This window comes from Amblyomma americanum, chromosome 4 (assembly GCF_052857255.1).
Source record: "Amblyomma americanum isolate KBUSLIRL-KWMA chromosome 4, ASM5285725v1, whole genome shotgun sequence".
Lineage (NCBI taxonomy): Eukaryota > Metazoa > Arthropoda > Arachnida > Ixodida > Ixodidae > Amblyomma > Amblyomma americanum.
This window is the reverse complement of record NC_135500.1, coordinates 75,906,582-76,044,578: the sequence shown is the minus strand read 5'-3', so window position 1 is coordinate 76,044,578 and position 137,997 is coordinate 75,906,582. Positions and strand designations below refer to the sequence as shown.

At 47.9% G+C, this 137,997-nt stretch overlaps 2 protein-coding genes and 1 non-coding gene across 3 annotated transcripts in view; 2 read left to right on the top strand and 1 right to left on the bottom strand.

Moving 5' to 3' along the window:
• Positions 1-16,930: 16,930 nt before the first annotated feature.
• Positions 16,931-85,517, bottom strand: LOC144130188 (uncharacterized). The gene is made up of 15 exons (XM_077664182.1): positions 85,447-85,517; positions 81,049-81,081; positions 78,950-78,976; positions 78,240-78,269; positions 52,473-52,488; positions 51,239-51,336; positions 49,692-49,790; positions 46,678-46,797; positions 35,028-35,253; positions 33,241-33,406; positions 27,306-27,418; positions 22,827-22,965; positions 19,431-19,634; positions 18,365-18,490; positions 16,931-17,265 (listed from the first exon to the last, which is right to left on the bottom strand). The coding sequence occupies exons 1-15, from the start codon at positions 85,448-85,450 to the stop codon at positions 17,071-17,073; spliced, it is 1,596 nt and encodes a 531-aa protein (XP_077520308.1). The 5' UTR covers positions 85,451-85,517; the 3' UTR covers positions 16,931-17,070.
• A 16,310-nt stretch (positions 85,518-101,827) lies between these two features.
• TRNAL-AAG (transfer RNA leucine (anticodon AAG)) lies at positions 101,828-101,909 on the top strand. The gene has a single exon. It is a non-coding gene; the product is annotated as a tRNA-Leu (tRNA).
• Positions 101,910-136,821: 34,912 nt separating this feature from the next.
• Positions 136,822-137,997, top strand: part of LOC144129581 (uncharacterized) — a 2,599-nt gene continuing 1,423 nt past the window's right edge. Inside the window, exon 1 of the mRNA XM_077663715.1 lies at positions 136,822-136,900. Within this exon, the coding sequence (XP_077519841.1) occupies positions 136,822-136,900 (79 nt within the window). The remainder of the gene's footprint in view (positions 136,901-137,997) is intronic.

Sequence of the window (137,997 nt, the reverse complement as noted above, 5' to 3'; positions counted from 1 at the left end):
TAGCAGTGTAATGACGCCATAAATACAAGTGGGTGGAGCCCAGGGCTCGCCAGAGCCCGACTCTGTGGACACCGCACCTCCTGGAACGTGCAGGGCGCGCAGTTTCGCTTATACATCTCGCTATCCATCAAGGCGTCCCGCATCGGCTCTACTGTCTCCGCTGATAGTAACAAAAAACCCACCGCTTGGCTGAACAACCGAGTGGTTTGAGAAGTCACCGACTTTATTAACGCCCCCACTTCAGAGCTCGTCCCTCAAAGAAAAAAGGTCGTCGGCCGTTCGCGACCTTCACGAGGCCGTTCGCAATCTCACTCCCCATTTGGCCCCACGTCCTTGGACAGGTCCGAAGCGCGCGACGCGTTGTCGTTAGAGAGTAAAAGCATACACAGCGTGGTCCACGATCCGCTACCGTGATCCGCTGGCACCACTGACTCAGTGATACGCGATCACTGAGTACGTGTTGATTGTTCTTGACGCGGCAGGTGCCCACGCAGATGACGGACATGTGGCGCCATCTGGTGCCCTCAGAGCATTCTGCGCACGCGCAGTGCGCCTCGAGGAAGCGAATCACGGTAGCGGTACAGTGCCTGAACCTGAACCGCCCCGTAAGGGAAGAGATAAAGAAGGGAGTGAAAGAAGACATGAAGAAAGAGGTGCCGTAGTGGAGGGCTCCGGGATAATTTCGACCACCTGGGGATCTTTAATGTGCACTGACATCGCACAGCACACGGGCGCCTTAGCGTTTTGCCTCCATAAACACGCAGCCGCCGTGGTCGGTTTCGAACCCGGGAACTCTGGATCAGTAGCCGAGCGCCCTAACCACTGAGCCACCGCGGCGGGTTCGCGGTTCAGGTTTGTGAGACAGATACTGCGCTATTTCCTTTCCCCAAAAGCGAAAATGTTCAATTTCCGTTACGAGGTATAGCACCAAATCGTGTCGGGTTACCTAGAATAATTGACTAAATTTTAGGGAAAGTTCGTTGTAATCCTCAAGGCAAGATTAAAGAATAACACAGGATGTTAGGCGGAGGGCTACTTTATGTAATATATGCCAAAATATTGGTTAGCAGGGAGAAAAACTTCGTACACTTTCCTTCAGCTGAATCCATTTACGAATGTTTTAAATACTGACATGAACTGTCTTCGGTTGGACTTTCTGGCTTTATTAGTAATGTGTGTCTTCCCTTGTTCGTAGAAGGGAAATTTGTTAGCTCGTATAATGAGCTTCTCTTTTCTGCGCTTGCATCGCTAGACCGTGACCCGCAACATATTAGAGAGGAGTTGAATAGGGGATCCGAAGCTTTGGGGGCCGAAATAAGTTTGGGGCGTCGATGTGCGCATGCGAAGAACGCAAGGCCTGTCTTATGTTAACGTTAGCGGCGAACGCTATTCTGCCGAAATAGCGTGCGCCCCAACGCGTTTACGTTCGGTCACCATGGCGGCGCCCGTTGAAGCGGGGCCTCTCGCTTCACCACCGATTCGTCGTTGCCGCTGCGCTGTGTCTCACGTTCACGGCCAACTAAGGCGCACGAGGCTTTCGCTTTGTCTGAACTTGTCTGAACCCCAAAATTTAAGCGATAAAACGCGCCAAATTTTCAGATTGCTTCTGTGTTTACAGAGCTGCTAGGCTTAGCGAGTACGCGTCGTTTGACGTCGGAAAGCGCGGGAGGGTCACACAGGCGTGCGCCCCAACGAGGCTCTACGATCAGGCAATCCCGTCGTCCCGTCGAAGCGGGGCCTCTCGCTTCACCACCGATTCGTTGTCGCCGCTACTCCGTGTATTAAGTTCACGGCAAATAGAAAGGCACACGAAGCTTTCGCTTTGTCTGAAGATGCCCACACCACAAAATTTTAGCGATGAAATGCGCCAAATTTCCAGATTTCTTTTTATGCTATGTTGATTGCCTCAGGGCATAAAAAGGAGTGAAATGAGGGATCACGAGGATGCTTAAATAAATGAAAAAAATGGATGTGGTTTAGCTCGGGTTAACCCAAGTTGAATTGTGAAAGTTTCGTTTCGTCTCATTCTGACGCTCTCCTAAACTCAAAGCGGTCTCTTCCGCAGTTAGAGTCATTCTGGGACGTGGCACGACTTCTAGCCGCATCTTTGTTACAACGCTTCTCGAGTCTTGCGGCGCGTTCTTCTGGCGTCTCTTGAGCGCGTGGTATCTTCCTCGCTTCGTTCTGTCGTTCCAGATCAAGTGTCGCCAAAGTCGCGTCAGCATTGAGAGCATGCATGATACTTGTAGATGCACCCAGATCAAGAGATGTTGAACGCATTCGCCTAGCTGCATAATATGCACGCCGTTTAGCTAAACGTTGTTCCCGCTCTTCATACGTTTATTCCGCACGCCGCCGCTTCTTAGCTGCAGCACTTAGTTGCAGCTTCACCTTATACACATCATCCGACATACCGTGGAGGATTCGCTGGGAAGACTGCGACGAGCCGAGTTGGGGCCGCTTTTCCACAGCTGGCATGACGTCACGTAAAGCGAGCGCCTCCCCCACGGCAGCGGCGCGTGGAGGATTCGCAGGGACGATCGCGACGAGCCGAGTTGGGGGGGGCCGCTTTTCCACAGCTGGCATGACGTCACGTACATCGAGCGCCCCTCGCGGCAGTGGCGGGCAGCTGCAGCATTAATTGGCTTTTGGGGGAAAGGAAATGGCGCAGTATCTGTATCATATCTCGTTGGACACCTGAACCGCGCCGTAGGGGAAAGGATAAAGGAGGGAGTGAAAGAAGAAAGGAAGAAGAGGTACCGTAGTGGAGGGCTCCGGAATAATTTCGACCACCTGGGGATCTTTAACGTGCACTGACATCGCACAGCGCACGGGCGCCTTAGCGTTTTTCCTCCATAAAAACGCAGCCGCGGCGGTCGGGCAGCTGCAGCATGGAGGATTCGCTGGGGCGATCGCGACGGGCCGAGTTGGGGCCCCGCTTTTCCATTCCATTCCAAAAACTTTTATTTCCATCAGAAATGAAGACCCCCTACTCCCTACCCCTGGCGCGCAGGCCAAGGGGCAGGGGCCGGGGCCTCCGCGACTAGATGCAGGCAAAGAGTTGCTGGCTCTTCGCGGCCTCTACCGCCAGATGGATGGCTTTCCTCTGCATGGCGGGGTCTGCACTTTGCAGAAGGGTCGCCCAGGCTTCTCTACTATTTATTCCTTCATTGACCCATGGGGAGTGTGTGCATTGCCAGATTATGTGGTCGAGGGTCCCCCTCTCCCCGCATTCCTTACATTTATCGTCTATGTCTTCGTCTTTCAGGACGTGTGATGCCCATACCGGATTTATGTAGTTTCCTGCTTGTAATCTGCGCCAAGTTGTTGCCTCTCTGTTTCCGAGCTCTTTGTCCGGTGGAGGGACAGTTCTTCGCTGTAATCTGTAGTTTTCTATTAACTCCGTGTATGTCTGTAGTCTCTCGTCAAGCTCCTTGCAATCGGGCGGCTCTGCTCTTGCCCGGAGGTAGAGATCTCGGGCTAAGAGGTGCGCCGCCTTGTTGCCTGGAACTGACGTGTGAGCTGGTGCCCATATGAGGCTAATTTTCCTATCAATTTTCCTTCCAACTAGTATTCGCACCGCTTCTGGTGCTACTCTGCCCCTTCCATAATTGTAGATGGCTGTTTTGCTGTCGCTTATTATGTAACTTGCCTTGGTGCCTACGCAAGCAAGCGCTATTGCTACTTCTTCCGCAACCTCTGGATTGCGGCTGCGTATTGTTGCTGCCGAGATTGCTTTACCTTGGCCATCTACTACCGAGGCTACTGCTGCTCCCAGTTTGCCGCTCGCCGCATCTGTGTATGCCACTGTCTCGCTGTTTACTTCGGTGAAGCGTTTGACTAGTGCTTCAGCTCTTTTTTCCCTCCTTTCCTTATTGAAGGTGGGATGCATGTTCTTGGGAAGCGGGTCAATCCTCAGCTGTTCCCCGATTTTTCTTGGAATATCCTGTTTCTTTTGCATGCCTCTGTCCGTCTGCAGCCCCACAATGCTTAGAATGGCCCTGCCCGAGTATATTGGCTGAGTCTTTCCTGCTGGGCGGTCCTTACTGCTTCGGCTATTTCTTTCCATGCATTATGGATTCCCATTGCTAGGAGTCTTTCGGTGGAGGTGCTTATGGGTATTCCGAGTGCTCGTTTGTAGCATCTCCTGATTACTGAGTCCAATTTATCTCTTTTTAAGGCCCGGATGTTTAGATACGGTGTAGCGTAGCTGAGTCGGCTGATGACGTACGCTTGTACCAGCTTAACTAGGCTCCTTACCTTTAGCCCTCTTCCCTTGAGGGCTATTCTTCTGAATATCCCAGTCATCTGTGCTGCGTAGCCTTCCAATTTCTTTATGGTTTCGTCGTTGTATCCGTTACTTTGAATAAAAAGACCTAATATATTATTTTGTCTACTTTGGGTACTGGTTTGCTTCCGACCATGTTCAGATCGCTGTCTTTTTTCAGCCTTAATGATTGGGGGTTGTACATTAAGAGTTCTGATTTTTCTGGTGAGCAGGCAAGCCCCCTAGCTGCTACGTACTCTACCACTGTATCTGCAGCCGTTTGTAGCTTGTTCTCTATTTCTGCGTCGCTACCTTTGTTTATCCAGACGTTTATGTCGTCAGCATACATGCTGAAATTTAGGTTTTTTATTCTCCCAAGTTTAGCTGGGAGACCCCTCATTGCCAGATTGAAGAGGAGTGGGAAGAGTACCGATCCTTGTGGGGTACCTCTGTTTCCCAGCTCTATTTCTTCCGATTCCAAATCTTGGTATCTTATCTTTGCCGTCCTGTCTGCCAGGAAGTTCTTTATATAATTGTAGGTTCTGCCTCCTACGCCTATTTCCTGAAGTTCTGTCAGGATTGCCTCGTGTTTGACATTGTCAAAAGCTTTCTTGAGGTCTATAGACCTAGGATTGCTTTTATAGCTCTCGATCACGAGTCTATGATGTCGTGCTGGAGTCTCAACATCACATCCTGGGTGCTTAGGCCCGGCCGGAATCCGACCATCTCATTCGGCTATAGTTCATTATCTTCCATGAATCGGGTTAGCCTCGTTTGGATTACATGTTCCATTAGTTTCCCTACACACGATGTGAGGGAAATCGGCCTGAGGTTCTCAAGCTTAGGGGGCTTGCCCGGTTTGGGGATTAGTATGATGCTAGCTTCTTTCCATTGTTTCGGAAGTTCACCCTTCTCCCATACCTGCTGTACATACTTTGTTATAGCTGTGATCGACTCATCGTCTAGATTTCGTAGCATTTTGTTTGTTATTCGATCTGGTCCTGGGGCCGGTTTCGTTTTAAGCCTGATTATTTCCGCTCTCACTTCAGCCTCCGTTATGGGTGCGTCTAGCTCCTCATTTGGGGGTCCCCATATTCTGGTAGGCTGGTGCGAGTCACGTTTCCTATGTATGTTTGCTTGATTTCTTCCATGAAGCCCTCGTCTGTTCCGTCGTATTTATGTCGCGTCTTGGCTAGTCTTATGTTTGTCTGCGACCTGGATTGGGTTGGGTCTAGTAAGTGTCTTAGAATGTTACATGTTTTTGCTAGACTCATGCCTTTTTTCCATGTCTTCGCATTTGCTGCACCAATTTAGTTCGCATAGTTGTAGTGGGTATTTTTCGATTTCGCGATTTAATCTGGCTATTGTTCTTTTTAGATTCCGGTTCCATTTCTGTCTTTTGAGCCGGTTTTATAGACTACCTTTTGCCTCCCACATGTGCAGTAGTTTGTTGTCTGCTATGAGTGGGGCGTCTTGGCCTTCTAGAGTTACCGTTGCTTCGGCGGCATGTCTTTTGAGTGTGTCTGTCCACTCTCCTAGGTCCGTGATGGTTGCGGCTGAGGATTCCTCCCTCCGCATTCTAAATTTGTCCCATTCTGTGACTTTTGGCTGTTTTAACCGTTTTTCTTTGACTCCCTACATTAGCGTAGTGGCAATTATATAGTGGTCGCTGCCTAGGTCTTGTCTTGTATTTTCCCACGTTACTGTTCTGGTGTTTTTGGAGTGTTAGGTCGGGTGTGGTGTCCGCGGTAACACTGTTTCCTTTTCTAGTTGGGTTTCCTGGGTCGTTGTGTAGTGAGAGGCTCAGTTCTTGTATATCCTCCCACAGCTGCCTTCCCTTGCCGTCTTTCCTGTTGTATCCCCACACCTCATGCAGCGCATTTAAGTCTCCTACGATGAAGAGGGGGTTCTTTCCCGCTGCTTTTAGAGCTTTTCGGAAGATAGCCCTGAACCTGATCTTTTTCTGTTTAGGGCTTGAGTAGATGTTTAGTAGAAAGAGACTGGGCTCCTCTTTCCTACCCGTAAGCATCTCCACTAAGACTCCTTCCATGTCCCTGGATTGAATATCGTGTTCAATAGTTGCTATGTTTCTTTTCACTAGGGTTGTTACCCGTGATTTTTGGCCTTTATCACTGAGAAACGCCTCATATCATGGGAGGGATGCTAATTTCCCGGTCTCTTGCAGCGCTATTGCTAGCGGATTCTCTACTAATGTGTCTATGTAGTTTTGCAGTAACGCTCGCTTGCGTTGGAATCCTCGGCAGTTCCAGTGCCAAATGATAGAGTTATTTTCCGGCCATATTGAATTTGAGTAACAGTGTCCTCTAAGTTTTTCTGTCGCTCTCCAAGGGCAATCAGCTCGGTTCTTTGTGTTTGTAGTTCGGTTCTCTGCGCCTGCAGTTCTGCTGTTATGCTTTCAAATCTTTGATTTATATTCTCTTGTATCTGGCTGAGCGCAGCCATGACCTGCGCCATGAATTCTCTTTGTTCTGTCTGCATCGCTTTTATCGCGTTCCTATTTGCTTCACATAGGAACGCGATAAAAGCGATATGACCGCTGGTATGACGTCACACATAGGTGGCGCTAAAGGCCAATGGTGGATTCTACGGGACGACGGCCAAGAGCGGAAACCTCGAGCAGTATTGCTTTCGCAATAAAAAGGTTGGCTGATCCAATAAAATCAAGGAGTGAACGATGATGTGGTCCATGTGTCCAAGCGATATATTAATCCGGATTGTAAGGTGAGAGACCCACTGCCGCCAGGTGCCGAATTCTCGTCGGCCTCAGCGCCGGGCAAATTCACAGCACGTGGTGAATATCCGCCTATCTCTGATCTTGCAGACTGGACACCCGGGGCGGGGATATAAATCTTGAAATTGCGGCCGCTTGCGTGTCACGGCTGGAGTTAGGGCAACCCCGCCCCGGATCCTCCGAAGCGCAACCTCCTCTGCACGGGTAAGACCACGGGGGAGGGTAACCGCACGCGGAGGGATTTGAGCACGGGCGCGACGCCGGAGGTGTTCCTTTCTTGTTAAAAGGAGGGTGGTGTCGTCCAGAGTGAGGACTCGAGGCAAAGACGAGGTTGGGGTCGAAAGGCGGTGCGGGCAGGGCAATTTTTTTCTTTTTTTCTCGTCCTTTCTGATATATATTATCCTTTGAACTTTTTTACGAACTAAACTGTGGCAAACCATATATTTATTCCTTTCTTGATCAATTCGGGAATAAAGAAGCAATTCTCATTCTGATATACATTAAAGACAGGTTGTTAGACTCTGCTCACCTTTCGTTACTCTTAATTGATGAGTTACTATTCTTTTAAACCTTCATAATTATAGATTGATATCAACCAAAATCCCTCCAAAGGAACTCCGCACAAAATTTGATGTAGGTAAAAGTGTTCTGCTCTCACTTTTAATCTCGGTTATATAAAATTCCAGTAAGAAAGGGCGTCAGGCAGGGAGACACGACCTCGCCAATGCTATTCGCCACCTGTTTACAGGAGGTATTAAGAGGCCTGAATTGGGATCTGTTGCGGATAACAGTTATTGAAACATGCGTTAGTGATCGACAACGATGGCATAGGCAGCGATCGCGTATAGGCACAGCATTCACCTCGCATGAAAAAGGACCAGGGTTCGAATCCCGGTGCCGCGCAATCCTCCACCGGGTTTGAAAAAAATATCCGGTGTTGATGGAATTGCGTAACCAGGCCTGGGGTGCGGCCTGACCTTGGTAACCAGAACCGACAACGCACTCCCTCACGGAGCAGGATTTGGCCACCCCCGGTGTAGTACTTGGGCACAACCATCTATGAACAAACCAATTAACCCTCGGACCCCTTAGTCCGCAGCGGCAGCGGAGCAACTGACCAAGGCGGAAGTCAGACTTGTGACGCAGCGGAAGGTGCTAAGTATCTCTGGATCTGGACAGGCGGAGATTGGAATCTGAACCTGGTAATGTCTAACGCTAGAACTTTATCCAGTGAGGCTAGCCTAGCAGTGCTGTTCGAGGAACTAGCGGGTATTAAATAGGATGCCATAGAGCTTACTGAGGTTAGGAGGACAGATGAGGCATATAGAGCACTAAGGCGTGGGCACGTACTGTGCTATCGCGGATTAGCGGACAGAGGAGAACTAGGTGTGCGATTCCTTTGCAATCAGGATAAAGCTGGCAACATAAAGGAGTTCTATATTATATTAAGGAGAGTGTGGAAGCTATCGTAATGAGCCTTAATAAGATGTAGAGACTGAAGGTGGTGCAGGCCTACGCGGCTGCATCCAGCTATGATCACCAGATCGTTGAAAGCTTCTATGAAGTCGTCGAATCGGCAATGAACACAATAAGGTCACGGTACACTGTACTGATGGGTGACTTCAACGCGAAAGTGGGCAATAATAAGGCTGGCGACCAGGCGGTAGGCGACCTTGGCATAGGCTCCAGGAAAAGTAGGGGAGAGATATTAGTGGAGTTCGCCGAGAGAAATTATTTATGGATCATGAACGCCTTCTTCCCCAAACGAGAGAACAGGAAGTGGACGTAGAAAAGGCGCAATGGTGAGACTAAAAATGAAATAGACTTCATGCTATAGGCTCACCCTGGCATCGTGCAGGATGTGGAGGTCCTCGGAAATGTGTGTCGTAGCGACCACAGAATGGTAATGTCTCGAATTAGCTTAGACCTTACCATTCTCGAATTAGCTTAGAGGGAACGGAAGAACTTAGCAAAGCGGAAGCCCATAAATGCGTTAGCGGCAAGTGGGAAAGTATAGAGGAATTCAGGATATCGCTTCAAACAGATATTCGGGTTTAACTGATGAATACGATCTTAATGTTCAAACAATGAACGATAATCTCACAGCTATCATTACGGAGTGCGCAGTAGAAGTAGGCGGTAGGGTGGTTCGACAGGATACTGGCAAATTATCTCAGGAGACGATAAATAAGATTAAAATGGGCCAAACCATGAAAGCGTCTAATCCTACAGAAAAAATAAAACGGGTAGAGCTATCGAAGGTAATAAATAAGCGCAAGGTAGCCAACCTAAGGAACTCTAATATGGAGAGAATTGAGCATGCCCTAAAGAACGGCAGCAGCCAAAAAACGGTGAAGAGAAAACTAGGCATAAGTAAAAACCAGATGTATGCGTTAACAGACAAAGAGGGCAATGTCATTTGCGATACGAATAAGATAAATAAGGTAGCCGAAGAGTTCTCCACAAATCTGTAGAGTAGCCAATGTAAACAGAACGTTAATGATTAGACAGTAGCGCACAGCAGTGCGTCATCCCGCCAGTAACGAAAGAGGAAGTAAAGAAACCCTTATAGGAGAAATGCAAAGGGGGAAAGAAGCTGGTGAGGATCAGGTATAAGCAGATCTGTTGAAGGACGGAGGCGAGATTGTGCTAGAAAAACTAACCATCCTGTGTATGCAATGCCTTATGACCTCGAGCGTAGCAGAAGTTTGGAAGAACGCTAACACTATCTTAATTCATGTGAAAGGAGACGTGAATGACTTTAACGATTACAGACCGGCCAGCCCACGGTCCGTTGCCTATAAGGTATTTACTAAGGTAATCATTAATGAAGTCAAGACAACCCTACACTTCAGTCAACCAAATGATCGGACAGGCTTCAGTAAAAAGCACTCTAGAATAGACCATGCTCCCACTATAAATCATGTAACAGAGAAGTGTGCAGAATATAACCAACACTTGTATATATCCTTCATAGATTACGAGACAGCATTTGACTCAAACTTTAGCTGTCATGCAGTCATTGCAGAATAATGGTGTAAAACAATCTTATGTGAAAATGCTGGAAGATATATCTATGACGACTGCAGAGCTACCATAGTCCTCCATAAAGTCAGCAATAAAATTAAAATAAGGAAGGATGTCAGGAAGGGAGACGCGATCCAGCCAGTGCTGTTCACCGCCTGTTTACAGGAGGTGTTTCGAGGCCTATATTGGGAACAGTTGGGGATAAGAGTTAATGGAGAATACCATAGTAATCAGCGATTCGCTAATGAGATTGCCTTGCTGAGTAATTCAGAAGATTAGTTGAAAAACATGATCAATAAGTTAGACAGGAAAAGCAGAACAGTGGGTCTAAATTAGCACACAGAAAACCAAAGTAATGTTCAACAGTTCAGCAAAGGAACAACAGTTCACAATTGGTAGCGAGGTGCTGGAAGCGGTAAAGGAATACGTATACATAGGGCAGGTATTGAGCGCTGATCCGGATCCTGAGAGGGAAATAACTAGAAGAATAAGAATGGGGTGAAGCGCATATGGCAGGTTCTCTCACATCATGAGTGGCCGTTTACCAGTATCCCTCAAGAAAAAATATGCAACGGCTGTATCTTTCCTGTACTCACCTAAGGGGTTTCAGCTTAAGTAAAGGACAACGCAGCGATCCATGGAAAGAAAAATGATAGGTGTAACGTGACGAGACCGGGAGCGGGCAGAGTGGGTAAGGGAACAAACGCAGATTAGTGACATCCTAGTCGAAATCAAGAGGAAGAAATGGGCATGGGTAGGGCATGTAATGCGAAGGCAAGATAACCGCTGGTCCTTAAAGAGGCTCTGAAAAGGGCTCTAATAAAGTTGCGGTATGCCTGGGATGTTAAAGCACGCCTCTTCACGATTATTATTATCCAGGAATAATTCTTTAATGCGCTTTGTAGAAACAGAGTTGTCTGAAGTCAAAATTTGAATTTCAGCGTCTTCGCGCCTTTCCCTCTCCTCTCGTCACTTTTTGCACGCTGGAAGGTCGGCGCTCCTCCGCCGACCCCACCTCCGGGAGAGAGCTTCCTGAGCTACCGGGAGCCCTTCCCGGCGACATTTTCATGCTCGCACCCTCCTCCGTCGCTCGCATCTACGTATACATGTTGAGAGATGGTTATTGGTTGGATTAGTTGGCTCAGATGTTCATGACAACACAATGCAGTGATTCAGCAAGTTGATGTCCTCTCCTCGGAAGGTGTTTCAGAGCCCCTTTAAGGTTAACGGAGTGGATTTCAAGAAAAGGCAAGTACCCGGGAATGGGGGGGGGGGGGGGAGGGGGGCAGAACGTTAGGAGTGCAGATGAGATTAAGAAGTTTGCGGCAATATGGCGACTGCAGCTGGCAAATGACGGGGTCAATTGGAGAGACATGGGAGAAGCCTTTGCCCTGCCGTGGGCGCAGTCAGGCTGATGATCACCTTAGTAATCTGTGATTCGCTGATGATATTGCCTTGCTATGTCCCTCAGGAGATGAACTGCAAGACATGATCAATAAACTAGACCTGCATAGTAGTGCTGCGGGTCTAAAATAATATGTAGAAAACTAAAGCAATCTTCAACAGTCTCGGAAGGGAGCATCAGTTTACAATTGGAAGCGAGGTGCTGGAAGTGGTAAGGGAATACGTCTACTTAGGGTAGGTAGTGACCGCAGATCCGGATCACGAGAGTGAAGTAACTTGAAGAATAAGAATGGGATGGAGCGAATATGGCAGATTCTCTCAGATCATGAATGGCAGGTTTTTATCAATATCCCTCAAGAGACAAGTATATAACAGCTAAATCTCACCGATACTGCAGCCTATGTGGCAGAAACGTGGCGGCTAACTGAAAGGGCTTAACTTAAAGACAGCTCAGCGGGCTATGGAAAGAAAAATGGTAGGTGTAACGTTAAGAGACAGGAATAGGATAGATTGGATCAAGGACCAACACGAGTTAAGGACATCTTAGTCGAAATTAAGAAGAGAAATGGGTTTTGGCAAGGTTTTTAATCCGAAGGCAAGACAACCGATGGTTCTTAAGGGTAACAGATTGGATTGCAATGAAGGACATGCGTAGCAGGGAGCGGCAGAAAGTTGAGATTATGAAGTTTGCGGGGATAGGCTGGTCGCAGCTGGCACAGGACAGCGTTAATTGGAGAGACATGGGAGAGGCCTTTGTCTTGTAGGGGGCGCAGTCAGGCTGATGATGACGACGATGCTATCTGCTTGTGTGACCTCTATTTAGATAAAAATAGCAACTGTAATTCTTCGGCATAAGCAAGTGGCGCGCAGTAATATTAACATTTATAGACCTGTTTCGATGATTCTCGGTATAGCTCAAACGTTAGATGAAAAACATTAGATTAGATATTTTATCTGCCCCTCAAATATTCAGTAGACTAAACCGCTCCAAGTAGAACGCCCATTCTTCGCTAGGACAAAATTTTCCCAGAATTCATGCTTTCCCCTCACGACACACCAGTTAAACTGTTTGCCTTCATTTATTGTTGAATATTCCAATGAAGATATGTTTGCTGAATTGTTACTGCAACACATGTAACCCTCTCCTGTTTGGGCAGCGATGCTGCCTGCAGTATTTGTAAGTAAAATAATAAAAACAAAAACATTTAGTTCTTACTGCAACACATTTTCTAGATAAGCATAGTGTAATGTAATCTTATCATCATGGATTTGTGCGGATCAAATGCACACAAACACTGCTAGGTTTTCCTCTGATCTGTTACATTCTTCACTAGATCCCAACTACATTGCATGTGCGGTTTTCCTTGACGTCTCAAAGGCGTTTGACAGTGTTGGCCATAGCATTCTGTTACAGAAACCGTCTTCGCAAAGGCTTCGTGTATTTTCTGAAACTACTACCTAACTTTCTAGAATAGATGCCATGTGGAAGCGTGGGAAATCCTTAAGTGAATTTATTTCTGCTAAATTTAATGTCTACCACGGCTGAAACATAGGTCAATAATTTCCCTAAAGTTGGGAACATCTATCTGTATCAATATGAGGACGATACTGTTATTGTATCGCGCTACTAATTATTGTGACCTGCTTAGCTCCTCACAGAAAATCGCAGCTAACACAGTGCGCTTGTGTGGGACTAATTTAATAAGTAATAATACTTCTAAAACGCAAGCTGCTTTTTTCCATAATCTGATGAAAAAAATTATCCGTATGAAGTTATCATTCATAGACCTGACTTTTCTACGGGGACGTGCCGGTTTGTTGTGGTTGGGGTTGTTTGGCAGTTATCTAGGACGAAATTAATTTATCCTACATCTGAAAAAAATGTGCGTGCTGTTTCCTGTCTATCGAATAATGCGCGGCTTATCATGACAGTTTATGTTCAAGTAAGCATTGTCCACCCTCTAGCGGGCAGTGCTGCACAGTGGGTTGCTGTTTATGGACATTGTGCTGTTAGATGGAGCTCAAGAATTACTCCAGTTTTGTTAACTGTTGTCTACTATTGCATGTTTTTTTTCAAACAGCGGTTGAGATGTCTTTGCATCGTTGAATTTACTGAATTCTACCGTATTTATTCGCGTAATGAACGTGCTCGCATTAAGAATGCACGCATAATTTGGCTGTCAAAAAGGGCATTTTTTCCCTCTCACATAATAAACGCATCCGTTTTCTCTGGTGCGCAGGCTGGTGATGAAAAAGGGTGAGTAATAAAACTGGTGCCCTCCTTTGAACGCCGAAATAACAGCGCAATACTACAAAGCGGCATCTGCAGAACGTCAAGACTGCCATACCTCTGGCTGCGGCAAGAACAGGCGAGATTTATCAGAGAGGAATCCGCCAGCCAATGCAAGCCACGCTTGGTCACAAAGGGGGCTTGATGTATCATATTGTAGCAACTTGTTGCGGTTGAGTTTCGCGCTGAATGTTGCAGGTTCTGCTAGAGTCAACTTCGCTCTCATTGGACAGTCCTGTGGCCCCTGTAAACGCGTGAATAACGTTGCTGGCTATATGCTCCCGAGTGCGAAAACCGGGCAGAAGAGTGCATTTTGTTTTATTTATAAAGTGAATTGGTTAAGTATTCCTTCCGCCAGCCTACTTTTTCATCTCGTATTTACCACTTCAAATTTTTTCTGACTATATTACCGCGCGCAAGGAACGCACCTCTCCAATTTATATTTTTTGAGAAAAAAATTGCACTCATTATGCGAGTAATTCCCTCATTGTTAAAACTAATGTTATTAAGCATTATTAAGTAACATTTACAAGATAAGGTTTAGCAAGGTGCACTGCCTAATATCGAAACACTTATACTAAACCCCCTAAATAGTGATTAAATACGAAAAAAAGGACGAGTCAGTATTATGTTCAAGCAACATTTAATGAATTGCCAGCGTCTGTGCTAGTTGAAAACACGAGACGTGGATTGTGAATGGTGGGTTTGTGTTTAGCGCATGATGGCCTTGGATGCTTATGCGCCACTAAACGCAACACGAAACACAAAACTAAACAAATCACAGCACTAAACAAAACACCAAACACAACACCAAACACAATACAACACGACAAAGGGGCTCTGAAAGGGGCTCCGAATAAAGTTGCGGTATGCCTAGATTGTTAAAGGACGCCGCTGGCCAACGTCCTCCAGCAAGAATTTTTTTTACTGCGTTTGGTGGAAACTGAGTTACCTCAGAAGGGTAGAAACTTGGGCTTGTTGGTACATTTTCAAGGGTAGACTTGGTAGCGCAAAAAGCACAGGGACACAGAAAGACAACACCACCTGCACGTGCAGTTACCTGCACGTTGTCAAGATTTAAATTTGCGCATCTTCGCGCCTTTATCTCTCCTCTCGTCACTTTTTGCAAGCTGAAATGTCGGCGCACCTCAATGCAATTCAAATTTATTTTACCAGAAGTTTTGAAGGATACCTCGACTAAAAGCTGTAAATCACATCTTGACATGGCCCAGGAAACCTTTACAAGGCTGTACACGACATAGTTACTAAGAACAATAGTTAACAGAAACAATGTAAGCTAGAGAATAGCAGACACTATACAATAATAAATTTGCGTGGTTTTCCAAAGCACAGACAAGCTTAGTTTTCAATATGATCAGAATTAATGCAAGAATACAGCATACATGCGTATTCCAATAAAACTGTAGATTTTTACAATCATAATTGAACCCAAGATAATGTAAAGGTAAGAGATATATTGGATCAGTGAAACAAACATATATCAAAACACTACTGTTTTCAGGCTGGAAAACGATTCTTGAAGCTGTTCAAATTAAATTAGCTCGACATAGCTCGCCGGCCCCACCCACTCGGACCCTACGCAGGCTGCCAACGCGCGCATGCTTCCTATAAGCATGACGCATCCTGCATTTGCCACCAGCGCTAAGGAGCAACAATATAAACGCGAAGACGCAAGAATGTGTGTACACCGCCGAAGCGGAGGCACAAGAGACAAGCACAGGCCGAAGGAGCAACGAAAGCATTTGCTAGGAAATTCACAGAAAAAAACATTTGGACATATTGCTTCTCAGTTTGCTGTGGTCAAATTTTGCGTTATAGGTGGCAACTATCATGTGAGTGCTTTTATTTATTTTCTTTTTTTAATTTATTTACATTGTCAAGACTTGCATGAAATATTTGAGAACAGAAGCGATAGAATCGGAAAACACAACATAAAATAAATAAAGGTGCACAGATACAACACAAGATTATAACACATAATGACTGAAATATGTGGACTGAACATGTACTAAGCAATGAAAGAAACGCTTTATTTTCAGCCCTGAATGCAAGTTACGTTACGTTAGCAGAAGAGTGGCGAGAACGATAGTGTTTCACATGGCGACTAATACGACGGGCAGGAGATTAACTGGTTAGTGGATTGGTGGTGTGGTGTAGGCTTGACAGGATAGCTCAGGGCATGCGCTCCAAAGTATGGAAGCAGACACTGGAACAAACTGCCCACCCATGCTACCGCAAAAATTCTCGCAGATATTCACGCGGGCAATAGAAAATGATTAGTCTTAATATTTTATATTTTATACTTGAGCTCGTGCAGAGTTCATGCACATGTAATACCATTTAATGCCCGATACTTGGACTTTTGGGGATGAAAAAAAGTTAAAGCTGAACCGCACTACGCGCTGACAAAACATGATCAAATCTCAACGCATGCTGGCTTCCCTTGCCTTTTTTCAACAGACATTGGCAAGGCATATGAATAGAAACAGGCACAGTTTGTAGCGGGGGGAGTAGGAACCCGCAGCAACAATTATTCCCGTTCAAAACTGCTACCCACTAGTGGTTGTTATAACGTTAAGGAATACCACAGCGTAAACATTTTTCCTGTTCGCAGCGGAATTTTTTAACATTTCACTTTCACACTTCCAAATTCTTGACATTTTGAGGGCATCGTTTCCTAAGGTCAGCGAAATGCTACGGTCTCACGTTCTCTGCTCTGTGCGGTTTTTCATGTGCTCTATGTTTTATCCCTTAGAACGTCCCAGAGCCTGCACAGGCGATATTTAACGGGAGAACTTGCATATGGGTGCGCTGAAATTTTTTTCATTTAAACTATATTAAATTGAGCCAAATCCCATTATTTTCAGATGGCAGTAATGTATTGTATTTGGAGAAGACAGAAATGGCCGTAATTAATCAGTAAATAAGTTCGAATTGCTATCCCCCTTCCTTGCCCACATATCGACTCGCCGGCTGTTAGCGATTTAAGTTTTTTCTAGAGTGCAGGAAATTCATAAGCTGATTCCAATGAGCACTGGACGGCAAAAGAAAACATGAGAAATTTAGTATTCAAGAAAAAACCTTTTACAACACGGCAAAATCAGTAAAATACGAAAAATAAACTCTGAAAAACTCACGCCATCTGCAGAGAACGTAATCAGGGGAGCACTTTCCTGACACCAGACCACTTTTATAGTTGCCTGTTAAGCAATCTTCAAACAACGCGGTCCTTTAAAGGTGAAAGAAGAAAAACAATAAGAAACAGATCAGAACGAAAGTACACCCCAAAATCGGTTGGCGCACGTCGTCCTAGGCGAGGCGATTGCAGGCGGCCAGCTGAGCGGGCGGTGTGTAGTTGCCATGGAAGAACTTAGCCAGAGCCTTGAGGAAGTGCAGCCGGGCGAATGCTCCTGAGCCGCAGTCGTTGTTTGCGTCTTCGAACTGCACATTTATCGCGGCGAAATTGAGCTTGGGTCTCGTCACATACCGACCGGTTGTGCACAGCTGCGAGGGGGCAATAGAAAGAAAAAAAGGCAGTAGGTCTAAATGGACACCTATTCCATGTGCGCAAAAGAAACGCACAAATGAAACACAGTACGTACGGATCTCCGAAAGGGGAAGTAAGGATACAAAGCGACCGGTGTGGATGTGAAAGTGCGATTCGTACGCTTCACAGTACAATCGGCGGACAGCCGGAGCTCCCCAAACTATTTTTGAAGCTTCTCCGTTGATCTTCCTAGCACATAGAGCTCTTAATACCCCCCTCCCTCTTCTCATCCCAAGCGAAAAATTTTCTACGGCAAGCACGCATGCCACAGGTGTGCTGTTCTCATGCGCTCACGAGCCGACCTGACGTGCGTTGAGGCCGTCGTCTCGCGCGAGCAGCTTCCACTTCACTGTAAACAGCTTGCGAGATGCAGTAGGATCACGTCAGGGCAAGAGCCCGCTGTTGTTGTACCGGCTTGCCGAACTCCACGTGCAGTCGGGAGATAAAGCTCAGTGGAGGGGTTGTGGGGACAAAAATATTTCGGTGCCGTGAAGCAAGACAGTCGCATAAACGAAGCAGCAAGTATGAGGGAAGTCGCATGATCCGCCCGCCAGCAATATTACGAGGAGTCTGGGTCACGAGACGGCGCTGATCCCGCAAATATTTTGCTGCTCACGGTACCTATCTTCTCTTTTTCTTCTCTTCTCATTGGAAATACATGAATGCTAAGAGTTCCAAGTATATCAGAACACAATCTAGCTCTGCGATCATTCCACCTCGAGGAATCACAGTAAGTACACAGACTTTATAAGTAAAAGCTTTAGACTGGGTACAGAAGCCGCTGTGGTTTATTTACCTCGAATTGCGCTTATTTTCTCGCTTTGCACTGATTGTGTGCGTCATCCTCCGGACGGGGCCAGCTAGTAACATAAACTGTCTAACAGAAAAGCAACTCGACTTACCGCACGATTTGGCTGTTTTACTGATGTGCAATGGAGAGCTATTTTACGTACATCGCAATGTATCGACACTACCTTCGGCATGCCGTCAACTATAGTGCTGCATATGGAAGCATGTAAAATGTGCTCCATCTTTGTGAACCGCGATCTGTCTCACCTTAGTGCGAAGTGCCTTCACATTGTCGTAGGTGAAGAGCCACTTATCTGTCTTGTCGTATGCGACAGCGCCGTCATAGGTGTCGTCGTAGTACAACGTGGCCTTGTACTTCGCATCCTTGCAAGCCTGTTACAACACAGAACAGTTTGGGTTTTTGGCGAACAGTATCTATGCGACTGCAGGCACCGAACTTGCTTCTCCGCCGTGCGACACTTGTCAAGCAAAGCGATAAGTTGGCGTAAAGCTTAACGCGAAGCGGACGCTGCTTTCCATGCACATGAAGAGTCGGCGCTGAACCTCTACTGCCTAATTCTGCGGTCTCCACTGAGTGCCACACATAAAAAACGTTGGTTTTTAACGGATAATTGCACTAAGTGAGGGATTACTCATTTATTAACTTGAGAGCACTTACAGTTAATTGTTGACGCAGCTGAATACTTTTCAAATGCAATGAAATTAATAGAAACTTTTGTATCGTTTCAGATGCTCTTATACGTTACCTGCACAGGTTCGTCGCTCAGTATCTGTTGTAATAAGGGAGTAATTACTGATTGACATCAACCAGAGCGCAGCCATATGTCTACAAAGGAAAGCTGTACAGCTTTTTCAGGAACTTCGTAGCTAAAGAAAAATTCGTCCTGGTCCGGTGTTCGAACCCGTTACCACGGGCTTCTAAAATATCTCACCTCCAACTACACCCTAATTCCAGCGTCTGGTATTTGTTACGCTTCACGAAACAACGATGTTACAAGCTGCCGTGTTGGTATGGGTCTTTGAACGTGTTATTAGCACTTTCGTGTCACCCTCTCTCGCAGTTATAAAGGGAAATCGAATGTTGCAGTTAAATCTTGACGAGGTTGAACACAAACAGGTGCAAAGAATTACATTGTTCAGTGTGTGCGGTGGTGGGTACGGTTCCTCTTTCTTCACTCAGAACTTGTTCAAAGACAGATCGACTATAATTCGAATTAACGCACAAATGCGACCAACATGCATCGCTTGGACCGCTGAGAGACGTCATCTGCAGGCGCACACACACGTGCACAGATGGAAATGATGGGCCGACCTCGGCGACGGGGGCGATCTGGCCAGACGGCTGATGCTCCTTGCGTCCGCATCGCTGCCCAAGCGAGTAGTTGCCTGGTTTGCCCTCCAGGGTGTCCGGGTACTTGGGCTCGTACCAGCGACCGCCCATCCCAAGGGCCACGGCGAACGCGGTCGTGGCCGGCCACTTGTCGATCTCTCCGGCAAGGCTCCAGAGTGCCGTGCTCTAGGATACGGAAAAGGTTGGCAAGTGACGCACTGGGTTTGCGGAAATCTGCTACCGCATAACAGCCTTGTGCAACTGCGACATAAGCTTTCCTTCTATACCCTCTTGCCAGATTAGCCCGTGGCTCATTTTTTAAACAAAGAACACGCTCGATGGATCAACGGCTCTGTCGTTTTTTCGTTCGATCAATTACTGTTTTTATTTTCATCCACACAGCTAGGACAAGAGTAAAAAAAAACAGTTCCTTGAAATAGAGAAATTTTACATGTGAATACAGGATTTGACCGCGTTTTCTTCACAGAAAAGTTTAATGAAGCAGTGCGCGAAAAGGGAGGCCTCCTTTAGGAATACACCATGACTGAGTAGGACACGTACACGGTCGATGAAAAGTTCCGGGCCACAGCGTCTGCTTTTGAGCAGTATATTCGGGCAGTTACGATATCCTCGAAACTGTAAATATCTGTAGAGCGTAGAACTATTTCTAATCTCTGCGAACCTTGGTAGCCTTATCGCCACCTTAAGCGCCAGGACATAACGATGAAAAGCAGACCCTGTGGCTTGGAAACTTTTGAAAAACCCTGTACATGTGTCGTCTGGAGCGAACACAACACTAATCACATCTCAGTGGACTGGTGCACTGGCTTAAGGTATTCAGGAGGTATACGGTGCCTATGAGCGAACGTATTGGCTGCAGTTGTGCAGCAACATCCTACGTCTCCGAATTGCAAATACTGCTGACCAGAGGTGGGCATTTGACCTCAAAAATGTGGACCTCACCTCAATTCCTCAAAATGAATTTGCCGACCTTACTCAACCTCAACCTCATCAGTTGAGGTTGAGGTCTCCTTAGAAGCCCTCACCTCACTTTTCCTAAAGCCACTGCTGACCTCACTCAACCTCACCTCAACCTCAAATTGTAAGGTTGAGTTCGGCTTCGCGACCTCAGAAAACAAACGAAAAACAAAACAAAAACTGATTAAGAAGTTTTTCAGATAAAAATAATTTTGAGAATCCTGTGAGACAGGAAAGCCAAAATGATTATGGTAATATTAATAAGGTGTGTACAGACACTATTGATGTGCACGCAGTAGGAGCAGTTATAATCTGGGATGAATCCCCCAGAGAGTATATGGCCTGCGGGCACGGGTGTCCCATACGCGGTTACCATCAGTACGTCGGTGAGTCCTTTATATGTGTCAATATTTGGCAATCTTCTTCGTGTATACTTGTTCGTATTGGAAGCCTCGCGCTCATTCACGCACGAACCGGCAATTGACAAACGCAGCCCTTCTACACCATCAACCAGAAATTGGGAGAAGTGGGGAGGTATTAATGATACCCTTTTCAGGCTTCAGAATAGTTACCAAATATAATTAAACTGGTCGTCGATGTACTGTCCAATGCGACGGTTAAGCAGACGCATATCAGTATATATCGATTTTCTAGCTCTGTTCTCATGTATATCATACTGCAAAGGTCATGCAACGACACATGCCTTTGATTCTCGAGATGATGGCGATGATGATGATGCTAACAGTGTATCCTCATGAGCCCGGGGAAGTCTGATATACCGCTACCAAATTAAATGTTTCCGGAATATTGATTAAATATTATACATTACCCAGCAACCGAAGACAATTATTGTGCGGGAAATTAGGAATACCTGCTGCTAATAATTAATGATGATGATGTTGATGTCCTGTGGAGGTCAAGACCCTCCCCCATTTCGATATCTTTTTCCAATCCCCCCCCCCCCCCCCTCCCCGCCCTTGGAAAAAAAAAACCCGCCTAAGTACTCATACGCCTCAACAGAATTCTGGGTACCATTTCGTCCACCAGTGTCAGACAAGCTGCTTTAAGTCAATAACTTGTTTTCCTTCAAAACTAAATTAATCAATGGTACGCCAGCATCCTAGACTTTTCTTTACCCACGAGCACTGCGCGAGCATTCTGCGAAGCCGTTTAAGGTGAACGGTGCGTCTCTGCAAAAATAGTTAAAGTAAAGACAACGTGTAGTGCCTGGTCGTCTGCAAGGCAGGCCGCCAACCTAACTGATCCAATGCGAGAAAAAAAGAATGATTAAAAACATACAAACAACAATCGCACACTAAAAACAGAAGCGAACAACAATGTGCCCCATTAAACGTCATATGGAAAGGTTTGAAACAGCGACTCAGCAGCACAGCGTGAGCATGTGATCAGTTCAGTTCACACATCTTCGTTAAAAAAAGAGGTAAAGGAATCGTCTGCCACATCATCATACATTCATTATAGTGTTGCATTTTTTCGCCGCTGCGACACAGCTATGCTGGTGCGTTCGCCTCGTGTTGCGGTGTTTTGGCATAGTTCCCACCTGCCAACCGAGGCTTCAGACGGACGGATAGATTTTCCCAACAGGTCGGTTTTAACGATGACGAATTATTATCAGTTTTTTTAAACGAAGAAGAATCCAGGAAAGCAGAATTTGGGTCGGCACGTGCACGGAAAAAAGTGAGCGCGAAACAACGCCGGGACGGCACGAAGCGAGAACAGACACTAACGACGGACTCAAAACGGCAGCCACATATTCGGCGCGGACTATCGTTTTTTTCCTGCGTCCGGGGACGAAACAAAAACAGTGCATGCCGTGGTGCAATGACGCAGGTGGTTCGAATCGGCCGCCGTAGGCATAGCAACAGGCCACTATAGAGGACCGCCGCATTTGCAGTGGCTTGCCTACGCACCACACGCGCTGCGTTTCGATTATGTGTGGAAAGACATTTTCTTGCTCTGGAATGATCTATAAAATGACTGTTTCTTTGTTTTAATAATTCGCCGTTGACCCCAACTGCCAGATTGGGTAATAAAAGGTTTACTGTAAACTGAATTAATTAGCAAGTTAATTCGCAAGGTTTTCAAAATTACCGACGTCCACGGCTGCTGACAGTTCGTTGCAAAAGAAAAGACTAGCTTTCCGTTCCTTTGACAATGTTCGGTGACACATCCGACATATGCTCATAGTGCCTCTATCTTGGGCGTTAATGCGTCATCCTAGACTTTTCCTGGAACATGCAGCTTCCGGAGGCCCTATATTTTCCGTAATTCAGAATTCCCTTGGAATCAGTCGAAGACACAGGCGGGTTTTTTAAGCCCAGTCCTTTTTGTCTGCGCTACGCGTGAGTCGGGTTCGAGTGCATGTGCTGAGCGACTTACCATAATGAGGGGATAATCACTGGCACCAGCACCAGGCGGCTTATCCACCAAAGTAGGCGGCACCATCAGGCAGCCTGCTTTAGCGGTGTCTTCCTCCTCATGGTATGCAGCGAGGAGAAAAATGTCCACCGGATTGCTCCTGCACCACACAAGGCCAAGCACCCACAGCCGATCTGATTTGTGGGAAGTTAGATACATGACAGCGGTCATTTACTCGCTAACATTATCCCCACCACTTCAAAGCGTCAACAAGTGCACGCGTGTAGTTGCATAAAATCAACCTTTAGCGTTATCGTCTCGGAAGCAGACTGCTACGGCGCTGCGAACGCGTCTCGCGTGACGTCAGTAACGAGAACTCATTCGTCGTCTCTTGTACACGTAGGTGCTCCAACCACAGCTGGAATCATTTTTACTCGTTTCCTGTTGTTTTCGATCCTGGTGAGCATTGTACCACGTTTTCACTTTGGTATTATGTATTTTCAGCCATGGGCGTTCATACAGAGACAAACCTGTCTTTTTATGAGCTGAATTTCATCTTGCGTCTGATAGTTAGTAGACTGACGAGGTCGAAATTCCCTAGGTTAAAAGGATCTTCCCATTTTCTCTGAAGAACGGTTATCGACCGTATGCATGCGGGCAGATTCTAAGCATTAGAAGAAATCGAGACTTGCATAAATGTGACCCTTATGTCGTTTACAGTAAAAAACAAACTTGCATTGATGGAAGACACAATCTTTTATTTTTGCACGTTACTTGGAAGAGGGAGCACCAAGCACATCTGCACCCTTGATGAACCCATGGACCCTTTCAGGATGCACAGGTACAAAGGCGTTGTAGCTAAGTAGGGTGCTAGGTTGTGTAAGGGTGTACAGATTGCTTTATGGTGCCCGACCAGCCGTTCATCATGCTTCCCTAATATCGCATGAATTAATTCCAAGTTTCCTTTTCGTCATGCATGCAGCTTGATATGTGTAGCTGCGGTATAGCGCTTTTGCCCGAATTGTGATTGGATCAAAGAACAAAAATATCATTACTTCATACACTATGCCCGATAATGTACTCACATCCAGAAGGCAATAAAAAAATTGTCGCTGCAGCTAAAAAAATTGAGGAAATGGTATGCCGCCAATTAGCAACGATTAGCATTTGATTCATTTGGTGCAGGTAGTACGGTTTGTTTGAAAGACCAAAACGAAGGCCCAGAACTCGGAGTCCCAGAGCCAGTAGACCATTTCTAGTCCAACAGATGTATTCCTATTTTTCTCCTAACATCTGTCAGAAGATTAGAGAGGAGGAATTGTTGGACGCTGGCTGGCTGTTCGTGCTCCTATTTTATTCATACAGCTTCCTTTCAGACACGCAAAACATTTTGATCAGAAAGTGCTGGCTAAGTACTGAGAACATGCTGACATCAGACGTTGTGTAGCGATGAGTAAATGGCATGCATGTACACTTTAAACATGAAAGGAGTAAAATAAGAGTAAGCTGTCTTACAGCCACTCCGTTTACGGGGCAAGATATGCTGTCCAAGCATTAGGGTAGATTTCTATCCCAAAAACACGGAATACTTAAGGCTGGGAACGAAAGCAAATTCCCTCTTCAAAACATGCCAAACTATAGCAGTAACCAGTTTTCTAACCGAGTTTTCAAACTCCTCTATAAAGACTTCCGGTGCCACGTTTAAAATTGTGATCTCACTGCTAGCAGCCTCAAGTTACTATAATTTGAAGGGGGAATATGCCTCCGTTGCCCAAAGTATAAGCGTTCCGCTTATTTAGTGATCAAAATCTACTCCGGGACTTGGGCAGCACACCATGCTTCTAAAAAGGAGTTTGCTAGAGGGCAGTTTACTTCCATTTTACACCCATATAGGCGTATTCTTGTTTAGGGTGCATGTTAAAGGGCTAATAATCCTAGCTTAAATGTCAAGCGCCACTGGTCGCAAAGGGGCTCGCTTAAAACGGTTATATACCTATAAGCGGTGAGAAAGTCTCTATGTTGCGGATAAATACAGAGCGTATTGTTTCTGTTTTGTTCCTTCTTTAATTTAATTCTATCATTGTTAGTTGAATTAGGTCGCATCAAAAACATTGCACTTAACATTCCAAAGACGGTTCTGTCTGGCTACTTGTGTTCTTGTGGACTTGCATGTTGTAGGATCGCCTGGTGTTGCTGAGCGAGTGGGTTCGCCGAAGGCTGGTTGCCTTGGAAGCGTAAGTATCTTTAGTTCAGGAACATTTAAGGAAAGAACACACCATGAGAATCCTGAGGGAGTTACGACTATGGCCCCCGCTGCAACTGTGTGTAGGCACATCGTGAACGACACATGCCTGGTTATCGTCTCTGGTTATCCGCGGTTATCGTAAACCTAACGAATATTGAGTGAAGCCGTTGTTTGCTTTTTCTAATGACTGCGGCCATTTTCTTCGGGCGCTTGAATCATTGGAGGGATTAGTTTATTAAGAAGGAATATTGTCTTTGTGCAAAGCTGTAAAGCGGTCGGTAAATGTGCTCAACTGTAACTAGACCACTCGTGACATGGTCGTTTAATTAAACCTTACATACTTTTCTGCATGTGCAAGAGTACGGGTTCAATGTAGCAACACATTCTTAAGGGTGCAAGTTTTTTACGACGTAAGCTTTCGCCAGTAAGCTTTTTTCTGCGGTTGATACCGGGCTGAAGAATGCAGATTAACAGGAGCAGCACCCGGCGTTTGTTATTGAAAACATCATCATTATTATCAGCCTGACTGCGTCCACTACTGGGCAAATGCCTCTCCCATATCTCTTCATATAACCCTGTCCTGTTCCAGCTGTGGCCACCCCATTCCGGTAAACTTCTTAATCTCATCCGCCCACCAAATTTTCTGCCGCCCTCTGTTACGCTTGGCATATTGAAAATATGGATGCATTTAATTAGGCGAGCATGCGGAGTGTATCGAAAAGAAACTGTGAATGAAGAATGCAATCGATGCCAGTACTAGTAATATGCAGTCGGTTTCTTCTTGTGGGCTTTGTCCTTCGTGCTGTGTCTCCTAGGGTCTACAAGGTAGCTCCCAAGTCTAATCGGCAAAATCAGCAAGAGCATATTGCGGAGCGACTCGAGCTCAGATCCAACTCTTGTTTTCCCGTTGGAACACATGGCAAACGCGGAAACTGCGTTTAGGAAACCGATCTCAGAAATGTATGAAATTTGTCGGAACTAAAAGAAAAGGTGAGGACCTATAAGTACTGCATTAAGCAAAACCTTGATATAGATCATCAAGTACCTACGTGGAATGCCGCTAATAACCAAATTTTATTACCCCAGGAATCGGCATATGTTTAAAGGACTGTACGAAAGGAGAACATGAGATCCTGTAAACTACACCACCTGGCCAGACTGTTAACGCAGAATGGCAGGGACACCAAGAACGGAGACAAGAAACAACGCTACTACTACTTTTTGCTCAGCTACAGGCGTTGTGAAAAGCAAAATGCTAAGAAATTTATTTATTTATTTATTTATTTATTTATTTATTTATTTATTTATTTATTTATTACAACCTCAAAGGCCACTTTAAAGGGGTATTACATGAGGGAGTGGAGTTCAGGGTGAACTGTTGATTTGATTTAATGATCTGAATGACGATCGGTCGGAAGGAAGTATGACGGCGTTGGGCAAGTCATTCCAGTCGTTTGCAGTGCGGACGAAAAATGATAGTTGAGCACTTGTGTGGGCAGGGGACCTTCTGGCCCCCTGTCCGGACAAGCCTTCTAATGGTTCGTGCGGCTGGAGATGCGGTGGGCAGGGCTGATAACAGACTTTATCATGGGGTGATAGTATAATTTATGAAGAAAGGCATAGTCATGCAATAGTGCAGCGGTCTGTTAAGTTCGTAAGATGAGCATTACGTTTTAGTTCAGTGACACTTACATGACAGGAATAGCCCGAGTGGATGAATCTTGCTGCGCGGTTTTTCTTAAACATTTTTCAGATTACTGAATATTTTCGATTTTAGACTTTCTTTCTGGCACTGCAAAGGTTTTGAATTTGAATTCGCATCTCTACAGTCACTAAAGATAAACTTTATTGCTATCTTATATTCGAGAAGTTTCGTGTGTAGAGAGACGCAGTAGGCTAATTGAGATGTGTTCCGACAGAAGCGACTGAGGTAAAGCTTCTTAGTTTTGACGTGCTCATGGTAAGGCGAGCTGCGTCCTCCTTTCGGCGTTGCTCGTTCAGGCATTCTGTTGGAAGGTGATGCAGACGCCTAAACGCGGTAGCAACGCCCACAGTATGCACGGCCTTGAGACATATTATACTAGCGACAGAAATGGCCAAAATTAGGGAAGCCATTGTCTCCTAACGAGCATATCTTTGATTTCCGCGCTCTCTTCTCCTTACCCACTTGCCCGACACTGCGACTCCGGGCGACCAAACTTCATGCCAGGATCGGTTTGACACGTGTACATGCTCGGAAGCTGCGAGTTGCTCACCTCACCCTGGACCCGATTGCTGCAGCCCACGCGGAGTCGTACAGCGGGAACTTGAGCACCGTGTAGCTAGGTCGTGCGGCCGTGCTCTTGTTGTTCATCAAGTCGGATATCATCTATAGAAAGAAGATCGTTCTCAATTATGAATGGCTGCGTTACGTGCGTGGCGTACCAGGCGTATCTTAAAGCCTACAGCCTTGTCTTTTATTGTCTACCGTTTAGATTCCGCATTCTCTGGACGAGAAAGCGCAGATCAAGCGAACAGCGGACGTATTAGTGGCGTTCCACAGAATATACAGAACTCGCTCTTGTGACCGGCTCCCATAAAGAGTGTGCTTATCAAGCCCGCTTGTGGTGGCGCAAACGTCGCGCCCTGTTGTGCCCATAAGAAACCGCATTTTAAAGCGAAAGCTTTATTGGCCGCAACATTGCGATTTTGCCGTGGCGGTACTCCATCGAGGCATTTGACGTCACAACGCGCGCCTCGCCGCGGAAGGTTACTGTGCTTCGTGCTCTCGCCGCACCATCTGGCATGACGTCTCACCGCGCCGCTCGCCGCCGCCGCCGCTTGGTAGGACGTGACACCGCGTTCCTCGTCGTTGCGTTCGCCTCCGCTGGCTAAGACAGCTGCGTCGCATGCGTGATAAGATGTCACAGGATGTCACAGGATTGAAAAGGAGAGCTGGCGTGCGCCGCAACCACACTTGAGGCGACAGTATGGACGACGACAATTCTGATAAGCTGGAGGAGGCCTGGAATCGACAGCGGAACGAGATGAAGAGGAAACGAATCGCCCAGGAAACAGACGAACAGCGCGCCGAATGACTGGCTAAACGCCGCCGTGAATATGTCGCCGCGAGACACGCACGTTTAACGTCCGGTGTCTCGATCGACCGCTAGCAGCAGCGACAGCAGCCCGAGGAGAGACCTGAGTCCTGCTTCACTGAAGACGGCCCGTGATGAACGATGGAATGCGGCCAAGAGACTTCAGCGGCGGGCTCAAGAAACCGAAGAGCAACGTGCCGCTAGCCTAGAGAATAGGCGTAAGAGTAACGCGACCTCTTCAATCCTTGGATAGTCTCGGTGCTGAAATCAAACATGGACCTACAGGTCATACTGGACGTTTATGCCTGTGCTTCATACGTTGTGGAACATGTGAACAAGGCCAACCGGGGAGTTTCACACTTACTTTCGCTACACATATCCTGGCATAGCCGAGCTAAGCCACTGCCATTTTTTGCTTACGTTACGATCCTGCTTATGTTGTAAGTTAGCTATTTTCACAACATACAGAGGACTACTCAACGGATCAAATATGACAGCTCTAAGGAGGAGTGCTCCCGCGGTCAGCTCATGTAGAACAACGCTTCTGTTAAATTTCACAGAAATGCGCGTTTGCTTGCCGGTGGCGGCCACGTCTTGCGAGACAAATCGTCTCTGTTAACAGGGATGTAAAAGAAACCAATCAGATACAATATGAATAATTCTCTCATTTGAAAAACGGCAGGCGTAAAAGCGGAGCTGAGTTGACGCGTGCTTCTGAAAATTTAAAATCGACGTCATCGACAATGGAGACTTGTACAGCAGGATATAGTGCTTTAGGTTTGGTTTATGGTTTATGGGGGTTTAACGTCCCAAAGCGACTCAGGGTAGGAGAGACGCCGTAGTGAAGGGCTCCGGGAATTTCGACCACCTGGGGTTCTTTAACGTGCACTGACATTGCACAGCACACGGGCCTCTAGAATTTCGCCTGAATCGAAATTCAACCGCCGCGGCCGGGATCGAACCCGCGTCTTTCGGGCCAGCAGCCGAGCGCCATAACTACTCAGTCACCGCGGCGGCTGTAGCGCTCTAGAATACTATAAACAGGTGAATGGCAAAAATTGGAGGGGACACTCAAGCACCGCCTTAATGATATGACGCCATAGCGTTCATTCTATAATTAAGATCCGTAGATGCCTGGCACGCCTCTCAGTAAATAAGGAGCCTAACAGTATTAGTTTAAAAGTGAACTCTTCAATATTTGTTAACCGTCCTGATAGTTAGCACCCCTTGGCTGTATTATGATGTACTACGCCGCAGACAATGCTATGTTGAAGAAAGCGCTCTTCTAACTCAAAAAGCATATTTTTAAGCACTGTATAAAGACTTAGGTAAAACAATCAGTATATTCAAACAGAAGAAGTCTCTGGACAATGTCCCAATATGCCGGCGAACTACTCAGGCAACAGAGCTGATGAAGCTACTCCGCTTGTTCCGATACCTCTTGAACTCTTGTTTGCGGCGACGGCGTATAGCATGACATCGATTTCGTGAAAACTACCATTAGGAAGCCGCTTTAGAAGGCAAGCTTACAGAGGTATTTTAAGCGGAGACTCAGTACAGCGATCGTGTCGTGCTTGTCGTGCGCCTCTTGTGGGTATTTTTACAGCGAAAGCTTGTTGCACGGATAATTACGGGGCGTATACCATCCTACTTCCGGTCACGTGTCATCGCGTGACCAGTGCGAGGCACGTGTCTGTACGCCCGTAGCGCTCGTTGTCGTAGCGCAGGTTGCCACAAAGTCTGTAGATCTTATTCCTTTAACGTAGGTATCAGCCATTAGAAAAACAGGCAGCAGTACGGCGACCTCTTGCGGAGTATTAGCGTGCTACGCAGCATATAGCGTAAACTCTTAACAATTTACATTGCTGCGTGAAATGAATCAGCACCAAATAGCCTGTTCTCAAAATGAATGAATTCGACGAAAGCGATGCGTTCACAGATATCTTCGCCTTGGCCCGAGTGGTGATATTGTTGCAGCACTCTGGTGGACCTGTCATTAGGTATTTGAGTGTTACTGCACCGCGCGCGCGTTCCGTATTTATCTGTCCGGGTTGTAAAGAATTCTGCACCAACTGCTGGCCTATTTTTGTTCGCGCCATCGACCCCAAGATAGCTGAGGATAGTTAGTGTTTTTCGATAAATAATTTCACATCGGAAATTGCTTGGATTGTCCGGAATCGGCGAAAAACTGCCGCATGCCGCCGACTGCAGTTTTTCGCCGATTAAGGGCAATCCAGGCAAGTTCCAATGTGACGTTTTTTATGGAAAAAACGCCAACTATCGTCAGCTATCTTGAGTTGGATGGTTGAGCGCAAGTAGGCTGGTAGTTTGCGCAGGCGAATGTTTTACAACCCGGACAGATAAAAACGCAACACGCGTGTAGGATGTAGGAACATGATCTTTCGTGTAACGGTGTCGCCGTCAAGAAGTTTACAACAGCGCGCAAGACTGGACAGATACGGAAGACAAACACATTCGTGCTGCTGACTACTTAATGTTTGAACGTAATTGTCACATGTCGCAGTCCGCATCACGCTCCCCTGATGGTCACTGGGAATGCTGCTCAGTTATAGGCCCGAACAGCTATTCCACATCTAATGCTTTGGCGGAACACAGCGTTTCAACGGGACGCACCATCGATTGGGACGAAACATCAGTCGTTGCCACAGAGAACAACTTATCATCGCGCCTTCTTTTAGAATCTTTTCATATACATAAGAAGAAGCATGCTCTTAACAGGACACGTAGAAACCTTCCAGAGATCTACAATCGGACATTACGCAATTTTAACCGTACTTAAGCCACCGTCCTTCCATGCGGGGCTCTTGTCAAGTGTCGCTGGTATTTTATCCAGATGTAGGTCTATATTACCTTTCAGCTTAAAAAAGTTGATATATAATTCTCTTTTTTACTCTCACCTCTCTTACTGCTTTTTGGTATGGGGATCTACCACAGTAACAAACTTAACAAAGGTGTACGTCCTACAAAAAAAGATAATTAGGCTTATTTTTGATGTCCCCTACAATTCTCATACACATGCTCTGTTCATTAAAGCAGATATAATGCCTGTCTGGAAATTGTTTACCTATAGACTAATTGTTGCCTTTAAGTACGAATTAAAAGAAAATCGAAATTTCTTTCGCAACCTAGCCAAGCTAGAAATAAAGCCTACATCCTACACTATACGTCAGTCTGAATACTGGAAGGTGGTCACTCCCCGCGCTAACTATTCTATGGGTACACTATCATACATTTTGCCTAAACTTCTTAATGATCTGAATAAATGTGGAATTGATTTAGGTTGCACTACAGTTCGTGAACTGCGCCACGTGATATGTGATGTTTTTTGAAAAAATTCTAATATTGATTTCCTTGTGACACATTAAATCGAATCAATTTTGCGTTTTTGCATGTTTGTATTCCTGTATGTTTCATGTATGCTCCTGTACTGCCTTGTAGAGGGGACCGTGGGCTCTAGTCAAGCTGTTCAGCAGCTTTTACCCACGGCCCCTCCATCGTTTTGATGGAAATAAAGCTATTATTATTATTATTATTATTATTATTATGTGATCAAGGGACCCGTACGGGCCCCGAAACCTCGTGTTTCCTTTCTTCGTCGAAACTTTTGGCTAGTGTATGTTTATTTCGACAATGTTCGCCCCTCGCCAGACGGTATTCCGTCAAACTCTGGACTATATTTATAGGCCCGAGCCTGTAACCGTCACGTTGACTGGCGACTCGTTGCTCTAGTGAACTTTTTATACATTTGTTATACAAGTGAACATTTGATATGATGAGCATTTGTTGCGCGGTCGACCATCCTCGAGCCCACTCTTGATAGCGCCAACTCACAACAAATAAAGCACAGTAACGTTCTCGTTTAGCATCTTTGAGAGTTCCCATATCCGAAATTAGTTCACCGATTAACTTAATCCTTCTTCGCATTCCTCACTGTTGCGACGGAACTATTCCCGAAATGGCACCCATTCAGATATGGGAACCCACAAAAAAGCGAAACGCCAGCGTTCGGTGCTTTTTGAGTTCTGAGCGGGCGTCATCGAGAGTGGACTCGAGAGCGGGTGCTTGCAAATATTCGTTCACCTAATACAAAATGCGATCTGCAAGATCCAATATCCACCTCCGCACCGGCGTCTATTCCGAGAGGAGGCATGCAGTTTCATAATGTCAACTTTAGACAAACATCTACAGACACTTCGACCTCTTACACCGTTTGCCGCCGTCGTGGCTCAGTGGTTGTGGTGCTCGGCTGCTGACCCGAAATACGAGGGTTCGATCCCGGCCGCGGGAGTCGAATTTCGATGGAGGCGAAATTATAGAGACACGTGTAGTGTGCGGTATCTGTGCACGGCAAAGAACCCCAGGTGGTTGAAATTTCCGGAGCCCTTCACTACGGCGCCCCTCATAGCCTTAGTTGCTTTGGGGCGTTCAACCTACCCTCTTTAGGCTGTTGCTGCTGCCACTGCCTCCACCTAATTTTTACCACTCTCCTTCTTGCCCCTATACTTCTAGGACCCGTTGGAGGGGCCTGTGGTACTTGACAAAGAAATAAATTGGCTGGCTGATTTAATACTGTATGCAAAAAGCAACAGCTCACCCATAACATGTACTATCGGACGGCTGTCGGCCTGGATCTAATCAAATAAGCGAGAAATAGCGCGGTGAAAATAGAATATAGTAATAAGTGTTTGCCAATTCATAGCCGCGATAGCGAGAACAGAGAGACCGAAAGGGCTAACAAATATGATTTTTAATGCTCTAAATGCAGTTTGGCTCTCCGGTGGTGAAGTGCTTTGCGAGAAATACGACGTATGTGTGTCTTAGAAGGCTTTCGATGCAGCTTTCTCAGCCACGGTAGCGACAATCGTTAGCGTTGTGTTGGCATTACTTCAGCTGTCTTGAGTAAGGAAAGAGCGACCTTGCACAAAAATTTCGTTAAATGCTACAGCCGTACACATGATAGCCGTATACCATCAGAGGCGTGCAATCCCTTTGTCTCATATTTTCTTGTCGAAGTGCAGGGCAGTTTGAAAATTTGAAATTAAATCTAGCCTGATCTTGAGTAGAATCAGTAAACGCTCCTCAACATACAAACCTTGATTGACTTTATCAAATCACTGGCGAAGTCAGCAGGGTTACCAGCGCCATATCTCATGGGCGAGTTGATTACGCCGTAGTGGTAGACTCGCTTCTTCCAAAGCTCGTCCAGTTGTTTCTTAGTGTCTTTAATACCCACGAGTGCAGCAATGCTGGAGCTGTGCCTGCAGTAAAACATCCCCACTATAAGTTGGAAGGAAACATGCCATCCAGTGGACTGTGTTGACTGACAGTGTACTTGTCGCCCTGTTAGTATTCGCACGGGCCAGCGGGTTTGCTGTTTTATTTCGAAACACAACCAATGGCACTTTTGGGCACGATAAAAACTTGTTTGAAATGTAGTGCACACCGTGGTCTAGGGTGGAGTGTGGGGAAGGGGCTGCACGATGTCCAAATAAGCAACAGTATCATAGCCTTTCCTCACTTCACCTTTTGCACATTGGGCTTAGCGGCCGTTTCTGCCTCAGTAAAATAATTCACGCTGTGCCTCTTACTAATGCGAGCATGTCTTTAATAACAGTTGTAAAAACATGGACGACGATTAACTATACCCTTAAGAGCACAAATCGATAGCATTAGAGACCCCACCCACGCAGGTATGCTCCTCCTCTTTCATAGATTCATAAGCCGCGGGGAATCCTCATACTACTACTGACGCAGGGATTTTCCTTCCCTTACGGCGCGGTACGGGTGTTTAGCGGGAATTGTGAGAGAGGCGTCATTCCTTTTCCTTAAAGCCAATTTTCATTTCAATTTCCTTACATTACGGCCTGGTTCTGGTGTCCACCGAGATATGTTAGACAGGCGTCCTTTCCTTTCCTTAAAAATTTTATTTTCATTTTTCCTTGCCTTACACCGCAGTTCGGGTGTCCACCAAGATATGTTTCCTTTCCTTAAATTGTCCGGGCAAGGGGTCGAACCGAAGGACGATGGCGCTCCGTGGATTTCTTGGCAATGATGCAACACGCTGTCGCGTCCTGCTCTTAAAGGCGAAGATTAAGCGTCCTCCAAATTTTTTGCTTTGCAGATAATTCTGTGGAAGACTGTGTCTCGACCAATGAGCTGACGCGCAATGAGCTGAGACGGGAATTCCACTGAATTTGTTTGAATTAATTCATTGCCATCTGCCATGGCAGGCAGGTTTCCACTTGCTTTTTTCAGGCACGGATGGATGGATCCCAGGGCTTCTTCCGAACGGGACGGGACCCCTAATGCTATCGCATTAATAATGGTTCCACTTTAGTACGAAAGCACTATACTACACGAGGCCCAACCCGCTCACCGAGTTTGTGTGAAGCTCGACCTTGAAGGGGACCTTGGCAAAACCTAGCTTAGCAACAGCCCATGCGGAAATGAAATAAATTTTGCTGCGACTGGGTTTTCAATCCGCGGCGGCCAACAGATCCGCTTTGCTGGCTACTGCACGCGGACACTATGCTACCGCCGCAGCCGATCATGTCTCAGGTTAAACTGCAACACACTCTCGCGCTCTGCATCGTACATTGGCGCCTTCATCAGCTTCATCAACGGCGCGAATAGATCACATCATCTTAGTCTAGATCAGAGCTTAACCTTAGTTTAACATCGTCTTCATGTGTGCCGACGACACAGCAAAGCATAAACATGAGCCAACCAGGCGAAGAAAACACAAGCTTTCGAATGTCTGCTCGTTTTGGGTCCGTTAAAACCCTACCACATCTGATGAGGGTTGTGCACAGGTGTCTGGCAACAGCTTGTCGCTCACTCTCACCGTCGTTGCCGAGCGACATATGTCGATGCACTCACTCGTGGTCGAAGCCGAGGCCGTACTCAGTCTTCTTGTGCTGACTCGCCGTTCCGAGAAAGTGCTGGAAGCCCTCCGCGTACGGAGGAGTCAGCGAACTGCCGTTGGCGGTGAGCAGCGAGTCGAACATGAGGATAGTGCACAGCCCGTCCGGCGGGGACACGAAGGTGCTTTGGCTGATATGCTCGCCAACGGTGCACAGCAGCCAGCCAGGCGGCAGCGGCTTTACTGTGGACAAACAAGGAGCGATCAGTATACCCCTTCGTCTATTCTGCTCAAGCTGTCGGGCGAAAGAATAATGCCGAACTAACCCTGAACATTACTCAATGTGTTCAATGTGCATACGCGGTCAGTTTCTAAGCACTGCTATCACCTACTTAGTGCCGGGCCACGGCTCTCAACAAAGCAAGATCGCAACACATTAAGGGGCCAGATGAGCTGTCCAGCTAAAACGGTAGGCAGGTGCCCGCTTCGCTGAACCCTAACAGAAATGGAGTGTGGCGGAACCTTGCGCGAGATTGTGTGAAGTACGTTTTAGGAAATACGGCGCGTTGCGGGAATTCTGCGCGAAATTATGCCATATCCACCTGACCTGCTTTCTGGGTGATACGAAGCGCATCCACGATGCACCACAAGGGAGGCATATGACGAGGCTTCGATGAATGTAAGAAATCGTTTGTAAAAAAATATGAAAGTACCTTCATCTTTATGTTATCAAGACAGCGAGAATGTTCAGTGTACTAGGACTCCTTGCGTGCTGGAAAACCATTTAGAAATTCAATGAGGTCCCGCTTCACTATAACACGCACATCAGACGCAAACCACGGACGACCACACATCACAAGCACCGCCGAATGAAACCTTCAATAACATCTGGAGCGGTAGCGATATCCATAAACCCTATATTGGGTCTCGTGGATAGCGACTGCGCATCGTCGTCGGCTTTCGCAGCGCCACCTGCCACTATTTCACTTGGCAGGTAGCGAAGTCGAGAGAAAGAACACCCCTCTGCACTTACAGTAGGGGGAGGGTAGAGGATGGGAGGCGACAAGCGGCCTATTGTGGCTTGGGCGTCAGCCTCGACTGCGGGAGGTAGTGGGTTCGAAACCCACCGCCGGACAAGGATGGGCACAAGCGTCCGCCGATCGGGCACACTGCTTCCTTTTTGCTGTCACACCAAAGCTAACGCTCAAACATTCACGTGACACACTCGTGACAGTCCTGTGATATTTAAAGCGAAAGCATTAGATAGGTGCGTTGACGCTGGAAGCGTCCGCAAAATGTGTCGGCGAAGGTTCGTTTCCTGTGACGTCACTAGTTACGTGACGTCATCGGTCATATGACGAAGTGAGTTATGTAAGTTAAGAGGCATTAGAAGAAAAAGTAAGAAAGGAAAGCTGGGGTCTAGGTGGGAATTGAACCCGGGTCGCCGGCGTACGAGACGGGGGATGATGCCACTTCGACACGACACGCCTTTTTTTGGTCTTTATTGCCTGTTTTGACAGTTTACAACAGATCACAAACACATGTTCTGTGCTGCACTCTCAAACATCAAGAGCGGACATATCTGCTTCAGTCCCGTGAGAAAATAAAAACTGTTTCAAGGTACACAACTCTCCCATCAACTCGATAACGTCACGTCCACGTTTAAAGCTGAATAAAGGCGCAGCTAGAGAATGAACAGTTCTAAAAATGTATCTAAGAAATATGTACTGATGAGTACATGAGAAATGATGAGCATGTTAATTACATATGTTGCAATCAAGCGAGTACCACATTTCCTCAAGCCACCTAGCCATGTCTTGTGAAATTTTACTCCTGTCTTGCTTTTAGCCACCAATCAGATAACCTTCGCTTGGTTACTTCTAACCTCTTAAAATCCACTTTCCCTTCACTATCCCTAAACCCCAATGCCTTGGGTAAGTAAGCCCCGCTGCTTTCCACTGTAGGGTGATGCCCTTTAAAGAAAAGTATCAAGTGTTCAGCCGTTTCCTCCTCCTCTCCGCACGCAATGCACAAAGTGTCTATCTCCTGGTACCTGACTCTATACGTCTTGGTCCGCAAAACTCCAGTCCTGGCCTCAAACAACAAAGAGCTTCCCCTACAATTATCATAGATATTTTCTATGACAATTTCCTGTTAAAAGGTCCGGTATGTTTCCAGTGCCGATTTCGTCAGCATCCCTGTTTTCCACAGAGCTCTGTCTGTTTCTTTAACCTTTTTCTTAACCGATAATTGCTGATTTGCCCCCTTACTGCTGTCCAGATATTTACTTGTCAATTTTCTAGTTCGCTTTCTCCATTTCGCGTCAACATTCTTTATATACAGGTATCTGAAAACTTTCCTAGCCCACTGCTTTTCCTCCATCTTTCTCAATCGTTCTTCAAATGCTATCTTACTGCTAGCCTCTCTGCTCTCGAAAGACGCCCATCCCATATCACCCGGTACCCCCTGATTTGGTGTATTGCCATGTGCTCCCAAAGCTAACCTCCCTACTCCCCGTTGTTTAATTTCCAGCCTTGCTTGAATCTGGCCTCATACACAGGACCGCATTACCGAAGGTCAGGCTAAGGACCATCACCCCTTTCCAGATCCCTCTTACCACCTCATACCTGTTGTAATTCCACAGTGCCCTATTTTTCATAACAGCTGCATTCCTACTAGCTTTATTCATTACATATTTTTCATGCACTGTCAGATACTCAGCACTGTTGTTTATCCACACCCCAAGATACTTGTGCTCATTCACTACTTTCAGCACGAACTCCTGTATTCTATGCTTGCCGCCCTCTTCATAAATATCATGACTGCAGATTTCTCCTTACTATACTTGAAGCCTCATCTATCTCCCTCTGTACTGCATATGTCTAACAACTTCTGCAGGTCTTTCTTGTTGTCAGCCATTATCACTATATCGTCCGCGTATATTAGTCCCGGTAATGTCTGCTTAGTCAATTCCCCTTGCTTGAAAAAAGATAGGTTGAAGCCTAGTCCGCTCCCCTCTAGCTATCAGGGCCCGCTGTATCTCTACGGGCCCTGATACATTTTTTCCCATTTTATGAGCACTCTGTTGCCTCTATATATATCTTTTAAAAGATTAATTACTCCATCTTTCACATCCAATGTTCCCAGTATGTCCCACAAATGCTCCTTAGTAACGTTGTCATAGGCTCCCCTAATATCCAGAAATGCTAGCCATAAGGGCCTATGTTCCTTTTCCGCAATTTCTATACACTGTGTCAATGAAAATAGATTGTCCTCCAACCTCCTTTGTTTCCGGAACCCATTCTGTAGTTCCCCTAACACCCCCTCGTTCTCCACCCAAGCCTGCAGTCTATCCTTTATAATCTGCATCACCACCCTGTAAACCACAGATGTCACTGTTATGGGACGATAGTTACTTACGTCTTCTTTGTCCCCCTTTCCCTTATATATCACGTTCATTCTACTTAATCGCCATTCATCGGGGACTTTCTCATCCACTATAATTTTGTTCACTACCTGTTTTAATGTTTCCTTGGATTTTGGTCCTAACTTCTTTATCAACATAATCGGAATACCATTTGGTCCTGTTGATGTGCCACTAGGAACCTTCTCTGCCCTTTCCCACTCTCCTTGCTCAAGTGAAGCTATTGCTGTAGCCGGTCTATCCTCCTTCGATAAATTATGTACCACGTGCTTTGCTGTAAATTGGTGTGCAGCCTGATCCGGAGTTCCCGGGTTCGAACCCGACCGCGGCGGCTGCGTTTTTACGGAGGAAAAACGCTAAGGCGCCCGTGTGCTGTGCGATGTCAGTGCACGTTAAATATCCCCAGGTGGTCGAAATTATTACGGAGCCCTCCACTACGGCACCTCTTCTTCCTTTCTTCTTTGACTTCCTCCTCTATCCCTTCCCTTACGGCGCGGTTCAGGTGTCCAACGATATATGAGACAGATACTGCGCCATTTCCTTTCCCCAAGAACCAATTATTATTATTATTATAGCGCCACCATGCGGCGCCCACTGAAAACCTCCCTTGCAATGTACGCTGGTGGACCAGCAGATGGCGCGGGTGGCGGACCGCTTGTTGGGTGCCTCCATCATTACCCCCTGAACAGCTTTCAGGCCTGCGCCCAAAATTTTGACGTCACATCCGGCAGGCTGACAATTGCAGAATCCGCATCGCCAGAGACATGATTTTAGTCCCTGCCAGTGCTGCCAACCCTAGGGATTTTCCCCTAAATCTAGGGAATTTGAACGTTGTTTAGGGGAAAAGGGATTTTTGTTGTAATCTAGGGAAATTTTACTTCCGCATGGACCTTTTTATTTTTCGATGTGAATCGGTTCCTTATTCACTGTTTCTTCACCACCTTGATTTTGAGAATCTGGCTATGCGCCATGTGCACGAGGGGAAAGCGTTGTTTGGACCGAGGTGGCGTGGTCGGGCCGGGAGGAGGTACGAGGTACGGCAAGCCAGATATTAACCAGATTCCCATTGGACAACGTCCAGATGAAGAGACTGGAGGCAATTGACCCGCAAGTTGTCATCGAAAAGCGGACTTATTCAATAGCCCCACTTGCCACCTCATTTCCTTCTCTGGTGCCAGAAAGAGAAATGAACAAAATTGACGCAGAATGGAGACTGCTCCGCAATACAGAAATGGACCTGCCGGCAGATGCGAGCGTTCAACGCTTTTGGAAACGAGTGAGAAACGCCAGGCAAGGAGACGGGAGCCCAATGTTCCCTCTCTTGAGCGACTTCGTCTACAAGCTTCTCTGTTTGCCGCACTTCAGTGCACAGTGGAGAGAGTTTTCTCTCTGATCAACCTGATGAAAACAAAGACCAGAAACAGCTTGGTGACGCAAACCCTGGCAGCTACGCTTCACACCAAGCGGGTTCTAGGAGGGGCCAACTGTTATGACTTTGCAGTGAACGAACGCTTAATTGGCCTCATGAAAAAAAGAAATGTATATACAGGAGTGAAACTCAGTCGGGATGCCAACCGAATGACGTGTCCTACGTTTTAGCGTTTGTTTGTTCACGCCCACATTTGGGCACAAAGTGGATTTCTCTCGCTCTTTGACTGCAGCCGGTGAGCGTAAGTGTTCACTGCGAGATTTTCATTCATTTCAGGGCTTAGGCCAGGATTTATTAGGTTTTTGTATTAACTAATGTTTTCCTTACCCGTGATCACGTGGTACGCGAGTTTGCATGGGAAATCAATGTGTTATTGTATTCAAAATTGCTGCCAAAGTGTGGTAAGAGGGTCTCTGCGAAATAAAAGAGTTCACAATTCAACTACGCACCTTTTTTCCATGCCTGAATATTAATTTTCGGATCTAGGGAAATCTAGGGAAGTTTGAGTGAAAATAGGGGGGAGAAGTGGCTTTCGAGGTTGGCAGCACTGGTCCCTGCAGTTCTTTCTTTCACGCTCCCTGCGCCGCCCGGGCCTGTTGGTTGCAGCGGCGTGGTCGCGTTTGTCGTCTTAATAATAATAATTCGTCGTTGTTTTGCGGCAATTTTGTTTCCGTGTGCAATGTGCAGTGGGTACTAAAATGCCGAACAAGTGTTGTGTGCCGGGGTGCACCGGCAATTACAGTACGGACAGGAAGATACAAGTGTTTTCTTTCCCAAAAGACGACGACACTTTCAAGAAGTGGTTACGCGCCATTCCAAGGAAGGACTTCGCCCACTTCGTACACTAATCGTACCTTCGACTGGTCGCTTCAGAGCGCTCTGTAGCGCTCTGAGAGGCGAACGCACATTCGGCTGGTCGCAATCTGGCGCTCTGACCACGTTCGGCTGGCTCTCGCTCACCGCTCGCCTCTCACTCAGAGCTGCTCGAGACGCTCCGGCTTTTTCTCGGAGCGACTGGGCGCTCCCGCAGAGTTGTGGTCACGTGACAGATATTCGCCTTATTTCGACGGCCACCGGTTATTCTGCATCGACGAATGCGAAGGCGCCAATAGACCTCCTGCATGTTTGTAAACAAACGAGGTGGCGCTGCAGTCGCTAGCGAGCTCGTGGTAGGCAAAAGGTCGGGGAGTGGCGTCGCGGATAGGTGTTGAGCGCGGGTTTTCAGGGCTTGTAGGCGCGTTTCCAGTTCCTGCGAATCACAGTAATGGTTGATGTTCTCAACTTAGTAATTTCTTGAATTACACGAGCTCGCGTTGACCACGTGCGACGTATTCAGAGAAATAGTTTGCCACTGTGTATTGTATATATGGTTATTAGTAAACAGAAAGCATTTCTGCCGTTGATTTCTACGCTAGGCATTGAATAAAATAGGAAGTTTTTGACACTCTGCTATAGCCAGAATGATATTACTTCGGGACAGTAGTGAGAGGATGTGCTGGCGTTCTTTCGGCGGAGCAGACGTGCGCTCACCGTCTGCTGACACACGTACCTGTCGCGCTGAGCAAAAAGTGGGGACAGCGTCGTCTCCCCATTCTCCTCTGTCTCGCTTAAGCGCTGTTTTTAGCCGCAGGATCACGCACCAGCCAGGCCGACTTCTGTCTCCCCTTGTTAAACTGGTTTATTTTGTGAATTTTTTTTATTTCTGGAATTATTTTCTTCCTTACCCTGGGGCGATCTGTTTCGTGACGAAAAATTATAGCAAAATATTCAGTAGAAATTTATAAATTACGCTTTCTTGATGTGTTGTCGAAAATTGTGAGGTAATTTCTCTGATTTCTTTGACGCTTTCTTTGAGTTCATTGCCCCATTTCTTTGACCAAAGCGCAAGCGAAGAGTCCACAAACGAGGGAATTAACGTTACGGTTCGTTTTCTGACCTTGCATATTTTCTGCGATTGGGCATCACTCACACCTTCGTGATTTCGTAACGCAGGAAAATAGAACGATTCTATTTGTCGCAAACGATTTCCGAGCGAGAGCTTGAGAAGTGTAATAAATCGCTTAATTTTTTCCTACACGTGCAGTGCTATATATATGTTCGTTATTTTTGTAAGAAACGTTTTCATGTAACTATGCATGCATAAGTACATGATCATCTAAAAGAAGAGCTAACAGCGTCATCATACATATCAGGGCTTTGTGAACATGCTGGCATAAAAAAAAAATAGCGCCCTTTATACTAAATTATTTAAGACCTTGGGGTGACTTGACGAGGGTGTTAATTATAATGGCTCAAGAACTGCACCAGGTATACATAAAAATAAAGCGCATTACTGAAACTAGCGCAGCAGTTTAATATTTGCCCCAAATTTAGGTACATATTGCATGCATAAATAACGAAAACACTTTTCATCGCCGCGTCCCCTTTCAATCTCGCCACGTGTCTGTTAGTAGCACGCCTGCTTCTCCAAAGAAGATTCGCGATCATGGACCACATCATGAAACATGACACATGAGTGATGCAATATATGAAAAAGCATGTGGCATTTAGCACACTTAAGGTACGTTATTCTAAGCATGCCAACGTGACCGCGCAAGAACTTACCAGACTTCTTTCAACTCGAATCAGATAATACGTCAGTCATATTTAAAAAAACATTTTCAGGTATATATTGAATGCCACAAAACGCGTCGTTTAAACATACTGTGCTATTAACAAAAGAATGCATTTCTTGGAGGCGAGTGAACCTGCCGGCGCCCCGTGCACACCGGCTCAAGGTGATAAATACGTGCACAGCTACATATGTGCTTTTTTTCTTTGCACAGTTATGAGCGCAACATGCTGATGTTCAGGTGAATGAACGCAGTAACTTGCATGCTATTAAGTGCATTGAGTGGCAGTGCCGATCGACTCCCAGAATTCGCGTTTTACTACCGCGGCCCATTCCCTGTTAGCCAGTTTCCTTATGCGGTATTTATCTGCTAGAAACATATCGGGGCTAATTTAAATTTACTTTTATGCTACTACGCGGATCCAACAGTGACGCAGCTGGTCAGTACGCAGGCATGATGCAGCCGCCGATAGTTAAGGCAGCTGTGGTAGGCACGGGCAGCAGGAACCTGTTTTGCCTGCCATGCTAAAGTCGCTCCTGACATCAGCGCCACCGTATCCTCGTGACGTCACGGGGTGAAGGAGGTCCATAGTTCAGTTTCGTTCTGAAGGTTGGTCATTCCTACGCTATTTTTGTGCCGTAATATATCATGGCAAAGCGAAAGCAGATTGCGACATTTGGCGCCCCGTCAAAGCTTCTTCTGGACTTAGGAGACAGCAGTGACTCCACTAGTTCAGACGAAGACTGTGGAGCTTACGAGCTGATGTTCGTCAAATTCTTCGGTGTTCCGAAAAAAATACCGAAAGTAACAAACTACTTGGAGACAGTAGTGCGGCTTTACTCCGAGGAGGAGGTAAGAAAAAGATACGTCAACATTATGAAAGCGGCTGTCTATAAATGCCTGTTCTGAACCAGTTTCGCAGGAATTTTCGTCTCCCTGAGAAGACATGCCGTGAGCTAATCGAGAGATTCGCGGGGTCTCGGTTTTACCCCTCGGACCGAACTCACGGTGGCTCTGCGGTGAAAACTGCAGAAGAGCACATTCTCTCCTTTCTTTGGTGAGCAGTCTTTTGTTTATTCTGTATACTGAATTGAGAAAAAAATATGTTCTTGGGGTGCGTTTCCCGTGCTGTTTTGTACAGTACATACCAAGTCGATCGGCCGCATGACTATTCTTTAAAGCCATAAAAAAATACTGTATATCCGTACTTTGCAGCCATTCTTTTTTGGTAAAATGACAGGATTGCACTTCAGTGTATGCAGTGGATTCCTTGTGCATTCCTGTACCTGCAGCAGTGAAATAAGTGCTTCTTTGTGTCACTTATTTATTATAACCTAGACCACAGTTAAGTCACAAGTGTGTTACTGTGGTTGCTTTGCATGTCTTCGAATCTACAAAGTAATATGTTGGGTTTTATGCCATTTAAGGGCGGCCACCTACTCTGAAAAATGAATGGAATAATATTTTCTTCTAACCTACAGTTGGGATGCGAGTATGGTTTTTGTTTTCTACCTCTTGGCATTGCAATGCGCTATGTTCTGCTTCCTCTCATTCATCTGAAACTCGTACCGTGCCACAGGGCCTACTTTAATATACAGATTGGTATTGTAACTGTGCGCATCTCTTATCGGTGCAATAACTTGTTTCGGCTGTCAGTTGTTTACGATTTTTTAGCACGCAGTATAAAAAGCAACATCCGTCTTCATTACAGCGCAATATCGTTTTTCCGTCTGTCATGTATTTTGGCTACGAACGATGTGTAGTCGTAAATATCTGTAAATATGCATACAGACAGAGTCTGCTGTGATAAATAAATATGTATAATTCTGTCCGTAATCTTAATTATTTTTATTTGCCCTGATAAATCGCGCTGACCTGGCGGTCGACGAGCCTGTCTGTGGCATCAGTTCCCGCGAGGCGAGCGCGCGGCAATCGCTCGCGGCCATCAGCCGGCGCGCAGTGACGTCGTTGACGTCGCGTCACGTGACGCGCAGGCCTGAAAGCTGTTCGGGGGTAATGGCCTCGATGCGCGCGCCTCCTCCTCCGCGGAGTGGGGCGCGCGCATCGAGGCACCCTAACCGCTAGCAGCTTTCGCAGTCCCGCACGTAGAGACTTGGGTGCACCTCGTAATTTTTCTTTGGCTGCTGCAAAACATGTAATAATGTGGCTGTATTTGCTGGGTAAGCTCTTAGATTTCGTGTAACTCCACAATGCTTTCCAGTCCTTTGCGCATAACGAAACATCACGAAGTTCACATGTGACTTTTGTGATGAAAACTGACGTTATGCCGCAGGGAGCAAATAAACGTGTAATGACTATTTCAGAAAGTCGATCGATATTCTGGAAAGCAACTCGCTTACTATACTACACCAGCATTACCACAACGGTCGGAATCCGTTGTTCTACATGTGGCGTTATGCAACTCTATTAGCATAATTTATTGTCGGTCTTGGCACCAATTGAACAAAACTGGTTGATAGTTAAGGCTGTAGACAAAGAAGTAAATTTATCCGTACGCGCAGAGAACGCCTTCAGCATGCCAGTTACAGATCCTAGAATAGTAATAATAATGATAATAATAATAATTGCGCAAAATCAACAGCAGGCAATGTGCTCCCCAAAAAGGTGGAGCTGCAGAAGAAAAAAAACGAATGCGACAAAGTCTAGCAGGCAATCGCGCAGCAGCTTTCTTGTTTTAAACAAGAAAAAGGCTCATTTAGTGCAGCACACGGGGAATGTATTTTCTGGAGCATGATTACACAAGAAACTGCTACTGCGTTTATACCTGATGTGTGAACGGATCATATTTCCGACCAGACGCGACTCCAGAAGCAATGCACACTCGCATACTACCACTGGTACAAGCGGGACCGATGGTGATTGTCCCGCTGATTAGCATTAGACTTCTAAGTGCTTCAAATTCCCAGAATGGATTGCTTCTCAACGAACTAATAGGCGAATACAAGATGTAAGAAATTTTTCCCTAAAGTGCGTGGTGGGGACAAAGAATACATTTCCAGAATAAAAGAACCGGCTGACTCTTTGAACTGCAGAATGGGCACTAACGGACACAAGGAAAGTGTTCTGAACATATATGAGAACATATATACATTTATACCGTATTCAATCCGCATTTCTCGTTTCACCTCCTGTTTTTGTAGAACAAATCCATAGCACCGATCAGGCGTTCTAATCAATTATATTTTTCTCACCTCTTCAGTGAGCATAGGATAACACTGTGTTCGGTCAAGCTTACACCAGCACTCAGAACACCTCTAGGGTTGGACCAGTGCAGGCTGCGGGTTTGAAAGACCGGCAGCGTAGCGTCTCTCGAAACAACATTCGTATGCAATTAGGGCCAGAATGCAAGCATGCGAGCATTGGTACCGCTGTGCACTGGCCAGGGAGAGTCGCTCCTGCGAGTCAGCCTTGAATGTGCTGCCGCTCCGACAGTATTCTTTCGTTGGAAAAAGGCCTCAACCGCACCCCTATAGCGCACATCCGTTTCTTGTCCCCGACAGACTAATAGGACTGCCGCCTAGTCTGGAAGCGTCTGGAGACGCGGGGTAGTCTGACAGCGTTATTTCCTGGCAAGGAAACTCATGGATGTCTTCGAGGCATATGGCGCCAAGGCAGCCATCAACAAATCTCTTGGACATAGTGCCTCTTTCTGTGCCTGTGCACTGTGTTGAAAGCAAATAAATACAAACAAAGGTGGCCAGTTGTTAGTTTGTTTGTAACACGCTAGAGACAACTGGCTTTTTCTTGCATCTCAAAAAAGTGACTTGAAGGCTTATCAGGGGTCCTGGAGCTGCATCAATAGGGACAACAGTAGGGCGGGCATTAAGGGACAGCACAGCGGTATTTTGAATCTGCTAAGCTTTGCTATTTAACTTGCCCTACTCCTGCAATGCCGCAACGGCGGAGCAACAACAAATTTCTCACCGGCTGATACAGACGGAAAGTGGATTTTGCAGTTCGATTAGCTATTTCTGTGAAGAAAATTCCGTGACGCAGATAGAGTGTTTTCCCGAAGACGTTGGGAAATATTATGATGAAAAGGCTCCACTCGCTGTGTTACAGTGCTTGTGAACAGTATTGTGAGCCTGAGTGTCACCTGACAGCAGAGCATCGTTGTACACCTTAAAAGATATGACAACCAGGAGCAAATGAATTGCGCAGTCTGCTGAAAGTGAACTCACTTGTTGTAGTGGACGGTCCAGTGTACGCTGTTGTCTTGAGTGTCGTACTTATATTTGCTTCTTTACTTGACCCTGCCGAGGTTACCTCTTCGGACGACCGTGGCGTGCTATTGGATGGTCCTGCATTCATCAATGTACAAAGAAAGAAAAAAAGGCGTTCCTCGGTAGATCGTTTGAATGCGTTAGCAGCCAAACGTTCTTATAACGGAGGCTAACACACCCAGGCTCGTTATATCCGAGCTCAGCCCACCAAGTTCGTTACACGCGAGGCCCAGACACGACAGATCGATATCCAAGGTGCCATATTTAGGTTCTTTACCCGCAGTAACACACGAAAGTTCGGTGCCTCTGACGTAGCATACTAAGGTTTAAGTTCGTTGTATCCGAATTGGCTTACTAAGGTTCGTGATATCCGATGTTAACACACGAACGCACGAAAGGTAGTTATATCCGATACTACCGCCTTAGTAAGCCACCCCGAGGTGGCACACTGCTACCTGCCAAGGTGGGAAGGTGGCCAAACGGCCAATGACCAAACGGTGAATTATGACCAAGAATGATGACCAAACGGTGAATTTTATGGTTTTGACACGGTTATCCTTGTCTTCCGGGTCATTATGTGACGGCAGATTAAATCACCAAGGATAATGCGGGGCAGTGCGTTTGTTAGGCACACTTATCTGATGAATGAATGGTACCTTACCTAAGAAGAAGAAAACTCATAATACTCGCAACTCTCCAAAACTCGCATGCGGGGCTTCACCTTAGGGTCTGATGAAAGCGCTTAATATTTAGCCATGCAGAGTACAGCTAGCGACGGAAAGAAAAATGATAGAGGTAGCAATAAGAAAGACAGCAGGAGAACAGGTAGGGTTAGGGAACAAATGCGAGTTAATGGTATCCCAGCTGAGACCAAGAAAAGGAAATGGCATATGAACCTTTGCTGTCAAAAGATAGCCGTTTGACCCTCAAGATAACAATGAGTTATAAGAGAATTCACCGCATTGCCCTGCCGTGAAGACAATCGGGTTTACGCGATCCCGAAATTTTGCCGGCATGCTCTCTTGCTCCCTTATATATGGAGCTAACGGATAAACTTTTGTAAATTACAAAATCATGTATTTTACTAAAGGGTAAAATTTAGTTCCAGTGGCGTGATTAATCGCTCGATGAGTTTATAATGGCCGCTGAACATTGCTGACACCCGCCTGCTTTCGTTTTCATTTGTGCAACATAGAAGTACTGCTCATGCACTGCAACCTCACTGGCACGAACGGGCGCCAGTCGTACCGTTTATTTTTATGTTCTACATAACGCTCGGAAATGGCATTTCGGAAGCAAAATGTCTACAACAAACGGGACACACAACCTACTGTGAGAAAACCATTTCTACAAATGAAATATCCACAAACGCTGGTCTATTTTGCGACTGCAGTATATATATATATATATATATCGAGTGGCTTTGAAATCATGTGACAGCCGGGGGTGGGGAGGGCTATAACTAACGTGACTTTTTCCCAGTTTTTTATGCAGGCAGTATTCTTACGCAGACAGAATTTTCACTCCCGTGAAGATTACTGTGAAAGAGCCTTGAACGACTGAATCTATTTGCTATTGAAGTGTTATTGAGAAACACAGTTCATGTTCTGGAGTTCACATGCTTTCCTATGCACCAAATCAATGAGCAATTACTATCCTAGTGGAAGACAAGCCGGCCCACAAGTAATCGCGGCACAAGCTTTAGGTTGAACACACTGCGAACGGTGACGCCTGGTGTAGGTATGGTTAAGCCTTCTTCGCGAGGCTCCAGTGGTGATCAATTCTGGAGCAGCCCTGACTTCCATTCCTCCATGTCTGTCCACGTACACTCAACATGTGAATGACAAATGCTTGCTCCTCTACCACTACCCTGTGGCCCCCGATGCTACATTAGAACTCGACACCACTCCTCCTTCTCCCCCTCCTCCTCCCCCACTCTTAAGCAATAAGCACGAATGAATTGAGAGTGGTTTTGTAGCGATAGCTACATTACGGTAGCATTTCGAGCTTTCAGCGTGGCGGCGCTGTCACCCGTGTGGCGGCGCCGCCACGCTGTCACGGGGTTGGTCACGTGGTGCGGAGCAGCTGCCGGTGACGCGGCGCCGTGGCTGATCACGTGGTTGGTCCCGTGACCAAGCTCCACTCGGCCAGCTATAGCTATCGCGTCACTCCACTTTTAACCAACGCTAAACCACCGCCAATTTTTTTAGAAGAGATTTGTCGTCAGCGGTGGCGGGGACAGATTTAGAACTTATTGGAACTAGATCAACGGGAGAGGTGGATTTGAAGGCAAATGCGCAAGAGGAATCGCCCTCTTGCCCCCCTAACCACAATTACTTCTACGGCCCCACTTTTTTCCCTGGGGAATAAAGTTAAAAATAATATTGTGCATACGATATCGCCCCACTCAACCGCTCCTTCCAGGAGTTGACAATGTATCCGCTTTTGATCTAAGGGGAGCGAATAAAAATCTCAACTCTAAAAAAGCCACGTTCGACTTCCGCACAGTAGGCACTCGAGATTTTCTCTGCAGCGCGTTGTCAAGAATAGGGAATTATGGGTGGTTCAATGTTCGCTGCTAACAAATTCACCCATCCACGTGTTAAATAAACACGCTCGCAAACTGTGCAACTTGTTCAGATTTCACATATAAAGCATATATCAGCCCCAAAAGAAGAATACAAGACATCTTGATGTAAGATCGCGTTGCGTATGGGGGCTGAACAGCTAGAGGACGATCAAGTTAATGCGAGTGCTTAGGATGACAACGACCCTGTAGTGGGCGCGAGAGTAGATTTGGTGTTCCTCAAGGTGGTAGCTTTGGACCCTGAGAACACATCCCGCTGTGAATAGCTTCTTGTGACAGCATGTGTGCGTGTGGAGACCGCATACAGGGAGTAGCCAGCACACCTTGTCATCTACCGAAGTGGCAGAGGAAAGGTAGTGAAGGGACATGCAGCTCTTGATCTCACCTTGCGTAGCGGCCGTCAGGCGCTTGTCGCGGAACCTGGGGCCGTCGGAGTCGCTGAAGGCTTCGCCTTCGCCCTCGGCTGCCTCTTTCCCACCGGCAGCTGAGACAGTATTAGAGAATAGAGCGGATCACTGGATAGCACAAGCGAAAATTGCCATCAAAGGGGGCACTTAATCGCTGCTTACGTGTGACAAAGTGATAGCACATGTGTCTCCAATAAGCGCTCACACCTTACACACCCATAGTGTGACCCGATGCCATACTAAATCTTGCACGTGTTGGTTGACGGTTCGACTCCCGGCCGATGGCTGGCGCAAGCTGTGACTAGTAATTATGTTCTAGATCTCACGCAGATTCGAAGGCGATCAGTCCTGCACTTGTATGGCAATTTGGGGCTTCGCTGTCTTTGCCGAAAAAACCGCCGCCTCACCGATTGTGACAGCGACACAACAACAACGCCAGGAAAACGCCCCAACGGGCTTGCTTTGCTACCGCATAAAATTCGTGTGTCTCTTGATCGGGGTTCGTTATAATGCAGTCTGTCGTAATGTATGAAAGATGCGTGCAGCGTGCTGTATGTGAACTTTGAAACTGGGGCGGCTTCTCCACGTCTGTTGCCGCATGATGAGTGCGGTCTACCAGACTCGAGCTGTAAGGACGCTACAAAATGATGGCAGAAACTAGCGTGAAGGAAAGAGGAAACAAGGCAGCGAATGCCTTGCGCGGATGGTTAGAAGAGAAACAGAAAACTCATTTTTAGGGCAGGTCAAGAAAAAAGGAAAAGTAAAAAATGACAAAGTTTCACGCTAGTCAAGACGAACAAAAAGCCTTCTAAATGTCTATGTAGGTGTCACCGGGGCTGCCGGCATGGCTGGGAAGGCGCGGGCAAACACTGCTCTCTTTCCCACTATTCTTTTTATACGCTTGTTTAAATACGCTCTCTGTTATTGGTTTCAGCTTAGCTGGATTTTTATCATCTCGGGATACTTAAGTGGTGCCAACTTTTCAGCACACCCATGGGGCCAAAATATGTCGTTGGTGATAAAATTCGCCCATTGGCTAGAGAGAAGTGGCGTCCACGCAACGGAACATTCCCATTGGCTAGAGGAAGTGACGACGTCGTCAGACGGAAGCATTCCCATTAGGTGGAGGGAAGTGACGTCCCCAGGCACGACAGCTGCTAATGCTCTCGCATTGCCAACACTTAGAGGAATTAAGCGTTTCCGTGAATTTTTAGCTTCACTCTACACTCTCTCTGTCCTGAAAAAGTGTTCTCTTCGTAGGAGGAGGAGCCATGAGCTTATGCTGAATCATAAGATGATTATGAGCGCAGCGCGCAAATTTTGTGATCTGTTGTTTAGCAGAATTTCACAATTCCGCGTATAGTGGTGGCCAGACAACAAAGTGATGTCCGTGAGGAAGTTCATTCATTGAGTGCCGATTAGGTGTCCTGAACAGTGCGACAAGATCAAATGGAACACATTCTGTGTACGCTCACAGCTGAGACGCGGTGACGAAATGGGCGCTCGAGAGGCGCAGTACGCTCACCGACGTTGAAGAGCACCAGCCCCACGACGAAGATGGTGATGGTGAAGAGCACGAGAGATGCCGAGAGACAGACCCACCACATGTTCCTGTCGCCATCGCTAGGAGACAGTAGCGTGAACCAATCAGAGTATGAAGTTCACTCAATAGTGTCATCGAAGCAAGAATAAAAAACGAAGCTGAGAAAAAGAAATTTTGGCTGCGCTTCTCATTTGAACGGCAACCGCAGATATACCATAACGATAACATTAGGAAGAATGGGTATTAGGCGCGGAAAATTTCACCTAGAAGAGAAAGAAGGCCTCCGTAAGGACTCATCTCCCCGGTGCCTGCGTCACTAGTGCGCACTGAGAAAGGATCCGGCTGGCAGGAGTCACCGCGTTTCACATGGCGGCCACACGCATGTCCATCTCGCCTATGTGACGTCAAACTGGCATGCGGAGGCCTTTGATGGCCTCTAGATGCATTGTTCAAGCCGGCGTGGCGAGTTCGGAACAGTATAAACTTCGTAACTTAAAATTTTAGGCATGGAAAGTGACTTCTCCAATTTACGAAGCGCTTAATGACTCTTGCCATCCATATTTTCTCTCCTCACTATGGTTTGTCCGTTTTCTTAGTACGTTAGGGGGACCTGAATATCAGAAAAAGGTAACGTTTTATTTACAAATGAAGGGACCTAACGTTCCTCCTACCCACGAGGTCGACACAAACTACCCAATCAACCTGGTGCAAAATCAGTGTTTCGGTGTATTGTTCACTGAACCCCTTTGGCGCATTCTCCAGTTCGTATGAACGTTTGCGATAAAAAATTAGCACAGCTGGCCTTGAAATACAGTTTAGACTAATTAACGATTAATACGACTTCCGTGTTGATGCTTTTGGTGTGAATAAAAAAAAAACTCCATGCGAATGAGAACAGCGTGCGTGGTTGTCTAGGCGATTCTTTGAAATCTTATTTATCTGATCACTGACCTATGCTGGCACAGCTGACAAAAAGAATTAAGAGAGTTCTTTCTGGACAAATTTAGAGCTAGAACCGAAAGCTCCGCGCTCGTACAAGCAGTTATGGTTGCTTAAGCTCAGGGCGATGAGATGGTTCCCGACTTAATGAGAAACTGCCATTGACGCAGACATGCGAGAAACCCTGGTATGTACTACATAGTTATGGTGTTTGCAGCGCGACGAGTTTAAATGACAGTCCTTAAGGAATGGATGAAAAGAAATCGAAAATGCTTACTTCTTCTCTTGCTCGGCTAAATTGACCGAAACCAATAAGGAATAATGAAGCTTTCACTCACTCGGCTCGTGAACGTGGTTTTGTTTTCGCTCCACAACGCTGAATGAATACCCTAAAAAAGCAGCTGAATACATAGTTGTAGCTTCTATTTCGCGCCACTGAACGATTCTTGCGTTTGCTGTTATGTATTCTTTAGCGAGACATACAGCGAGACATTCTTGGCCTCTACAGACCAATATGCAGTGCAGGGAATATTTATGTCTATGAAAGATAATTAAGTTTCTGGCCCCGAGGATATAAAGCCCAAACCATTAAAAGCAGTGAGTGGTGTTGTAGCAGTCCCAGTAGCCCACATCTGTAAACTTGCCATGACTACAGGCGCGTTTGCAAACAAAGTGAAGTTAGCAAGAGTTATAGCCATTCATAAAGCAGGATCTCTTGATGATTTCAATAACTACAGGCTAATATCAAATCTCTCTGTGTTCTCTAAGATAGCAGAACGCATCATTAACAATAGGATAGCCAGTTTTCTACATACACACAACATAATAAGGAAGGAGCAATACGGGTTCTGCAAAAATAGGTCGGTGGAAAAAGATCTTGGAATTAAAGACGAAATTCTTGATAATGTAGAGCAGAAACTGTTCACACTAGGTATCTTTTTAGATATCCGAAAGGCGTTTGACTGCATACAGCATGAACTTCTGTTGCGTAAACTCCCCTATTACGGTATCCGAGGTGCAGCACTTGCGCTAATGAAGAGCTATTTAACTTCCAGATCACAATTCACAATAATAAATAAAGACGAATCGGAGAAGGAAATTATTCAATATGGAGTACCCCAGCGGTCAATTGTAGGACCTGTTATATTTCTACTATACATTAATTATAGTGTTAGTATTCAAAGGTACCAAAAATTGTTTTGTACACAGATGATATTACCCACCGCGGTGGCTCAGTAGTTAGGGCGCTCGGCTACGGGTCCGGAGTTCCTGGGTTCGAACGCGACCGCAGCGGCTGCGTTTTTATGGCGGCAAAACGCTAAGGCGCCCGTGTGCTGTGCGATGTCAGTGCACGTTAAAGATCCCCAAGGGGTCGAAATTATTCCGGAGCCCACCACTACGGCACCTCTTTCTTCTTGTCTTCTTTCACTTCCTCCTTTATCCCTTCCCTTACTGCGCGGTTCAGGTGTCCAACGATATATGAGACAGATACTACGCGATTTCCTTTCCCCCCAAAATACAATTATTATTAATATTGCTGCGTTTTTATGGAGGAAAAACGCTAAGGCGCCCGTGTGCTGTGCGATGTCAGCGCACGTTAAAGATTTGCGTTTTTATGGAGGAAAAACGCTAAGGCGCCCGTGTGCTGTGCGATGTCAGCGCACGTTAAAGATCCCCAGGTGGTCTAAATTATTCCGGAGCCCTCCACTACGGACCTATTTGTTCCTCTCTTCTTTCACTCCCTCTTTTATCCCCTCCCTTACGGCGCGGTTCAGGTGTCCAACGATATATGAGACAGATACTGCGCCATTTCCTTTCCACCAAAAATCAATTATTATTATTATTATTATTGCGGCGCGGTTCGGGTTACCACCGAGATATGAGAGACAGTTACTGCGTCATTTCCTTTCCATAAAACCAACGGTCAGTTTTTCGTTCTGCCGAAGAAGCGTCTCCATGGCCTAGAATTGAGAGGTCCTCAGAATTGTAATAATTGGTTTTTTGGGGGAAAGGAAATGGCGCAGTATCTGTCTCATATATCGTTGGACACCTGAACCGCGCGTAAGGGAAGGGATAAAGGAGGGAGTGAAAGAAGAAAGGAAGAGAGAGGTGCCGTAGTGGAGGGCTCCGGAATAATTTCGACCACCTGGGGATCTTTAACGTGCACTGACATCGCACAGCATACGGGCGCCTTAGCGTTTTTCCTCCATAAAAACGCAGCCGCCGCGGTCGGGTTCGAACCCGGGAACTCCGGATCAGCAGTCGAGCGCCCTAACCACTGAGCCACCGCGGCGGGTGAATCCTCAGAAACGTGTCGCAAATATTATGGATGCCTTGCATGAAGTGTATGAGGCGATCTCGGATAACAATTTATTGTGCTGTCATCAACAGGTTGTCAAAAATAATTCGAGCTGGCAATGGCACGAATACTTGAAAATGCACGGACAGAAATTACCAATGCCCCCAGCAGCTTTAGGCGCGTTATTTAATATGGCTTGGAGATACCAGAACAATGATGTGCCGACGCGAAGTACACGGTCCAGCGTGGGTATGAACGATTCCTGCAGTAATGTTTTCAGTTAATTGTATCGAAGTGTAGTGCAATATGACGTGGATGTGCACCGGACGTAACAAATACAACTACGGCATCGGATGTAACGAAGAGCAGTGTAGCATGTCGTGAAATAATGTGGATTAGCCCAGCTAATCCAGGATATACTAAGCGAAAGGTATCGGAATTCACTGTGTTGGCGTTGGCGTTGAGCACAGGAAGGGAGCATAACTGGTTCCCTGGATATGTGGACGCCTCATTCGTGCTTTGATTAGTGGTGAGAGAGATGCGGAATGAATGAATTAGCGCTGACAGCATTGTGGCTGACATGCGGCACTGCAGCAATACCTAGGCCGCAGCGTTCATTTGGTGATCAATATCTCGCGATCAACCAGGGTGGCAGGGAGGGCGCGCTGCCTATCCAGTGTGCGGAACGCAATCAAAGCAGGCTTTTGACACCAATGCCATGTACATGAAAGCGAGATTGAGGTCTGCACTAACCCACGGAGCCGGTTGTGCGCCTTTCCTTTCGTGAAAATGAACAGCCTTTGCAAATTTGTCAACGCAAATGAATTCTATGAACATCGTCGGCTCACTTGTTTTTTTTTTGTTTTTGAGGAAAGGAAATTGCACAGTAACCGCCTCACATATCACGGTGGACACCCGAACCGTGCCGTAAAGGAAGAGAAAAAGGAGGGAGGGAAGAAAGAAAAAGAGAACTGAAAACTGAAAGTTGCATATTGAGGAAAGGCGCGGCACAGTGGCAGAACAGCTGTGGCTCAGTGTGACTAGGGAGCGAGAGAGAGGCAAAAGGCGACGGAGTCGGCGGCGGCCACCTGCGCCTTGCGTGACGTCACTCGTGCTCCGACATACGCCGGCTCATGCGAAGCACGATGTTGACTAGCGTAGTGAAGCTTTTCGCTTCAAAACGGATACATCGAAAGCACTGAACATAACGTGGGTAGAGCGTCCACCGTGATATGAGAGACATGTGTAGTTTCATTTCCTTAAATTGCCCAACGGGCAAGGCGTAGCGCCGAACGGGCGATGGTGTTCCTGGACCCCTTAGCAACGCTGCAACATGCTGTTGCGTCCCACTCTTAAAGACGAAGCTTCAGCGTCGTCCTATTTTTTATGTTTTCTGTAGCTTTTTTATTCATTTTTATTATATTTATTTTAAATGATTGTTTCAAATTATTTTTTAATTTATTTTACTTTTATCCAATTCATTTTTTTTTGTTTTTACTTCTGCTTCATTTTTTATTTTATCTACTTTAGTTTTCATGACGTCATTTGATCGACAGGTTAGGCGGACTCTTACTGGGAACGAGAGAGAGAGAGAGAAAAAACTTTATTGTTGGAGAGGAAGTCGGGGCACACCCCTGGGTCTCCGCATGACCCCACTGCACTCAAGTGTTTATGTTTCTAAGGTCCATAACACTGGCAGCCCGGCCGGTGGCGATTGTCTGCACGGCCGGGTCCTCCGAGCGCAGCAATGTCTCCCAGTCCTCCCAGGTCTTGATGTCCTCTAGGCCGCGCGGGGGAGGGTCCGCCGGGCAGAGGGAGAGGATGTGGAGGGAAGAGGCGAATGGTTCTGGGCACAAGGTGCAGGTAGGAGTGGGGAAGGAGGGGTGATAGTGTGCTAGGGTCAGGGGTGAGGGGAGTGTGTGTGAATGTAGTTTGCGCCAGAGTGTTGCGTGTTTGTTATCTAGGGAGGGGTGGGGCGGGGGGTTGAGCTGGCGCGAGGCTCTGTAGGCCTGCGTCATCTCGCTGAACGAGTGCATTCGCTCCCTCGCGAATCCCCGATCCGAGGCCACCTGAACCCGGTTTAAGGAACGTCGGACGAAAAGGTTGGCGACCTCGTTTCCGGGATTCCCGGAGTGCGCAGGCACCAATTTAAGCTCTACATGGCGGGGTGGGGGTGCATCGGGCGAGCCCAGTATGCCAAAAGCAGGGACGTGGACTCGGCCTCGCGCAAAATTTAGAATTGCAGTTTTAGAGTCTGTTAAAATGTACTGGGCTTCCGTGCGGGTGATGGCAATTGCGATGGCGGCTTCCTCTGCAGCCTCTGGTCTGGGGTGGTGTCAGGGGGGAGAGGTAGTGTGAGGAGGGCGGATGAAGAGCAGTCCACCACGGCTGCGGTTGCTTCGTCACCCGTGCAGCCGGCGTCCACCCATACGGCGTCCGGCTCGGAGCCGTACACTCGTTGCAGTGCCTTCGCACGGGCTCTGCGGCGCTGCTCATGGTGGGAGGGGTGCATATTTTTTGGCAGTGGCTTGATGACCAGCTCTCGGTGAAGGGTCGAGGAATGGGGAGGAGGGTTGGGTCGTTGGCCGGTATTCTGATTCCGAGGGAGTCCAGGATATACCGGCCTGTGGAGGTTTGTGTAAGCCTTATGTATTGGGCCTGTCGATGGGTCTCCACGAGTTCCCCGATCGTGTTGTGGAGGCCCAGGCCTAGTAATCTGTCTGTGGGGGTGTTGAGGGGAAGATGAAGTGCGACTTTGAATGCCTTGCGGATCAAGGCATCCAAAGTATGTATGTCGTGTTTGGATAGTTCTAGGTATGGGGTAGTGTAGAGCACACGGCTGAGGACAAAGGCATGAATGAGGAGACAGAGGTCGCGCTCCTTCATGCCTCTATGATGGCCCGAAACTCTGCGGATGAGATGCGATATCGCGCCTGCAACCTGCTTGAGTTTCTTGAGGGCGGTGGTGTTTTTGCCATCGTTCTGGATATGCAGGCCCAATACGCGGAGGGTGTCAACCTCCGGTACCGGGTCCCCATTCAGTTCGATAGCAATGGGGGAGCGGGGGGAGCGTTGGTTCTTTGGCCTGATGAGGAGCAGTTCGGACTTTTCTGCGGAACAAGACAGTCCGATGTTCTGTGCATAAGTTTGGGTGAGGGTGGCTGCTTCCTGTAAGGTGTTCTCTATGTCGCCGTCACTGCCGTGGGTGGTCCACAGTGTGATGTCGTCGGCATAAAGTGTGTGCTTAAGGTGGGGGATAGTTGCCAATTTTCGGGCGAGGGGGATGAGGGTGATGTTAAAGAGGAAGGGGGAGAGTACGGACCCTTGAGGGGTTCCGATACTCTGAAGCCTGTAGGAGGGGGAAAAGAGAGGTCCAAAATGTATCTCAGCCATGCGGTCAGGGAGGAATGCTTGAATGTAGGCGTACGTGCGCGCACCCACATTCAATGGAGATAGGGCAGTCATGATCGTCTGATGTTCGATGCGATCAAAAGCTTTGGAGAGATCCAAAGCTAAGACTGCCTTTGTGTGACCAGGCAGAAGCGGGTCGAAAATGTCATGTATGAGTTGCAGCATGGCGTCCTGTGCTGATAGATGGGGGCGGAATCCCACCATGCTATGCGGGTATACATTGTTGTCCGCCATGTGCGTTGTGAGTCTTGCTAACACAACATGCTCGAAGAGCTTTCCGAGGCATGAGGTTAGCGGAATCGGGTGAAGGTGTTGAAGTGTAAGTGCTTTGTTGGGTTTGGGTATGAATATTACCTTCGCGTGGCGCCAGGACTGCGGGAGGATACCCTCCCTTAAGCACTGGTTGAAGTATTGCGTAATTTGGGTGATCGATTGGTCGTCCAGATTACGGAGCATGGAGTTTGTGATTTGGTCTGCACCAGGTGCGGAGTTCGTTCGGAGAGTCAGGAGGGCCGCTCTGACTTCCGTCTCAGTGATGTCTGTGTCGAGTGTTGGATTGGCTGGTCCTGTGTAGGTGGGTAGAGGCGTGGGGGCACCCGGAGAGGTGTATGTGTTCTGAAGTGTGTTTATGAGGGCCTCGGGATCGTCAATATGTTGGTGTGTGAGGCGTGTCACGTGGTGTTGTGTTGATGATTTGGTGTTTGTGGGGTCGATGAGGTGTCGGAGGAGTTGCCATGCTCGTTTGCTGGACAGGTTCCCGGCGATGCCGTCACATATCTGTCCCCGTTGGATCGGCAGAGCTCCTCCGAGTGTTGTTGGATTTTTGTCTGCAGCGCGGCCAGCCGCTTTTTAAGTGTCTTGTTATATTTAATATTTATTGCCTTTCCAGCGTTCCAGGAGGCTGTGATAAGCCTCCCAGAGGTGGGCTAGGTGTGTGTCCAGGGTAGGGGTTTCGGTGGTCGTTTCAATGTGTTGCGTGTTGTGGTGAACGTCATGCTTGAGTGATTGCACCCAGGCGTCGATCTCTGTGATAGGAGTGTCTGGGGGTTCCGGAATAATTGATACAATCTGGGGATCTTTAATGTGCACTGACATCCCAGGAGCCTTAGCATTTTGTCCCGGGGAGCCAGTTCTGCGCCCTTCCTTTCCTCGAAATCATGGGCATCGAGAACGTCGTCAAAGCCAAGGGCAATGAACACAATGAACGCCAACAGTTTTCGCTTTTTATATCCTGGATTAACTGAGCTAATGAATAAAATGTTTTTTTTTGGGAAAGGAAATGGCATAGTATTTGTCTCGCATATATGCGGACACCAGAACCGCGCCGTAAGGAAGAGGATAAAGGAGGGACTCAGACAAGGAAAGAAGAGGTGCCCTAGTGGAGGGCGCAGGATTAATTTCAACCACCTGGGGATCTTTAACGTGCACTGACTACGCACAGCGCACGGGCGCCATTGCGTTTCGCCTCCATCGAAACACTATGCCATTAACCTTACCACAATAATAGAAATAAATGTTTTTGGGGAAAGGAAATGGCGCAGTATCTGACTCATATATCGTTGGACACCTGAACCGCGTCGTAAGGGAATGGATAAAGGAGGGAGTGGAAGAAGAAAGGAAGAGAGAGTTGCCGTAGTGGAGGGCTTCGGAATAATTTCGACGACCTGGGGATCTTTAACGTGCACTGATATCACACAGCAAACGGGCGCCTTAGCGTTTTGCCTCCGTAAAAACGCAGCCGCCGCGGTCGGGTTCGAGCCCGTAACCGGGTAAAAAGCTACAAATCGAAAACCTAAGACCCATCTCCCTCACATCGTGCCTCGGCAAGCTGTACGAGAGAGTGGTAACATTAAGGCTACAACAATACATGGAGGATCACGAACTCTATCCCCACAGTATGTTCGGATTCAGGGCGAAGCTGTCGACCCAAGACGTACTTCTACAAATCAAAGGAGTTCTAAGTAACGTCCCTAGGGACGAAGAGAACGTAATAATGACACTGGATATCAAAAGAGCTTTTGACAACGTAAGCCACGAAGCCATCCTGACAGGCCTGGACAACCTGAACTGCGGCAGGAGGGTCTTTGGCTACGTCAAAGCTTTCCTCTCAGATAGAACAGCGACGACAGGGCTGGGAGAACTCCGTTCGGAGAAGTTCCACACCCCTAACAAGAGATGTCCCCAGGGCTCGGTCATCTCACCTACGCTTTTTAACGTTGCAATGATCAGCCGTGCAAAACAACTTAAGGAAGTCGAAGGAATACACCATGCCATGTATGTCGACGACATTACCATCTGGACAAATACGGGCTCACTCAAAGAAAAGGAAGAAAGACTACAGGAGGCCGCGACCTGCGTAGAGAACTACGTAAAAGCGAGAGAACTAGCATGCTCCACCGAAAAATCAGAACTGCTCAGAGTCTGGAGAGGGAAACAAAACCGCACATTCCCGAACAGCGACGAGCTTAGGCTCAACGTCTACCTAGAGGGAAAACCCATACCAGAGAAAACGCAAATAAGAATCTTGGGCATGTGGTACAATCAAACCAACGGTGTACACATACACTTGCTCTACTCAAAGCTTCCACACTACAGGTTGCCCGCATGATCACGCGCGTCTCCCATAAACGCTCGGGCATGCGAGAACACGCGCTAAAGCTGGTCAGGATCCTGGTGATCAGCCGAGTCACCTACAGTCTTCCATACTACAACCTAATCAAAAGCGAAATCCAACATATTGACGTGATTATACGCAAAGCATACAAAACAGCACTCCATCTACCGCAATGCACATCCACAGAGAAGCTTTTAGCACTAGGACTTCACAACTTTGAAGAACTGAGAGAGGCACAACACGTCGCCCAGTTGCAGAGACTACAGCAGACTCCGTCTGGCAGGGAGCTGCTGCAGAAGTTGGGATGCAACGAACAAATACAAAAAATCCAGCGAACCGCGACTATCCCGGACGGCATACGGGGCACAATTAGAGTGAACCCCATCCCCAAGAATATGGACCCCAACCTACACGAAGAACGCAGAAAGGCGAGAGCCGAGCACACCCAAAAATCACTAGCCCCCCCCCCCCCCCCAAGCAACAATGGTGTATGTGGACGCAGTCACATACTCCAGAAGGACGGGACAAAACAACCCCAACGCGGTAGCTGCTGTGATAAACTCGGACATGCGGGAAATCATCAGCGCGTCTGCACGGTAGTCGAGGCTGAAGAAGTGGCCGTCGCTCTAGCGGCAGCAGAGGGCTACCGGACTAAGCGATCCTTAACAATACTAACTGACTCTCAAACGGCATGCCGAAACTTCATGTTAGGCAAAATAGGTCACAGAGCGCTCCGCATACTCCGCTCTGGGGACCAACCCAAACAAAGCACAGAAGAAGAAGAAACTATAAAACATACGATAGTATGGACGCCGGGACACGCGGGAGTGGAAGGCAACCAAGCGGTCGACAGGGTAGCTAGAGGGTACACTTTTTACCGAGCTCCCCCCACAAGCGACCTCTAGGAAGCCGAACCTGTCCCTTGAGATTACTCGGCAATCTTAAACTACTACAAGGGCTGCAGGAAACGGTACCCCCGCCACATAAATCTCTCTCCAGGGAAGACGCCGTCGCCTGGAGGCTGCTACAGACGGGCTCATACCCGAATCTAAATACACTCAACAAAATACAACCCACACAATACACAGACAAATGCCCATGGTGCCATGAAACACCCACGCTCTATCACATAACGTGGGCCTGCCAGAAAATAGAGGTGGCACTCAAAATACCAAACCCGAGTGCGGAGCAATGGGAAGGAATGCTCTCCAGCGACCGTCAAGACGTCCAACTGGGGCTGATCCGGCGAGCACAGCTGGCAGCGGCATCAAGCGGAGCCCTGGACTAGGTGCAGACGACCATTGCTAAGACGATGGACGACACATCTGACTCCGCCAAATTGCTCACCTACTCTTTAGAGCTCAGTAAACGTTTTCCTTCCTTCGAGCCCGTAAACTCCGGATCAGCAGCAGAGCGCCCTAACCACTGAGCCACAGTGGCGGGTAACCTTGGAAGGGAGAACTGGTATCAAGTATGCGACAAGCTTAATGGGAAGCTGGGAAACAAAAATACATGGAACTTTCTGCGCCACCTTCTTGACCCAGCTCATTCCAAGAAAGTGACCAGAAACGCCATAGAAGAGGTCATCCAAGCATACCAGGATAGCGGGGAAGAACTGATCTTGTCGCTACAAGGCATATACGTCAACTCTCATAAACTTGCCGTATCGTAGCCGAAATGCACTGAAAGCGAAAACCAAACCCTTGACGAGCCTTTCACAGATGCCGAGATCAGATTCGCCCTGTCTCAACTGAAGACGAAGTCTGCTGCCGGGCCAGATAAAATCAATAAGATGCTGTGGAACCTAGATCTAAAACCGAGCACCGCACTGACGGACTATTTGAATCAGCGCTGGGTGACAGGTAGCATGCCCCAATTCTAGAAGCATGCAAAGATGATTTTTATCCTCAAAACAAACAAGAAAATAAGCCTCGACAACCTTAGGCTAATATCCCTTACCTCATGCTTAGGGAAGCTAATGGAGCACGTTGTGCTTAACAGACCGCAAGCCCTTAAAGAAATCTACTCTCTCCTACCGCACACCATGGTGGGCTTCAGAAGGGGGCTCTGTACGTAGGACGCCATGCTAGAACTGTCTCATGACATTATTAACAGATACAAAAAGGCAAACACACGGGCGATCCTGGCTATCTATTCATTTATTTCTTTATTTAAGTATCCTAAGGGGCCGCCTGGGCATTACATAGGGGGGACAGCAAATTACAAAAATACTCAAGGGTTCCCTTCATGTATAATACAGAGAAAAAAAAGAATGAAAGAACAGTGTTAATTATGAAATTGGGTTGTTCTTATACATCGTGGGCGTGGTGCTGTGTTCATTAAACAAAAATAATATGTACACGTACAAGGCAAAGCAAAGATCTAAAGAAAGCCTTTGAGAATGTCTCCCATTATACTATACTGGAGCATCTAAACGAAATTAACCCTAGTAGAAAGGCTTACAATTATATCAGGAATTTTCTTAGTGAGCGCAGGGTGGTACTCCACTTCGGCACTCTTAAATCCGACACAATATAGGGGGCTGTCCTGTCTCCGTTCCTTTTTCATCTGGCACTAATCAATATTCTAGACAATATCCCGGGAGTACAGCACATCCTATTCGCGGACGATATTACGCTATGGGCAATGGAGGGATCCCAGGGCGAAATCGAGGCCGCTCTCCAAGCGGCCACTGACGTCATCGATGAAGAGGCCAGGAAAGCAGGCCTCGAATGCTCCCCTGAAAAATCGGAACTTATGGTCTTCCACAAACACAAATTAAACGCACCTTGACGACAGTCATTACACAAGGCGTGGAAATCAAGGAGGTCCAGGAGATAAGGATCCTGGGGATCAGGCTGCAAAGAGACTCGGGCAACGCATCCACGAAGAGGCCAGGAAAGCAGGCCTCGAATGCTCCCCTGAAAAATCGGAGCTTATGGTCTTCCACAAACACAAATTAAACGCACCCTTGACGACAGTCATTGCTCAAGGCGTGGAAATCACGGAGGTCCAGGAGATTAGGATCCTGGGGACCAGGCTGCAAACAGACTCGGGCAACGCATCCACGATCAATAAACTTATATGGGCAGTCCACCAAACTGCCAGACTCTTATAGAGAATTACTAATAGAAAAAGAGGCATGAAAGAACATTACCTCTTCAAGCTAATAGTCGCCTTTACCATAAGCAAGATCACATACTCGCTGCCGTATCAGACTCAGAAGAGACGAGATGGAAAGAATCGACGCAATTATCAGAATGGCTTAAAAAACAACCATGGGCCTGGCTCGCTCGACTCCCAACGAGGAGCTACTCACACTCGGGGTCCAGTATACTTATGATGAACTCAAGAAAACACCACAAACTGCCCAAATGCGCCTGTCGAGCACACCTGCCGGCAGGAGAATACTCGACAGGCTGGGGATTAAGGGTGAACCCTTAGAAGATTTCCCCCATGTTATGCAAGCAACATCGGAAAGAGGATCACCGTGAAACCTCTCCCCAGAAATTTGAACCCTCACGCGCACCAAAAAGCCCGCAGAGAAGCAAGGGCGAATAGCCTGCACAAGACCCTGAGCCGGCGGCAGGATGTCCTCTACGTCGACGCTGCAGAAGACTAGGAGAACCCTGTGTGCGGAATAACACACCCCGGCAGTGAACCAGCAAGACTGGCTATGGCGGAGACGGTTTCCACCTCTAGACTGCTAGTCGCGGAGGAGGCCGCCATCGCCGCGGCCATCGCCTTTACAGACGCTACTACCATAGTAAGCGACTCGAAGTTGGCGGTCAGTAACTTCGCTAGGGGTAGGGTCTCCTGTCCCGCCACGCAAATACTCACAGAAATAAGTGACTTTCGTCTCTTGAGAGATATTGAGCTCATATGGACCCTAGTTCACGCGGGGAATCCGGGAAATGAGGCTGCCCACCAACACGCTCGACAATCAGCCGGCCGAGTAGAGCGGTGGCGCAAAGTAAGGAACCGGAACCTTTCGGTGAGCCATTCATATTATACCACGAACTCACAGCACATTACCAAGCATTAAGAAGAACACTTCCACCGGGCCGGCGTCGCCAAATGTCTCCATGGCCTGCGGCACGCTAGCTAACGTGCCTTAATTCCCTACGCTTAAAAGCGCAATAATATTTTGTCAGCCTCAGCCGCGGTCGTGTTCAAACCCGTGTACTCCGGATCAGTAGCCGAGCGCTCTAACCACTGAGACGCCGCGGCGGGACCGGAGCTAATACACATTCATGTTTTTTGGGTGCCTGCATGTGCCCTTCTGCCACAGTTAGAAACACGCCCCGACTGGCCTCAAGCTGCGTCGATTAAGGTTGGAGTCAATTTAGCTGCGCCTAGTTTGCGAAAGAGAGTACATACAGCAACACCTACGCTGGCATCCCGCAATAAAATCGGCCGCGATCTCGTTACTGTTTTATGGTATAGCGAGCGAAGCGCTCTGCTTTGCCGCCTTGTTCTCTTCATATCTCTGCGGACCGTTGTGCGCGCATGTCTATTTTAATGCGCAAGCATTTCTTGTCTCATGAGTGGCGTGTACAGGACCGCACGAAGATTACCATTCGAAAAAGGAAATTCGCGGTCATTGCGGTTCGAACCAAGGCCCTCTGCGTGCCAGGTGGGCACGCAACGCATACGCCAAGAACGGGCTCTTTTTGTCTTTTCTTATTTCGTTTTTCATATGCCACGAATGGTCGTGGGTTCAAGCGTGCTAGCGAGGCACGAAGAAGTGAACGCGTCGTGGTGTGTACGACGGTAAAATGTTTTGGAATGTGTACTGGTGTTAGACAACGATGACTTGCAAACAGAATTGCTGACGTTCAAAAGGGAAATTTCGCATTTCTTAATGCAGCGCGCTGCACTGCTCTCCTATTTTTATTTGCTGTTTAGGGGCATGAATGCAAGATCTCCGCTTGGTATGCGTAGCACAGTTATTGATATCGACTGAATATTCGTCAAAAGCTCTAGGTGACTACGCATGTCTTACAAGCGAGGTCACATTGAAACCCATACGTTGCCTAAAGGCCAGCTAGTAGGGTAGTTGCTCCGAGCGACAAACTGAAAACAGGAGCAAATTGGGTAGAGGCGACAGCTTTCTACTGATCTTGAATACGTCTGGCGTGATAATTCGGTTTCTCCTTAAGAAAGTTTAATGCCTGATAAGTTGATTCGAAGTTTTTTTTTAAATCTCCATGATGGAGATTTTTGGAAAATCATCATGATGAAGTAAAATTTGAAATAAGGAAGGAATCACTCATAATTCACTCAAGAGCAGAAACTCGGGCAGAGCCGCGGTGGCTCTGTGGTTAGAGCGCTCGGCTACTGACCCGGAGTATCAGGGCTGGGACCTAAACGCGCCGGCCGCGTTTTTATGTAGGTAAAACGCTAAGGCGCCCGAGTGCTGTGCGATGTCAGTGCACGTTAAAGATCCCCAAGTGGTCGAAATTATTCCAGAGCCCTCCACTACGGCACCTCTAATTCTTCCTTTCTTCCGGGAACGCCAGCCTCCGGCGGAGCGATGGACGCATCTCACCAGGGCTCCGTGCTTTTTCTTTGAACTGCCGTTTTTTTTATTCGCACGTTATTAAAAGTGCATCGACCGCATGCATGAGGTTATGTAGAACACCGGGAACCCAAATTCCGAAGTAGGGGACCGCTTTTTCTGCATTTAGACGACTTTTGTATGCCGAGAGGAGCGTCGGCCGCTGGGCATAACGTCGACCTCGGCCTTGGCCGGGGAAGCGGTAGGCCTTGTCCGAGCCTCGGTGAAGCCGAGAGCGGAACATCGAACCATCGGTGATTACGCAAGTGAGCATTGACCTAAGAAGACTACTGCTATGCGTGTAGAGGTGGACAGCATCGAAATTTCGCCGGACCAGTGCACAAGATCGCAAGTCTGGGAAACTGCCGGTGAAAGAGTCAGACACAAAGGCATGGGCAAGCTAGGCCTAAATCCCGTACTTCAATCAAGCCAAGATGGCGCCACTGCCAACAGCTGGAGCAACAACTTCGGCGGTGGCGCCACTGGCAGCGATACATGTCATTCAAGGGCGAAACGTCTAAACAAGGACAACTTGTTGAAGGGCGCGCGCATGCCAGACTTGCCACGCGGCGACTTAAAGATCGTGTTAAGACCACGACGTGGGCTCCACCTGAGCGACGTGACCCGCGTTTAACTAAGTCGTGCAATTGCGGCGGCGGCACAGACCCCGCCAATGAAGCAAGTGAGGACGTCGTGTGCCCCAACCACGGCACGGTGAATGGCACGGTGAATGGTGTCATAAGTTCCATCCCGCTCGAAGATACGGCCCAGGAGATTCAGCACAATGTTTTGCACAAGCATAACCCAACGGCCCTACAGGCAAACCGAATCGGTAAGGCCCTGTCAGTCGTCATTGCCTTCGAAGGGCACAAAATACCCAATTACGTGAAATACGGTAACCTGCTCACGTAGTGCACGTTGTACAGAAAATAAATCGACGTGTGCTATGCGTGCGGAAGAGTGGGCCACAGAATGGACGTGTGCCCGGATCCTTCGACCGCGATCTGCCGAGGGTGCGGCATCTCCAAACCCGCCGAAAACCACGAATGTGCCCCGAAGTGTGGCCTGTGCGGAGGCAAACACCTGACCGCGGACAAGGCCTGCAAAGCCCGCTTCAAGATGCCCTACGTCGTCCGCCGGCAGCGCAGGGAACGTAGCCGAGCAGAGGAAGAAGACGCCGGGAGAAGGAACCAAGGCAAGAGAGGTCCTGCAGGCGGACCCCACCGTAGCGCCTACAAACGGGGCCGGTCACACACGCCAGGCTGCAGCAGCGAAAACAGAGTCGGCGGAAACGGCCGCCAGAGTCGCTCCCGATCGAAGACACCATCCGGGGGCGGCAACGGTGGCGGCAACCGCCGCTCGCACTTCCGGGCCAGTTCGGGATCCGGGGACAGTTTGAGATCCCGGAGCGAGTCAACCGGACGCCGATGGATCGCCTAGAAAAAGGTGGGCTGGGCAAACAAGGCTCCCGTCGCTCCAACCAGCGACACCGAGTTCCCACCCCTCACCCCCTTCCAACTCCTTAAGTCACAAGCGAATCCGCAAAACGACAGTAGCGAAGTGATAGAGCTTAAGAGGATCATAGAGCGCCAAAACTCTCAGATCCAGGAGCAGACCGCCCAAATACGGGTGCTTATGAATAAGATCGAAACGCTGGCGAGTAACGGCAGCTCGGCAAATGAAAGACCCCAAAACAACTGCACGGCGGCAAACAACGCCGTAGGCTTACGCAGGGTGCCGTGCGCGACCCCCCCCCCCCTCACCCCGCCTAGGGCTGGCGGCGGGAGAGGCTGAGGCCACGTAACGTGCATCAAGTAATCAAGAGGCGATGGATGCCGAAGAGTACCTCGCGAGCGGAGAGGCAGTGACGACCGCACAGGCCGCAACCACGGCAACGGCACAGATCCCGCGAGAAGGAGAGCTGACGGCCATTTGGGCAGCAATTTCCGAAATTAACGAAAGGCGAGATGATGCAGAAGCCAAGTAAGAAGCACAAGAAGACCGGGGGGGGGGGGACACGACCGTAATTTATAAATGGAACTGCCGCGGGATTCACAATAAAGTAGCGGAACTAATGTTGCACATTGACGGGCAAGAAAACAAGCCCGATGTAATTGCTCTACAGGAAACAAAGGGGAAACCAAGACTCCCGGGGTACGTCATTTACATGGACCCCACGGATAACGGAACGGCGGTGCTCATCCGCAGCAACATGGCGGCAACTCAACATGTTACGGCGCACGGCGGGTGCGAGCACACGCTGGTCGAAATTCATGCGAGAGAAATTGGCAGCTCGGGCAGTTTATTTGTAATGAGCGCATACTGCCGGCCGTCCCAACGGCAGTACGAATTCGACCGCATCGTGAGCCAGGCGAAAGGGTGAGCGGGGACCAGGCCGCTCCTGATCCTCGGCGACTTTAATGCCCCTCACACAACGTGAGCTTATCAGGCTACCAGTTCATGTCCAAGAGAGGAAAAGCACTGGCCAAAGCAATGGAGGATCACGAGATGGCCCTCCTGAACGAGCCGGACGTAACCACCAGAAGAGGCAACAGTGTCGCGAGGGACATCACGCCAGACTTATCGTGGTTATCGGGCATGCTAGACGTCTCCTGGAGAAGCGAAGAAGTGGACCTGGGGTCTGACCACAGCGTGATCGGCATCACGATCCGAGGCTCCCGATATCGGGCTGTGCTGAGGGTGGCGCGGATCACGGATTGGGACAAGATGAGAAAGTTTACCTGAGAACAAGAAGAGGCGCCCGAGGAAGAATCGGGACAAGCTGAAACACAACAGACCTACAACGAATGGGCAAGGGACCAGAAGAAGGCCCTCCAAAAGTTTACCCAAGAAACCACCACGACGTCACAGACGCCGTGCGTGGACGCCAGACTGGCCCACATGTGGGCGCCCCGGCATCCGTTAACGCGGGAGTGGCAGCGTCAGAGACACAACAGAAAGCTGGCCAAGCGTATAGTAGTCTTGAACAAAGAGATCGCCGAGTATGCGGCCAAACTATGTAGGGAATTGGCTGAAGACCTGCGACGGCCTGCAGGGCAAGCTCTCGACGGTGAAGACGTGGTGTCTCTTGAGGCATCTGATCGACCCGCTGAGTAGCAAAACTGCGATCAATCGCAACCTCACCAAGGTATTAAACACGTACAAGGGAGACGGCCGCAGGCTCCTGGAAGACCTGAATGCGAAGTACCTAAAGGCAGGAAAGGCCAGTACCCGGTGCCAGAGAGGTACGAAGGATCCGACAACGAAGACTCGCCGTCGCTCTCCTCATGTGGAGGAACGAACGCAGCCGCCGCCGCGAGAGGACGTCAGTGCATCGGCTCCGCCAATTTTTGGCTGGAGCCACGGATCTTCGACCGCAACCCCGTCAACACAGCCGCGTTTGACTTCCCGAAGTCGACAGCTACCGGTGCATACCTCTCGCACACAGGTGGGGCAAAATTTAGGCCTTTTAGGGCCGATCTTCACTTGGGTATCGTGGTGGCGGCGCTAGGCCTAACGCCTACGCCGGCGCCCGGCCGGGAGTGAGTCGCCCACCCGCGGCAAGATGGCTTCGCCAAACCTACAACGTGGCTACGACCCGGACGCCATGGCCTGGTCCGAGGTTCCAGCAAATCCAGCGCCTGATAGCCCGGACTCTGCGCCCATCAAGAACTTGAAGTTATTCAAGCTAGTGGAACGCCGCTCCCGCAAGCGGAACGCTAACTCCAAGAAAGCGGACGCCACGTCGCCAGGCCGCTCAACACGGCACAACGCTGCTGCGCGCGCTGCAGCGCTTCACGGTGGGCCCCAGGGACCTGCTTGGAAACCAAAGCCGCTTCCGCGGCTTCATCCCGAAGACATCGTTATCATCCTGAAGTCCCGGGTGACCGTCGCTCTGAAGGATGTCTTTCAACATGGTGAGCTGGGAGCAGCGTTTGCGGCCGACCTGGGCACCAAGGCCGCAGCATTGCTCAGCCTGCTCCCCACATGGGAGCAAAACCTGATCGTGGCAGGCACCCGAGAGCCGCACGTCGCCGACAAGCTACTGCGGGACTTCGAACTAACAACACCGAAAGGCCAGCTCTCTATGTACGGCCACTTGAAGCTCACTGGTGACGTGTGCCGCGGCGTCATCACCGTGGCCAAGCACGAGACCAGTGAGTCCCTGCAAACAAGATCCAGTGGCGTGCTGGAGAGCTTGCCGATATCCGCAAGCTTGGAACATCAGACGTCGCGGCGCTCACCTTCGTGGGCAAGGTGGTGCCGCGATACGTTCATTACATCTCAGAAGTCACCCTTGTACGTGCATATAAGAAAACGATCCCGGCCTGCGTGCGGTGCGGTACTGTGGGACACCGAGCGGACACATGCCCCTGCCCGGATCAAAATTGTGGCCTTTGTGGCCGTGCGGTGCATGAGTGCACTCCGTCCTGTGCAGTCTGTGGGCAAGCCCACGCCATCAACTCCCGGGACTGCACGGGGAAATTCAGACAGCTCAAGGTGCCCGGCCGCAAGGCTAGGCGCCCAGAGCTCCCTGGAAAACAGCGACCTGGCCGGCAGCCAAGTCATCCCAATTCAGGTGCCGGTGGCGGAACGCCGCGTGGGGCTGACGCCATCGACAACAAAACGTCATCATCATCATCCTCGGTGAAGTCACCGCCCGGGAACAAGACTACGCCCCCACCGCCACCGCCCAGCGGCAGGAACGCTGGCCACTTCCCGGAGCTCAAGACAAATGGCGCTGCCGGCGCCCGGGCATCAGCGTCTCAACACGGCAAACAACAGGTGAGCAGCTGGACTGAGATCGCCTCCTCCTTCTCCCATTCCCCCTTCCTCCCCAGTTACCGTCTCCGCACTCGACGCGGAATACAAAAAACAGATCGACGTGCTCCGGGCACAGAATGAGCTTTTGCTCAACAAAATTCAAAATTTAGAATCAAAATTGGCGTCCGCCGCTCCGAGCCCGCAGAACTCGGACGCAATGGAAAGCGACGCGGAGATCTCGCCTGCCCTCGTGACAGCCATCTCCGCGATGGAGGAGCGCTTAACCTCTAAATTACGATCTATGATCGAGACCGCCATGGACCAAATCTTGACCAAGGTCACATCTGCCGTCCCCGCGGTAGTATCAAAACACATCTTGGACAACCCCCGCCTCCTCCGTCGGACGGGGCCCATTAGGGACGTATCCCGTCCTTCAAAATTCAACCGTCTGATTATTGAATCGGACAATGAGGACAGCTGCCCCGCTCCTTCCATCATCACCCCCTTGATGGCGCAAGTAGCTGGCTCTGGGGCAGCCAATGCCTCCTCCTCCCCCTCAAGAATTTTAAATCGTGGCGAGACACCTTAATCAGAGTTCCGCCATCTCCAATTCGGCCATATCAACTTCCATAACACAATGGAACTGTAGAGGCTTTAAAAACCACACTAATCGGGCCAATTTCCGCCTCTACCTTGAAACCTTCGAGTCCCTACCAGCCGTGGTTGCCCTCCAAGAGCCAGGCCTGGGCGCCACACTTTCAAATTACACGACGTTCCAACAGGATCCCGCGTCATGTCTTCTCGTTCACAAAGCCTACACAGCCAGCTTAGTGGATCTCGACCTCAAGCTCGAGTATTCCTATGTAATGGTGACTATCCTACCACTCCGCCGCAGGGACCAGCCGTTGCATATACTCAGCGTGTACTGTGCTCCCAAACTCAAGCGAGTGACTTTTTCGGACCTTTTTAGCCACGCGCTAAGAGCAGCGGGCCGCGGTTCCCTGCTGATTGTGAGCGACTTTAACGCTTCCAGTCAGCTGTGGGGGTATCGCAAGGAGGAGTCGCGCGGACGTAGGCTGGCGGAGCTTGCGTCCACGTTGGGCCTCACCCTCCACACGGACCCCGCCCACCCAAGACGGCTAGGAAACTCCGTGACACGGGATACGTGCCCGGACTTAACCTTCACTCGCAACATACGACACGCAGACTGGCTCAACACCGAGGAGACCCTCGGTAGCGACCACTGCATCGTTAACACTACACTACGCACACGCCCCCTCAAGCGTCCCAGAACACAAGCCCGTATCCCAGATTGGACGAAATTCAAGAAAAATTTTAACTCACTTGATAATACACCCATTTCCGCGCAAGGCTACACAGCATGGTCCCAACACCTGCTGGCACACCTTTCCTCGCATGAAACACACATCCAGCTCTCAGAGGCGGTCACGGACGTGGATAACCACATTCTACACCTCTGGGAAGCCTGTCGCAGCCTCGTCCACCGTTGGCGACGCCAAAAACACAATAGAAAGCTTAAAGCTCGAATTGCCGAGCTTACCCAGAAAGCGGCATAGTACGCGGCCCAACTCGCCGACTCCAACTGGGTAGATAGATGCAACACGGCCGCGCGACAAATGTCCAGCCGAAACACGTGGCGTCTCTTTCCAGCCCTAATCGACCCAACCCAAACACGAACCGAAACACAAAAATCATTTGCAGCGAGCCATGCACGCTTTTCCCGGCAACACGACTCAACTGGCGCAGAAACTTCGGGACCAGTAACTGTGTACAGCCCAAGACCCCCGTGGATCTGCGTACTCTTATGCAGGCAGAGAAAACACGGAGCTGGATCAACCTTTCCAGCTCCATGATCTGCGGGCGGCTCTCGCCAAAATGAAACGGGGCACTGCGCCAGGACGGGATAAGGTCACAGTCTAGCTTTTGACGAACCTGCCCGACTTGGTATACCAGTCCCTCCTGGAATACGTCAATGCGATTTGGCGCGGGGACACCCCCCTGCCAATCGAATGGAAAACGGCTTTGGTGACTTTTATTCCTAAAGCTGGCAAACCAATTGACACAGATAACCTCCGCCTTATCTCGCTCACCTCATGTGTGGGCAAACTAATGGAGACGAAGGTGCGGGATCGGTTACATATATATATCTTGAACAGAAACATGTCTTTGCGAGCACCATGTTCGGATTCCGCCCACACAGATCCGCACAGGATGTCCTCCTGCAACTCAATAGGGAAGTCCTTGATTCCCTCGAATGTCCCCATAATGACCGGGTAGTACTCGCCTTGGATCTTAAAGGGGCATTTGACAATGTAACACATGAGATAATACTGACTAACCTAAGTCACACCGACTGTGGCCTCAACACATTCCGATACATAAGCCAATTTTTAATGGATCGTCATTCCTACATTCGAATTCAAGATAGAGAGCATGGTCCTTACCAACTCGGCACGCGGGGAACCCCTCAAGGCGCGGTACTTTCCCCGCTGCTCTTCAATCTGGCCATGATGCACCTGCCGGCCCAGCTAGGTGGTGTCGCCGGCGTGCAGCACGCCCTGTACGCCGATGACATCAATCTGTGGGCCACACAGGGCAGCACAGGGGACATTGAAACCAGCCTGCAAACAGCGGCGACGATAGTAGACCGCTACGCCCGCCGCTGCGGTCTTCAATGTTCCCCTCAAAAATCGGAATTTGTGCACCTCCGCCACTCACAGAAGTGCACAACTAAAATATCTCTTTCTCTCGAGAGTGGTCCCATGCGCGAAAGTGATGATATACGGGCACTCGGACTCTACATCCACAAACACAGGCGGCCAGACACTACATTGGCCAAACTCCGTAAGGTGGGGGACCAGGTGGGCCGCATGGTCCGCCGGGTTTCCAACAAACGCGGAGGGTTACGAAGTAAGGATGCCTTGCGGCTGGCAAACGCCTTCGTAACTAGTCGAATTCTCTATTCGACTCCTTATCTCCACCTACGGAATCAAGAGGAGGACGCCCTTGAGGTCATCCTTCGCAAAATTGTTAAACATGCCCTTGACCTTCCCATCACTACTTCAAACAGCCGGCTTATGGCCCTTGGGGTGGTGAATACTTACCGGGAGCTCCGGGAGGCGCACCTTACAAAGCAGTACACGCGCTTGTCGCTAACGGAGTCGGGTCGCCGCCTTCTTGCTCGACTCCATATCCAACACACCCCTCTAATGGAAGACAGGTTTCATATCCCGGAACTGTGGAGACGTGCCCTCCACGTGCGGCCTCTTCCAGCAAACATGCCACATGAAGACCATAATGGTCGGCGCCTGGAAGCGCTAGCCCGATATTATGGCAACAAAACAGGTGTATACTACGTGGACGCCTCCGGCCCTCAGCATGGGGGATGGTACACGGCCGCGGTAGTTCACAACAGCAACACAGTTAACGACCTCACTTTCAGAGCCCGCAGTGCAACACAAGCAGAAGAGGTCGCGATTGCTCTCGCGGCTTCACATTCCAATTCAAAATACATAATCACCGACTCGCGAGGGGCCTGTCGGAACGTCGAACAAGGCTGCACTCCCTTCCCAGCCTATCGAATATACCAAAATTGCATACGGGATACGGACCCCGCACACCGTTACCTCATATGGGCCCCTGCTCATCAGGGATTGGCAGGAAACGAGGCAGCAGACGCAGCCGCCCGCGCGCTCTCTCACCGGGCTGTTTTCTCCTCCCCACCTGATCAGGAACCCGATGTTAATCCGGTCTATACGTTCAAAAATATCGCAACCTACTATCAAGATAGCCATCGCCTTTACCCTAGCCCATGTAAAGGCCTCAAGAAGGCGGATGAGCGGCTCCATCTCCGCCTCTTCACCAATACATTGCTGTGCCTGGCAGCCCTAAAACATTTCGACCCCTCCTTTAGCGGCAACTGCCCGCACTGTAGCGAGGTGTCTTCGGACACCTATCACATGGTGTGGGCCTTCCCCTCCAACCCGGCAATTCCCCCCATCCCCAACCCAACCCGGGAGGACTGGGAGGCGACCCTGCTGGGCTGCCACGACTTACAGGCCCAACAAGCCTTAGTCGGGCGCGCCCGGGCGGCGGCTACCGCCACTGGGGTCCCAAACTAGGGACCTCCACCTAGTGTTTGTAAGGATCGGTCCCTTGTGGGCTGATCCAAACACCTCCTGTCCGTTCTGAATAAATGTTTTCACCACCACCCACCACCCACAACGAAGAGCTAGACCGGCCGTTTACCATGACGGAATTGTGGACAGGGATAGATGACAGTAACAAGAGAAGTGCACCCTGCAGGGACGCCATAACTTACAAACTACTCGGTAACATGAGCGGTACAGCGGCCCGCGGCCTCCTAGAACACATCAACGAAGCTTGGAAGAGCTCACGGTCACCGAAGGAATGGAAGGACGCCAAGGCCCGCTACATTATATATGGAGCGCATGGTCCTTCGCTGGTAGCAGAAGCACCTCGAAGAAACGGATCAGATGCCGGAGACGATGTACGGCTTCAGGCAACATCTCAGCACCCAAGACGTGTTGATCCAACTCCACTAACTGGTCGTCAAGACCGCAACGATGCACGCGCCGCGCGGGATACTCGCCCTCGACCTGAAGGGAGCGTTCGACGTGTCCCACGCGAGCTTGTTGCAGAGTCTGAACAAGACCAGCTGTGGCCGAAAGACATTCGGATACATAAAATATTTTCTGTCAAACCGAACGGCAAGCATCAGGATAGGGTTAGAAGTCGGACCCTGGTCGAGCTCAGCGATAGGGGCACCCCTCAGGGATCGGTCTTGTCGCCCCTGCTCTTCAATCTGGCCCTCCTGCCCCTGCCCGATGTACTCAAGCAAATCGAAGGCGCCGACAATATTACGGTGTGCAAGACCCGAGCCCTGTCCTATGCCTGGACGGAGGAAGCCTTGCAGCGGACGGCAACGACCGTGCATGAATGAGTACGCAAAGTCGTGCGGACTGAGCTGCGCTCCCCAGAAATCAGAGCTGCTCATGATCCAACCGGGAAAATCCAAGAAGGAGCTGCCGCCGAACGTGATCATCACCATCGACAGAACGGTCAAGTTAACACAGCAGATTAGGATTCTCGGCCTACTACTTCAGAGCGACGGGAAGGCACACGCCGCCGTCACAAAGACCACGACTACAACCGAACAGATACTTAGTATGCTTCGGAGGGTACCTAACAGAAACTGAGGCCTTAAAGGGAACGATGCCATGCGCCTGGTACGCGCGTTCGTCGTGTCGCGGGTTACCTACTCCGCCCCGTATCTCCAGCTGACAGAGGCGAATAGGGACACCCTAAACACGATGCTTCGTAAGGCAACGAAGCAAGCACTGGGCGTGCCCATATACTCGTCCTCGCAAAGACTGCTAGACATGGGCACCAACAACAGGGTGGAGGAGCTCATCGAAGACCACCTCTCTAATCAGAGAATCCGGCTCAGTCACACGGAACGCGGACGAGCCGTTCTACGCAAGTAGGATGGCAGATCGAGTCAGTACCCATCAAGGCGGCCCTTCCGGAGGACTGGAAGACGACCATTCAGACCAAACCCCTTCCCCAGAATATGACGCCGGGCAAGGACGACGAGAGGCGCACTGCGCGAGCCAAAGTCATAGCCCAGAAGCTGGAAGAGAATCCCAGGGTCCTCTACGCGGACGCCTCGCTCCGAAAACACAGTGACTGTGCAGCGGTGGTGGTTACGTCAAAAGACAGGCTGATCGTTAGCGCGTCCCCGAAGACAACAGACCCCGCAGTTGCCGAAGAAGTGACCGTGGCCCTCGCACTCGCACAGCCGACAGTGGACCCCGTGGTCACCGACTGAAAGACAGCCTACGGAAGCTTCCGCACGGGGGGGGGGGGGGGGGGTAACCTCCTCCGCGGCCCGAGCCATTCTATTCAAGTGCAAGCCTCCGGGAAGAACCATAGAGCTCGTGTGGGTCCCAACTCGCTCGCAGGTAGCAGGCAACATCATTGCCGACTACCATGCTCGAGAAATGTCAATCCGGGCCGAGCACGAGCCGGAAGAGCGACGGCACACGGTCACCAGCTTTGGGGACATTACCCGGATGTACCGCGAGGAAAGGTGCAGACTGCCAGAACCGCACCCCAGACTCACCACGCAACAACAGACGATCCTGCGTCGAGCGCAGGCGGGATCGCTTGAGCATCCCCTACTGATGAACCGCATGTACCCCGCGGAACACGATTTGCTCTGTCCTCTTTGCAAAAGAGAAAAGGGCACCCTGCCGCACGTCTTGGCAGAGTGCACAACACTCAAGACCCCCCTCCTCCCCTTTCCTCCAATCCCCAACCCCAGCGATGGGATACCTTGTTATCCAGCCCCGCCCTACCGATTCAGCTCGCACTGACGGACAGGGGCCAGGAGCTGCTGGAAACATATGGGTCCCGTAACTAGGGAATTACCCCGTCTGCTGCCTGCGTGCGCCAGCGATTTATTTCGGGCTTAATAAATGTTGATTCATCATCATCATTCCTTTCTTCTTTCACTCCCTCCTTTATCCCTTCCCTTACGGCGCGGTTGAGGGGTCCGCCGATATATGAGACAGATACTGCGCCATTTTTTTCCACAAAAACAATTATTATTATTTCATTTCCCCAAAAACCAATTAAAAAAGAAAAGGTGTATGGTTGCGCTTGTGCGGATGCTCATAAATAATTACTAACGAGAAGGCGCACGCGACCACCCCAGGGCTCACTTTCCGGTCGATCGCCGCTGACGCGGCGCCTCCACGCGAGGGACACCTCCCATCGGGTGACGAACTCACAACATTCCATGAAATATTTTATTATTATAAGCTCGGTCGTAAGACCTATCCAGCAGCAGAAAAACACCTAAGTAGGAAAGAGGAAATCTTGTGGAGGAAACTGCAAACATGGGGTTTCCAAACCATCAAGTATACAGTAAATGGCATCCAGAAATATTTTATCCCAGATGTATACGCTGCAATAGCATTGCGGATCTAGCCCACAGGGTCTAGACCTGCCTCTTCTATAATGACCCGAAGAGAAATGTACAATCCTGGGAGACCTTATGGCTCAACCGCGAAGCAGAAAGACAAAGCAAAGTCATCGGTCTCGCCCTGACCGCCGCCGAGTCCCAAGGGATTCCGGTCGAGGGTTAGGGGAATGAATGGGGGTTTAGGCTATAGCCTTCTCCCCCGTCATTTTTGACGGTTGCAAATTGAAGATATTTCTCTCTCTTGCTTTATTCAAATATCAGTTACACGGACTATTATAAAATATTCCTAATCGAACAAGAACACTGAGTTGGACAAACTTACTGTATTCTATTGGCTATGATACGAAACAAGTTATCTACACTTACGTGTTTCAGACAAGTCCACAGATGACTGGTCTATGGATGAAAAATGTCTTATGAGTCATTTATTCATGCACTCTTTCCTATACCATTTTATATCCATGAAGTTAAACCGACTGGCATAAAACTATGTTGAAATGAGGCTTATAAAGAATTAGCAAATTGATAACAGGCCCCAAGCAGCTTCCCAGGAATATACACTTCCTGGGAAGATTTGAATAAATGAGTTCAGAAACAGACTTGTTCGTGTTCATTTTTAGTCTTTTCAACTTTAGGTATAACCCTACGCGATAACTCGAAACGCTCAAGAATGTAAAGCTGACGCTGTGACCTTTCGTGGTGATTAAGGTGAACTAAGAGGTATTAGACAGTGGGATGAACTTGTCCCTGAGAAGGAAATAGTGAGGTTTCAACAAAAATGATAGTTTTTATATTTTTTCTGCAAACCAGGGACAGCTCATGCTTTTATATATAGTCTTCAAGAAGACTTGTACTTAAAGAAAGCTAATCACAAATAACTGAGGTAGATACGTTGCTGGTAGAGTTGGTTGGCAACTATTCTGATAAAAATGACGAACAAGCACAAGTTGACGCAACTGCACTGACGTGTAGTGTCCACTTCTTGTCCTCGCCTGTCGTCCGCCCGTGCTGCGTTTCTCTAAAGTGACAGATGCTTCTTGTTTCAAATTAGTCTCGTGGGTTAACAGAATTCTTACCTATTTGAGAACCTCTGGACGATGTATCTGAAGGAGAAACCAAAAGAATGCACATTTTGAGTTTATATCTTCCTCTAGGCTGTTTCTTTTTACAAAACAACAGCAAGACTTCGGCATGGAGACGGTGGAAGAGAGATTGCGAAAAATTGCTGACAGTCAGCTGTGCTGAAGATTGGCTTTTTAATACTCCAGCAATTCACGGGGTCTCTGAGAAGCGCAGCTGAGCAATAAACAACTGCATAGTAGTCCCGAGACAACATTAAATCTGCAGTATAAGAATCAAAATCTAAACTTTGTTCATAAGTTAGCGCTCCTTTTCTGACGATATAGGGCCTCAGATTTTAGAGTGCTATTCACAAAATTGGTGGTTCGCACTAAGGTCGTCAGCGTAGCTACGAGGAAAGGATGTAACTCAGTGAAATAACTGGCCCCCTAGGACCAATGTTAGAAATGGAAAAAAAGCACGAATATAGGCCTTATGTCGTCAAAGATGGAGTGAAACTGTTTCAAACACATATAACCTTTTAAGATAAAGCTAGCATAGAACATTTTTTGTGCCACTTTATTTCGCTTCAGTGCACCAACGGTGTAGCTGGCACTGCAATTTTTCCTTTTCTACAGAAAATCTAGTGTGATTCCCAAGTGATTTAGAAGTGTCCACAGAAAGAGGACAGAGTGGGTCAGGGATCAAACGCGTGTTAATGACACCCTAGTCGAAATCAAAAGGAACAAATGGTGCGGGCAGAGCATGTAATGGGCAGGCAAGATAACCGATGCTCCTTAAGGGCAACAGAGTTGATTCCAAGAGAAGGCAAGCGTAGCAGGTGGTGGCAGAAACTTAGGTGGACCGATGATACTAAGATTTTTGCGGAGATAGGGTGGCCACAGCTGGCAAAGGACAGGGTTAATTGGTGAGACATAGGAGAGGCTTTTGTTCCTGCTGTGGGCGTAGTCGATATGCGGATGATGACGACATCTGCTTCGTTTTGTTCGGTGTGGCGCCATACAATGCGAACTATAGGAGTTTCTCAGAGCTGCCTTTGGTTAGCGTTTGTGGCAGATTGCAAGGCTTCTACAGAGTGTCTACCCTAGACAGTGCTTAGCCCAACTCAGAAAGCCTATTACACAATAATCACAACGCCAGGAGAGTCGCTTTGCGCGTCGAACCAACCAAACTGCGGAAGGCGGGAGTTTCAGCTTGAATAAGCTAAGCTTGTCCCTTAGTGTTAAGCGCCGGTCTAGACAACTTTTCACAAAACGTTCATAGTAGGTAATGAAGCGATGAAATAGCCCGTAAGCAGAAACAAAAAAAAATGTAAACGACTCAGAACCGAGTGTTTGAATTCCGAAAACGAATAAACAACGAATCGAACTTTAAGGAGGAAAGTGTGCAGAGACTTTATCATTTAGTGAAGCAAAACACGCCTAATCTTACGTTTATAGGCCGGGAGTAAGTTCAGTTAGGAGGTTATGCCTCGCACTGCGGCTACAATTGACGAAGCAGCTGAGCATTGTTCTTAGTGCGGCGTTGCCTTGTGGAGAGCCTAAACCACTCTGCTACGACGGAGGAGAGCTTTTTCTTCTTTGAGAACTCTCCTCTTGTTTCGGTTCCGCAATGTGAAGGCGGTCAAAGGGCAAGGCGTATAATCGCCCGCCAGTCACGCGTCCATCTGCTTCGAAAGTTTAGCTCCTCTTTCGGAAATCCGTTTTTTCTCTCACGTGAGGAGGAGACAGTACTATAGCTTTCAAAGCCAGTAAAGCAAACGAAGGAGACCAGAGGCAACAGAGGCCAGTAAAGATGGCAATTGATTCAAGGAAGCCCGATAATGGGTCGGAAGAGCAGGTGAAGAACATTTCAGAAAAAAAACGATTTCATGTGTAGTATCTGTACAGTGAATAGCGACACGCGAACAAACTACATTCTTGTACCATAGAATGAGTGAGTATTCTGTACAGACGGTAAGCCGTGCGTTCCCATGTTTTCTAGATATGCAGGTATGCTGCTTTAAATGAGGGCCTGTCTTTTTCTCAGCATCATATGCCCATAAAATTTATCCCTGTCAGAGGATAAGTGTGTCGGCAATGAAATGGGTACTTACTGCCGGTGGCGGTTTGGAGCGTGGACGTCCTATCTGCAAAAAAGACGGAGGTTCTAAGATCACACTTTGTTATAAATGTTGAAAAAAACCCATTTAAGATTATTTTCTAGATCAGTGGGCCAGGCCCGAAACTACGATTTGAATGAGTGTCAAACTGCGAGAGCTTAAAACAACGTATAGCAATGACGCATGATGACGGGACGTACGTTTAAAAAGTGCGCTTTCAAAAAACGTTCATTTCCGATAATGTTTTAGTCCAGCAAAAGCGGCATATAACCGAACCAAGTGCAGACCGAAAGGTACTCATAAGCAAATCGCCAAAACGAAGAAGAAGGCAAACAGAAAAACCATCCCAGAGGAACAAATGCGTCGAAGGAAACTTGCGAAGACGTCAGTGAAAGAAAAAGAGGCCTATCTGTAAGCTTCATGCGAGCAAATCTATTTTTTTTATTGACATGGGCATAAAAGGAGTTGTCGGTGCCTGATTATGGCTCCGGCTACTCCTTTGCACATAACTGAAATAAAAACACTTGAACTGACGACATAACGCTCAACAAAACAAAGCTACAACATACACAATCCACAAGACAAAAATATAATGGACATGACAGAAATTCTAACAAAATTTTAAAAATATTTAGTTAATGATACTGCCTAGTTACATAAAATGAGCAAATACTCTAAAGAATGGTATGTACTAATCACAGTAAATGGTATAAAAACCACAAATTCAATAAATGAAAAGGAGCAGTTAGCTGCAGCGATAATGATATCACATACATCATATTCATAATAGAAACAAATATAAATGATTGCCAGGGCATTAGGGAGCAGCAACAATAACAATATTACCTTACATCAGATTCCTAATAAAAACTCATATGTTTGCCAGGACACTAGACAGGACGCGCCGAGGCGAACAATCACGGAAGTTACACAAGTAATATCTAGCACTTTCCGAGGATGCCACTGTCTTCAAGGAAAGATTTCAGCGCTATAATCTCCTGTTTCTGTAGCGCATGTGTCGGCCGCGGACATAATACATTTTGAAAACTGAAAGCCCTTTTACCAACGGTGGTCAAGTCTATCTTCAGTCGTGACCTAAAACTGTCATGCTCTGGGCAATCAAGTAGCGAAATGAGGTACATCCTCATCATCGTGGCCCCATGCGCATCGTGGAGTCTCCCCACGTCCAATTCTATGTAGAAAGTGATTTGTGTAGGCTGTTCCCAATCGTAAGCGGTGAATGAGAGTTTCTAGACTCATGTTGAGTTATACTAGGATTCTAAACATTGAGTGGGAATAAATTTGGGGGTCACAAACGTTATAAGTTATAGTTACATGAACACGGCTGACAGTGTCAAATGCCCGTTCTATTTCTAAAAAATACTGCAATGGTGACATTAATATTGCGGCTTCGACCATGCTTCACGCATGTGACATAATAATAATTGGTTTTGGGGGGAAAGGAAATGGCACAGTATCTGTCTCATATATCGGTGGACACCTGAACCGCGTTGTAAGGGAAGGGAAGGAGAGAGTGGAAGAAGAAAGGAAGAAAGTGGTGCCGTTGTGGAGGGCTCCGGAATAATTTCGACCACCTGGGGATCTTTAACGTGCACTGACATCGCACAGCACACGGGCGCCTTAGCGTTTCGCCTCCATAAAAACGCAATCGACGCGGTGGTGTTCGAACCCTGGAACACCGGATCAGGAGCCGAGCGGCCTAACCACCGAGTCACCGCGGCGGGTCCCACGCATGTGACAGTGTATCCATTTTGCATCCATTTTGCATGCATCGTAACCATTTTGCATCAACACCTACGAAAGCCTGTCATATAGTCCCAGAAGACTGCAGCCTCGTCTCAACACCAATGAAGCCTGGCCGCAATCATGTTCTCCATAACTTTGCATAAGCAGCTCGTCATCTCACAGGGCGAAAAGCGTCAAGAAGAAGGCAGAGATTTAAAAGGCTCTCAGACAACAATCTTCCACGCTTGGGGCATAGTCTCCTTGACCCACAGGTCGAAAAAGTATCTCTAGCAATACAGCTGTTCCCTTGGGACCAAGGTTTTGAAGCATTCTGTACGTAAATCTATTCAGACGGAAGAGCCAGCGTTCCCGCCTTCCGAACTTGCAATCTCCATTACCTCGTGCATTCCCGTTCGAGCTGCCAGCTCACTTGTCTACACCCGTAGTTCTCGAAGTAATGAAACACGCTTAACACATCGTGTGCCGCTGCCATTATATGCGGCTGCTTCAAGTAGCAACGACAACGAAAACCTACAGAGGGCACTTCACTCTACAGTCGTGCTTTGAACGCGAAATCATTTCTTGAATTTTTATTTCTAGTTTTTTAATCAGTCTTAAAGTTTATTGTTAGTTTCTAAAGGCCCATCATTTGAATACAGTCATGGGGCAAATAACATAACTCTCTCGATTTTGCTCCTTAGGAAGCAACACGGTTTTTGTGAACTATTGGCTGCGTGCTCCTGGACAATTTGAAAGTTATTGGTTCAATAATGCGCACCTAAGGAATAAATTTGATTTTACTTTGGTACCACGGCGACGTCACCTAGGATTTTTGCGATCACTGCTGCTGGCCAACGCCGACGCCGCGTTTCTTTTCCGATGAGGCGTATAATGCTTTCGCATTAGGACAAAACGCCATTCCTGAGCCATTCATGCAATGAATTGGTTTCTATTGTTGTGGGTTAAATAGTGGAAACAAAAACTTCTCGACCCTTGCTTTCGATAATATTTTCACCATTGCAAATAACTGCAGAAGTTCCTGTACTACGATTACAGTTGTTCGCACATATGACATGATTCCAGTTTGCCTTTATGTTAACAAACGTGTTAGCCTATTAGGCTTGCGTCGTACGTCTAATTGCACTGGTGGCCAGAGTTTTAAAGCCACACGAGAAACATTAGATGAGTGCATGAGCAGACACGCAGCTTCTTAAGTAAGCCATTTAAGAACAAAGAATACGCTGGCCATTGAAAGTAGATTCGCATCAAAGGTAAACGAAACAACTATGTGATGCAAGTTCCCCCCAGGCAACTGAAAAATGAGGTGTATTATGCTGCCTCACAAATGCAGCACTGGAACGTCCACATATCAGCGCAGTGCTTTCAGGATTCAACCACGCTATCCCTTCTGCCCACTCTGGTCCCAGTACCATGTCTCGGTTAGTTTTGACAACAGCTGCACGCATAAAGGGCTCAAGCGTTTCGTACACGCACAACTGGTCGAGGAGGGTCTTTATGATCGGGCTAAGCAGCACAGGCTCAGTGGTTCGAAAAAAAACTACAGAACTGTGTTATAAATTGGACAAAATGTTTTGTAGTTTTGTCGTAACGGCAGATTTTTCTGTTCTTTTGTAGCATTTTTTTCGTAGTATTACAGTTATTGTAATCCTTTTTTTGAAGTCTGTAGCACTTTCCTGTAATAACTAGGCAAAAATCTGTTGTTGCAAAAATTTATGTTGTTACTACACGTTTTTGTTCAAGAACATTACAGAAAATCTGTTGCGATGAAAGGAACTTTTCGGTTGTGTTTTTCGACAGGGTTGTAAAGTTCCGGCACTGAGCGCGGATATCTCGAGAGGCTATCAGAGTTTGCTTCCTGATGGTGTGACTTCACGTGACCACCTTCTGACAATGTGCCTTGCCGTAACGTATAGCCGCAGGGCGAAATATTGTGGGCACCTCGCGTGTCGCTGTCAGCGGCTTTCGCCCTGCCTTGGATACAGTAACATAAGAGGGTGGCATGGAGCGAATAAGTTTCGATGATATCGCGCCTCAACGTTCTTGCATTCTCCCCTCACTAACGTTTTCCGACAGTGCACTTTTCAGCCGCCCAGGAATATTCGCGTACGTGGTGTTAGCCAGTTGCAGCATCACAGTTGGACACAAATGTGACCAGCCTCCAGCGTAAGCCACTACTGCTTTTGTACTAAAATTTTACACAAATGAGAAAAACGATTGAGACGCAGACCAGCCGGAAATGACTTTCTGCCGCTTTGATCGCATCACAGCGCCATACCAGTGTTAACAGAGCTGCTGTAATCCCTACTGTGATTTACGATTCATCTACTGCCTCCAGAGTGCTTGCATCACTTGCAGTAACCTATATTCCGTATGTGCCTGCTCGCGTATTGGAAGATCGTAGTTATAGTTTGTTCACTTTTAGCATGTCCAGGACATGCTGGGTGGGCCGCGCGTACATAAAAAAAAAGTATGGTGCTCAAAGAAATGCTGATCGATTCTTCCTCCCTCCGGTCAGAGCTGTTTCACCCTAGAGGCCGCAAGGTCAGTGGCCTCGACCATGTTTCGCAATCTGCGATTCGCTCGCAAGAAATACAAGCAAATGCAAGCGGACTGTGCTTGACTCACCCATGGTTTTGATGAGAACGAGCAGCGGTTACAGCCGAAGACCGAACTAATCTTCACTTCTTCTCTCAGGCGTGGCGCGTGAAACAATCGCAAACAGCGTGTCCTTTTCTTCAGCCGTTATGCACAGGTGTTGGCGGTGATTGTGAGCATTTTTAATTCATTGTAAGCAAGGATGAGCGGGGAACCAGTACCTTGGGGGCGGGGTCCTCAGCTAGGACTCCGATAGCGTCTGCTAACGGGCGGGTCAGCATGGGCATGGGTTGACGGGCTGGTTGATTAGTATTGGCGATTTTCACCACCCAGAGTGGGAGCCTTAATTGATCATACGAGACAGCGTTACGGAGGGCTAGGTCTGGAGTCAACATGGCGAAGGAGATAATTAGGCAGATGCCTTTACATCGCATTTTTGAAGTCGGACGCATGAGCTCCCCTCCCCAGCTGGCCGCCGCTTCAGCGCGTTTGCGTATGCGCAGCAGACAATGAAGGAAGGAAGGAAGGAAGGCCTCAGACGTTGCTGGCACATACCCACTACGGGGGAGTGGCCAAGACACAGGCGGTTAATTACTGGATACAGGAAATTTTTGACGGGAAAAGCAGTGGAAATAGTATGTAGTCTGATAGATTGGAAGAGGGAAGGAAAGCGGTCCAGTTAACTTGGAGATCGAAGACGGGACAACTGCTTAATGTGCATAATAGTACACAATGCCTGTAATGTTGCAATGTCTTACTGACTGAGATCGGGAAAAAGAAATTAGAATGGGAGTCGCTGCGTTTCTTGAAGAAAATTTTGCACAGCAGAGCGCACACTCCTGTCGCTTCGTCCAAGCAAAGAAGCGCCAATGGAAAGAACAACCGCGGAAGACACAGGCAAGCCCAGTTGATGAAATGGAATTTGCAAAAGACGCTTCCTCAAATGAGAAAAGCGGCGGCAGAACAGCAGGAAGTGATCTATTGTCTCAGGTTCGGCACAAAAAGGGCACAGTGGGGAAGCCGCCAGGCCAGATCTGTGAAGGTAGAAATTTAGAAGGGGAACCCGGCAACGCAAGCGCGTGAAAGAGACCTCTAGTCTGCGTGAGCGCCAGTCTTTGCTACTCCAAGGATGCAGAAGATGCTGATATTCGGGAGATGATGTAAGAGCCGAGGCAGCAAATTCCTGAAATATTGTGTAGCTGCGAAACCTCACCGCAGCTGTATATGCACACGATGGTAGGACAGCAACAATTGGGCCGCTGAGAGAGGCTCTTGCTAAGGAATCTGCAACCTCATTTAAGTGAAAGCCCATGTGACCTGGTACCCAAAGCAACCTTACCGAATTTAGATACAGCGGAATCAGGAACTTAAAGAGGCGTAATGGCCTCTTTAAGTTCCTGATTCCGCTGCATCTAAATGAAGCAGACGACGCCGCTACGCCGAATGTTACTATTGGCTGCGCCGTCGTCCAATGACTCCCAGTGGCCCTAGCAAAAACACGTGGCTTCCGGCGCATTTTTTGTAGTGCGGCTGGGATAGGGAGGGCCTCTGCTTAGCTTTCCTTCCTCGATGGGGCGTCAGCCTAAGTAGAAGCACGCTTGTTGTAAAATTTCACTATAAGCGCGTGGTTCTTCCTCGATAGTGGCAGCCCCGTTTTGAGCCAAGCAGTCTTGTGTCTAGACTGGGTAAAAAAGTTAGCGAGAGATAAGAAATTGCTGTCTGGCGTTTGGAACCGCCCGGTGTGAAAGTGTAGCGCTGGACAGACGACGCGCTTTAGATTTAGAGTTTCAAATCTATGAGATCGGCGATGAAAACTCTGGTACAACTAGAAAATGACAAAACTGTGAGCGTAATTCTTAGCATTAAGCATTACAGTCTAACGAGACCTAGTGACTGTCATTCTGTTTTGCACAGAAAACAAACTTGCGAAAGTTATGTCAGCCACTGTCGCTTGAGTTCTGACTGATAGAGCTGTGCTCTTTCGCCTTTTTTTGTGCGCCTCAATTTTATGAACCATGGGCTACTTCTAATATAAATAGAAAAGTCTAAAAGCGCTTACAAACGCAAATGAGACCAATGAGGTCGCCTTTTCAGGAGCGCTCTTTCCATGGAGCAAATGGAGGAACCACGCCTTGCGCTCTCAGTTTGTTGGCAAGCAGCGGATTGAAAGACACATAGTGACTGTAAGCTCACTATCATGCAATTCTATTCGTCCGATTCTATTTCATTCTCACCATTCCCGCTCGTGTGACTGTCCCGTTAAAATGACAGCAAGTGAGGGTATGGGGAAAAAACGAGGTGCGCAGAAAATGAGAGTTAAACGGAATCGAGATAAAACGATTATATCACTCCTCGCTCTCCGCGGATAGCGAAACACCATATTACCTCACACGCATTTAGAAATGAGCCTGCCATTACACACACAGCCGTTCACAAATCAATCTATTCGCGCTTGAAATGCGCCCGTTTTTTTGAAATGCGCCCGTTAGTGATTTGTGTTCAGCGGCGTTTGTTAACAATAGCGATTCAGAAAAAAGATGGCACCTCTGTACCAAGGCATTGACCTTTATCGGCCCGGCGCCTGATGTCAACCGCAGTGTCCTGCTCGTGCAGCCGTTCCCTTTGAGCGTGAAAAGTAGATATTCCCATTTTCTTTGACCCGCCGCGGTGGCTCAGTGGCTAGGGCGCTCGGCTGGTGATTCGTAGTTCCTTGGTTCGAACCCGACCGCGGCGGCTGCATTTCCATGGAGGCGAAACGCGAAGGCGCCTGTGTGCAGTGAGATGTCAGTGCACGTTAAAGATCCCCAGGTGGTAGAAATTATTCCGGAGACCTACACTATGGCACCTCTTTCTTCCTTCCTTCTCTCAGTCTCTCCTTGATCCCTTCCCTTACGGCGCGGTACAGGTGTCCGCCGAGATGTCAGACAGATACTGCGCCAATTCCTTCCCCCCCCCCCCCCCAAAAAAAAAAACAATTTTCAATTTCTCATTTTCATTGTGTACTGCTGGCGCCTGAGAACTCATGCAACGACACTTAGCGGCTCTTCAATCTCGCCATAGTGGAATAATTCATGTAACAGCCATCCCAAGATTTATCTTTACAGCAAAGCTCTGCCATTAATGTGTGTCCGTCCCGATCGACGAACCGCTTACGCAACTGAGCAAACAAAGGGGTTCCGTGGGCACCTATTCTTTGACTAGTTCGCGACGTCACCACGGGGTGGCGTTGATTTCCTAAAAAATTGCCAATAGTTTTGTCCTGTCTTCTTGACTAGTGACCACAGATAAAAGCGAAAGACTTTATTCCAAGGAACTGCTTCTCATTGAAGCTTAATTAAATCTATGAACGTCCTTTAGAAATGAATGAATGAAGAAATTTAGAAGCCCTGCTTTCTCGGGCAAATATTTTGAAAATTAGAGAAATTTAAGAAACTGTTATTCAAATAGAAGGTAATGGTCCATTATTCTGATGTGTAGTAAAATGTTTCTTTTAAAGTGTTTCCATTGATCGCATCTAACTGTTAAAACTGCCATAGAAAACCATGGGGGAACGCTTTTTACAATAGCAAAAGCGTGAATAGAAAAAAAAAATACAGGACTGCCACCGGGTGAGCTGGGTTTATATTGATTGTTGTAGTGAACTCTTACATTGTATGAAAAAAATTGCGTTCATAAACTGTATCCCGCGCAATAAATGCTTTTGTCCAGAATTGCTGGGCATGAAATGTCAAAGGGGCCCGTATCCTATGAGTCTGGGACAGGATATCGGGTCAGTTGTGGGTCGAAGTTTTTCGATGCCGCAGGTGTAGGCTGAAATAAATTCTTGCCATTGGTATCTGTGAGGAAGGGCGGTTTAACTCAAATACCAATAGGAAGAATTATCACACACGAGATCTGACAGAATTCTCACGTGATGTTCCCGCTCTTTCCTGCGTATCAAGAAGGGAAGTTTTGAAAAATGTGCAGAGAGTTACACGTATTTGTTTGGACAACACGCGGCGGTGGCTGCTAAGTTTCTCACAAAACCGGTACCTAGAAAAAAAAAACCCGAACTTCCTTTCAGTCCACCCGTGCACCCTGGAATGGAAAGGTTTGGTAAAGGGAGGTTACTAAGATGCGCCTCCTTATTTGACTACGCAGAGCTTCCCTCTTCACACAGCTAAGAAATTTGACTGAGGAAGTTTCTCATCTACAACGTTTTTTTTTCTTTGTCATCCGCAGGCGAAACATGCGGTATGTTGCACACTGGGCTCCCTTTCCACGCGCACGTTTATTCGAGACACTCACCTAATAGTGAACACCCTCGGACTGGCAAATGCTGGAGTCAGAGCTAAGAAAGATGTGTCAATTATGATATATCAATGCGCGATATTAGAAACTTAAAGATCCTTGCGGTATGGCTATAGCATAAGCTCATAAGGTTTGCGAGCAAAATTATTGATTTACGACTTCGACCTCTCCAGACAGCGCAAGGTCGCGCTTGCTCTCAACCCTTCGGCCAGTCCAGCAACGTCTCTGTGGCCGTTCGCAGCGGTTGGTCAGACGCTCCGCGTAGTCACATCTCTCCCGTGCGAGCCCAGCTCTGACGACACCGCGACGTCCTTGGTTGGAAGACGCGCCGCTCCACGGTCAGTTGCGAGTCCGGGCACGCTCCCGTTTCTCTGATTTGGCTTTGCTTTTTCCCCCTCTCCTTCCTGCGCCGTCGCCGCATGAATAATAAGGCTCTCGGACACCCGAGCCGGCGCAGAGTATCTTCTAGCTGGCATGCCGGACGCCGGCGTGCCTTTTTCCGCAGGTGATGGACGGTGCGCTGCAACGTGAGGTCACCGTGGGTCGGCAGCGTTTCTGGGAAGGCGCCGCGGAAGGCCTCGCGAAGAGCCCGAATGCGAGAATCTGATGCGAACAAATGAGTGCTAGCGCTAGCCTTAGCAACAGAGGTCGCAGGTTCATCTCGTTCGCCGTCAGCGAAGGTGTAATGTCCCGCTGGAACGCCTCGGTTTTTGAGTGCACGGCATTACTGTCAAGTTCAAGTTACACGTCGCTTGCGGGAACATGTCAGCGGGACTCTGTGTCTATTAGCGCTCTACTGCTAAAAGCCACGATTAATCTGGTAATAGAAAGATCGTTTGTGGTAATACTAAAGTCATCAATAGGTGAAATTTAGTGGCTTTGTGTGACGCACACGCTTTGCCTAGAGTAAGCGATCAACGGGATGGAGCCCTCACGACAGACACTCTTACGCTCCAAAAGGTCTCGGAAGGCGAGAGCTCGGGCTATGCTTACGTTAGACGTATTTAGAGGTTACGGGCTGCCATGACTGCCTCGCTACACAGCTGAGAAACTAATCCCGGTTCCCGGCTACTCTTCGCAAAGGCGGTACGTGACACACACGGTTTAAAGTCATTGTTCATTCTATCGAGCGTATACATTATATTGAATCTAGAATCTAATGGGTACATATTGGATAAGCAGATAAATTCGGTATACAGGCGAGGGTCCCAAAATCAAGCGATTGTCACAGGACCCCCAGTCGGTCAATACTAAGAATAACAAACAAACACAAATACGAACACAGACAAATACGTTTAACAGTAATAACAATGGCAACTTATATAGACAAACTTTATATCTCATGGAAATGAAATAAGACATGATCAGGGCGAAGTACATAAACAGATGTGCAGAAATTAAAAGGGTAGCCACCTAGAACAGGAAAATCAAACCATCGGTAGGAAAGTGCTCGGTTTGTGGTTTAGGGGGGTTTAACATCCCAAAGCGATTCAGTCTATGAGGGACGCCGTAGGGAAGGGCTCTGGGTAATTTCGACCTCCTGGGGTTCTTTAACTTGCACTGGCATCGCACAGTACACGGACCTCTAGAATTTCACCGGGATGGTGGCGGCTTGAACATTTTAATCAGTGAAAAGTGAGTTTGCTGGCCAAAAATGGCCAATTAAATGGGTGAAGCATTTATACCGGGACCCCGCTGGGAGAGGCCGCTACTTGCACCCGTTGGACTAGAGCTTTTTGAGACTCCAGCAGGGCTGCCTCCCATGCCTCTTGGAAAGGGGCATCGAACCTACGTCTTTCGGGTCAGCAGCCGAGCGCCATAACCACTGATCCACCACGGCGGCGGGTAGGACATGGTACTGAACAAGCAGTGGCGACAGATTGTTTTCGTTCTTGGCTAACATATGCTGCGCGTATTTCTTCTTTTGAATTGCATTCTGCTCTTTTCTGTGATTGAAATGTTCTCTGGCCTCCCTAAAATTCCTTCAAACGAACCTTCTCAGCATTGAATGCAAAAAATTAAAAATGCGGCACCACAGTCCCCGGCCGATGCTGCAAAATACTGAATTGTATCAAATTGTTCATTTTCAACATATCGTACCGTTGACTGATCGCCCTAACATTTAGCAGCACACGTCTGGCCCATAAGTCTCCTACTGCGCTGATTTCCCAAAAGCAGTATGTATGATACGGTTGGTATTGGAGGCTCATGAGCCATGTTTTTGAAATGCCTGGTAACTGGAAACGCCATTATAGGCTCCTCTGCCACAACATATGGCTGTTTCCTTCTTCACCAATTCCACCAATTTCATGAGCACCATGCTAGAAGCCATTCGGTGTGCACTCGCAGAATGATTCTGCGTGCACTGATTTACGTCCGCTTATTGGGAACACCCCTGTCCACCTCGCCCAGTTTAGGGAGTGCTGTAGGTTTGTGTATGCCACGTGTAGTGCTCTCGTGGCGGCGGCGTTTCTAGACGTTCCCGCCGCGTTTCTTCTTTCCGCCTTCTTAAAGATAAGCTGTGAGCGATGTATTACGGTGATCAATTAGCCGGCTCTAAGCAATGAAGTTTGCCCTTGAAATAAATATCTCTGAATTGGAAGTGACTGTCTCTCTGCCTATCTCTGCCTCTCTGCCTATGCTCGCTTCACACGCACGTATCCACGGCTCTTACCAGAGTCTCGGACGGGGTGCACCTAAGGTGCTCGTTGTTACGTCTTCAAATCTACAAGAACGAGAAACCGAGAAAATTCATTGCAAATCTAATTGTAATGATGATGATGATGAATTTTTGTGGTGCAAGGGCAGCTTTGGCCAAACAGCTTTATGCCGCAAGGTTGTTTTCATTGTACAAGGTGGTGTCAAAGAACCATTTTCCAAGCATTTCGCGCCAAATAAGCTGAGTACCAGACCAGGGGAAAGCTTGTACCCATTGTATCTCCGGTGGGTACCTGGCGGCACTGGGGATCGAACCTCGCACCTCCCGCATGCGCACCTCCCGCATGCTGAAACGACTAGGCCACTGCGGCTTAGTGGTTGCCATAGAAGTCCTGCCAATGTAATCAGAGCGTTATTGAGAAAGACAGCAGTGTACAGCAATGCGTCATCCCGCCAGTAACCAAAGATGAAGTAAAGAAAGCCTTAGAAGCAATAAAAAAGGGGGAAAAGCAGCTGGGGAGGATCAGGTAACAGCAGATCTGTTGAAGGATGGAGGGGACATCGTGCTAGAAAAACTAGCCACACTGTATACCCAATACCTTCTGACCTCGACTGTATCAGAAGCTTGGAGGACAGCAAACATTATCTTAATTCATAAGAAGGGAGACGCCAAGGACTTGAAAAATTACAGGCCGATCAGCTTACTATCCGTTGCCTACAAAGTATTTACTAAGGTAATCGCTAATAGAGTCAGGGCAACGTTAGACTTTAATCAACCAAATGATCGGGCAGGCTTTCGTAAAGGATATTCCACAATGGGTCATATTCACACTGTCAATCAGGTGATAGAGAAATGCGCAGAATATAACCAATCCCTATATATAGCTTTCATTGATTGCGAGAAAGCATTCGACTCAGTGGAAACCTCAGCAGTCATACAGGCATTGCGTAATCAGGAGGTAGAAGTGCTTTATGTCAAAATACTGGAAGATATATATATATATATATATATATATATATATATATATATATATATATATATATATATATATATATATATATATATATATATATATATATATATGCACCGCTTCTATAGTCCTCCACAAAGTCAGCAATAAAATTCCAATAAAGAAAGGCGTCAGGCAAGGAGACACGATCTCGCCAATGTTGTTCACCGCATGTTTACAGGAGGTATTCCGAGGACTGAATTGGGAACAGTTGGGAATAAGAATAAATGGAGAATACCTAAATAATCTGCGATTCGCTGATGATATTGCCTTGCTGAGCCACTCAGGAGGTGAACTGCAAATCATGATCAATGAGTTAGACAGGCAGAGCAGAACGATGGGTCTAAAAATTAACATGCAGAAAACCAAGGTAATGTTCAGCAGCCTTGCAAGGCATCAACAGTTCACAATTGGCAGCGAGAGCCTGGAAGTTGTGACGGAATACGTCTACTTAGGGCAGGTAGTGACAGCTGATCCGTATCATGAGAGGGAGATAACTAGAAGGATAAGAATGGGGTAGAGCGCATATGGCAAGTTCTCGGAGATCATGAGTGGCAGTTTACCAATTTCCCTCAAGAGAAAAGTGTACAACAGCTTTATCTTACCGGTACTCACCGACGGGGCAGAAACGTGGAGGCTAACGAAAAGAGTTCAGCTTAAGTTAAGGACAACGCAGCGAGCCATGGAAAGAAATATGATAGGTGTAACGGTAAGAGACCGTAAGCGGGCAGAGTGGGTGAGCGAACAAACACGGGTTAATGACATCCTAGTCGAAATCAAGAGAAAGAAATGGGCTTGGGCAGGGCATGTAATGCGAAGGCAAGATAACCGCTGGTCCTTAAGGGTAACGGATTGGATACCGAGAAAGTAAGCGTAGCAGGGGGCGGCAGAAAGTTAGGTGGGCGGATGAGATTAAGAAGTTTGCAGGCAAAGGGTGGATGCAGCTGGCAAAGGACAGGGTTAATTGGCGACACATGGGAGAGGCCTTTGCCCTGCAGTGGGTGTTGTAGGGTTGATGATGATGATGATGATGATGATGATAGAAGTCCTATGTTAGAAGAAGCAGGACACTAAAATGTGCTCTCCTTTAGAATAGTCGTCCTGAACTATTGGAATTAATGGTACACCTCTGATGTCCGATATTGTATGAGTCACGATAGCTCCACCCATCAGCGGGATGGTTCCGAAATAATATTTATATTTTTTAATGCCCCCCCCCCCCTGGAGAAGAATAAGAATGAATTGTAATGGGACCGACAGGCGCAGCGCAGCGAAGAAGCGGACGAGTTCAAGCGGGACAACGAAGAAGCAGACGAAGTGCAGCTGGGTTTTTTTCGAACGACGCCTGTGAGTGTGCCCGTCGTGTCGCCGGTCAACCAAGACCAACCGACCTGTACTTCAAATAAACGCCTTGACACTTGGTGGAGGTGCCTCGGTTCCCGTCCCGGTCCTCATCCTGGAACTTCGAAGTGGAACGCTCCTCGTCTCCGCCACCATGCCGGAAGGTCCGAGTGAACCATCGCAGCCCATCCCTGCCACCGTACTCTGTCACGGGGTGCAGCGCCAGCGTGACCCGTCTCCATTTAGTGGCACCGATGACCAAGATGTCGACGATTGGCTGGCCTCTTATGAGCGCATCAGCACTTACAATCGGTGGGACGATTCCGTGAAACTTAGCAACGTCCTATTTTATCTAACGGACGTTGCCAATCTATGGTTTCGCAACCATGAGGCCGACCTTCCCACCTGGTCGTCCTTTAAAACGAGCTTCGCCGACGTTTTCGGCCGCCCCGCCGTCCGGAAGCTTCGCGCCGAGCAACGTCTTCGTGCTCGATCTCAGCTCCCTTCCGAGACTTTCACAAGCTACATCGAGGACATCGTTGACCTGTGCAAGCGTGTCAACCCCTCCATGTCCGAAGGGGATAAAGTCAACCACATACTTAAAGGCATAGCCGATGACGCTTTCCAGATGCTGCTGGCGAAGAACCCCACCTCCGTCGCTACCGTCATCCAGCTGTGCCAAAGCTTCGACGAACTCCGCAAGCAACGCGCATCTACGCGGCAGTCCGGCGCGCCTGCGGGGGGTCTTGCTGGCTTGGCCCTTGGTGGCTCGTCTGCTGAGCAGTCCCTGTTCATGCAGCAGGTTAAAGACTTCATCCGCGAAGAGATCGCTCGCCAGCTTTCTCTGCTGCATCACATTCCCGACCCCGTCTGCCCTCCGCACGACCTGCCGCCATCTCTCACGCCCACTATCCGTCGTGCTATTCAGGAGCAGGTCGCTGCAGTTCTGCCATCCAGTCCCCCACCTCCTCCTGTGGCAGCGCCACTCACCTATGCTGAAGCAGTCACCGGTACACGGCGCTCGCGCTCGTTCTCGCGTTCGCGTTCGCGTTCGCGTTCGCGTTCTCGCGCTCGTCGACACGGGTGCTGCAGTGTCAGTAATTAGTGATGCTCTTCGCCGCAAACTTCGTAAGGTGACAACGCCGCTGTCTGACTTTTCACTACGTACGGCCACCTCTCAGCGCATCCACCCCATCGCAGCCTGCACGGTCCGCGTTTCTATCAACGACATCGCCTATACCATCGAGTTTGTTGTGCTGACCGCCTGCTCTCACGATGTCATCCTCGGCTGCGATTTCCTCTCGACCCACCGTGCAGTGATTGATTGTGCCCGTGCGGAACTTGAGCTTTCTCCCCTGTGTGATGTTTCGCTGTGTGACCTACCTGTGCGCTCCGCTAAGCTTCTTGTAGCTGCCGACACCGACATACCTCCCTCCTCTTCAGCCCTCGTTCCGCTCCGCCCCGACTCTTTACTCAGCGGCCCTGTTCTTTTCACACCTACCGCAGAGGCCACTCGCCATCAGCGCCTCCTCATTCCTTTCGCCGTTGTCTCGATTTCCGATGGCCACTGCGCCATCTATGTCACCAACCCATCTTCTTGCCCGTCGTTTGTTCTTCGCGGCGAATGCCTCGGCTCTATTGAAGAACTGGACCCTGCTCTTGCTTCCGAGTTCTCCGATGCCCGTGCCTGTTCCCCAGTTACTGCCTTAGCCTGTTGTGCGACAGCGCCCGATCCGATTTCCATCGCCGTCTTTCGTCGTAACATCGCTCCCGACCTTCCGTCCGCTTACCGTGACCAAATCTTGGAACTTCTCTGCCGCTTCCGCAACTCTTTCGACCTTTCCCAGCCCTCCTTGGGGCGCGCATTGGCCGTCTCTCACACAATTGACACTGGTACCCACGCTCCCTTGCGTCAGCGACCGTACCGAGTCTCGCCGAGCGAGCGCCGCGTCATCCGTGACAATGTTGACGACATGCTTCGGCGCGGCATAATACAGCCTTCTCACAGCCCTTGGGCCTCTCCTGTTGTCTTGGTGACGAAAAAAGATGGCTCCATCAGGTTCTGTGTGGACTACCGCCGTCTCAACAAGATCACACGCAAGGATGTTTATCCTCTACCCCGAATCGACGACGCACTGGATTGCTTGCAGGGAGCGGAGTATTTTTCATCCCTCGACTTACGCTCCGGCTACTGGCAGGTCCCAATGGCAGCGAACGACAGGCCGAAAACCGCTTTCGTCACCCCAGACGGCTTGTATGAGTTCAATGTGATGCCATTCGGCCTCTGCAATGCTCCAGCCACATTCGAAAGGATGATGGACACTATTCTCAGTGGCCTCAAATGGGAAACTTGTCTGTGTTACCTAGATGACATTGTCGTTTTTTCCAAAGATTTTCCTTCCCATCTGCACCGCCTTCAGCGCGTACTCACTAGCCTTACTGACGCCGGCCTCCAACTAAACTTGAAAAAATGTTACTTCGGTGCAACGCAGCTCACAATATTAGGCCATGTCATCTCCAAAGACGGCGTTCTTCCTGACCCTGCCAAACTTCGCGCCGTCGCTGACTTCCCCAAACCAACCACCTTAAAAGAACTTCGCAGTTTTATAGGCTTATGCTCATATTTTCGCCGCTTCATCCGAAATTTCGCCAGTATCATCGCCCCTTTAACGCAGCTTCTTGCCGGCAGCCCGAACCTTTCGTCTTGGTCCCCCGCCTGCGATACCGCGTTCAGCACTTTACGCCGCCTGCTGGTCTCTCCCCCCATCCTTCGCCATTTTTATCCCGCCTGTCCGACAGAAATTCACACTGACGCGAGCGGTGTGGGCTTGGGCGCAGTTCTTGCCCAGCGAAAGCCTGGGTATCCGGAATACGTCGTCGCTTACGCCAGCCGCGCCCTCACCAAGGCGGAATCAAACTATTCTGTAACAGAAAAAGAATGTCTCGCCATCATTTGGGCAATTACCAAGTTCCGCCCTTACATTTACGGCCGGCCCTTCTATGTCGTCACAGACCACCACGCCCTATGCTGGCTATCCTCCCTCAAAGATCCTTCTGGCCGACTCGCCCGCTGGGCTTTACGTCTCCAGGAGTTTGATATACACGTCATTTATCGCTCCGGCCGCAAGCACTCGGACGCCGACGCCCTTTCTCGTTCACCACTCGCATGCGAGTCAACCTCTGCCCTCGTCTGTGCCTACGAATTCTCTTCGTTCAACATCCCTGATATGCTCTCCGAACAACTGAAGGATCCTTGGATCACCTCGCTGCTAAACTTCCTGAACACTCCTTCGCCGCATCATTCGACCCGGACCCTTCGCCGCCAAGCCCACCCCTTCGCCGTTCGCGATGGCCTCTTATACCGCCGTAATTACCTCCCCGACGGCCGGAAGTGGCTGTTGGTCATCCCTCGACACCTCCGTGCTACAATCTGTGCCTCTTTTCACGCCGCTCCACAATGCGGCCACTTTGGTGTACTGAAAACATATGCTCGCCTTCGTCAGCGATTCTACTGGCGAGGTATGTACCGCTACATACGTCAGCACATTCGGTCATGCACCGCCTGCCAACGTCGCAAGAAACCTCCCCACTCCGCCGCCGCTCCTTTGCAGCCGTTACCTTGCCCTGGCCGTCCCTTTGACCGCGTCGGCATTGATCTTTATGGCCCGCTTCCAACTACTTCGGCTAATAATCGGTGGATCATCGTTGCCGTTGACCATCTCACCCGTTACGTCGAAACGTCGGCTCTCAAATCTGCTACCGCAAACGATGTCGCTCACTTCATTCTACAAAGTCTTGTTCTTCGTCACGGCGCCCCCAAAGAACTTCTAAGTGACCGCGGCCGTGTTTTTCTCTCGGATGCCGTCGAGGCCCTGCTCAAGCAATGCCAAGTCGTCCATCGCTACACCAGCGCCTATCACCCCCAGACCAACGGCATGACTGAGCGGTTCAACCGCACTCTGAGTGACATGCTCGCCATGTACGTTGACACCGCCCACTCCAACTGGGATCAAGTGCTCCCGTTCGTCACGTACGCGTATAACACAGCTACTCAGACAACAACGGGGTTTTCTCCTTTCTTCCTCTTATATGGCCGGGAGCCTACATCCACCATGGACACCATCCTTCCTTATCACCCTGACCCTTCCGAGACCACATTACTCTCCGAAGCTCACCTGTACGCCGAAGAATGCCGGCAACTTGCCCGCTCTTTCACCACACAGCAACAATGGGATCAGAAGCACCGTCGGGATTCCCCGGACCCTCCAGCGTCATACCCATCTGGCGCCCTCGTTTGGCTCTGGGTGCCTTCCTCCACTCCCGGCCTCGCCACGAAACTACTGTCTCGCTTTCACGGACCTTACCGGGTTGTCCACCAAACTTCTCCGGTGACTTATATCGTTGAGCCGCTCGTTCCTTCTTCGGACCACCGTCGCCGGGGGCGCGAAACTGTGCACGTTGATCGCCTCAAGCCTTACTATGACCCACCCATCCTCTCCTCTCCGTAAGTCGTCAGGATGGCTCCTTTTTCGGAGGGAGAGTAATTGTAATGGGACCGACAGGCGCAGCGCAGCGAAGAAGTGGACGAGTTCAAGCGGGACAACGAAGAAGCAGACGAAGTGCAGCTGGGTTTTTTTCGAACGACGCCTGTGAGTGTGCCCGTCGTGTCGCCGGTCAACCAAGACCAACCGACCTGTACTTCAAATAAACGCCTTGACAGAATGAATGAAAAACATTTATTGAGGCGAGCGCAACCTTTTGAGGAGATATATAATTAGACTCATTGCATCATTGCACCGTGACGCAAATTTTCTCAAGGAGATATTTTGCTGTAATTGCAATGTTATCAAAGGAATATTTTTCTCCTTCTCGCTCCTTTTCTCCACGGTCTAGTGACTTGCTGTATAATCAAATTTTGCCTTTTCATAACGCAGACGGAAGCTGACGAATCGAATAGAGTGGCAGTATGGCGTTTTCTTGTCGGTAACGTGGTATTACTAGCGAATTCTATAAAACATTTTCGCCTTGCCTAGTGCCTGTTTTGATGGAAGTTTTCAAAGCATCTTATGATGTGGGTGTCCTGCCTCCCACTTTTTATTCTGGGCACACAATATTAATTCCCAAAAGCAAAGATACTAATCGGTTGAAAACTGTTGAGGGATATCGTCCAATTTCCCTTTGCAATGTTGATTACAAAATTTTTGCAAAGGTTCTTAGCAGTCGTCTGCAGCTCGTCATTATGGACTTGATAGGTCCGCATCAGGTCTGTGGTATTAGAGGCCGCAGTATTCAAACACATATCCATTTTGCACGTTCAGTATTAGAGACAGTATCAGATGAGATAGGCCAAGTAGCTCTGATTCAAATTGACTTGGCTAAGGCGTTTGATAAAGTTCGGCACGATTTCTTGTTCGCGGTCTTGGAGTATGCAAATATTGGTGACGTCTTGCTCAAAGGCATAAGGCTGTGCTATAAGAACTCCTATACAAGGGTTATTGTTAATCAGGAGCTAACGAAACCAGTACCACTAGAAGCATCTGTTCGTCAAGGATGTCCACTGTCTCCATTGTTGTTTGCCCTATATCTGGAACCCCTCTGTCTCAGTATAATTAACAGCGCAGCTATCCGCGGTTTCTCTCTGGCTCAATGTGAAGTTAAAGTTTTAGCTTACGCTGATGATGTCGCCCTCTTTTGTTCTGACAAAAAGAGTGTACTCGAGGCTCTAAACTTGACTAAACAGTTCTGCGATGTATCAGGCGCGGCTCTTAATTTAGAGAAATCCAAAGGCTTTTGGTTGGGTCATTGGGGAACTAGGCCAAGCCACTTCGGTGGTATATGCTGGAACTGTAGCCCTCTTGAGTACCTAGGCGTTCCGCTGCACCAAGTTCGCAACAGTACAGCCTACTGGGATTCACAAACTGTAACTCTACGGCGGCAAACACAGGCTTGGATGGGTAGGGAACTCTCAGTGTTTGCGAGGGCCCAGGTCTGTAACATTTTTTGTTTGCAAAGCTCGCGTATGTCCTTCAAGTCCTGCATTGTGCGAGGAGGAAGGTGCAAGCAATACATAGAATATTTGCAGCATTCGTTTGGCGCTCTCAATGGGAGCCGATGAGGCGTGACAACTTGTTCCTTCCCTTAGAGGGTGGTGGAGTGGGCCTTGTTCACCTGTTCGTGCATCAACTCGTTTCCCGTTTTTTCTTTTTCAAATCGGCAAACGACCCGTTTCTGGTAGCTATGCTCATTAGGCGGCTTAGTTTTCATTTGCCTTACTTATTCGCACCGACTGTGCAGGCTCGTGAGGGGACTTTATGGGGATTTCTTAAGGAGGTTGCTGACACTTTCAATTTTCTCACTGTGCGCTTCTCTTTAGATTACCTGTATAGCCTCTCGAGAAAGCAGATGACCCAGGCTCTCACTGAGTCTTTGTTCCCTACACCATTGTATCGGCAGCCTTATCTGGGGTCTTTGGACATCAGTGTTCTAAAGCGTGTTAGGCGGATGTGCATTCAGGCAGCCGCTAAAACGTTCTTTTTCAAACTACACACAGCGACGCTGCCTGTCAAGACATTTCTTAATGACAAGGGGATGTTTGTACCCTGGAATGTGAATTGTCGTCTGTGTAACGTGCCTGAGACAATTGATCATTGCTTCATCCTGTGCCGTGATGCCATGTTCTTTTGGGACATACTACAACGAACTCTTAAGAAGGACATTGAAATTACACCATACACTATTAGATTTCTGCTTGTTGACAAAAACTCTGTTGTGCCTTATGACGTGTTTGTGTTGATGGGACTATTCAGTCTTTGGAAAAGCCGTATGTTGGACAGACATGCCGAGCCACCAAGATCGTCCAAATCTGTGTTTCGGGAACAGTGTGCGTTGGTGAGGAGTGTATATGCTGCTCGCGACGAACCTCCAAGCTTGCTGCCGTGCCTAGATGCTTGTGTGTGCCTCCCTGAATTTTGATGTTTTGATGGGGATGCAGTGGTGAGTTAGGGCTATGGGGGGCTCATATTAAGCAGCCCGGTAACTTGAGACGCGAACTAGTCTGATTGAAGTTTGCTCCTTTCTACAGAAGTTCTTCCATGCAATAAAGAATAAAAAAAGGTAACGTGGCCGAGCGGTCTAAGGCGCTGGTTTAAGGCACCAGTCTCTTCGGGGGCGTGGGTTCGAATCCCACCGCTGCCAGAATTTTATTTTTTCTTTATGGTTCGAACTCATCTTGTTGCACCATATATGTGAATTACTTTCGCATTATGCGAAGCCATGCCACGTCGTCGGCGAATAACCAACACTCCTGAGCAGCTTGTTGCTTTGGCTGAACACCGATTAATTCTACGCTGCCTGACAGGATTCCCTAGTTTTCAGTGCCATGTGATGTAAATGCAGAACTTGTTTTCTAAGTGTCAAACCTCTCATATATGTTATGCAATACGGCTTTGTGGAGCGCTTAGGGTTAATTCCCTCCATCCGATTTTCTTTTACGTGCACCGAAGGTTTAATACGTGGGCGTTTTTGCATTTAATTTCTCTCGAAATGTGGCCGCTACAGCGGGGATAGCACCCTCGAAGAGGACAATGAGGATGAAGCTCTCCACCAATGTGCCATTCCAACAATATGTGCCATATGACCAAGGCAGCAACAACAACAACAGCAACCGTCCCCACGGTCGAGTGTCATCTCTGATATTCCTCCCCACATGACCCGCTGGCTTTGCACGCATGCAGGGTCGAGTCGCTGTGACTCCTCGTGATTTCGGCGCACACACTGAAGCAGCTTTCAACAAATCCAGTTGTGGCGAAGTGGGACTGAAGTGCACCTGTTGTGATCCATATTCGCACTGTTCATGAAACAATACCTAGTCTCGCTCATCATTGACAACACTTGCGCAACGAGTGGCGATTCTCTAGAGCATCGAAGTGCACACAGCGGGCCACGGTTTAAGCTGATGCACGGTTTAAAATTGAACCGACTTCATTGTAAGCCACAATCCTCGAAGTAAATTTTAAGCAAGCCTTCAAGAAGACGCAGTTCTGAGTTAAGTTCATGTTTTCCTCCTATGGGATTGCAGGACAAAGAGCCATGACTGAGTATTAAAGTTTCAGGGAGCATGTGTAAATATGAATTGGCGGTGTAGGAGTTTCGACATTGTGCAGCTAATACCAATAAAACACCAATGTTTCTTTCACACCGTTACCGATGTACAGGGCCAACGACTGTTGGTGTGAGCACTGGAGTTCGTAGTAGGGATAAACGCAGCCCCATAGAACGTCATATGGGAATGACGTCCACATACTGCCCAGGCGCGAAAGGCGTGGTAGCCGTGACATCTTCCTACAATGCCCGAAGCTAATCGTTAATTGGCAAGAGTTCGAAAAATACCGCGCTCGTGCTCATCCGTGGAGTGGACGACTGTGTGCGTATTGTGTCACAAAAATTTTCCATTGGGCCACTGGCTCGTTGAGCTGGAAACTATAGCAGTTGCGAATTCAGAGGTGGGCAACCTCACGAGGTTTCGACCTCATGAGGTCGACTTCAAACTCAAAATGACCTCAACCTCACGTCGTGAGGTAAGGTTGAGGTGAGGTCGGCGACGGCTCGAAATTTTGTGAGGTCAGCAAATCAGACCTCAACCTCACGCGCGAATTTGAGGGTGAGTGACGTCGTCATTGAATTAGGTCGAAAGTTTGAGGTCAAGACTTTTTGCAGTTGCCACGTCTTACTCCGACGAGTGCCGCTCACGAAGCCGAGTTGCAGTGCACCGCAGCAATGTTCATGCCATGACGCTTGGTGTTCGGTTCCCCTGTTTGGACAACCGGATGCCACAGTTCCCTCTTAGCTTCCGGTGCTGCGCCTTAATGTCCGTTCAGTCCAAGCCTACAGGAAGCCGCACCCCTCTGGCCTTCCCGGAAGGAGTGTATACTGTCACTGTACGCCTCTCTCCATCCCTCTTGCCCCGCTGGCGTAGCACCCGGCTGCCTGCCAGTCGGCTCAAACTCCTGGCAGCGCGCAAAGCACGTAAATCACGTTGACCCGCGGTAGCTTTGTTTGATGCCGCAAACAAATAAGCTCAGTCCAACAAGCACGCAATAAATTCGTCGCAGCGCGGATGGCCCCAAGCAAGACTGCTTCGTGTTCATGCTCGTTGGCGGCACTGACGTCATGGCGCCTGCTTTGCAGTCCAATAAAGAGGATCCTGTACATTACAAGCTACAGAAACTGAAGGTCGGCACAGACCAGAGAATGTGATTCAGGTTGTTCCTAACAAGGACACCTGCTGATTTGGTTAAAAAAGCGCGAAGCCAGAAAAACATGTATAACACCGCCGAACCTTTTGATCGTTGACTTCCCCTTTCGAATCTCACACTAAATATGTATATTCCTGTTACGTAATGCAAGCTGATGAAAATATAATTTCGCTTTTTTATCCTTCCGAATGACCTCTCTTTGGTCTCCTGTTCCTTGTTCCGTCTCGGAAATTCGCTTATTATGCCGAAACACCACAACACGAGGTGAACGCACCAGCATAGCGGTGTTGCAGTGGCGAAAAAATGCAAAACTATAATGAATGTATGATGATGTGGCAGATGATTCCTTTTTTCCTTTTTTAATGAATATGTGTGAATGGAACTGATTACATGCTCGCGCTGTGCTGCTGAGTCGCTGTTTGAAACCTTCTAATATGATGTTTAATATGGCACATTGTTGTTCGCTTCTGTTTTTAGCGTGCCATGTTTGTTTGTATGTTTATAATCATTCTCTTTTTCTTCTTTTCTCGTATGGGATCAGATAGGTTGGCGGCCTGCCTTGCAGACGACCAGGCATAAACGTCATCTTTCCTTTAACTATTTTGCAGACCCATCGTTCACCTTAAACGGCTTCGCAAAATGCTCGCGCGGTGCCCGTGGGCAAAAACTTTGAGGATGCTGGCATACCATTGATTAGTTCAGATTTGAAGGAAAACAAGTGACTGACTTAAAGCAGCTTGTCTCAAACTGGTCGACGAAATGGTACCCAGAATTCTGTTGAGGCGTATGAGTACCTAGGCGTTCTTTTTTCCCCGGGCGGGTGGGGGGGGGGGGGGGTGGCTCGGAAAAATATTTCGCTGCGGGGAAATTTGAGCCGAGAGCAGTGGTGATTCTAATAGAGATAGCGGTTCACGCTGCCGATTCTAGGCCAGTTGTTATGACCCGTGTGATTTTAATAGTTGGCACAGTGTTCGAAGACGCAATCTAGCCCTTCCTTTCAAAGTGCCGTGGGTTCACCGAGTCACGGAGAATTCCCACGATTTCTGAACTGTTACCATCGCCACCTGGAGGGAAGCGGCGGAAACGGGGGAGGGTCTTGACCTCTCGGAACATCAACATTATCATACTTAATTATTAGCTGCAGGTATTCCTATTTTACTGCACAATAATCGTCTTCGGTTGCTGGGTAATGTACAATATTTAATCAATATTCTTGGAACATTTAATGTGCTAGCGGTATATGAGGCTTCCCCGGGCTCATAAGGATACAATGTTAGCGTCATCATCATCGCCATTATCTCTAGAATCAAAGGCATGTGTCGTTGCATGATCTTTGCAGTATGATATACATGAGAACTGGCCCGTTTACCTGCTGGACAATCCGAATGTCATTAATGTGGACCGGATTGTTGGCACTCTTTTTAATATGTCATGCGCGCAAGTGTAGTAATATGGGATCCATATGGATCTTGAAATGGGAGTGGAAGGGGGTGGATGGGGGCCTGGTATGACAAGAAATTACATAGTTGTCACGTGAGCAGGTGTGATGTCATATTACAGCTTCGTCACGTGACTAGGTTTGATGGCACACTGCATCGCCGTCACGCGACCTGTTATGACGTCACACTCAGATGATGTCATCACTAATAATACCAATTAGTCTTAGCATTACCCACTTATATTAATTAGCGTTGATTAATTATGTGACGTCATCATCGTCGTCGCGTGACTCGTGGGCTCCTGACGTCGCATGGCGCCGTTTCTTGCGGACACTTTTTTGCGGATATGACTTGGAAAGTGAGCCACCTAATGCTTTCGCCTTAATAAAAGAAGCCGCTCGCTTCTACACAGACATAAATACAATTTGCCTCTTTTGGTGTACTACAGTCGCAGCTTGTTAAGTGTTTTCGAAGGCAGCATACAGAGGACTTAAAAGACCATTCTCGCTATGCCGGATAGAGTTAGAAAATCGAAATATACTGATATGCGTCTGCATAACCGTCGCATTGGAAAGTACACCGACGAGTATCATGAATACCACCCCTCGTCCCAAATTCTAGTAGATGGTGTAGAAAGGCTGTGTTTGTCAACTGCCGGTTTGTGCGTGAATGAGCGAGAGACTTCCAATACGAACAAGTATACACGAAGCAGGTTGCCAAGTATTGACACATGTAAAGTACTCACCGACGTACTGGTGATAACCGCGTATGGCACACCCCTGCCCGCTGGCCATATAATCTCTGAGGGTTCATCCCAGATTATAAGCTTCTCCTATTGCGTGCACATCAATAGTGTCTGTCCACACCTTATTAATATTACCATCAACATTTTAGCTTTCCTGTCTTACAGGATTCTCAGAATTGTTTTAGATGAAAAACTTCTTCATCTCTTTTTGTTTTGTTTTTCGTTAGTTTTCAGAGGTCGCGCAGCCGACCTCAACCTCACAATTTGAGGTTGAGGTGAGGTTGAGTGAGGTCATCAGTGGCCTCAGGAAAAGTGAGGTGAGTGCGCTTAAGGAGACTTCAACCTCAACTGATGAGGTTGAGGTTGAGTGAGGTCGGCAAATTTTTTTGAGGTTGAGGTGAGGTCCAGATTTTTGAGGTCCAGTGCCCACCTATGATTGCGATAGTACAACCAAACTGATCCCTGCAGGGTGCATTAGTATCACAACATGCAATATTGCATGCTTCTTCTTGAGTACAAAAGGATTCGACTGCGTCAAAATGGATTACTGATCGGTTATTACGTTACTTGCATTCGTTTTCATTAAAGCTGCGGGCTTATTAAGCAAGGCTTTTGAAATTATTTCCTTTCTTATTGCATTAAACGTTTAGTGGAACAAGCATTCGTAAAAGAAAAGTGAGAAGACACTTGCGCTAAAACAGCAACTGAAGACATTTGAAAACGTAAGAAATTCGCTTGCTAGGTCCACAGTAAATATCCTCCATTTAGGTGCTGTTGCAGTACGTTTTAGCGTACTAAACTGAAGTGAGCAATGTTTGTTTCCCTCATTATGACGAAACGAACTGCTTGCCTTCTAGGAGCAAAAATGATCGCTTTTCAATTAAAAGTTCCTAACGTGACCTTTGACTGCCTAGCCATTCCTGAAACCACCGGTTACACCACCCATTATAACTGTTTTTAAAGACATTATCCACAACGAAGTGTATCGTGACGATAGTAATGTTAGATACCGAGCATGGTTACCGCATTTATGTTCTCAGACTATCACAGACAGTACTGTATACGCTAACTCGTTATAAGCGGGTCGTTACGTCATACGTGCGTGGCTGAACGCTAGCCTTCAAACCGGGTACCACTGAATGTTACATAACGTCAACGCACCATAGGTGCCTGTTCAGAGGGCCGAAGGCACTCTGCACTATAGAGTGGACGAGCCAGCGTATCGCAAGAGACCGCCCCGAGCTTTAGATGCCGCGCGTTGACGTTCCCGCACGTCTTCGATGATGAAAAGAGAGACGCAACGTTCCAGGTTCGTGGCAGGCTGCCCCGTGAGGTCTGAGGAACGCGGCCGGCTCCGCGAATGAATGGAACCACGGGGGCGCTCCCCGTTGGCCCCCAGAGACATCGAAAGCCCGCGCGTATGGCTGAGCGCCCGGAGGTCATTGTGGTACACCGGCGGGCGCTTTGTCTCAACCGTACGCGGACAATTAGGCATGAAGAAGGCCGCCGCGTTTCATTGCGACACCTGTCGGTCACCGGAGCGCTCGCCTTTTCGTTAAGCTCGGGGGACGATGGCGTACCTCGGGAGGCGGCCGGTGAAAAGGCGGCGGGTGCCGCATCAAAGCGCGGCCGGACCAAAGGCGTCGTTGTGCGGCGTCCCTCTGACAACAATGTCGTGAGCGCCACTCGGCCGCGGCGCGCAGTCGAAGGCGTATGGAGCGGTGGCTTCATGAGTGTTTATGATGCGTGAAAAACGGTGTCTGCGTCACCGAAGTCCAGCTATTCGTTTGCACCCGCTGCAGCCGAAATAAGGCAAGGAAATATAAGAGAAAAAAAGAAAGATACTGGGGGCTACAACTAAGGTAGTCCCGCTGAGCCTCAGATAAAACTCAGCGAAATGCTCCGGAAGGCAATATTAAGGGTCACTAAGCCCTGGAGACAAGCTGAACGTGGCTATGAGGCTGACTGACTTGCTGTATACCAGCGATGAGATTGGCAGGCTTGCTAATCTCATTACTGATCTAATATCAAACGCAATAAGCTAATTTTATCATCTTCATCGTCATAATCAGCAGCATCAGCTGCAGCCCGACTAGAACCACTGCAGAACGAAGGGCTCTCATATATATATATATATATATATATATATATATATATATATATATATATATATATATATATATATATATATATATATATATATCCAATTAGCTGTGTAGTGCGTTGGCTGCGTCCACCTTATCCCCGCAAACGTCTATCTCATCCGCCCATCTAACTATCTGCCGCCCCTTGCTAATCTTGCTAATCCTTGCTAATCCTGGAATTCAGTCCGTTCCCCTTAACTATCATCGGTTATCTCGCCTTCGCATTAGATGCCCTGTCCAGACCCATTTCTTCCTCTTGATTTCGACTAGGATGTGATTAACACTCGTTTGTTCTCTCACCCACTCTGCAATCTTCTTGCGTCTTAACGTTACAACTGTAATATTCCTTTGCATAGCTGGCTGCTTTGTCCTTAAGTTGAACCATTTTCATTAGACTCCACATTTATGCCCCATAGGTGACTATATATAATTTACAGCTGTTATATACTTTTCTTTTGAGTGCATTCGTATGCTGCTTTTCATGATCTGAAAGAACGTGCAGAATGCGCTCCACCCTGTTCATATTATTATAGTAATTTAACTCGCGTGGTCCAGATATGCGGTCACTACGTGCCCTAAGGATAACCCATTTCCGAGCGTCGCAGCCTTCTATTCATTCATCCTGTATTTGTATGCAACACAGCATGGCAGCGTGAGAAGTGTGTGGAGTCCTTTCTCGTGTGTGAGTGTAATCTTTCCGAATCTACTTCTCGTAGAGTGGCCACTCTGTTCACACACACAAAAAACAAGAACATAACACTGTATTCAAGAAAGCTGCGCGGTTGCTTGCATTCGGAAAAAAAAGTTTTTGCTTCGAAGGGCTTCAAGGGTCTTTTACCGCTTCTAGCGCCTGGCTAAGAGTCGTAAGGGGCTGTTCTCTTCCGAGACTGGCGAACATTACCTTACTGCATAATAATTTTTAAACCACCGTTCTGCTCGGCCTGTTTAAGTCATTGATCATGCTTTGCAATTCATCGCCTGAGTGACTTAGGAAGGCAAAGTCTAAGCGATTCGCGGATTGCTAAGGTATCCTGTATTAACTATTATCCCCAACTGTTCTCAATCCAGGTCTCTGACTACTTCTTGTAAACAGGTGCTGAGTAACATTGGAGAGATGTGTCTCTCTGCTTGACACCCTTCTTTACTGAAATTTTATTGTTGTCTTTATGTAGGACTATGGTGGCTGTTCAGCCGTCATAGATGTCTTCCAGTATTTTGACATATCGCTCTTCACACCCTGATTCCGCAATGCCTGCGTGATTCCTTAAGTTTCGACTGAGTCAAATGCGTTCTCGTAATCTATGAAGGGCGTATGTAAGGATTGGGTTATATTCGGCACTTTTCCCTGTCACTTGATAGGTAGCGTGAATGTGGTGCGCTGCCGAGTAACCTTTACGAAAGCCTGCTTGGTCATTTGGTTGATTGAAGCCTGAGATTGTCCATATTATATTAGCTGTTAATGTAGTAAATACATTATAGACAACGGACAGTAAGCGGGTCGGTATGTCCCCTGTCTCATGGATTAAGATTATGTTAGCACTATTCAAAGATTCCGGCACGCTCGAGGTCATAAGGCATTGTGTTTACAGGGTGGCTAGTTTTCCTAGCACATTCTCTTCTCCGTCCTTCAACAGATCCGCTGTTACCTGACCCTCACCAGCTGCTTTCCCCCTTTGCATTGCCCCTAAGGCTCTTTTTACATCCTCTTTCGTTAACAGCGTATTGTACGGTTGCCCTGCACTACTGCCTTTCTCATTATAGTCCTCATTAGTTCGGCTACTGGATAGACATGTGGTAAGTTTAACTATCTTATCTATAATGTTAACGACATTGCTCTCCTTGTCTCTCAGCTTGTACATCTACCTCATTTTTGCCTATACCTAGTTTCTTCTAGATAGCTTTTAGTCTATCTGCGTTTATAGAATAGCACGTGCCCACTCTTTAGCACTGTTTATTCCTCATTTGGCCTCCTAGCCGCACTAAGCCCGATGATATCCCATTCAATACCCACTAGTTAGCAGAGCAGCACAACTAGATAATCCTCGCAGGATGAGGTTCTAACGTTCAATGTTGCCAGTTTGAGTTTCCATTGGCGGCTTGTCTGGAGCGAGATCATTAGCGCTCTCCGCTTCGTCACATGTCTAACAACTGCCTGTGGCAGTTGCTCCGCAGCAGCCGGGGACTGAAAGCTGGGGGTTAATTAATGCATTCATATGGGAGGTTGTGTTCAAGTACTGCACTAGAGTGGCTAAATCCTGTTCCTGTGAGGGAGACCATTGTCGTCTGTGGCCACCGAGATCAAGCAGTACTCCCGGCCTAGTTTTTGCAATTCCATCGACAAGAAGATTTTTTTGTACAGTGTAGAATAGAGCGGTACTGGGATTCGAACCGCTGTCTTTATGCAGGTATTTGGCCGGAGTCCTCTTGCATATTCTTCGCTTTCTGCGCCGGAGTACCCGGGCTCGAACCCGACCGTGACCGCCGTGTATCGATGGAGGCGAAGCCCAAAAGGCGCCTGTGTGTTGTACGATGTCAGGGCACGTTAATATTCCCCAGGTGGTCGAAGTTATTGCACAGTCCTCCACTACGCCACCTCTTTCTCTCTCTTCTTTCACTCCCGCCTTCCTCCATTCCCTGACAGCGCGGTTGAGGTGTCCATCGATATATGAGACAGATACTGCGCCATGCCCTTTGGTCATAAGAGGCGCAACATAAAATCACCAGAGAAAGGTGGCGAGGACGACGCCCTTCGTCCCGTTTATCTTTTTTTGTGTTCGTATGACCAAAAACCTTGTACCAACAAGCGCAGCAACAAGTTGTCATTGAGTACCATTCCCGTTCCATGAAAACAATCGAACCGCTGATTATAGATATGTGAAGGAAGTCAATAGTTATCGAAAGCAAGGAGCATAGGGGAATAATTAATTTCGTGCTCATTTGTTGTATTGATTAATGGACGATGATAGTGTAAGTTTTTTATTGGTTAAAGATAATTTATATAGAAAACGGAAGAAAGAACCATCACATGCAACTGGTGAGATGCGAACCCACGGGCCTCGGTTCTGGCCACGGTGTAACAATATATTCTTACACCGTGGTTCTGGCAGTGTTGATGATATAGGTAGCCCAAGAGGGTTCTCGCACAGCCTCCCCCCTAACCGTTCGATCAAGTTTGACGCGACACTCGCGGTAACACAGGACGTAGTACGTCCGCCGCTACGGACGAAGGTGGCACTGGTGAACACTCTCAAGGTGACTGTTGGCTCCATTCATGGCGGTCAAGGTTATGTTGCACGCAACATAAATACCACAGGAAGCAGAAAATTGGACAGCCTTCGCTTTAGCTCAGTTGGTAGAGCACCGGACGCGAATTTCAGTGGTCGTGATTTCGGATGCCACCACCGACATGTGTTTTAAGCTACATTGGCCACGAACTCGCAGTTTCGCCGTGCTCGCATTCCCACTGTGGTCGCACCGCACCACGTGACCAACCACGTGACTAACCGCGTGAAAACAACTAGCCAGACAACCAGACAAACCTGGACTTGCAATCAAGATAAACCAAGGCTAACCAAGCTATGCCTTAGCTTTCGATACGTATATCCTGGCATAGCCGAGCTAAGCCACTGCAAATTTTTCTTCTGCTTTGTAATAAATTACCTTTAAGCGATATAATAACTACTTTCTTAATTTCCTCGAGCCCGAGAACAACACCAGAAATATTAAAAAAAACACTATCCTATGCTCCATGGTTTAAGTGGCTATTCATTTCCTTCTTATGTATGCCATAGCGGGTCTCTCATTTTCTTTCCCTTGTCTGGTCAATATATATATATATATATATATATATTATATTAGTTGCGAAAACATGAGGTACTTGACTGCTTAAAATAATATACATCGAAGTATACGCTTCATTTAAGGAAGCATTATTTTACTCGACATTTCGATCTGAGGACCGATCTTTTTCAAGAGTGACCATACAGTGCATGGGCGCGTGTTTTTATAGCATGGGACATGACACACAGAAGACCTAAAAAGAAAAGAAATGAAGAAAAATAAAGAAAAATAAAGAAAACAAAAAGGGGGAGGGGGCGGCTGGGAGAACCGAACACAACAGACACAACAGACAGGTGGCGCGTCGCGTACCCGTGAACTCACTGCACACACACACACACACACACACACACACACACACACACACACACACACACACACACACACACACACACACACACACACACACACACACACACACACACACACACACACACACACACACACACACACACACACACACACACACACGCACGCACGCACACACACACACACACACACACACACACACACACACACACACACACACACACACACACACACACACACACACACACGCACGCACGCACGCACGCACACACACACACACACGAGGTGAAAGAGGGAGGCCGGTATATATATATATATATATATATATATATATATATATATATATAACTGTGAGGATAAGCAGGAAGGCTGAAAGAAGACTGACGACAGTTCTGAACTCGTCCATTTACTGAGTGCGTTTTTGCCCTTGGAAGACCTTGGCAGCAGGGATGGCGACATTTTTTTCCCGGTTAGCGGATTCAGAATGTCTGCTTATGTAAGCTGCGATTTATTGAAACATGATGCAGAAGTTTTCAGAAAAGAAGCTTGTGTAGCTAAAAACAGTATTTGGAGCCTTAGAACCGCCGTTTGATATTGTGTTTTCTCGCGAACACATAAGCTGCTTCACGGAAACATGGGTATTTTACTCGCGTGCTTTTCTCCCAAAGGAAGCTGGAACTGGCCACGTCGAGTGTTTAGGGCGAAATAGGAACGGAACTGATTGAGAAGAAGAGCGTGGCACAACCTCGAATTTGTGTTCAGTTGAACAATATCCTACAGCTGGTGTCGGCCGCTGAACGGATAGTTTAGATTCTGGGGCCCATCCGCAAAGCTCCACCGGACTCACTCCAAGGGCGCAACGTCTCGGCATGCACTCGTAAATAAGAGAAGTGACTCGGACACTTTGGCAGGGCGTGGCCTGCTTCTGAAGCCTAGGAACCGGCCGATAACAGTGCATCGCATCAGCGGTGACCGCTACGAAGACAGGAAGTTCCAACGACCCTTGACGGTAAACAGCGGTGTCCCTTTTGTCCACGAGTGACGCCCAAGCCTCGAGTCCCTTTCATCCGAGTGTTGGCAAGCACAATAGCAGTGCCCATTGGAGACGATAAACAAATGCCCATCTGAGATGCGTTTGTTCATTAACGAAGCGCTAATGCGACGCCTCTTCTCCTGTCGTACGCGCTCAAGACTGTCGTGTGCACACACAAGCGTTCAGCCTCGCTTCTTGGAAGGAAAGCCCACCTTAGGCGCTTCCGTCATGCGTGAACAAACGCACAAAGGAAACCTTCGCGTAGTAGCTCAAGTTATAGAACGTTCTTACGAGAAGGCAAACTCCAAAACACATTACAAGAAGGGAAACCCCGAAAAACACGTACAATACTGATTTAAAAGTTTTTTGAATGGGATTGTCGTCACAACACGGTGTGTATACGGACTTGGAGGTTACAATGTGCCGAAAAAGCTACGAGGAATAATTATTACTTACTTATTAATTGGGTTTGCGACATGAAAATCAGCACAAGGAAGGTAGCGGGCTGGCAGCTGCCACCTGAAGAGGCCTAGAGCCTGGATGCCTTAGAAAGGAGCAGGGAAGAGAAAAGATGTCGAGAAAAATAAGACACTCTTCGAAGACACTCACAATACGAAAAATGTAGAAAACCGAAGCGCGTAGCACGTAAAGAGGATGCAAGGATCACATAGAACATTCCTTGCAGAACGAGGTAAAACGTCGAAGTCACGCAAAGCGGTCACGCAAGAGAATAAAGGTGTTATGAGCAGAGTGCACGATACGTTTTGTCACACCGATACGCATCTTTATGCAGGAAGGGGCAGTTTCACAGCGTGGTTCAGTTATGTAGGCCTAATTTATTCTGTCCATTGCGAGGGAAATGCCAAATATTTTCATTCGCAGAAAAGCAGTTTTGTTGACGTGGGCTGTGATGTGAGAATTGCTGGTAAAGGCTTTCTGTACATATCGCGTATAGTGTAAATAGAATACTTGTATATTGTATCTCTCTCCCCCTATCGTTTCTGCCTCTCCCCTCACCTCTTTCATTTCATTTCCCCAGTCTGCCAGCTATGCCTTTATTTCCACTGCAACAACTCAGGTGCTTCCCGCAGCGATGACAGATGCCGGGGCTGTTAAGAATGTTTTCCTTCCTTTCTATTTTTTAAATAAACCACTACTACTACTACGGGAAAAGGTTTCGGTAACAATGGCGTGGTCCTGCCCACAAAGATACTTATTCGCCCTGTTCGGTTCGTGTCTGCAGAAAACGATATATTAAAGGAGGTGTCATTTTTCGGAGCCAAAATCATTCGATCAGCCACGGTTACCGCACTCGTTTTAAGTAATATCATATCAGATCAAACTTCATTTGACATTAGTGGTGGCGATATGTGGAATAATTGGTTTTTTTGGGGGAAAGGAAATGGCGCAGTATCTGTCTCATGTATCGTTGGACACCTGAACCGCGCCGTAAGGGAAGGAATAAAGGAGGGAGTGAAAGAAGAAAGGAATAGGTGCCGTAGTGGAGGGCTCCGGAATAATTTCGACCACCTGGGGATCTTTAACGTGCACTGACATCGCACAGCACACGGGCGCCTTAGCGTTTTTCCTCCATAAAAACGCAGCCGCCGCGGTCGGGTTCGAACCCGGGAACTCCGGATCAGTAGTCGAGCGCCCTAACCGCGATATGTGGAATATATTTATGGTACCTTAAGTGGGGAAGGCATTACAGAGGGGAGTGGGCTACATAGGATCAAATAAAACAATGGATAAAATACAGTGAATGTTATTAGAACACAAATTCAACTTTCTCCTGAATATACAAAGTTAGCTAGTGCATTGAGAAAACGTACGTTATCTTCTATGGCTGCAATATCGCGGGAAAAGCGGTTCCACTCAACTGAAGTCCGTGGGAGGTGAGAGTGACAACAGGTGTCGATTTGGCATTTTGCAATCCAGACCTTGTGGCGATGATCAATGCGATCGGAAATGTATTCAGGTGCTGAAAGAAAATCTTCATGCAGTGTGACGTGATCTTCCTTGCGAGAGTTAAGCGCTTATTTTAAAGGGAGGTTGTAAGGACGGGAGGGAAAGGTGAGCTTTCATGGCTGTGATACTTGCTGTACGGTATAATTGAAAAAGTTGAAGGGGACGGAATTATTTTGGACAAGTTAGAGGAAGTTATAAGGTTTGCAAGCGTAAGGCCCCATATGGATGCTGCGTATTCAAGTTTAGGACGTATTTGTGTTTTATAAAGTATAAAGTAAGAAATTCAAAAGTAAAGGTAAGAATTTAACGTAGGGATTGGCGAATTTTATAGTATTAGTTGAGAAACGAATACCGGAAACAAGAATTGATTGCGAATGGGATCTAATTTTCTCGAATAGTTTTGAATATTAATGCCTGTAGATTAAATAGAAAAAAGAAACGCTTCCGCACAAAACACAGTTACGAAAAGAAACTTATGTATTGCATGCACGTTTTACTTCGCTAGTTATAGCCATAATCTATTATAAGGCCTACAAAGCTGTAAATGAAGAAGGAAGAAGAATCATGTAGCGTTGATTGTAATAAACTTTATTCGCTAGATTAATAGCGGGGATGTAATTATTTCGATAACATAACTGCGTTCAGCTGGAAAAGTAATGCGAGTATTTGACTTCATGCTTTCACGGCAAATGATCTTAGTGAGTGTGGTCGTGAAGCATCGAAACGTGCACAGATATCTCCTTAAGGCCGGCGGGACGTCATTGGTTGCTATCGATGGGGCCGGTGCGGAGAAGGACTTGCAAAACACAAGAAGGCTTGCGAAACGAGAGAAGAGTGTCAGCCTGGGCTGGAATAACCACGAGCGGGATCAGCCCTTCCGCGCTCCGTCGCGGCGCCTCTAGACAAAACGCTGTCTTTGGAATGTACCAGATGCAATGCTCTCGAAGAGACGCAGCCTGTTAAATCTCGCATATATCGGTTTCACCGCGATGTCACGATGATGCGGTGGCGCTGCTGTTAGTAGCAACCTTCGTATCACAAAACAGGATCCGCCTAGCCGTGCCTACTGCAGCTGCCGCAGCCATTGGCGAGACTGCGCGGCGGCATCATGCCAACGTGCTGCTGCAGCAGAATGCATTGAGCAGCTTCAGTAGGCAATGGGAAGTGGTAGAAAAGCGCAAAGTCTGGAATCAACGCAGTCACTAGGGACTCTTTAAAACTTTGCCATATACATCCACCTGGATGTATATGGCAAAGGTTTAAAGAGTGAGACACAAGCAATTCCTATTGAAAAAAAGTCATTTCCTTCTTGAGGTCAAAATAAATCAAGCAGTTTAGAACGACCACAGATGCCATACTTTTGATGGTGCCCACCATCTAGGTCACGTGTCATTTAGCAGCAAGAGTAAGGCCTTTTAAATAGCATTCTTTCGGCCAGCAAGACAGGAGAGAAATTTTATAAAATAAAATACTACAGCGACCCTCTTTGGCCTCGAAGGAGGTTCCTCATACGACTGCATAAAATTATTCCAGCAGTGGCTTCCCATGAGCACCGGAAAGAGAAACTTACAGAGAAGCGCTGACTAAAGTCAAGTTCTTCTCCCACCTCGATACTCCGAGGTGCATGCTGATTTGGCGGAGGACGGGTAGCAGACATCCAGACGATGGACGAACGGATCACACACGGGCGACACACGAGGGTACAGAGGAAGCATACTTCACAGTAACACTTCAGAAACAATACGCAGCCAAATTTACACAGAAGAAACAGAATATGCACAGTAAGCTGAAAAGGCTAAAATCATGACTTCTCAAAAAGCCGGGGTTGTCTTCTTCGCTTCTTGAAGCCTGACCAAACACCGCCTAACACGCAGCCCATCTCTCTTTAAGCGCTAAGATGCCGAGCGCGGCGCGACAGCCTGACCGACCAAGAAACGGCAGTAACGACAAAAGCCGGCTCAGCGTTGTTTACGTGGCCCCAAGTGGCAGTCTGTCCCGCACTGTCTCAAGGATTATATATTCGACACATTTCTTCCCCCGCGAATGAGTCCTTATTTTCCTAATCATGAACCAGTTCACTCTTGCTTAAATATCCGCCGCATTCCAATACTGCAAGCTACGAGAGCAGTAGATGACGACTTCTAGATCTATGCAATAGGGTCGAGAGGTCGTTAGAACAGCTCACTTGTCGATGTCGTCGCATGGCGCTCATAGCTTCCACTTCATTGCCAACGAGTGGTGAAAATATATTACTGATGTTGATATAAATGAGCAGAATACTTAATGTTCTTAATACTTCGTTTTCAAGCTTAGTGTAAACAAATATTACATTCTTTAGTGCGACCTTGCATTCGATTATGACTTTTCAGAAAAAGTTAGTAGAACTTGACGGAAAATGAAATTATTTGGGCTTCACGTACTAACATCTTCTGCAGTTTAATCTGCCGATTTAATCTGACTTCGTGAGTAGCATTAAGGGATTTGTCTATTATCTGAATGCGCTATAAACGGATGTGAGAACACCTGCGTGAATAAAGAAACAGCTCCCTAAAACCAAAAAAGAGAACGAGGAAGTTTGCAATCGGAGTCAACGATAAAAAAAGAGCCCCTCTTGCGACGCTTTCGGGGACGAATTAAACATTACAGCCTCTTACCCTGAGGGTTCGGCAAGTGTGTAAACATCTCCAAGTGTGAAAACAAGTGATCAGTGCTAAGTGGGCCGCAGAAAGACTGAAACTATGATGACCTCACGCATGACTGCCACTACACTGGCGCTGAGCAAATAAAAATAGCCGCAAAATTGTCGCTTGCCCACATTGGGCTTCGTCCGATGGTTTGGACCAGGGTAAAATGATCCTCGACTCGTGAGCTGGCCGCTGTGTGTGTTTTAACTCGAGAGCATTAAAGGGGCCCTGAAACAGTTTCCGGGGAGAGCACATCAACTCTCTCAACCACTGAATTGTGTTGTCGTGAGCACCTGAGCGAAATAATACACATCTACACGCAGCAGAGAACCCACAATCCCGCGCGAAAGTTGGCGAGCCTTTTCCGGCGACTTTTTCATGATCGCACCCTCCTCCGTCGCTCGCAACTGCATACGCAAGTTGAGAGGTGGCTATTGGTTAGACTCCTTCAGACGTCAGGCAGCTATTTTGGCTGCGGCCTATACGCCACGTAGCTCCGGCGGGTCAGGAAGCTCCGCCTCCGGAGATAGAGCCGGCGGAGGACCCCCGACATTTGAGCGTGCTAAAAGTTAACAGATAACTCAGCTTCTACAAAGCGCATTGAAAAAAAAATTTCTGCTTGAAAATATTCGTAGAGCGGCGCGCTTTCATATCCCAGGCATGCCGCATTGTTATTAGAGCACCTTTCAGAGTCCCTCGTTTAGCAGAGAACTCAGCGTTGGTGTGTAGAGGACAGGAGGTGGCCCACTTACCTCGGTAGGCAGGTGGCAACCTGACCAATGGGTTGTGAGCAACCTGTCCTCATATGGGAGGTGACAGTGAACGTAACTCCAGTAAATGCAATGTAACTGCTATCTGCCCACCGTCGCACTACGCACGGGAGCCTCACGGGAGCATCCCCGTCGGTGGCTGTGCTTGCAACAGCCACCTGTCGGGGCACTGGCGCATCGCTTAACCGCTGCACAACTGCGCCAGTAGTGGTACGGGAACTTCCTGCACTCTACGAATGTAATGTGGAGAGTGAGCAGAAAAGTGTGAAGGAGTGCGCTTTGATTACGAAGGATGCGAAGAAGACTTGGAATGAGTATGTTGAGATAGGGTGAGGAATAAAGCACTGTGTGATGGTGAAGAAAACAACAGTGTCCTTGTCTGCGGAGTGATACGCAAAAAGGACACCATGCAGCCGAAGGAACCCATTAACGCTATTATGTCATAGTCTTAAGGTGGAGCTTAAGTATCCTCTAAGTTTTTTGTTTTGCTGCGAGTCGTCCTACGCATGTGCACTCCTACGCGGGGGCGGAAGGGGCGTGTGGACGGGAGGGCGACACGCTACTGGAAATTCATAAAAATATGCTTAAATTTCGGACGTCGTCAGCCCCTTTCAGGGACGTCCACCGCACCCTTACAACATAACAACACTAATGCCTGTACATGGAGCAATGATTCGTGGTTAACTTAATGTTTAGCACCAATTACAAACTGCAGCTCGTGAACCACTACCTCCCGTTAATTATTAATAAATGCCAGGAAATAAACAGCACCAACCTTAGCCTGTTGCGAAAGACAATTTTTGACCCTGTCGATTTTTCCGGATGATATTGTATGAGTGTGCTACATTTTTATGACTATTGTAAGCATTTGTTTCGCACATATATGTCTTCTATAAGTGCGTGCATGCTTCTGTTTCCATGTTGGAATCATGGTGTTCGATTTACTTTTGTATTAACTTTCTATTAGAGCCCGTCCTGTCTGGTCGTTCTGTGTGGTTTGCGTAACATTTAGCGCTGTTCTTACTTTTGAAATCTCTCCTATCTACAATTTCAGATTTTTATATCACTACAAAACTGCGTACTAGTCATAGTTGCAGGCAAATTTCACACGCACACATCTCTGCTATGCTTTTGTTTTCATGTAATTTAGGCTGACGTTTACAATAGTAGTATGCAGCGGTGTAGCCAGAAATTTTTTTCGAAGGGGGCTAATATTGCAGCGCAGCCTCCTCCTCGTAGAATTCGTAGAGGGATCAAATACATTTATCATAATTGAATTGCCATTTCCAATGCTATTGCGTATGAGATGCTGCAAGCGAATTCATGAACGCTACGCACTGTAAACACAAGTGAAATATGCACTTTTATAAAAGACTCATATGTCCCAAAAACTGTGGCTGAAATAACTGATGTCAATGTTTCCATCTTTTTGTCTATCTTGTGAGTAAAGAAAATGTCTCATGAATTTTAGAAATATATCAATTGGAAACCAGCAAAGTAGTGCATGTCCCTTATATGAATAATCAAGTTGAGGGCAAATATTTTAACGAATATTCGTCATTCAAGAACCTTGTTTACAATTTTGTCCATATGCAACGGCCAGGAAATACCTCAATGGCGCGGTCATTCGTTCCAATGTTTTGCGCGGGCACAGCTCTGAACGGTCGAGTATTGTAATTGCACCGAAATTATAGTTGTAACAGAGAGCACATATAAAAAGCATGAGTTCTGCAAAATATACATTACAAATGCGAAGATTGAATGGAATATCACAAACACGAAGATACAGCTTGAGAAAGGGCAAAAGAGCGTCGCTGAACACAAAGTTCACTCCATGTATGCACAAATAATGGCAAAAAGATATTTAAATATACGTATATCCTGCAATAAATTTACATACCTAAGTTAAAGTTGCTGTATATACTATGTCAAGAAAGCCAAATAAACATGTTGCGCAACCATAGATAGTAACCTTTAGGCCTAGAAAGCCAGACTATCCTCCAAGAATAAAGCTATGATCGCAGCAGTCATGACATGTATTTGGGCCAAGCGGCGGTCGCGACAGCACCTTATGGATAGAATAATAAAGGAAGAATGAAGAAATCAATACTAATAATGTATTTCACCTGCCTGTAAAGCGGCAACAATCGTTCTGCACCGAAAATTAAAGGAGGGTATTGCTCTGGTTCAAAAAAGTAGTAAAATCAGGTAGCTAAAAATATAAGAAAAGGACAAACGAAAACCGCAGATGATGCGACAAGTTGAACTACCCAATTTCCGAGAGTGTTGGGAAACGTCGTGTGGGCTGGGTTTTGAATGTGCAAGGTCGGTCAAATTGGTTATTGATGTCCTCGTAATATTCGCATTCGCACAATAACTTTGATAATGATGCTAAATGTTACAATAAACGGCAAAATTTCTGCGGTTTTAAAGGCTAATGAATACTCATACGTTTTCCAGATTACCCGTTTATGAACCTGAAGAAAGAGATCTTTTTACTTGCATTGGTTTTGCTGCTTCGCTATGTAAAGGACAAAGTTTATGAGAAATTTGTATCCATCAAATTTCGCAATTGAAATCCATGCGTTCCGTAGATTCCGTGGCCGCCGCGAGATGCCTCGACGAGCCTGCTCGTCATTGAAACTCCATTGAAACTTTGTGCTTGGATGGGCCTCCTTGCATACAATGACTCCACGTGCATGGGCGTTAATTTCCACGAAATCCAGCCCGAGTTCGGAATGTTCGCGACAAAAGGTCTTTTCGAGCGTGAAAAAGACATTGTAGACAAAATCCAGCATGATTTCCAGCGCCGGTGGTTGTTTTGGTCGGCGGTGCATAACAGCACGAAAACATTTCGAGGGGGGCTGAAGCCCCATACGTCACCCCCTGGCTACGCCCCTGGTTGTATGATACGCACCGTCTTATAGTCCATTGGATGCCGGGCCCCCTCGTCAAGCTGACAATACCAGCTTTTAGACCAGGTGACTCTCCAGAATATTTCTTGAAATGAATGAATTGATTTGACCTCGACTAACAAAGCTGTGAAAAAAAGAAAGCGGAAGTCATTGATCACGGTTTAATGGTCATAGTACTTCAGGTTTTGGAACAATATGCGGGTCCCGTGTTTACAATAAGGTTTCTCTCTACAATCTCGCTGCGGGCTTTTTGAATTATTAAATGACTTTTGTGTGGGCCCGAAACGCTAACAAACCCGATAGGACTTAGACGGCGAATGCACTGTTTAAAAACTCTTGTGTAGTAACAATTGAACTGACGCGGAACCGCAGTCTCTCAGTGCATGTAACAATAGATCATATTCACACTATCAATCAGGTGATAGAGAAATGCGCAGAATATAACCAACCTCTATATATAGCTTTCATTGATTACGAGAAAGCATTCGACTCAGTGGAAACCTCAGCAGTCATACAGGCATTGCGTAATCAGGGGGTAGAAGAGCCTTATGTCAAAATACTGGAAGATATATATAGCAACTGCACAGCTACTATAGTCCTCCATAAAGTCAGCAATAAAATTCCAATAAGGAAGGGCGTCAGGCAAGGAGACACGATCTCGCCAATGCTGTTCACCGCATGTTTGCAGGAGGTATTTCGAAGCCTGAATTGGGAACAGTTGGGAATAAGAATAAATGGAGAATACCTAAATAATCTGCGATTTGCTGATGACATTGCCTTGCTGAGTCACTCAGGAGGTGAACTGCAAATCATGATCAACGAGTTAGACAGGCAGAGCAGATCGATGGGTCTAAAAATTAACATGCAGAAAACCAAGGTAATGTTCAACAGCCTAGCAAGGGAACAACAGTTCACAATTGGCAGCGAAAGCCTAGAAATTGTGCCGGAATACGTCTACTTAGGGCAGGTAGTGACAGCTGATCCAGATCATGAGAGGGAGATAACTAGAAGGATAAGAATGGGCTGGAGCGCATATGGCAAATTCTCGCAGATCATGAGTGGCAGTTTACCAATTTCCCTCAAGAGGAAAGTGTACAACAGCATAATCTTACCGGTACTCACCTACGGGGCAGAAACGTGGAGGCTAACGAAAAGAGTTCAGCATAGGTTAAGGACAACGCAGCGAGCCATGGAAAGAAAAATGATAGGTGTAACGTTAAGAGATCGGAAGCGGGCAGAGTGGGTGAGGGAACAAACACGGGTTAATGACATCCTAGTCGAAATCAAGAGAAAGAAATGGGCTTGGGCAGGGCATGTAATGCGAAGGCAAGATAACCGCTGGTCCTTAAGGGTAACGGAGTGGGTTCCAAGAGAAAGTAAGCGTAGCAGGGGGCGGCAGAAGGTTAGATGGGCGGATGAGATTAAGAAGTTTGCAGGCAAAGGGTGGATGCAGCTGGCAAAGGATAGGGTTAATTGGAGAGGCATGGGAGAGGCCTTTGCCCTGCAGTGGGTGTAGTAAGGCTGATGATGATGATGATGATGATGACAGAAACAAAGGAGCCACGGCGTGGCCGACGCGCCGTTAATCGTCTTCATAGCTCACTTGCAGCCCGGCGACAGGTATATGCAGCGTCACGAGGCGTGAAGCCCCGCAGCTTCAAAGCAGCCGTCGTCGTCGCTTTTTGAGACCCGCTCCACGACAATGGGACGCCCCACGCCGCTGCCAACGGAAAGCGGGCGCGTGTTTACCCGTGCCGACGAGACCGAATGCGGCGCCTGTTGTGTGCCCACTTGCGCGCTGAAATCTTTGTAGTGCCCGCAAGCGCAAGCACAGACGTGTTGCTCACTCCGCGAACTTGGTTCGGTGGCCGGCGTAACACCCAGTGTCCAGATGCCTGCAGAAGCGCCCTGCTGTAGAGTGTCCAGCGTTCTTGGACAAAAATTTGATTAGGGGAATGTTGTATGCTACTGTTATGCAAATACTGAAGGTAATAATTCATTCTTGAAATCCGTTGCGAAATCTTTCGTTTAAAATTTTTCCATCCCTCGCATCGAGCAGTCAAGACTGCCATAGAGTTTTCCTCTTTACAAAAAACGTTTATAGAACAAAAAATTCAAGCCTGTTCACAGGAGATCTGTGGCTGTATTGAAGAGACAGTCAGGAGAAATTGAAGTTGGCTTGTGTCGATAGAATACCAGCTCCTGATCACAAAAACGCCACACTTACTTTTCAGACAAAGTTCTTGCAAGGTAGAAAAGAGCAAGAACTAAAAGGCAGGTATCGCCGCCACAGGCCAATCTAGCAAGTACAAGCGTGGTGATGAAATCGGAGAAAAGGTCCACATATCTTTGAGGCTGGCAAAAGTGCATGAAGTTTACGTGTTTTATCGATATTGAAGTAATTAAGTTTTTCTTTTGAAACCACCAGCGTGCTTCAATCACGCGAGGAAGACAGAAAAAGAGAAAATTTCTTGCTTTACTAGAGTGTTATCTTCAGCACCACCAGCAACTGGATGGTGCACATGATCATATATATATCTGAGATTAAACAAGTTCACGCAGGCAGACCCAAGGGCAGTATCCTAGGGGCCCTGTTGTTCTGCGTATATCTAAATCATTTAGTAGATTGACAATGCAGTGAATTTTTTGACCTCTGCTGGCAATACACTATACTGCTCAGTGATCGCGTAATGTCCTCTTGCGGGCCTTTGAGGAAAAAATAAATAAATAAATCCATGTGACTTATTTTACAAAGCGAATCATACCCTGAGGTCATTTGCATCGTAGAGTAAAACGAATTCTCCTGCTAACAATACAAGTAAAGCAAGCCTGTCCCGTTCACACCCAAAAACCAATACGTGACATTCAAGGCTCAATATGGTACTCAATAATTCCAATATTCCCATTGTACCTGTTGTCAAATTTCTTGATGCATCGTTAGGACACGATATGTCACGTGTTATTGGGGTCTTTTCTAAACTACGGTCTCGTTGGCCGAAAAGCGTCATGCTCTTAAGATATATGTTTTTTTTACATGTATAAACTACTGCCATCTGGTGTGCGGTACTACCACGAACACGAACATTGCAAAACTTTACGTACTGCAGAAAATGATAGTTCTAATAATCATGAATGTTCTTTCCACCCTATCCACCCTATCTACATAACTGAATGTAACATGTATCCCTGAAATTTACAGAACGCTGTTAATCAAGCGCCACGAGCCCGGTAATAACAGAAAAAACAAACAATGCTATTAGCAATGTCGCAAACTTGCCTCCTAAACTATGAACACGCAACACTCGCCAACTTCAACAACAGAAAATTCCGCGCCTGCGCACTGATAGCGTTGAAAACCTGTGGAACTGCTTCATCTCAACTGTGAGGTATTGTTTGAGTGGTTTGTACCGCTAAAAAAAAAGCGATCACGAAAACCAAATCCTTGGATTACCCGAAATATTATCCATTTAAAACGCCGTCTACAACGTGCGCGGAAAAAGAAGCCTAAGCAAAACAATGTAATTGCCACTCTCAGTGCGCAAGTACGAAAAGAATTGAAAGAAGCCAAAATGCACTTCCTTTCTACAACACTGGCAGAATATATGCACAGCGCTCCCCAAAATATTTTGGAGGTATCTCTCCGGTTCCAACTCAACGATAAACGGAGTAGTATTAATTGGTACGTTATGCTACGAACCGAAATTAGTCGCTGAAGACTTTAATAGATCCTTTGTGTCGGTATTTACTCCTGAACAGCACTTACATCCAAAGATATCGCCAAGCACCCAGCAGCATGATGGCATATTCATATCATGAGAAGGTATTCTTTCATTACTATTAAAACTGGATTCCGAGAAGTCACCTGGTCCTGATAACATACCTACCGAATTTTTGAAGTGTTACTGCGAATGGGTCTCCTATTTTTTAGAGATAATATTGATAGCACCAGTACGTGACAGCACTGTACCGGGTGACTGGCTGTTAACAAGAGTTGCTCCAGTTTTTAAATCTGGTGATAAATTTGATGTTTCAAATTACCGTCCTATATCTATCTCATGTTCTGTGTGCAAAATGTTAGAGCAGATAATATCTACATACCTTGTAGAATGCATTGAAAGTAATCGCCTTTTTTATAGTAAACGGCATGGCTTCCGTAGCCGTCTCTCGACAGTAACAGAGCTCTTGGAAATTACTCATGCTTTTGCTACAGCCATAAACTAAAAAGAGCATATTGATGTCATTGCGATAGAACTCTCCAAAGCATTCGACAGAGTGTGTCATGGCAAGTTTTTGCACATGTTGCATGAGATGGGTATTGATGTACAAATAATTAATTGGATTCAGGCTTACTTAACAGAGAACAATTTGTACAAATAGATGAAGAACTGACATCTGAGCTAGTTGGCTTGTGTTGTTTTGTCTCTCTTGTCTTTTGTCCTAAGTGCGCTTTATATAATTTTTGTAGATGAAGAACGCTCATCGTCTTTACCTATATCATCTGGTGTTCCGCAAGGGTCTGTTCTGGGCCCTATATTGTTTTTATTATATATTAATGATATTGCGAAATACACAACCTCTCGTCGAAGCGCGATTGCTTGCTGATCACATTGTGTTATTTTGTCGCATAAAATGCCTGCAAGACCAGGTTCTCTTGGATGACTCTTTGAAGCTTGTGTATGATTGGTGTGTAAAGAGGGACATGAAAATTAATTACGAAAAGTCAACTTCTATGACTGTGTCGAACAAGAAGAAGCCATTAGCGTTCCCGTAAATAAATAATGACAGATCACTAAAGCGTTCTAATAAATTAAAATATTTAGGTATCACGATTTGTCATCGCATAAACTGGATTGATCATGTAGAAAATATTTGTGGAGCAGCTCAACGAAAACTTGGATTCCTAGGGTGGAAGCTAAAAGATGCACCATCGGATGTCAAACTACAAGCCTATAAATCAATAGTAAGACCAACTCCTGAATACGCAAGTATATTTTGGGTTCCGAATCAGCAATATCTTTTAGGCAAAATTGAATGCGTTCAAAGATTGGCAGTAAGGTTTATATTTTCGTCTTTCCAAAGAACGCAGTCCGTGACAGAACTTCTTTTACGTGCACAGTTACCAACATTTGCTATTCGCAGAAAAATTGCTAGGCTAAAGTTTTTTTATCAGCTATATCACAGTATGAACAATCTGGATTCCAGCTTGTACTTGCGGCCACCGAGAAGATCGTCATCGCGTACTAACCATCTTTTTTGCAGATATGTTACATGCCGAGAGTTGATGGGTATAAGTTTTCGTTTCTGCCTAAAACTTGTCTAGAATGGAATAACCTTGACCGACACGTATTCGACAAAACATATTCCCTTGAAACCTTTGCAAAACAGATGGAACTGTTTTGTATTGACCGATTATTTCATTTCAACCTTGTGTAAAGAGGGACATGAAAATTAATTACGAAAAGAACAGCCCGCAAGGGCTAACAACATGTGGAAACAAATAAAAATGTATGGGCAACAAATCTTTATTCATCGTCTACCATTTTTCTTCGATTAACTAATGTTTTACAATTTCTCAGATGTGTACAACTGCATGACCATGTATAATTATCACGAACCTATGACTGACTATGTCCCCATGTACATGGGGCCGCGGACCCTGTCAAGCCCATCAGGGGCTTTTTGTCTCCGGTCTCTCAACACCGTTGACATACAAAATATTGATTTATTGATTAATTGACTGCTTTATTGATTGATTGAAAGGGTACAAAAACAAAAATATGAACCGTAATGGAGGAGTCTGGCCTGTGTGCTGGGCGATGTCAGTGCGGCAGACGGCAGAAATTATTTCGGAACCCTCCACTATGGCACATTTCTCTTCTATCACTCTACCTTTCCTTCCTCCTCTCAAGGCGCAATTGAAATGTACAGCCAGAAGTGAGGTAGTTACTACGCCTTTCGTTCCGTCAAGGCCCAACTTTGGAATAATATTGAGACCCGCCGCGGTGACTCAGTGGTTAGGGCACTCGGCTACTGATTCGGAGCACCCGGGTTTTAACCCAACCGCGGCGGCCGCGTTTCGATGGAGACGAAACGCTAAGGCGCCCGTGTGCTGTGCGATGTCGGTGCACGTTAAAGATCCTCAGGTGGTCGAAATTATCCCGGAGACCTTCACAACGGCTCCTCTTTCTTCCTTCCGTTCATAGTTTCTCTTTTATCCCTTCCCTTACGGTGCGGTTCAGGTGTCCGGCTATATGTGAGACCAAGTGGAGGCTTCGAGACCAAGTGGAGACCAAGTGGGATATGGAGACCAAGTCAGACTTGAGCACGCGAACTCATGCAAACACTCCCTTCACTCGAAAAGAATATCCAGCTTACGGAGCATGCATCGGACGTCGATAACCACCTGATGCACCTCTGGGAAGCTCGCCGCAGCCTCAGTAAACGATGGCGGCGGTCGAAACACAATCGTAAGCTGCGCCCTCGCATCTCTGACCTTACCCAGAAAGCTGCCGACTATGCTGCCCAGCTCGCTGACAATTACAGGGTAGATAGATGCAACTGCGCAGCAAGACAGATGTCGAGCCGCAACACTTGGCGGCTCTTTAGGAGTCTCATAGACACTACAAAAACACGCTCGCAAACCCAAACACCTCACTCGCGCGATACACAATCTTAATGGAAACACAGAGCTGCTCAATCAGAATCAAGATCCTGCGGGCAGGATTATTCGTACGCAGGCAGCGATAATCCGGAACTGGATCAGCTTTAACGAGCTTCACGACGTATACGCGCGGCTCCTGCCAAAATGCGCAGGGGGACGGCGCCCGAGAGGAATAAGGTCACAGGCAAACTGTTAGCAAACCTTCCCGATCGGGCATACGAAACCCTACTTGAATATCTCAACGGCATTTGGCCCGGGGACACTTTGTTGCCACCCGATTGGAAGACATCATTGGTAGCCTTTATCCCGAAGGCGGGGAAACCGGTAAACACAGACAACCTTCGGCCCATTTCCCTCAGTTCATGCGTAGGGAAACTGATCAAAACAATGGTCCGTGACCACCTCTCGGAATATCTTGAGAGAAAGAACACCTTCGCCGACACCATGTTCGGCTTCTGACCTCATAAGTCCGCACAAGGCATACATTTAGAGCTTCATCACGAGGTTCTCGAAACCATAGAACACGACAATTACCACCAGACACTTTGGAAGTGGCTCCAAACACGCACCATACCCTCCCCGTATATACATTTCCGCCGCCAAGTCCACACAAACCCCTCCTGTACCCTCTGCCACCACCCCAGAGCCACTCTCGATCATATCTGTTTCCTCTGCGTGGCTGATCCTTCCCCGCGGGGCTTGGAGCACCTTACCACTTGGGCTTCGGAGACCCTACTACGCTCCGAGGACCTGGCCAAGCAAGCTATCGCCACAGGCCGGGCTGCCAGCGTCATGAGCCTCCGGGACATGAACGTTTGAGTGCAGTGGGGCCGTGCAGGGGACAAAAACCTGCGTGTCCTAATCTCCCCTGTGTCCATTAAAGTTTGCACCACCACTACCCTCACAATTTAAGGATAGTCCTAGCACTCGATCTGTAGGGTGCGTTTGACAATATTAAGCACGGCGTCATATTAAAACATCTTAGCGAGACTAACTGCGGTCCTCGTACATTCAACTATATCAATAATTTCTTAACAGACCACTTGGTCTATATACGCATACAAGAGACCGAGTACGGCCCGTTTGAGATGGGAACGCGGGGCACACCACAAGGCGCTGCGTTGTCTCTTTAATATTGCCATGATGCACCTCCCGACACAGCTGGCGGGGGTCGGCGGCATTCAGCATGCACTGTACGCCGATGACATCGTCATCTTGGCTACTACGGGAAACATAGGAGAGATGGAGGAATGCCAGCAAGCAGCGGCGAGCACAGTAGACCACTATGCTACGTAATGTGGCCTCCAGTGCTCCGCGTCCAAGTCAGAATTTGTGCATATTCGACATTCTCTGAAATGCAAAATCTCCCTTCAGCTCTCTCTCGCCAGCGGCCCCATCTGTGAAGGGCAGGAGCTGCGAATACTCGGCCTCTTCATTGATCAGCATTACAAGGCAGACACAACTCTTGCCAAACACCGCAAAGTTGGCGAACAGGTGGGCCGAATGACTTGCCGCGTTTCCAACAAGCGAGGGGGTTGCGAAGTAAGGATGCGGTGCGGTTCGCCCATGCCTTCGTAACAATTCGAGTACTGTACTCGACTCCTTCCCTCCGCCTACTGAAACGTGACGAAAATTGCTTGGAGGTTGTACTCCGCAAAATTTTCAAGAGAGCCCTCGACCTCCCGATTTCCACTTCGAATGCACGACTTCTCGCGTTGGGGATGGTGAACACCCATCGGGAACTTCGCGAGGCGCATCTCGTCAACCAATACACGCGTCTCGTCCAGACCGTGTCCGGTCGCCGCCTCTTCGGCCGGTTACATATAAAATATTACCACCATACGATGGAACGGGTTCGAGTGCCCGAACTGTGGAGACGCCCTCTACGTGGAGACGCCCTCTACCCCTTCCGACTAAGATAAACAAGGGGGACCATAACGGCCGACGCCAGGCGTGGGCAGATGCCCTGCACCTCCACTATGGCTAAAAGAAACACGTCTTCTACGCCGACATTGCAGGCTACTACAACTCCACGGTGAAATGGTACACGGCTGCAGTCATACACGATGGAAAACAGGTGGACGGCCTCTCGTTCACAGAGCCCAGCTCAACTCATGCGGAGGAGGTAGCGATCGCCCTCTCAGCCTCCCACCCCGACTCTAAATTCATCCTCATTGATTCTCACGGAGCCTGTCGTAACTTTGATCTCGGTAGGATCCCTCCACTTGCTCACCAAATTCTTCACCACAGTACTCGCGACTGCGATCCAACTCATCGCTCAATCATATGGGCCCCTGGCCCCCAAGGCATGCCAGGTAACGAAGCCGCCCATGAGGCAACCCGCGCACTCTTTACCGTGCACCAGGCGTTCCTTGGCAGAACCTTAACCCAGATTGCAGCACTATTCTTTAGTTTAAAGATATTGCTGAGCGCTATCGTGCCGAACACCGGCGCTACCCGGTTCCTATCAAGGGACTGGGTAAAGCTGGCGAACGAACTCTTCTTAGGTTCTTTACAAACACTGTGCTGTGCCTGGCGGTTCTCAAGCACTTTGATTCTTCTTTTGACGGCCGCTGCTCATTCTGTGGGGGGGTGGCCGACACCTTTCACATGTTTTGGGCATGCAGGCAACATCCTTCTCTCCCCACTCCCAGGCCCTGGTTCGGCGGACCTGCGCAGCGGTCAGGACAAACGGGGTTCCAGAATGAGAGACTCCGCCTTGTATTATAAGGGCCGAGACCCACTAGGGCCTCTCCCCGAGCACCTCTCTGTATATATAGCTAAATAAATGCTTTTCACCACCACCTCCATATGTGAAAGCAGATACTGCGCGATTACCTTATATTGGCTTTTTGGGGAAAGCAAATCGCGCAGTATCTGTCTCATATATCGTTGTACACCTGAACCGCGCCTTAAGGGAATGAATAAAGGAGGGAGTGAAAGAAGGGAAGAACGAAGGAGGTACCGGAGTGGAGGGCTCCGGAATAATTTCGACCACCTGGGGATCTTTAACGTGCACTCTCATCTCACAGCACACGGGCGCCTTAGCGTTTTGCCGCCATAAAAGCGCAGCCGCCACGGTCGGGTTAGAACCCGGGAGCTCCGGATCAGTAGCCGAGCGCCTAACCACTGCGCAACCGCGGCGGGTCCATTTCCTTTTTCCCAAAAACAATTTTCAACCACTTTTTTAATTTTAATTTTGAGAGTTCGGGTTTGAACCCGGGTACTCCAGCTCGTCCACTGAGCTGGAGTACCGGGATTCGAACCCGACTGCGGTGGCCGCGTTTCGATGGAGGCGAAATGCAAAAAAAAATTGGCTGTGGCCTAGCTCGGCTATGCCAGGATATACGCAGCGAGAGGTACTTTTCCCTGCCTGAGCTTGTTTTTCGGAAACTCGAATGGTGTGATCAGTCACACGACGGGCCTTCATGTCCTCTTCTGTTGGTTCCCGTTGACCTACGCCTTCTATAGGCTCCGTCTCAGTGGCTATGCGCCGTCTGTTACGCTCGGCAGTCTGGAATCTCTGTTTGGCAAGGCGTTCCTCTCTCTGTTCGGGCGTTTCCGGTGCTCTATTTGCCTTCTGACGCTCATTCTCTCTCTGTTGAGTAGCCAAGTGCCAGGCGACAAGTTCAGGATCGGAAGAGTTAATCTTCTCTTGTATATACCGCCAATTAGCAGCGGCGGAGACTCCTTCTAAGCGTGTATGTCAAACGTTGTGATACAGACGCCCATTATAATCCCCGCCTTTTAAACACATTGCTCCGCATGCCACGCGAGGTTCGGGTGATAGAGCGGCGTGCGGCGAGTCGGCGACGAAGAACGCGGTGCAGCTGTGGGGTTTGTCTGGTTACTATGCTATCGGCGCATGCGCACAGCTGCTTATCCGCGTGACGTCATGCTCGGCGTCTATGGTGGAGCGGGAGCGCGGCCGCGGCGACGGCGAAGCGCACGCCGCACCTTGCTCCTCGCCGGTTGCCATGGTAATGGCGCACGCGCACAACTGTCCTCTCCCATGTACCGCGAATTGCTCGAGTGGTAACCTAGTGTAGCTCCCCGTACAAATAGCGCCCGTGTGCCAGTGTGAGGGAGTGAGAGAAAGGAAGAAAGAAAGAGGTGCCGTAGTTGATGGCTCCGGAATAACTTCGACCACCTGGGTATCTTTAACCTGCGCTGACATTGCACTGCACATGGGCGCCTTAGCGTTTTGCCTCCATCAGCGCCTTTTCTCAAAATCCAAATGTAAATTTTCAGTTTTCTCTACTGATCCGGATGCCCCGCCGCGGTGGCTCAGTGGTTAGGGCGCTCGACTACTGATCCGGAGTTCCCGGGTTCGAACCCGACCGCGGCGGCTGCGTTTTTATGGAGGAAAAACGCTAAGGCGCCCGTGTGCTGTGCGATGTCAGTGCACGTTAAAGATCCCCAGGTGGTCGAAATTATTCCGGAGCCCTCCACTACGGACCTATTTGTTCCTCTCTTCTTTCACTCCCTCCTTTATCCCTTCCCTTACGGCGCGGTTCAGGTGTCCAACGATATATGAGACAGATACTGCGCCATTTCCTTTCCACCAAAAACCAGTTATTATTATTATTATTACTGATCCGGAGTTCCCGGGTTCGAACCCGACCGCGGCGGCTGCGTTTTTATGGAGGAAAAACGCTAAGGCGCCCGTGTGCTGTGCGATGTCAGTGCACGTTTAAGATCCCCAGGTGGTCGAAATTATTCCGGAGCCCTCCACTATGGCACCTCTTCCTTCCTTTCCTCTATCACTCCCTCCCTTATCCCTTCCCTTACGGCGCGGTTCAGATACGGCGCCATTTCCTTTCCCCAAAAAACCAATTATTATCAGTTTTTTCTTTCTTCTTTCCCTCCCTCTTTTATTTTTTCCTTTACGGCGCGGGTAGGGTGTCCACCGAGATATGTGAGCTGGTTACTGTGCCATTTCCTTACCTCAAAATCGACACAAAACAACTGAGCCGACGGCGTTCATAGAGTTCATTGGCGTTGAGATCTTTGCAAAGGCCCTTCATTTTCACGAAAGCAAAGGCGCACAACCGGCTCTGTGGGTCAGTGGAGGCGGTTGTGGTGGTAGTGGTTTTTTTATTAAGATAATAGTAAAAAGGAAGGAAAACATTTTTGCCTGCCCCGGCATCTGCCATCGATACTGAAGCATTTGAGCTGGGGCAGCGGAAATAAAGGATAGCAGGCAGAATGGAGAAATGAAATAAAAGAGGTGAGGGGACAGGAAGAGAGGATTGGGGGAGAAGTAATATGTACTAACTATTTACACAATAAGAAATGTGTCCAGGTAGTGCGCGTGATTAGAGACCTCAATCTCGCTTTCATGTTCGTGGAGTTGGTGTCCAACTGCAGAAGCCGGCTTTGATTGCGTTCCGCACACTGGATAGGCAGCGCGCCCTCCCTGTCACCCTGGAAGGTGGCATGCAAGAGATTGATCACCAAATGAACGTTGCGGCCTATACTTCGTCTCACAAGATGTTTGCAGCACTACGGAAGGTAGAGCTCTCTCGTCCAATCAGGGCTGCAGAAACGCAGAAAATAGTCCCTCGAATATTTGAGGAGTGTATGACTATTAATCAAAACAATAAGCATTGCAACTAAAAACATGATTTGGACAGGTATATTTAAATGGTAGGGAGTGTTTCAATCACTGGTGAAATTACCAGACAAAGCCCGTACGGACACAGCTCTGCGGAGGCCTGCTGCGAGGTAGTGATGCGTCGCCACTTTCCAACATGGCGTCGGACGAGTCTGTTGTGTCTCCTGTGTGCTCTACACCGACAGTGCGCTGTTTCCCCAAGCAGGCGAAGCAGGTGGCTTTAAATGTTCTTGAAGCGCTTCGCGTCGAGTGCGGGGGCAGTTGGAGTACAAATGCGCTCATCAAGAGGACGGCAAAACTCACGCAGGTGAGCGAGCGAACGCTTTACAAGTGGACAACGGAGACGTTGAACGCGGGCCGAGTGTTGTCAACGAAGAAGCGTGCTGGCGGAAGAGGCCGCGAGCGGACGAAGCTGGACGATTTTGACCTGAGCGTGTTGCGAAGGGTGGTACACACCTTTTTCCAGAGAGGGGAAATTCCAACTATCGCGAAGGTGGTTGCGCATTTCGAAGAGGACGAAACGCTACCGACCGTGTCCGCAGCGACAATGCAGAGGATGTTGAAGAAACTTGGCTTCCGATATAAGAAGCGCTCTCGGAATGCGATGTTAATCGAAGCGACGCACATTGTGCAGTGTCGCCGCCGGTACCTGCGCCAGATAGCGGAGCTGCGACGCCAGGGTAGGCCTATTTTCTTCACCGACGAAACGTGGGTTAACGCCGGCCACACGCGAAGTCGAGTGTGGACTGACTGCAGCATCCAATCTGCACACCAAGCGCATCGATCCGGACTGTCGACTGGTCTACAAAACCCCAGTGGCAAAGGTGGCAGGCTTATTGTGACGCATTGCGGTAGTGAGCAAGGTTTTGTCGAAGGCGCAGCGGAAGTTTTCCGAGCGAAGAAAAACTCGGGCGATTACCACGAGGAAATGAACGGGGAACACTACGAAAACTGGTTCTCCAGGAGACTTCTCCCACTACTACCACCCGGCAGCGTTATAGTGATGGACAACGCGCCATATCATTCTGTGAAGCAGGATAAAGTGCCGCGGATGAGTAGCCTCAAAAAGGACATACAGGCTTGGCTGTCCGGAAAAGGTGTCGCGTGGAGCAGCGGCATGGTGAAGGCCGAGTTCATGCAGCTTGTCAGCAATGTGAACACAGGTGGGGAGCAATACCGTGTCGACTGCATTGCTAAAGCTGCTGGCCATCTCGTTGTGCGCCTGCCACCGTACCACTGCCAACTGAACCCGATAGAGCTTGTCTGGAGCGACGTCAAGGGTTTCGTGGCCAGCCAAAACAAGACGTTTAAGCTCCAAGACGTCGAGCCTCTGGTTTGGCAAGGCATCACGCAAGTGACTGTTGAGAAATGGAAGAATTACGTGCAGCATATTATCAGTGAGGAAGATGTGATGAGAAAACGACCACATCATCGACGATGTTGTTGACCAGGGACCGGCCATTGTTGTCAACCTGGAGGACGACACAACCAGCAGTGCTGAATTCAGTTGTTATGAGGACGATGAGATGATCGAACCCGTTTAACGTGCGTTGCCTCTCGCGCAGCACATGGGCTTGTTTTGCATTTCGCCACCATCGACACTCGGCTGCCTCGGCACGCTGGAGTAAATAAATTTATATGCACATGACACGATTACTGAAATTTACTGCGACGCGACAACAGAGGAACTGATGAGAACAGTACCCTGGTTGTCTCACATATATCGGTGGACACCCGAACCGCGCAGTAAAGGAAGAGATAAAGGAGGGAGGGAAAGAAGAAAGACAATATCTCGGTGGACACCCGAACCGCATCGTAAAGGAAGAGATAAAGGAGGGAAAGAAGCGAGAGAAAACTGAAAATTGAAAGTTGGATTTTGAGGAAAGGCGCGGCGCTGCGCGGTGGAACACCTGTGGCTCGGTGCTACTATAAATAGAGGTAGAAAGAAGCCACCTGGACATCAGGTGGATCGAGCCACAGGCGCGTAGGAACACACTAATGTAGTGCGCGCCATCCTGATTGGACGAGAGAGCTGTACCTTTCGTAGTGCTGCAAACATCTTGTGAGACGGAGTATAGGTATTGCTGCACTGCCGCATGTCAGCCACAACGCTGTCAGCGCTAATTCATTCATTCCACACCTCTCTAACCATGAATCAAAGCACGAATGAGGCGTCCACATATCCAGGGAGTCAGGTAGGCGCCTTTCCTTTGCTCAAAGCCGTCTCAGTCTAGAACATTGTCAACGCCAACGCCAATGAACACAGTGAACGCTGATATCTTTTGCTTTGTATATCCCTAATTAACTGAGCTAATACACATTATTTTTTGAGAAAAGGAACTGTCTCACATATCTCGGTGGACAGCAGAATTGCGCTGTAATGGAAAGGATAAAGGAGGTACTGAGAGAAGTAAGAGGTGCCGGAGCGGAAGTCTCCGGAATAATTTCGACCACCTGGGTATACACCTTTTCAAAATCCCCCCTCTGCGCGGCGCCATGTTAGCATTTTGGCGCCGCCTAACGTCAGAAAGAAGAAAAAGCGCCATTTCGAGCTGTTACAACAAAATTACTCCTGCTGCCGTGCCTTGCTTCGCTTGTGCAACCAAAGTTCCTGTGACCTCTCAGCATCCCTGATTTTTGCCGTTTGTTTTTGTTGCTGTGTTGTCCACTTCCTTTGCCCTGCGCGGAGGAACAAATAGCAACTAGGTGATCTCTAATAACGCGATCGTGATGAGCACCGAGAAAGGAGCCCGCGGTGCGTGCGCTTCGTCGACTGCGTCGAGTTCGTCGCGACATGTGCTGATCAGTGGTGAGTGTTTTTACTGCGTACTCATTCCTTTGTGGAGCAGCAGTGTTTGTGTGCAGCCACGCTTGATCAATTTGCGGAGCTACGCATGTTCCGGAGCAAATTTGCCCATTGTGCGCATTCAGTAACGTTCGAAAATATTCCTGTGTCGTCTCCTGCCAAGTTTGTGGTTGCAGGTTCATCTTGTATTAATAATGCGCATAACGGCGACACATTGATAGTTGTTGTTTAGTGTAGCCATTCTTCGGTTTGTGGAAGTGAACGTGCTGGCAGACATTCTGTGGGCACAACTAATCAGGTAATCAGTGAATAGTTGTGCTCTTGGATGATGTGTCTTAAAAGTAACATAGTATTAGTCGCCAAGGAGCGGACTCGCTAACGATCTTAGGGAGGCTAAGCGTTTGGGGTGAGACTTTATTTTTTTTTAATGGGTTTAACGTTCCAATGGAACATCGGCTCTGAGGGATACCATAGTGAGAGGTTTCAGATAATTTCGATCACCTGGGGCTCTTTAACATGAGCTGACATCACGCAGCACCTTGCGTCTGGCCCCCATAAAAACGTGGCCGCTGCGTCTGGTATCGAACCCGTGTCCTCGTGATTAGCAGTCAAGCGTCCTAACCAGTGAGCCCCCGCGCAGGGTAATACCAATTCAAGACACCGAGAAGAATGACACCCGCTTTCGCATCACCTGTGAACGCCACGGCGGCAAGAAAGCGCACGCTCTTTCTTGCACTTATGCTTGCTAGTGCTAGTATGCCGAGCGTAATTTAATGGACGCATACTCTTGAGTAAAAAAACGCAATCGTCGCTGTCACATCCGAGCGTTCATGTCAGCGAAATAAGAGCTTGATTACACGTACTCGCGTTTTTTGCGTGCCGTACGGCTGGAGAAGCGAAAGTGGGTGCGTGGTGTTATTGCTTCGTCTGACTGAAAAGCGTTCCTTGAAAAATGGCTTTGAATGGAAGTTTATTCGCCGCAAAGTTTGCTAGTAGCTAGTAATGGCTGCAGCGAGAATGCTGTTTACTGGTACATTGCTTGATTTAACTGCGTAGTCGGATAAAGTGTAAGGTACTGCACTGGGCATTTAACCACTAAT

What these genes read in the sequence shown, in the direction of transcription:
- LOC144130188 (XM_077664182.1), bottom strand. An exon ending in GCTGGTGCTCTTCAACGTCG is followed by an intron (nt 49,791 to 51,238) that starts GTGAGCGTACTG and finishes ATACTGTCTCAG; the next exon opens with CTGCCGGTGGGAAAGAGGCA. An exon ending in GTGATTATCCCCTCATTATG is followed by an intron (nt 19,635 to 22,826) that starts GTAAGTCGCTCA and finishes TCCGTATCCTAG; the next exon opens with AGCACGGCACTCTGGAGCCT.